Below are 137,324 nucleotides of genomic sequence, written 5' to 3' on the forward strand. Positions count from 1 at the left end.
ACAAATCTCTCTTGAATTTCACACTCTTTAACCTACCCATAATTTGATGCACTTGTTCTTGAATCAAATATTCCATTAGACAAATAAATCAATACAATAGTAGACTCTAATATCAATACAAGGATTAGTATTGATACAAAGGGACATCATAGTCCATAACACTAAATATAGATCAAAATATTCTTAATGACTCTAGACCTCTCTTGACAATATGATCAAGTCAAGATCGAACTTTTATGAGATTGGGTTATGTTATAATAACTTGTTATGATGAGCTTTATTACAGTACTTTTTCTACAATAATATCATAATCTATAATTAATTTTATGAGGTTTCTTATGCAAAGAATCTATTAAAATAGTAATTATAGAATATATAATTCAAGTCATTATTTATTGAGTACAAGCAGTGCTTTTGTAGTATACTGTTAAATGAACAAACCCAAAAGAACAAATTAAGTTACTCCAAATGAAACCCAAGACCAAAACTCCTACAGGCCTTTCGGCCCAATGGTTCCTTATCGGTTATTCCGTCCACGCATTATTAACCCAGATCCCGTCCTCGCACTGAAAAAAGAAAAAAAAATAAAATTTTTTGGAATTTCCATATAATGCCACGTCCTTAGCATTTACGGTTGAAACCGTCATCGAAGCTGAAATCCTAAAAACCGAGATGCGCGGGCAATTGTGCCTCTTCCTCTTCTTCGTCTTCTTCTTCTTCTTCGCTTTGCTCAATCTCAGTTCCTTTCCACTCCCAATCGAAAGAAAAATAGAACGCTAGAAACGTCTCAGCAGCAATGGGGAATTGGTTTGATAAAGAACCGCCGCCACCGGTGGTTCTCGTCCCTCCTCTCTTCGATTTCCCTCCTATCGCCGCCCGTACCAGGTTCACTTCAATCTCCGCTTTCAATTTGAAATTTCTGTTCAATCTTCCTTTTTACTTTTGGTGTTTTTAAAGAAAATTTTGAAATCGTTTGTTCCAGGATGCTGCAATCTTCGTATAATATGTTGTTTGGGAAGCTAGCTTTGAAATGCTTGTTCGAAGATTATTTCGAAGAAGCTAGACATTTTAGTACTATTATTATGTTGAAACCGATCGATGATCCTCATGTCGATATAACGGCAACTGTATCCGTTAATTTTTTTTTATTTTTGTTTTTGTTTTCTGTTATTGCAAAATGAGATATAAGGAATTGATAATTGAGATAAGAAGAAGCAAGAAGTTATTTATTCCTTAACAAGATTTATGATTAGGTTTCAGGTCCACTTGATCATAAACCTGAAGAGAAAATTGCTGGAAATGCGTTATTTCGCTGGCAAAGGTAATTATAAACTTCTTGTTCCTTAAGATTCTGCTCGACTGTAACAAAAGCCCTGGTAATTAATATTCTTCAATTGCTTCTCTTATGCATTGTAGTAAAGAGTTGTGACAAATATGTTGTAAATAATGTTATTTTTTATATGAGCAGTGATGTGGATGATCCTCATACATTCATGGACCTTTTCGTATCAAACTCTGATCAGTAAGGCTGTTTTGTTTGAAGTATAAAGTTTTGTTATCTTTCTGTATGTGATCTGGTTTTGCATAATTCATGGTTTGCTGTCACTTCAGTGTTCTACAGATGAGGTCTTGTGCTTATTATCCTAGATATGGGTTTGGGGCATTTGGCATTTTGCCGTTGCTATCAAAGAAAAGGTAAATCATATTTTTAAAGCCACCTTCATGGTATTTTCAGCTACTTTATTTGTCACATATATCACATGCATTCTGTTGGTGAAGCCTATAACTCCTGCAGAGTAACTGCTGAAGACTATGGTGTTATGGGATTGAGATATGGCTCAGGAAAGTTGTCAGCCGGAGTCACAATTATGCCTTATGCGAGTATGTGTTCTGGATTTATAGTTAATAAGTTCCCTGCTTTTCAATTGTTGACTGTATCAGCCAAGTTTCCTTATGTTATGGGTTTCTTACATATTACTTTTCTCGTTCTCAACAACAATATATAAATGTACAAAATGCATTGAAAAAAACCCTATATTTTATAATTTTCTATCTCTGCAGTTAAAGATGAATTGCCAAAGAGTGCATGGCTAGTAAGCAAGTTGGGAAGGTTTACTGTTGGGGTTCAATATGAGCCACAATGTAAGTTTACTCATTTCATATTAATTTTGCATAATTCAAGGCTTAGCACATAAATCTTATGATGAGTGGCTAAATTACTGCTTGATTTTGAGAATGTGTGTGTGTGTGTCTTTTACATAAATTATAAACAAATTGTTATCAAGTTGTTTCTGCATAACTAGAAGCCAAACAAGCAAAAATATTAGGAGTTCATACACATAAAAGAGAGGGGAATGGTTAAAGAGATATATTTAGATGTAAAATAACTTACTAGGGAATTAAAATAGGCAAGGGGCTCACTATGAGAATTTGGAAGGATTAAATATGTCTTTTATATGATAGATCTGTAAGTTTTTGCTACAGTTTATGGGAATGCTTTAATTAACTGTGTCCATCTCAAACTCTAGCTTTGAAAATTTGAAAGATCATAAATTTTTAAGGGTAGCTAAAGTAACATACACCTCACTATGAGAAAAAATCCTTTTATGTATGTAGCATATAACTTATAAAAATCGTTTCAAAGTATGTTGATTCTTGAATGGCAGCACGTGTTGCAATCTTTCTTGTACTTCATGTGAGATTATGTTAAAAATGATACTCAGTGTGCACTTTATGCTTCTATTTTCAGATGGAAGCAAAGATTACATGAATTATAAAAATTTATTGAATTGGAGCTGTGCAATTGGTTATGGAGTAGGATCAGGCAGTCCCTTGAGTCCATCATTTAATTTTGGCCTCGAACTTGCTAGAAGTTCTCAGGTTTGTTCACAGTTTAATACATTTGGATTATCAGTTACCGCTGACAGTTTGTCTCTCAGAGAGAACTCTATAAAAAAGAATTGACAAATGTTTCATTCCATCAATCTGTTAGATCAATATTTAGGGTGGATGGCTTTTTCACCATCCATCATGACTTGTTTCGCATTTTAGCCTGATTTAAAAAATGTAAATAAGTATCAGGAATGTTTTTCATTTTTTTTTTGTTTTTCTGTAGCAAAGCATAGCTGCCTTACCTGTTACTTCGGTCTTCTATAGTTAAATGATATGGAAATGAAGCCCTGCCACTCCCCCCCCCCCCTCTCTCTTTCCCTCCCCCTTTTGGTTATTCACTTGTACATAGTTGCTTCATAATTTTGAGACTCCTCAACTTTTTTGGAACAGAGGCTTAGTTCAAGTGGGCACACGGGTGAAAGTTTGTCATATTACTCGAACTTAAAGCTAGGAAATGTTGGATGGTACTAATGTCTGATCAACAAGGATACTGTTTTCTAAATTGTTGTGCATGCAGTTGCTGGCGTTTGATTTCTGATCGACCTTCTCCCAAAGTGCATCTACAGATGCTGTTTTCCATCTGTGGCTTGTAAAGTTCTGTGCTGATATTTTATTTTATAATCTTCATTTGCAGTTCATTGCATCATTCTATCAACATGTGGTGGTCCAAAGGAGGGTATGTTTATCAAGTCTGTTTCTCCTATTTATCAAATTGATCTTTTCTTCGATTACCACAGCTGCATTACTATTCTTTTTTAAATAATCTTGTTTCAACATGTTGCCAATGCTGGAATTTCAAATGAATATAATTTAGGTTCATTTTTCCAAGTTTCAACCTTTTTCGCATCCTGGTAAACATGAATCCTGGGTTCACAAATCATATGTAAGATGACATGGCATGAATTGTGGTCTTATTATGTTTTTGAGTGTAGGCATCTTAGTTGGGTCCCAAGTTTGAATTGAAAGGCTTTATTTGAGTTTGGGAGCTGAGTTCTTCACATGGTAGCATTAGTCTAAATTATGTGCATTCAATCTAGATTTAATGCTTATATCGGAAGAAAGACCTTTTTCCAATTCTATTGAGAGGCCAATATTGATGCTATACTTTAGTCATGAAGATCAATTGTAGTACAATCTGCAATATCCAACCCCCTGTCCCTTTCCTTTTTGCAGCAGCGTGTGTGCATGTTCTATTTTTTCTATTATTTTCACTTACGTTTTATTCAGACACCATTTTTGTAATATGATACTGAGGAAAGTACTTCAATGAAACAGGTGAAGAATCCCCTTGAAGAAAACGAAGTAGTTGGAATAACGAATTACATTGACTTTGGCTTTGAATTACAGACAAGGTATTCCAATCAAGGAAATTAACATGTGATGAATAATACTGAATATCTGACTTTAGTAAACATTTTTAAAGGATGGATGATACTAAAACATCAAACAACATCCCTGATTCCACTTTTCAAGTAGCTGCGTCCTGGCAAGCCAATAAAAACTTCTTGCTGAAGGTAATATTTATATGCATACTTGTCATCCCTATTCGTGATCATATAAAGTCCAATGAAGATCTGATTGTTGCTTTCTCAGGGAAAGATGGGACCTCTTAGCTCATCACTGGCTCTGGCATTGAAGTCTTGGTGGAAACCTTCTTTTACTTTCAGCATTTCAGGTAGGCTCTTACGACCCTTTTCCTGCTAGAGCGGAATACATATGTAAACATAGTTTGTTGGCACATCCTACATGCTGTCTAGCACTCACGTATTTTCTATAATTTGAAGCAACTAGAGATCACATTTCTAGGACTACAGCTTATGGATTTGGCCTCCGTGTAGAAAATTTAAGAGAAGCCAGGTTCGTTTCTTTCTTTCCTTAACTCAATCAAATGTAAATATCTCATTATATGTTTATGAGAAAAGTCAGCCGTCAATACATATATAAACACGCGTGTACATATACATATACATATATACAAATGGGGACGGAGTTAGTTAATTTTTATTAAATTTTTATATACAAAGGAAAATAAAAGTTAAAAATTTTTAAAACTAATATTTTGAATTTAAACAATAATCAAAAGATTCATAATAAATAATAATTTTATATAAGATGCAAATGAAAAGGAATAAGAAAAAAAATACTTATAATAGTTTTTTAAGAAAGTTGTGCTCAACAATATTTTTTAAATTTAAATTTATCAATTATTGACTTTGTACTGAAAAAGTTAATAATGTCTTTCTCAATATAATCAATCAAATTATTTGTAAAAAATTCATCATTTATTTTATTTCAAAGTTTTATTTCATATTTTTTATTGTTAAAAAAACTAATTATGTAGTTACTGTAGAAATCGAAAGAGTCAAAACATGGTAAATTAATCTATTAATCAATAATAATTTCTTGATTTTTTTATTTTTATTAATTTCTTGTGCAATTTGTATTCTCGTAATTATGATATGAATTAATGTTTTAAATATATAATATACAAAATATTTTAAAAAGTTTTGAGATTAAATATTTTCTTTATCTATTTTAGTAATAATGATAGGAATTAATATTACTTTTTAAAAGAATTGATATGAATTAATATTTTAAATATATAATATATAAAATATTTAAAATTTTTTGAAAAGTCATGACTCCTCGAAACAACACAATCCTCCATCCTTACATATAAATATATATATATATATATGTCATATAAATATATATATATATATATATGTATATATACACATAAGTACACAGAAGCTTATAATAATGATGTAACTTATTTTTTGTCTTTTCAGCTATGAACGAGCTGATCCAAATTTTGTAATGCTGACGCCAAACAAGGAGCACCTAGCAGAGGGTATTGTTTGGAAGATTGGAAAAAGACCTATGCTACAGTCAGATGTAAATGCTGGAAACTTCGAGAGCTTGCCAAAGGAATTGAGACCCCAAGGAAGAATTTTGTAGATTTCAACAAGCTGGTGTACCCACGTGATTCTACAGGGCATTATATTAATTATTAATTTAATTTGAAGTAGGTAGTTGTTCATTTGTTGGAGTAACTGACAAAATAATTCATTCACTAATAACCCTCGTCAGGTTTAAATCAATGAGGGGAAGGGATCGGTTTAGTTAAATATAAATTATTTTAGGATTAATTATATATTTAGTAGTAACAGTTTAGTACTTCAAATTTAAAATTTCGTAATTAATTACTCAAACTTGATTTTGGTTAATCAATTTGTATTTTTTTAAAAAACTTTGAGTACTAAAAGAACAGATTCACTTTAATTTGGGTACTAAATATATAATTAATTTATAAATCAATATATCTAAAGGTTGGAAAATAACTAGTATTTCTTGGATGTCTGTAGGGTAGAGTAGCTCCAAAAATTGGTGTAAAGCCATAATCCTTCCTTGTAACGGATACCAATCACTTGTTTTTCACATGTGTGTGTGGCTGGCCCAGTTGCAAAAATCATTATCTTAAAGTGCTGGTGTTGGGTCAGAAATGAACCTTTTTTCTTTGTTACAGACCCAAAAAATTGCCAACAAGTTCTAGATTTTATTCATGCAAAAACTTCTCCAGATCTTTGGAAAGAAGTGTAGAATTGTAATTAATGTATTCATGGGACATCATCCAATCCCCTGCCAAAGTCATAAATGTTAATAATATTCCATAAATAGAAATAAAAATTAAAATTAAAATTAAAATTAAAATTCCATTCAAGCTTTTCGAGCCAATGAACACTAGAAAAAGTCAATAACAATAAAGCTCCAGTTGGTTGTCCAAACCAGCAAAACAGCAATGGCAGCTTATTCACTCCTTTCCTCACTCTTCCTCCAATCCCCTTCCCCTTCCTCCCCGTATTCACGCTCCCCAAACAGAACACCCAAGCTCCCTCCCCTTCCTTCCCTTTCTCTCCCTCCCACCCCAAGGCCCTCTTTTCTCCCTCCATCCAGCAAACTTTCCCTCTCTTCCCTCCACAATCTCATTTCTAGTAGGACCCAAAGTAATACTGCCAGCAACTCTTGTGATAGTAATCGTTATTTTGCTTCAGCTTTAGATTCCTTGTTTCTTCTCTGCACTTCCCTTGCTCTGTCTTTCTCCTTATTTGTAACCGATGTGGGACCCGCCTCAGCCTTTGTAGTAACCGCTCCTCGGAAGTTACAGTCCGATGAGTTGGCTACGGTTCGTCTTTTTCAAGAGAACACTCCCTCCGTTGTTTACATCACCAATCTCGCCGTCAGGTGCATTCAGTTTTTCCCTTTTTTTGGGGTTTTCTTATTGAGTTTGCTATTGGGTAGTTTCGATTTTTCCTTTTCTAAGTCGTGGTTTTTTTCTTTTTGGTAATGGGATTTTTAGGCAGGATGCTTTCACATTGGATGTGTTGGAGGTACCACAAGGATCTGGGTCGGGTTTCGTTTGGGATAAAGATGGTCACATCGTCACCAATTATCATGTGATCCGTGGTGCTTCTGATCTCAAGTTCGTTATTTTATTTAATTTTGTTATTTCCTGTTGTTTTTGTTGTTGGAAGTGATAGGGATTGAATTATTCTAGAATGTTAATGGAAATATCTATAGGCCATATGAACCCAGATTTTTATGGATGTTGCTGGTGCTATAAATCGTCTTGTTTGAAGTGTTAGGAATGTAGGAAAAGCGTGGACTTTATAGTTATTTTTTTTTTTTTTATAATTGGGGGGGCTCTTTAGGTAGGGGGATTATGCACCAATCAATGAGCCAAATGCTCAGATTTTTTGGTTCTCTAAGCATTCAGATATTGGAAGACAAATATGTTTTGGCAAGATGGGTTTTTTTCCCTTTATTGCGGACAGGTTTAGGCGTTTTTAACATTGAAGCAGAATGTGGTATGTGACAAATTATGTTAGGTTTTTAATAGCATCTTTGTTTTCTATTTTGTCAGAGCAATGGAAGGGTGCACTCTACAGTTTTGAGGAAGTAAATGATTGATTTTGGAGGTTTTGGACTTGCTTTAGGTCGCTAAACATCGGTTTTAGTTTGCTATTAACATTGGTTCTAAGTCTCTAAAGTAATCTTCTATGGAGAACTGTGGTTAGCCTTGGAAACTAGCTGTGCCTTACACACTAGGGATACATAGGATAAAGATGTTTTTAAACTTCTCCTTGATATTTAAGTTGGTACTTGTAACTTGCAGGGTTACACTTGCTGACCAGTCAACTTATGATGCAAAAGTTGTTGGATTTGACCAAGACAAGGATGTTGCTGTATTGCGTGTTGATGCACCCAAAGACAAACTAAGACCTATACCTATCGGTATATCAGCAGATTTGCTTGTTGGCCAGAAAGTATATGCTATTGGCAACCCTGTGAGTGCATGTTTATACTCACAGAATTATGGGCATTATTTCCTATTTACATGATTTTTTATTTGTTTCATTTTATTGGAGATTGTTGATCTCTGGATATCTTAATTGTCAGAAAATATCATAATTGTCTCATTAGCTAGGGAAGGAACAGCCAGTTTTTTCATGACATTGAAAATCACATAGCTTTCCTGCAATTATAAATATGTTATTTGTTATTTTCAGATAAACCATATAAACAGATCAAATTTATCTTTCTTTATAAATTTTGTCTGCAAAGAATTTCTTATTATGCTTAAAAAGGTTGGCATGGACAAGAAAAGTTGCATTGCAATTTGCATATATAAATTAAAGCCTAATATGATTCTGATTACCCAATAGTATTGTTGCCTTCATCAAGTAATGTGGCTTATAAGTGCCTGATCAAGATTTCATTTGATCATGTACTTTGACTGCTATTATTGGGTCTCTTTGATAGCTTGTTTAACAGGATTTCATAAATATTCCTTCTATGGTTTGCAGTTTGGACTTGATCATACTCTTACAACTGGAGTTATCAGGTACCAAAGTCCAAGAATTTGCAGTCAATAATATTCATTCATATGTATCATATTTAATTTCCTCCTACTTTTTCTGGTTGATATATGAATTAGAGTTTTGCTAACACTTCCTTTATACATTATCTATAGTGGGCTTCGCAGAGAGATAAGTTCTGCTGCCACTGGCCGCCCAATTCAAGACGTAATACAGACTGATGCTGCTATTAATCCTGGTAATAGCGGAGGGCCACTCCTAGATAGTTCAGGAAACCTTATCGGGATAAATACTGCTATATATTCTCCTTCCGGTGCATCTTCTGGTGTTGGATTTTCAATTCCAGTTGACACAGTGAGTTATTTCTCAGACCTTGTATTTCAGTTTGATCAGATATGTGTATTGTTTAGGTTGTGCAATGTGATTGAGATGCAAGAATTTATTTGTTTCTTTTTCTATTCTTAAGGATAATTCATCCAGTCATTCTTACATATCCAGGTAGGTGGCATTGTTGATCAGTTGGTGAAGTTTGGGAAGGTGACAAGACCTGTTTTGGGGATTAAATTTGCACCGGATCAATCTGTCGAACAGTTGGGAGTAAGTGGTGTGCTTGTCTTAGATGCTCCTGCAAATGGTCCAGCTGGCAAGGCGGTATGCTTACTATTTCTTTCTTCTGCATCGCACTTTCATGTATCCGAAGTCATACTCTTTGATCATTATGTTTCCAATAACAAGTTGATAATTTCATATTTCCATGTACACAGCTAAGCTTTAATATATTACAGGGCCTGCAACCAACGAAGCGTGATTCCTATGGTAGACTTATTTTGGGTGATATAATAACATCTGTCAATGGAAAGAAGGTTACTAGTGGTAGTGACTTGTACAGAATTCTTGATCAATGCAAAGTTGGCGAACAGGTATAGTATTGAACAGTACCTTTATCCTTTTCGATAGATATATATTTCAATAAAAAGAGGGATTATTCTTCAAATCTTTCAGATGTACAAATTTTCGATTATCTTGATTCTTAGGTTACTGTGGAGGTGTTGCGCGGTGATCATAAGGAGAAGATCCCTGTAATTCTTGAGCCAAAGCCGGATGAGTCATAAAATGTCTTTTGGTATGCTGTGTATACTTAAAAACAGTAGATATACAAGGAAATGTCATTATTTATAAACTATTCCACTGGAAATGGTCCTGTTGTACATATACCATCAGCTGTATTTTCTTTGGTACCAATGTTTCACAATGCATTAGCCTCTCTAAAGTAGCTGCAGCCATCTTATATCTTTCTTGTTAATTTATTAGTGAAGTTCCAAACTTAAAAAAACAACTTTTACATTAGTTTTGTTTTGTCAGAGATTGATGAGAGAGATAGGCCTTGCTTTATTTTTTTACTTTCCATATAAGTTCATTAATAAGTTTTCTGTACCTTTGGGGTGTAGAAAGGGGCAAATCATTTCATTTTCCTTTTATTACCCTATTTCTTTCTGAAGGAAATACTAAATATGGAATTGTTAGGTATGTATAGCAGCTCAAACATTAATGCAGAGTAGGTATGAGCACTCTCTAGATCCATTTAGTCACACTTGAAATACCACATTATCTCCCTTATTTTAATAATACAATAGATTTTTGTATTCACAATTAAATGTAACATAGAAATGGTCTTCCATTCTTCTAGAATCTTTCCATTTCAAATTCAACTGCTCTCATGTTATGCCCCATTAGATTGCATGAGTCATAATCATTATCAACATTCCAAGATAGTTAACATTGAACTAAAAACTTTAAAGAAACAGTTAAAGTTCGCAAGGCTTCTAGATTGAGAAGTAGGTATCTTTTTTTTTTTTTTGCCCTTATTGGTCATATAATGCACACACATGTGATAGCTTTGATACAAACACATGTTCTATTCAATTTTTCACCTTTGTTCAATTCAGCAACAATGCTCTTAATAGTAATAGCCATTCACTGTAGCTTAGTAGCTAAGGGACACCCTAATGTTAAGTAGACTTTTCAAAAGAATAGAAGAAAGAAAAAAACGAGAGGAAGACTATTCTGAGGAAGGTGGCTCATAGCTGTGAGTACAGAAAATGGGAAAGGAAATTGGTTGTCCCCAGAAAGCAAAGGATGCCTTAAATGGGCTTTCCAATTTTAGATTATTGTGCATTTGCTAAAGTCTGTGCATGCACTGATGAGGCAGTTGGTCATAAATCCTTTAACTTGCAATCATGTCTTGCTGATTTATATTACTAGAAGACAGAAAAGGAATGCTTAAATGAAGGGGCAAAAACTATTAGAACCTTCTAATAACAACCAGTCAGTTAGGGTTAAGGGCCAAAGGAAAACGTAAAGAAAGCATTTGATGCATTTCCTCCTTTGGTTCCAAATCCAAAATGACATACTAATTAATGTCATAGAAACAATAGAAAAAAATGCAGTAAATAAAATTAAAACCCACCCTTCGCTAAAACCAATGTCATGAGGGTAATAACATCACATGAACATAACCGTAAGAAAGCTCACAAAAATATATTATATCAAGATGTGTGCCACAGCTGTTAAAGGGCAATTTATCCAAACTCTGCCATCTCATAATCATCTCATCATTGCTTCCGTAATAAATAAAAGGCTACACTGCCAAAAGGTTCATTCATAACAATTTCTGATACAATAAAGCTACACTACAAAACCATCTTCTCTCTTTGCCTTCTGCAACAACAAGAAGAACTCCCAACAATGACCATGAAAAAAGGGGAAAGTCCATACAGAAAAGGGTTGTGGACAGTGGAGGAAGACAAGATACTCATGGATTATGTCAAGGTGAATGGAAAAGGACAGTGGAATAAAATAGCCAAGAAGACAGGTCATAACTCATATAACACTGTTCATTTGTTCTGTTTTTTCTTTTTACTTTCATCCTTTTCCATTTTCATATTTCTTAAGAGAAGTGAATGGTCTTTCTTCTTTGTTCCTCGTACAGGTTTGAAGAGGTGTGGGAAGAGCTGTAGGCTAAGGTGGATAAATTACCTTAACCCCAACGTGAAGAAAGGCGATTTTTCCGAGGAAGAAGAAGACCTTATCATTAGACTTCACAAGCTTCTTGGAAACAGGTTTTGTTATTCATATTTGATGCTGGGCTGTAACAAAAATGCATAACAATTTAACATTAATGTTTATGTTCAGGTGGTCTTTGATTGCTAAACGGGTGCCAGGACGAACTGACAATCAAGTGAAGAATTACTGGAATAGTCATTTGAGCAAGAAACTAGGCATCAAAGAGCAAAATCGAAAAAGGGTTGATTCTTGTCAAAGTTCCAAGCAAGTGAAAGAGCCTGATCAGGCAGCCATAGATCCAAGTCCAGGAGATGCAACCAGTGGAACCATGGAAACAGCAGTGAATCAAAGTAGCCAGAAAGCCACTGAGGTCTTAAACGCTGCTCAAGAATCAGGGATCAGTGAGAATTATGCGAACCCTTTCTGGATTCCTGGTGATGATTTGGAGCTAAGTTCACTAAGCATGATGGAGTACCTTGATGAATATTCTTCTTTTGATCTTGCTTGATAGGACTTTTCTTAATTTGGGGGATTAGTTATCATTTATTTCTCAGTAATGACTATATAACTAGCTTTTCTTATCCTATGACAGTTAACCCCTCTATCCAACTTAAAATGCTTTGAAGATTACGATTTGGATTTGCCAAAAAGAACCAATGATTTGGACCCTCTCTACCAAATAGAAATTATCCAAGTCCCAATTAGCTCTACAGAAAACCTTACACTGTTCAATAGTTAGATTCAATAGATTTAGTTTTAGTGGAATCATGGCAAAAAGGCACAATAAATTTTTACTCAAAATCATCCACACACAACCACAACATGCCCAGTTTTCACCATGCATTCAATTAATTCGGTAGCTGCAGTCTACATTTATGGCAAGAGTATCAATAAATAATTGTTCCAATTATTTCCCTCACTTGGTGAAAAAAGGAACAGAACAGTAGACATTATGATATTAAAAATTTTGCATTTGCACCATTAAGGAAGAACATGTCCACATGTCTGTCTTTATTGGCAATTAAAATCCTTCAAGTTCATGAGTGAAACACACCAGTGAAACCCACCCATATTGGTTGATATTAATAATGGAAGAGTGAGATGTTGAAGTATCAATCTCACTCAGTAATTATCTCTCATAGACATTTAAAGTTTAAATAGTAAAGTCATCTTTGATTCATTAACAATGTCCTGCCATTTTCATGTCACAACTTCTTTTTTTTGTCTCTTGACACTTGGATCAAGCTGAATCATGTAACTTCTTTCTACTCTTTCGCAAGGTCTTGTAAAACTGTGAAAATTGACCAAACCCTTTTCTTTTCCAATGGGAAATTTAATCCATTCCTTCATATACCTGTTTATAAGATTATATGGCATGATCCAATCATGGATTTGTTCTATATTTTATGTGCTATTGCATTAATCAAGCCACATATCCTTGGAGCTAGCTAGAAATACGCTAAAGAAGTTTGGCTGACATTATTCAAAATAGTTGGAAGGACCCCAGTTCTTGGAAAATGTCTCTTGTCTACAAAACTCAGTTCATATTATAATGTGAGAAAATGAAGGATCAGAGCCTCATCTTTGCAGGGATGACCTTTAAGCATGTCCCTAGTAGAGCTTCCAATGTAGTATCGTGGCGACATCTTTTACCTAACAAAGGAAAAAGAAAAGAAAAGAAAAATGCAGCCGTGAATAAAGTCATTTGAAGTATGTTTAAGCTTCTTGGTAAAAAGGAAATATAATGAGAATTTATAGATCAAAGGAGCCGCTGGTGATCTCCATCATATATTTATTGTAATTTATAGCTCATCGGTACTAAGGCACTAGCATACAGAGTACATTGTAGTAAAAACTAAGACTAGTAGTTAAGGAACAAGGATGGTGTCACTGGTGATGGTTGGTGTTCATACGGAGAGAGGCGCAGAAAGGGCAAACTGAAGACTCCAAAGCTCGAAAGTTCCTTTAATGAAATCGTAGTAACCACCCTTCAGTGCCAGAGTTTTGTTCACCAAGCCAGTTCTCACAAATGGATAACTTAGCAGGTTTCCAAGGGATACATTCACTGCTTCCTGAAATCATGATGCACCATTTTTGGTTAGAAAACTTGTGGATCATCCCCTATAAACTTACATGCACGACTCAAATTCAAGTGGAAGGAACTGCCATGTTATTATTATTACTAAAAAGGGTTTTGTTTCATAATCTCTTCTGATTGCAATTAACTTTGACATGGTTTTCTTCTACTAGGTGCTGTGACCTCCTGGAGTTTTAACAGGCAATATGCAGTCAACAATCATTCCAAAGGGAAAGTGTAAAAGGTAAGAGGTAACACAGCAAAGAAGTTGAGAAAGGTGTCAACCTTCTCACAGCATGTACATTGAACTCCCAGTGGCTCCCCACGATTTTCTGCTAGCACCTTGGTCTTAGCAGGCATTCCAATCTTGACCCAATCTTCTATGAAATCTCTGCCAATATCAATCAGATTGGAGTAAATTTTAGTCAGTAAAATCCATCATTTTTATATAATATATATATATATATATATGAGATTCTCCCTATAAGACATGTATAGTAAAAGCATTTTGTAAACGATAAAGGCCTTACGTAGAGGTGGTTCCATCATAAGGGAAAGACATGAGCCCCTTGATCCCACCGCAGGCGCTGTGCCCAATTACCACGATTTCTTGCACCTGCAAAAGAAAGAACACTCCCACTTACATGAGTTTCCAAGAATAACCTGTTCAATTCTGCTTGGCTTTCAAATGTCTTCCCTTGCAAAAATTAACAGAATTATAGCAGCTTCAATTAAATAGTTTCACCTTGAGATGCAAAACTGCATACTCGACAGCAGCTCCAATTCCAGAGTATCTAGTCTGTCATAGCATAGACAAAGAGTTTAGAGCCTGGTCCTCATTAATACATCTGAGAATTGAGAAACAGATACAAATCAATAGTTGAGTAAATTTGGGTTCAAGGGGTACTACCTGATCATATGGTGGCACCATATTGGCAACATTACGGACGACAAAAGCTTCCCCTGGTTGCATGTCCAGCACATGGGATGGGCACACTCGGGAGTCTGAGCAGGCAACAACCATATACTGCAGCCATTTATTCGAACAATTAGTACTAGAAAGTAGGAACCTCAAATGAAGCATTCGTCTATTTTTGTTTCAGCACATGCAGATGCTCATTGGACTTTTAGTTACACAACTTGGATACCAAATTGTATCCAAGACTTCCAGATTAAGAAAATCTCAAGTTGACATTGTTAGTGAACATATACCTTTGGGCTTTGACCCTTGGCAAGCTCAGCATACAAAGCAGGATTCTTTCTGCAAAAAGGAAGTGGTCTCCTATTAATAAATGCAGGACTATGAAAGGATTAATAAAGTAGAAGACAAAATTGATGAAGGAAAATGGATGACTAACTCGTATTTTTCTCTCTTGAAGTAGATGAATCCTTCTTTCAACCTCTCAACAGAGGCATCTGATGGTTTGCCATCGGATGATGCTGTCTTCAACTCAGCTGTTATTTGGTTTACCTTGGCCGCTGCTGAAGCTTTCAATTCTCCCTTCTCACTACAATCAAATAATAAAAACAATGCTGTAGTTTCATTCAAAAGTTATTTGTACTTAATATATAAAGATGTTAAGTAAGAATGGGCCTTCTGGTGGGACAAGGACACTTGCGGTGGACCAAGAATGCTAGGATTAATCATGGAGGGTCTTGATAGGCTCAGAGATCATAAGTACAATGTACTAGTAATGTAAAAGAAATACAAAGGAAAGGTCGAAAACAGGAAATTTAAGCAACACGAGACAGTTTGTTAATTAAAGATGAGTTAAAAGAGTGAGGACAGATCAGACAGTCAGACAGACAACATTGTATTTACCTCATCAGTTTCTTTAGAGCTTCAATGGCCTCCTCGTACGACTTGCTCCCCATCTCTTCGTTCTGCGAATTTCCAAACCCCAATAAAACTCAAGACAAATTAAATGATTCATGGTAATGTAATGCCAACATAAAATCTTCTGCTTCTTTAACATCTACTTACATGTTACAGGTATCTAGGTAAAGTTCTTCGAAGGGTAAAGGAAACAGTTAAGAAAATGTCTGTCCAAAGGACTGGTTTGACAGAAAGCAAAATGAAAGGAGAGAAATATATATGATGAGGAGTTGCAAGGAACTGAAAGAGTGGAAGAATATATTGGTGTGTCTGGGGACTTCTTCAGAGAATCTTTGTTTGTATACAGAAATATCTTCAGAGATTCGGCTACTTCAGTTTCATATGCTCATATTTAATTATACTGATATATTTATATAAAAAAGAAGGATATGATTTGGTTGTTTTGAGTTAATCAGTGCCGCACAAGTGTCAGTAGTCCAGGCTGTAAGGTGCTTATGTGGGCATTAGCACCATTGGAAGAGTGCCATGTGGTGGCCGAATCAGGAAATGAAACGTGATTTGGAAAGAGTTAATAGTCGGTTCACGGTTGTGAATCAGGGCAGAAAGGTGTAGGAAAGGCAATCAAGAGTAGTGAAACTTTTGGTTGTGGAAGTAGGGCAATCCACGTCTTCAAGCCAATGTATAATAAAGAAAATGAAAAAACCTTAGATTTCCAAGTGGGAACTCTAAGGCAACGCCACATTGACATCATAAAATAATCACACTAACACTCTCTTTTGATTAGGAAAAAGAAGATCCCAACTCAACGTTTTAAGAAAACACGTATCGATGGTTGAACTAAATGTTCGGACACGTTTTATTCTACAGAACAACGAAAGGGATTTGTTCATGCAGAATTATAAGATGAAAAAAACTTGTATGAAAAGAGAGAGAGCATGTATGTTTACCCAGTTAGAAGGGACAAGCAAAGGAGCAGGGGCAGCAAAAACAGGCTGGTTCCTGATGAGGGTAGGAGGAGAAACAGAAGAGTTAAGCCTGGCGAAAGTTGGGGGCCGCAATGTGTCTCTCCTGAGAGCTGACGAGGTGGAGGTGAGGCACCAGCCGTTGATCGAAGCCGTCGACATTGCACAAGGGATCATAGAATTTACTAGATTTATACCATCTTTTATTACGATCTTCCCCGGATAATGAAAGCGAAAGCTTGGTGAATGAGAGCTTCTACCCTTGTAGATTAGGTTTGGACGTTGGAGATAAATTTTCCCTCTTCTCCCCCATGATCCATGACTTGCCTTTTTCAAATTTCGTTCATCATCTTAATTAATATTATCATTTGTACTTGCATGTGTGTGGTTAATTTCATGTTGAGACATGCATGCAAGGACCATTCTCCACGTATGTTTGCCACATTTGCTTGGATTCTCGGTGGTTGGTGTAACTGTACAAATATAGCATATGCCACATAGCTTCCCTTCAACTGATCCTACATTAATGCTTCTTTAATTTATCGAAATTATTAATTTCTTTTTTCACAATTGAATCAGAGAAATGAAAACTTAATCTGGGCATCAATTAGTTTCAATACCCAAAAACTATAAAAAACAAAAAAAAAAAAGAAAAAGTAAGCAACCAAGCTCTCCAACCACATATTTTCTTATGTTCATAATAAATACCCGTCATGCATTCGCCTACACTAATTTACCTCTTCACTAGAAAACAACATTGATGAATTAATATTTGTTTCTAGATACCTTCTCCATCTTATGAAGATGCATGCAAAAGATGAAGAGAAAAGAAAAGAGGGACACGTGTCTGGATATGAGAAGAAGATGTTGAAAGAAGACTGGTAAGGTTGGGATAATCCTAGAATGAAAAAATCAATGGTGCAGGAGGGAGGGACATGATGATGGGTGAATATTGGTGATGGGTGTAGTTATGGAGGAGATAAGGCCCTATCTCTAAAACATGGCTCTGGTGATCTGCCTGCTCCTTACAGATTTTTGTTGTGGATGGAATTAACATCCTAGCCATGGCCTTGTCTTGCAAAATGTTTTTCAAGCATTGCAGCAACATTATTATGACCTGCTGTTCCACTTTCCCTGGACCAATGGCGTTTCACTATTCCTTTTCCTGGAAAAGGAGACATTAACCTCAAATTTTGTATCTTATGAGGAAGATGCAGTTTAATTCACTTGCAAAAGTTATCAACTGGTATATAAGGAAAAAAAATGGTCAATTATCTAAAAAAACTTATGAGATATTGACCACTATAATCCGTTATTTAAAAAAAACTTCATAGATTAAAAATGGTGTGAATTTTTAAATATCCAATATCACTCTAATACATAACTGATGTAAGATTCATTACTTTTATCTAAAACCATGACATTCTTCCTTAATTTACCGTTGAAAACTTCTCTTCAATATAGAATTTATAACTTTACTCGTTGAAAACAAATCTCAACAATGTGAAATTCACGTAATTCTATGCTAAATCCGTGACACAGAACATGATGAGAAGGAGACACACAAGTTTATACTACCAAGTTCAGCCCAGAGAGAGTCCACCCGATGCTGGCTTAACCCATCTCCCTCTGTGATACCTACAATTGGTCCAACCCATGCAACATTTGCATGCAAGCGAATGATGCAAACAAACCCTTCGATTTTCCCAAATCTTGAGATTCACTGACCAAAAAGCACTCGAACTGCAACATCCATCTTTCCTAGTTGAAGACTGTAAGTGTGACATTCTTAACTGAGAGAAACAGGGAGGATCCTTCTATCATTCAAACTTAGATGATGTTGTCATATATTTGGACTACCGTTGGTGTTTGTAATAGTGTCAACATTTTTAGCAACGAAGAAGGTTATGGCAACATTTTCCGTTGTCATCTTTTTCAACATGTCTGAACCCAAGTGAGGGAGATTAATGTGGTGCAACTTGAAAATATGTTTAGCTCCTGTCATGTACCTAATGATGTCGTCATGTTATTGCCATTCCCTCGGGGCCTTACACAACTGCGACAGAGAGGACAAAATGCTCTTCCACTCCAAGTTGCTTCTCTTTCGTAGGTAAACTATAATTTACTCCTCCATGAAAATAAAGAAAAGGATCCCTGAGTTCTCCACGGTGGAATACTACTATATAGGTTTAAACATGCTTTATTACCAGAGTCAAAATTCCCCCCCATGCATGTCTGTCAGTAAATGTCATGTCAATATTAAATATTATCAATCTAATCAAAATAATGTCAATATAAAATATTATCAAGTTAATGAATATCACATCATTATGAAAAATTATCACATCATTTCAATTAATGTCATATTAATTTTATTAAGATATCACATCAATATACTTAACAATATTAAAATTAAAACTAACAAATTATAAAAATATAAAAACTCAATTTATGCAAATTATTATATAAAAATTAAATTCATATTTTTTTATAAAATACAAGATCTAATTACATAATTTAACTTTCAAGTGAGTGCTAAGAGTAGCAGTTAAGCATTCTATTCACATATATAGACACCACTTAAAAGTCTACTACAAATTAAACATGCAGCCGGAAGAATTACATTGGATCCATACTCATTGTTTATTGCAGGCTAAATACTAGGTATATGCACGAAGGAATTGAAATATGCTGATATGGAGTCTCAAGGAACAAAATTTACATCGTGGATAGCAGCCAGCTTTGCAAAGCTACTTGGGGGCTAGTCTGATCGGACACACAGAGAATGCAATGCAACGAGCTGCTTTTGCCAGCATGATTCGCTCATTCTCTGTCAAGGGCCTCTCTATCACCTTTATAACATTGGCATCCTAAGACATCAAAAATATAACATTATTCACCAAGGATGTATCTATATATGATAATTAAATTTATATCCCTAACAACTTTGGCCTTTTTCATCAGCTCTCAACTCTGTAAATCCATAATTTGGTTCTCTTTTTCCCCAATATAGTTTACTAGAAGGTGTTCCCAGGGACTAACCTTCTTTTGTGGTTGAATTATGGGCCTCACACTAGCAGTATCACCAATCATGATCACATTGTTAATGTTCCCCCTCTCATCCCTTTCTGTTGGTGAAGACGTTGAATGCCGCCAGTGCCCATTGATAATATACTTGTAGTAATATCTGAAGGCAATACAAGCGACAATTTGCATTTAATGTAACAATAACATAGTAACCAATTGCATGATGTCTGGCAGTGTTATTCTTTTTAACCAGGCCTACTTAGATTCGCAATGGAAAACAACAAATGCTGTAGATGATCAACCAGAAAGCCCCAATAAATAACACTCAATTGTGGTTTTGTGGGGATAATTTCAAAACTAAGGAGCAATTCAAAAAAGAGTTATAGAACATAGACCACTTACTTTCCGTGTGGAAGTCTAATTTCAACTTCATGTTTTGCTCGACCTTTGTGGGTTGCCTTAATTGGTTCTTTCCAATTTTCTGTAAAATCTCCAACTAAGCATACATCCTCCCCCTGTAAGACAAAGACAAGCTCGGTTTTGGATAAAGCTTCACAAAGAGCAGTCGTCATCTACCACTCAACTTTAGTAGCACCAATGGCTTAAACCCTGCATGCTTCTGACTACATTATAGAATTAGTCCTACAAGGTACCTAGCAGTTTAGTTGATAAGTCTTTGGTTAAAATACAACTGCAGGAAGGGATTATGCCACTATGCCTATAGGATGTGGGATTCCCTACCCACCAGAAAAGGAAAACCATTTTGCTTGTTTTTCCAGTTGTGTAGCATATAGCCCAATGCAGAAACAAGAAAGACAAGCAGTAACATAACATATTCATGCTTTTAACAAATTACCTCATGGCCATTCCACACAAAGGTCACAGCATGCGTTGCAGGCCCATCATGTCTGCCACCTTCTACCATAGCTATAAGATCCCACGTTGCCCAAGCAATTGCTGGCCTACATTTAGTTCAAATCAATTGTTCTACAAATTCTTGAAAATATAATATACACCAAAGCTCGGCGAAGCACATACATATTTTTCAGTTTCCTAACGTGTTTCAGTGTAATTATTAAAAACAGTAAGAGAGCCATAAAAATTCCATTACTTTCTGATCAAAATAATTTATCTGCCAATTCCAAATACTAATAGAAGCTTCTTTTTTCTTTTTCTATTAAAGTTGCGCTTCCCATCTTGCACAGAAAAGATTGAGAAGCACATTGACTCCATCAAGTAAGAAATCTTGAACCATGGATGATTGTGGAAGTAAGTGTGATATCTTGTGCATTAGCAACAATCGAATTCATTAATATGTATCATATCATGCATATAGAACCCACGTGCAGCCAAGCTTGGTACCGGAAGAATGCCGAAGTAAAGCTGTGAAACAGCACACGAATCTCTAAACTAATGAATTAAAACAAAGAACAAACAAGTCACAACAGAGCTCATCGATATACCAAGCATTAAGCCACATAAACAATGAAGTGAATACCTGTCTGGCCTGCATGTATGCAATCCAGTGACAAAATTATGAGCTGAATGAAGTGAAGTATCAGTCATCCAGTGCAGGTATGCAATTACACAAGCTGGAGATCGATCAAAACCAGTAGTACAAGTAACAAAGACACGGTGGTTCTTTTTCAACAAGCGTAATAAGAGCCCAACAGAGAATGGCAATTTCTTCCTCATATCAAAGGAGTCTCCATCCCTGAAGAAGTAAATAGAGGCAAATTAATCAGCCCTATCCAGCTAGCATGTCTTAAAAGTTGACAATAATATATGCCAAATCATTGTGAATAGCATCCATTTCCCCTCTTAGCATAGAAAACTCATCATGAAGTAACATCATTCACGAGTTCAAGGAACATGAGTGTATTGAAACCTTCAGTGCTAATGCATCAGGAGATCATATCCAGAAACATGAACAAAATCCTTGCATGGAAAATATCTTTCACAAATATACAAAATACAGAAACATTGATTTTGCTTACTTTATAGGATAATTGATCTTTAGGATATTTAATCTTTGGCATGACTCATTGATCGAATTGGAATTGATTCCCCAATTTTCTGCTTCAATCCCACTCTGAAAATTTAATACAGCCGTAATTCCCTGGTGCAGAATTCCAAGTTAACAATGGGAGATATCGGATGGGAAACAACAGACTTGATGTCAATTTACTGAAAAGACCATCACCAAGAAGAAAAGGGAAACAAATACACAAAAATTGATGCAATGGAGATAGCCTTTTCTCAAGACATCATCTAATATGAAACAGAAAGAGAAACACAGATCAGACAGGAAAATGCAATGGCATAAATTTTGAGCCTAGATTCATCTGTCAAAGAAAATGCAGAAGAGGCAAATTTATTTGCCCCATGAGTCACAATGTTTGAGACTTATTATTGTTTGGTTCTGACAATTATAAAACAAGTGAAGAAATAATGGGCCATGCAAATCTTTTTCTTTATAAAAATCCTTTAGAAGCCCTGTAAGAAAATCCAGTTTCAATGACAACAATGATGCGATCAACCAAAGATTTGGATTGCATAACTGATAGACATCACATTTATCCCCTAGAAATCAGTCTTTAAATTAAAAGCATCATAGTTGCAGAAATTTGTAAGATCGAAGATATAATTTCACATATTCAAAAGCAAATGATTCTGCAGAAATAACAGGTCTGTTTGTGCTCACCGCATCAGACAGAGCTTCTACATCAGCATCTGATTGTATACATGACCCGACATATATCTGCTCTGTAATCTAACAAACAAACAGAAGTGGTTCAAGCAGTTAAAAAAAAAAAAAGCAAATAGGGGGAGAGGGTGAGAGAGAGAGAAGAGCAGGGTGCAGTTAGATGGTGGAAGAAACACTACAAGTCAGTGCCTTAGAAAAGCTATCTAACATTAGAGAGATGTACACTGCACCTTACTGTAACGCATGCCAAGCAAGTGGTTATAGTAAAGCTCGTCTTTGGAACGATTGAGGGCCTTAATATATTCCTCCAGTGGGAAGCTTCCATGAGCCCATTCTCCATCTCCAGGCTCTTCCTCAGAAAAAATACAAACAAGTTGGCTAATGGGAGAAGCAAGAATGTTTTTCTGCAATTTTGAATGTATGTGTCCATTTTGATCATTCAAAAACTTCAATCCCTGCAATGCTAGAAACTTCGAGGAAAATATTACAAAACCAGAATTTCCACCACCCTCAGTAGAAGTTTGTAAATTTGACGCCAATATAGCTTTATTCCAAGTGGCAACAGGCATACGACCTCTATTAAACAAAATGTCAAGATCACTCGAGAGATGCAGTTCATGAATTGGAAACGGAGAGAAGGGTCTCTCAAGAATCAGGCTAAAAGATCCTGTCTTCTCTGTCAGCATCTCCCTGAGAGAAAGCAAAAACTGAAGGTAAAGTAATATAGATGAACAGAGCAGATTGCACAGATGAATGATAAATAACTTTTGACCTTTAATATTTATCAAAGCTAGCTTAGACAAGAGATATATGGCCAGTTGCAATCAACAAAAGATAAAATAAAAAGCCTAGAAACCATAGTTAGCAGAAATTAGTACTTCAGTCCCCTCCCCCCCCCCCCCCCTCCAGCTACGTTTGCCTCGAATATGAAACTAGTTGGACATGCAATAGCTATCTCAAGTCCTCAGTAACATAATTTAAAGTCCGTAGCAAGATTTTTCTGAGCCAAACACCAACAGTTAAAGGGTATTAGAACTTGAAAGTTTTAAAACGTAGTTCAACTTGAAATCAACAAAGCTATGAGCGAATAGAACACTACATCATGCTTTAAACAAATTAGTCATCTGATCTTTATTCAGCTTTGTTAACCAAAGTTCATAGTTGTAATTTACTAACACTAAAGAGATGATTTCAGTGGTTTCACTGCGATTTCCTAAAAATAATACTCTGCATTTGTATAATTGGCAGAAAACATGTTAGCTTTCAAATAAAGTTTTGCATATTTAGTTGTTAACAAAAGCTTAACAACTGATAACTAAGCTTTAAAAAAAAACCATAAAAAGGTTGCAAAAAAAATTAAAATACACTAGCAAATAGAAAATTTCTTACTGAGCATCGCCGAAGTTCTTTATCTCAATAAATCTTCCACCAGACGAATCGCTCGTCTTCTTTAACGTGTCTCCTACCATAATTATTCTTGATTTCTCCGCATTACTCTGCAAAAACAATTTATCATATAAAAAATTAAACTTAAATAACTGATTGTTCATTAAGAAAATCGACGCTAAATTAACCGATAATTGCATTACTCCTCGTTTGAGAGCATGAACAAAGATTTTGCCATCGACGGATAAGCCGAAACGAATGCCGAGTGGTTTCTGTAGAGTAACCATATACTCGTTCAAGTTCATCTTCAACGACGAGTTTTCACTCGACATTGCTAAAACCTTGAGCTGCTTTTTGTTCGACCTCGTCGCTTTAACCGAAACTCCATTGATGAAGCTCGAATCTCTGCTGCGAAGATCGAGAGCTGCTCTGCAACTGAAGAGTTGCATCGGAAACGACATCGTTCCGGAGAAGGAAAAACGAAATGGTGATTGAAGAGATGGAGGAGGAAAAGAAAGAAAATCCAGAGAGATCGGGTAAGAAACCCGTGGTCCACGTGGCGGAATATGGGGCCCGGTTGCATGAGGGTCTTCTAACTTTTATACGTTAAAGCTGCCACGTGGGAAAGATTTTTCCTTTCATGCGATAAGAAAATCTGTTGGATTTTGGAGGTCGTTTGGAGAAGGACGTATATCCAATCATTGACTGACACGTCTGCTAAGTAAGTACTTTGTACAGTGACGGTTATTTGAGAACATTTTTCCCTCAAATAATTGAAGGCAACTTGAAGAAATTGATGCGTGGGAAATGAAATATCAAACATTTTATGCATGAGTTTACATGATATTTTTATTGGAATTAAATATGATAATTTGTCGTGGAAATTAATGCTTTGAAATATTAACTATATATAAAAACAAATAAGTAAACATGAAAAATACTAATATGTATAACCTGCTCCCTCCAATGGTTGGCATAATTCGAACTTACGAATTTTTAATTTCATTACATGTCAAATTAAAGAAGATTATAGATGACATAATATTTAAAATAATTTAAATTATTTAAATAAATTTATTTTTTTATATTTAATTAAATTTTTATATATTTATTTTAAATAAAATAAATTTTTATAATTAATAATTATCGAACTGTTGTTAATCACAATAGTAAAATGAAAATGTTTTTATTATTTGATAATTGTAGCGCACAATTGGCAAAAGCATGATCCATGCATTTCGGATCAAAAGCAATCGTCCGGTACATTAAATAAATGTGCAATAATTAGATGGTGGGGGGTGTTTCCAAGAAGCCTCAGCATTAAATATCTTCACCATTGTCAATGCCAGATTTTGGTCCCAAAACCAAAAGGCTTATGCTCCAAAGATAAAAGCCACAGCCCATGGGGCTTCTATTTCCTATTAAAGAAAAAAAAAATGTCAAAAGTTCCAAACAAAGAAAAACAAAAGGGGGATGGGTGGAGGAATTGGTGTGAAAATTGGCAGCTCGGATTTTGTTAGATTACAATAATATAAATAAATTAACAAGGGTCAAGATTAGTGATATATTAATTTATTATAATTTATAAAATCACTTTACAGTCCGGCAGCCAGAAATAGGATTAGTTCATAAAATAATAGTGCCTGATTTTCCTGAGGAATCCAGCTAGGCACCGGCCTAAAAGGAAAGTTACCCAAAGGATTTGACAATGAATAGCCATGAATAAACTTCAAAAATTAAAATTAAAAAAAGGTATGATTCTGCTCTTGAATTTCTTCACTTTCCCACTTATCTGAAGAGATAAAAAAGGAAGGGATAGAAAAGAATGACTACTTTTTCTTTTCACATTTTCCTATGTCAGTGCAACGTGGAGCGGAAATTTTTTCTAAAGACAATGACAAGAAGTTATGATGGCAGTTGGACTCATTCGGTGATCGGGAAAGGCTATGAGGAAAAGGCTGCGACCTTACTGGACACAGGACCACCCCATTTTCAGCTCATATCTCCTTTTAAGAGCCCACTTCATGGTAATTACTAATTAGTGCTCTACCTTCGAATTTGGAAGCTGGGAAGCTCAACCAAAATTCAGGACCTTCACTCACTTTGCCTTCGTAGCATTTATGGCATTATAATCAGATCCTAAAAGTCTTTACAAGTAAATTGTACTAACTTCATGTCCTTGCTTCATCCTTACCACTTCAACGACAATGAACCGTTTACTTATTCAACTATTAATTGGTTTAAATATAGCTTTCTAAATATCTTATACCAAATTCTATACTACTATGTTTCACCTACTAAGAATTAGAACATGACATTTAAGTTTGACCTTGATGTTGATTTTGGGGGTTCACTCATTAATTCTCTGTTTTTGTTTTTGATGAAAGAGGTCATACAAAATGATTGAAGTTGTCAAACTTGAAATGAAATTGTGAACAAACTAGTTAAAAAAGATAATTATATAAGTTTATGGATCTTGAAATAAAAATTAAAAATTAAAAATGGATGGCGGCTACCTCCGCCTAAAAATAACGACAATTTTATTATTTTTCTCACACTCCAAAAGCCAGAGCCTGGACCACAAGGGCTTTTAATTTCTAGAATTTCTAAGTGATGTAATCTATCAATTTCCACCCCCAAAGTTGTTAGGATAATGAGATTTTTATTAATTTCTCTAGTCTCAAGTACCAGCTTCTAGATGACAACTTGAATCTTTAATAAAGTAAAGCCATCTTTGAATATTTTCAGTTCACATCCAATTATCCAAAACCCATATGTTAATATACAAGTGGAATCACACAATGAAAAGTCACATATATAGTTTGTACTTGTTGTAAGTATGTAGCATTAAATTACACTAACAAATTAACTTATTTTTAATGAAAATTACCAGGCATTCAAAAAGAAGTTGTTGCCACCCCAAACTTTGTATCAACCATTCATACTTTCTTTTTTTTTGCAAGCATAGGCTAAAACAATGGAACAATAAAATCAACTAAAACTATATACTTATTATATATTATAAAAAAAAAACCCATTAATCTCCTAATTGCATGCGTCATACACTCACATACATTTTCAATCATAATTATTAATAATAATAATAATAAAATTCAAGATCTGCTCCATACGGATCTTATTATTAATAATAAAAATAATGATAAAATCATTCAATTTTTTAGCTTGGGCCGAAAGAAGAACGAGAACAAACAAAAAAAACTAAATAATTAATTTCTTCACTATTTACACTCTAATACTATCAAATTTTTTTCCTTTTTACAGATACATTTTCCAATACGAATTGTCGATTTTGAGAATTTAACTCTAGACTTACAGGTGTTCTGATTATTTTTCTCTTTTTTAAAAAAAAAAAAAAATCAGTTTTTTTTCTTAGAAAGGAGGAAAGGTTCTACCTAAACCATGAACATTAGCAAAAATGCCAACCAGGTCCTGCCTGTACGGCAAATACGACCGCCGTTTATCTCCTTCCTTCGACGCCTTATTTCTGACGTAAAAAGCTTCATGCGCCGACAGTTTTTCGACTCTCTTTGTCTTCTTCGCCTGAACTTCACCTTGGGCTTTCTTCTTCGTCGTCGCTGTTTTCTCACTTAACTTCTCTTCATGCTTTTTCCCCGTCGAATTCTTCTCAAAATTCAAAAACGAGGGCAAGGACAAGGACGAAGACGAAGACGAGACTTTGCCGTCGCTGTTGCTTCTCTTAAGCAAATCCTTTAATCGCCACCGTTTCGAACACGATCCCGTGGACCTACTCTTCTTACACCTGTTCGGCGACGATTCCGCTGATTGCTTCGGTGTCCAAACACAGTACGTTCCTGTTGGCACTCCTTCGAGCTCATCCGCCTCCGACGACGATGACGAAGAAGGAAGATCTCCGTCGCCGATGAACAGATCCCTCAACGGAATCCGAATAGCCTCTTCCGCGTCGTCATCGTCACCACCTTTCTCCTCCTCGCCGTTCAACAAGAGATCGCGATTGAAGATTGGAAACGATGAGGTTTGATCAGTATTCTCCCAGAGATTAAAGAACTCGAATTCTTCATCGTCCAAAACATCGTCGCTTTTGAAGTCTCGGGTAACTTTAGCAGCGATATCAACCAGTTTCTTGTCGTCGGAGTAGCAGTTAAAGCTAGGACAAAACGATAACTCCGAGGTGTCGTTCTGCATTTGAATCGTCGGTAAAAAGAAAGAGAGGTAAGCAGAAGGGATTTCAATTTATTTGAAGTGTTCTTGAGAAGCGTGTGAATCTATTTATAGTCGAGAAACAAAGCAAATTAAAAAAAAAAAAAAAGGTTAAAATAAGTGGTAAACAATCTTGAAACTTGGCCTTTTTTATTGTTTTACCACGTGTGATGAGGTGGGCTCACACGTGTGAGATATTTGTGTTTGGTAGATGGTGTTTATGTCATGTTTGGTGTTAAGACTTGAGTTTAGATGGCAAGACTCACACCAAAATTAATATCTATGTTGGGCTTCAAATATAAAACGATGCTCTCACCATCTAATTTTGTGTTTGTTTGTTTAGTTGTAATTTAAATAATAATTAAAAATTTTAAAATTAAACTGAATAAACTCAAATTCGAACTCTAAATGTTAAACTTTTTTTTTACGTGGATTACTAATTAGAAACTCTTCTGATTTTAGCATTTATAAACTTTTAGCTCTTAAGGAATAATAATTTTTTTTCTTTTTCCTTAGAAAAAAAGGTACAAAACAACATTTAATGGAAAGAATTCCAAATTAAGAGAAGATCCGTGTTATGCTTACGGATTAATAATTGATTAGATGCTTCCATTTATGGGTGTAATTGCATAAATAAAAAGCTTAAGAGACAAATCTCTTAATTTTAGAAAATACTTTCATGTGTTTAAATTGATAACGTCATCATTCCTTGGTTACAATAATCTTTATTTAATTAAATATATATTTTATGATACATTAATTAAATAATAAAATTTATTTAATACAAAATAAAAATATAAAAAATTATTTGAAATTTTCTAATTTGGAGACTTAAGCTTATAAGATAAATATACATATATTAATCAAGTCGTAGTACTTTATTTTATTTTATTTTATTTTATACAATAAGATTGGATACTTAAAATAAGGTTTTTGCATTGGCTAATGAATATGAAAAGGTTTCATAATGGGGAGGATTCAAATCCCAGCTTTTCAGATCATAATAGTTTAAAATATAGCCTAATTCTCATTTGCCAGCCATGAACATTCTTTGAAAAAGGCAACCAAACAGACATGAAATAAGGTATTTGTCTGTTCTAGAAAATTAAAATTAAAATAAAAAGAAATAAATACAAAACCATAGACTTTCTAGAAGGCAGATCATGGACCAAAGGAAACAGCAAAGGGATGACGTTGATTGAGAAATCTGAGGGGGAAAAAACCCTTGTTTAATAAGCAAAGACAAGTTGGAAGTATTTATTTGAAACTTAGGTTAAGATGAATGTTACATTAAAAAGTATAATTATGCTAAAGATTGTTAAGAGTGATTAATAAAAGAGTGGGGAACCACTTTCTATTTTATTTACATATTAATGCACACCTAATTGCTGACCTACATGAACCATTAATTTACGCCGTGGTTCACTATGTTTTCTATGTGAAGATCATGCGAATAAAGCTTTGTTAGTCTTATTGTTTATTCTCACAAACATCTCAGAAAATAACAAAATGAGATCTCATTGAATTTAAGGTTATTTACTTGTTATAATCAATATGTAAAGACATAATATTTAAAAAAAATCTTGAATTATTTAAAAATATTTAAATAAATTTTATTTTTTTATTATATTTAATTAAAATTTTACATTTTTATTTTAAATCAAATTAGATATTTATGACCAATTATTGATTAATTATCATTAATCAATACATCACTTATCATTTTTTATATCATATGTTATTTTGATATGTCATAATCAATAGTGAACAAAATATTTTATATGGTTATATGATAATTTTTTATGTTTTATACCAACATAACTTGAATAATAAATAAATATAAAAATAATAAATAATATTTTAATTAAATAAATATAATTACTATCAGAAATCCAAGAATCCCAAACGTAGGGGTCTGTTATTCAATGACAGAAAGAAGGCGGAAACAGAATTAGGAATTGCATTCAATAAGCTGCTGCGTTAGCCTTCCAGTGGCTCAGAATTCTAATGATGTTACAGATTAACGGCCCCACCTGCCTAAGCCTATTGAATATTAGGATGTGTTGTTCTAGCCGCAGTGACTTAGATTTGACCTTGCTTCTCAAGAATATGGAAGGATTATGGCAACTACCCTTAGACCAGAACTAACCGGTTGTGTTGTTAACTGTTAATTTAATTATTAAATTCCAGGAAAGCTTTCCCTATAACGTTTTTTGCAATATATAGACTCAAGTCAATTGGATAGCTACCACTCGACTAGTATGTTTGGCATGGTTCATGGTTCATGGTTGTGCGTGAAAATTAAGGATTTGTCTCATTTTCGGTGGCTTGATGGGGATAGGTCTTCGTCAAGATGTGAGTTCTGAGAGAAAACTGGGTGCATGCACTAGGAACCCTATCCATGAGAAATCTATCCTGCAGATTATAGTGGTGGGAATGATACTTACTTCCACCAAAGCCTTGACAAGGAACTGTCATATCATTCATGCTGCTCAAGCAATACATCAAAAGAGATGAATGGGGGACAGTTGTGTAGAGTTCTTCCCTTCAATGGAAGGTTAGAGGAGAATGAGAGCTGATGGGCCACCTCTTAGAAGAGGATATGAGATGCTTTCCCATAGACACTTTGAAACACAAAGCTCTTTCTCTTATCAGTATACATTCATTGATTTGAAGAAGATAATTAACACATGCAAGGGAAGGGGTGGGTTTACTTTATAAATGCATTGCTTGAAAGCTTCTCAGTAAGAAAATGCTCCCCTGTTCCATGTCAGGGAATTTGAGAACACTAACCATGGACTTTCAGCGTCCTCATATGAAATCAACTATGGTTTCACTTGCAATTGATTTTTGGTTGTCAGGAAAGTTGAAGTACGCATCACCTTCATTGCACATTCAAAATTCAGACAAGCTTATGAAAAGAATAAATTACATATCTGTGAGATCAGTAAGTTTGAAGCATAGGCATGGATAAACACGACTTCATAAATCAGATTTACATGCGTAATCTACACGTGGAGTTGAGCAGAAGCAATTCCATGTTCATGCTCTCCTCTAGACCTACCGTAACATATACAGAGAAAAAAGAACCCTACCCATATCAAAGTCAGCCCTGTACCAGTGTCATGAGTTCTTTCGCCTTGGACTTGCCTTTAGATTATCTATTCTGATGCTAATCAAGTCACTAGAAATTCGGGTCTCTGGGCTTTCTGGGCTTTCTGAAAGTCTTTGTGCTGTATCGTGTTCCTGTTCCAAGCCTTCTGACCGTAGTATTTGTATTCTATCATGCTCCATTGGTCGAAACCGAATCTGAAAAGCCCTATAGGAAAATAGAGGTAGTAGTGTGGAAATAACAACAAGAAGGGTGGTGATCCAATATAGAACGCTTGGAGCACAAGCTTCCACAAGAACCTTGTATGCTGTTGTAGATAATGTAGGCGGGAGTGAACCATAAACCATCAAGAATATATACCATAAGGCAATGCTTCCCCAGATGAACAGGTGCTGGATCCATGTGAAGTAATTGATCGAAAGTGCCATTTGGCAATTTACTGCCCACACTACACAAGTATACATTGTCACCCCAAGAACTGCGTAATCAGCAACTTGACCATCTCTTCGGAATGCCTGACCAGTTATCAAGTTGGTGGTTAAGAAGAATATGATTATGGAACTAAGAACTCCATTAAACATCCAGCCAAGTATGCGGAGCCAGTTGAAGAGGATGTCCTGCACACCCTCTTGGTATAATAAAGGATGCTGCAAAGAAAAAGAATGTTATCCTAAGTTTGTGTACACAGGAGGTAGCCATTGAGAACACTGATAAACAAGTTGCTACTTTGGAGTGAAGTTGCAACTATAACATCCCATTTAATACAAATAGTTAAGATTTAAGAATTGCATTCATTTGACATGCCAAGTGTTCTTGCAAGTGTACCAAATTTATCTGAGACCCGGAGCAATTTTGAGTCAACAGATTAGCAGCATAGTTTTATATTTCTCATGCATAAAAGCATATTTCAGAAACAAAATTGGGGTTTAAATGTTGACAACAACAATGGCCATAATGATGAGGAAAACTAACAACATTTTGCAACTTCATAACTCGGTACACAAGAGAAGTGAAATTTTAACAGGACTGGCAATAAGCTTAAGCAGGAGGAATGACAAGAGGTGGGAGGACCCTTTCCTTCCACAATATAACTCCTTCACGGTATCAGTTCCTTAACAGGTAAAAGGTTTGATGGTTAAAACCCAGTTAGGGTTGCCTCTCACTGAATGTCCCATCTCGCTCTTTTTTAAGCGCCCAAATTCCTTTCTTATTGTTGATATGTATCAAATCTTCAAGGTATAAAGAATTAACATAAAGAATTGTTTACCTTGAGGCAAAGTCTGGCTGAAACATCCTGATCAAAAACACCAAGAGCGATTACTGGCAGTGAAGTGAAGAAAACATTGTAGCATGACATGTACCAATCGTTATAAGCAGGCTGGCCAGAGAAAGAAGCGTAGGCCTCAAACCAAAACAGTGTAAATCCAAAAGTGATGTTCTTGTAGAAAAAGTAACATATCTGCAGTGACCAGAAAATAGAATCTTGATGTAAGCATGGATGATTCATTTTGTTAAACATTTGCCTAATCTGTCCCCCAAAAATTGGAAGAGATCACCAAACAATTTGTTTAAGATCTCATTCTCCTTTCAAGGAATGAACACCAATTTGAAGAAGATAATCTAGAGCTAACACAGAAATATAGATTGAGTAAAAGGTAATAAACCACAACAAAAATTATCATTCTCGGATCTTGAGATATCAAAATCATAGGTGTATCTCAGGTTAATTCTGGACAGATAGGAGAAACAGGACAGAACAGTTTTACCATCATTGCTATTCGCCTGTAACACCAATGACCATGCACCAATAATAAACGTTCCAGAAAACGAAATTGACCTATTGAAAAATCACTTGCCATCACAGCCTGCAAATCATAGTAGGTATTAAAAGTAAATCGGAAAGCAGACAATCACAGTTATATAGCTTGAATTTTGAAAAGTAGTTCAACAGACCATGATCTAAAGAAAAAGTAATAGCAAAGCTTTTCAAAAAGCAAAAATATGTTTGCCAAAAAGGAAAAAAAAAGAAGAAACAAAAATATGTGAAGTCCTTATGGAGGAAGCAGAAATTCAATTCTCAAAAGTAACAGTCAAGAGAAATGGTATATGAATGGAGAAATCAAAATCAAATAGAGAGGACAAACACATATATCTGTCTCTCTCCTTCATTCTTAACTACCACCTCTTCTGATGATTGTCAAGAAAATCTTAATCAAGCAGCAAATGGTTGTCAATTGTCACCACCCATCTTAACAAATTTATAAAGTTCGAGTTCATTCTTCCCCTCAAAGAGGTAAAGCATAGAAAGCCACAAATCTTATCAAATCATTCAATTGTTCCTATAAAATGGATGAACTATCAAGCATCAGCCACAAAACAAGGTAACTACAATGGAAGAAGGCAAGAGCCAAGCTGATGCTGATAAGATGATCGGTAGTAAAAATCACTTCATGCCTAGGCACATCAAAAACCAATAATGGACACATCTTGAGAAAGGAGATCATCATATGATTTGGCTTTCAGTATTTGCTTTAGTATGGTCCTATTCACTAACTCTTAACTAATCATCTCAAAACCCTAATCTGTAAAAGATAACAGACAAGTTTGCAAAAGATAATGTTTCTATGAGCACTTTCAAACCCTAATTGGAAAGGTCATAACTAAAGCCCACTTTAGCAATGAAATGCAAACAAATAAAACCAAAATAACTAAGGCCATGTTTTTTAAACCTACACCAAAAAAAAGCATGCCCAACTACTTTGGCAATAGTCTTCCATCAGAAGCTGGCAGCAAATATTATTAGAGTATTTTATAAACAAGGGTTCAATGGCCAAGAACTTTTCTTTTTGACAGGCCCTGTTTTGGGCCCTTTCCATATATTTGCAGTCCATTTTCTTCCCCCTTTCTCTAGTTCAGTAACAGTGTGTTCAAAATTTTTTTAGTTGACATGTCCTTTTTGTCATTCTCTTTTTACCAAGTTGATAATATTATTCTAAATAACAAGAAGTTAGTTTTCTTTATTCCATGAAGCTTTTTAATAGTACTTGACTTTAAACAGAAAACCAAATCATAATTGTTTATGCACGTTTATAAACTAAATTCCTATATTAATTAAATGACTTTAGTGCTCTATAATATACTCAATAACTTGATTTGGTCAAAAGTTTTAGTGAAGATGCAATTAAATAGTTGATTTAAAAGTTAAAAGTGTGATTTATGAATCGCGAGAGTTAATTTGTAAATTTAAAGAGCTAACACTATGAAAAATGTAAGTATGTAATGATGTTCTAATAATTTTCCAAATGTGTATGCCAAACTACAATGACCAATTAATTTGTTAACTATTTATAATTATTTATAAGTTGAGTCAAAGTAATACCTTAATGAGTACAATTTGTTAACTATAGTTAAAATGAAAACTTAAAATTGCAATTATCATATATATATTTTTTTGTTTGAAGTATAGTATAAATACAGTTAATTTTGTTAATTGACTTCTAAATTTAATTATTGCCAAAAACCACAAACAAATTTTGATATTTTAATTTTTGTACAATAAATCAACAAAATATATAATTTTATTTATTATTTTGATAAATAATTTCAAAAGTCTATCCCTCAACATTATATTTCAGTGGCAATGCAAGGGGTAATATGTTTGTTTTTTTCTAAAGAAAACATGTCAATATAAGGCAAAGAAGATAGAAAATTCAAAGCTACACATTGTGAATATGTGAGGCATTTTATATTTCAAAAGACATGCAAGAAATCTAATCAGAGACCATTAACAGCTAACACGAACTAAGAGTAGCATCTCACAAGGAAATACGCTCCAACCTAATCCTGAAAACAGAAATGACAAATGTACATATTATAAGAGAAAACTACAGAAATGAAGAACATATTTTTACCTGCATCCCTTCAACGCCACTGATGCCAACTCCAATATCAGCCTCTTGAAGCATGCCAACATCATTTGCCCCATCACCAATTGCTAGTGTTGTTTTACTTGTTACGGATTTGACCTGCCTTGTAACCTGCATATCTTCTAGAATTCTATCAGATTATTTCCATGTCAGTAACAACAGAGCCTAATAATCTTTATAAAACTCCCATAGTGTACTTGATTCCCCTAATCATGATACTTACAAGAGCCTTTTGCTTGGGAGAAGAGCGACAGCATATAACAGTAGCACAATCCATTGCTAGATCCATGAAGCGGTTTACCAGACTCTTGTCCAGAGCAAAAGTCAAGGACTTGCCATCAATAATCAAACCAAACTCAGCTGGAGGTTCTCTAGTTAAAAGTTCTCTAGCTACTTGAGATTTTCCATCACATATTTGCTGTGCTACACTTGCAAGAGAAGCCTAATAATAATAATAGATTCAGACTTCCCACAATAAGGACTGCATTAACATCACTTTAGAATGATGTAGTCTATACCTTTGCAGTGGCCTCCTTATCCCCACGTTTCTCCAAGGCTTCAATTTCAGGTGACTCTAGCGTAATCACAATCTGTTTCATTCCATGTCTTAGTAGACTGCATGCATACCTGTAGAAATATAATATTTATAACATTTATGTTCACTAAAGTATAGATGATAAGTTTGATTCAACTTGTCACAATACCCAATATTGATAGCAGTTCCCTTCTTGTCGCCTGTCAAGACCCATATTCTGATTCTAGCTTTTGCAAGCTTGTCAATACAGTCAGGGACCTACATGCCAGAGAAATATAGTGGTTTATAGAAACCATTGGGTAATTTAAAAAGAAAATAAACTGATTTACATACACAATTGGCCACTTATTTTCTTTGTTAAGATATTATCGATATTACAATATAACATCAATAAGATGGTACATGTTAGAAGTATTGAGATAGGTCAGGATTCAGAAGTTTCACTAGGAATTATTAAAATAATGGTTGCTACACATTATGAACTAATGAAATTACTGACCCCCTTTTGTAGTTTATCTTCAACAGCTGTGGCACCCAGAAGAATTAAATCCCTTTCAATTCTGTCAGCCAACTCATCCACTAAAACATCTTGATCAGCAGTTAAATAAGTTTTGGCTTTCATAAATTCCTCTTCCCATAATCTATACTCATCATCATCATCAAGCTCACGATATGCAATTGCCAAGGTTCGTAATCCCGCCTCAGAATATCTGTCAATGTGCTCCTTGGTCTGCGCCTCAAACGCCCGCCCATGCTTTGCAAGCCTTTCAAATATCACACTGAATGCGTAGTGACAAATGAAAATACACATCAACTGATCTATTTTAGAACTCCATAAAATTCTACCACAATATATCTGAATGAGGATATCTGGTTCTCAGTTCTGACCTGTCCGCACCCTTAGCAAGGAGCAACAACTGGTTCTCTGGGTTCCTTACAATTACAGACATCCTTTTGCGAGCACTACTGAACTCCAACACATGAAGAAGCTTGTATACCCTGAAATGTAGAAACTTATTAATTCACATGCAATGTGGACTGAATTTCACAACAAATGGGGAAAAAAATAAGAGTAGCATCATAAGAACAACAGATTTTGCATATAGTAAGTAAGCAGCTGCTTCCCTTTAAGTACCCAACTTTAGATACTGGAGCCAGCAGCCTTTTAGCTATCTTCTAATAGGATTACATGATGGGAGTGTGTGAAACCAAGAATACAAGAGCCTTGACAGGAGTAATTTTCCCTGTAAACTCTTACCTGATTCCTTTCCTCCACAGAGGCCAAAAAACAGAGAGAAATAAAATCTTTCACTTTTTTCCCTATCTGTACAATAATGGCCACCAACAAGACTTCTACATATAATAAAATATCGCACATAAAAAATATATATACAACACTATACACCTATGTTACAATTATAATGTAGCAGAAAGATTAATAGTGTTATTTTCACCATCAAGCTGCATTTTAAAGCACCTATATTCAGAGGAAAAAAGGATGAGCAAAACTGAAAATAATGCAGCTTCACTAGCAAAAGGGATATCTATTGTTTGCACAAAAAGACCAGTGCTTTGAAAAAAAAAAGAAAGGTCTTTTCATTGCTGCCTTGTATAGCAGTTGATTTAAATTTATACAAAAAGTTAGTGAAAGTAACTAATCAAAACCTTTGCTAAAACTGCCAGGGACTAGTGCATGAATACATTAATGAAGCCACAAAACTTGTTTTGTCCTAGATATGATTGATAGAGACCATAAAAGACTAAGAACATGATGTAAAAGGGTCCAAAAAGATTACCTTTCAACACTTTTCCCACTGACGAGATCTAATTCATGCAATTTTATGCTGGTTTGATTCCTTACGAAAAACTGAAAACCAACCTCTTTTGCAGCAATGACAAAGGCTGCTTCATCTGGTGACTCAGCTTCATAAACAATCTCACCAGATTCTATTTTTTCAGGAACAGCTGTATGGCAAGTTGCTAAGACCCGAAAGAACTTCTGAATAACATCTGAATGAGGTTCCTTCACCCATTGCCCATTCATAATGCGTTCATCTCTGAAGTTGAAACCCTTAACAGATGTTCCTGAGTCAACATCATCGATAGGCATTGGTTCAGGCAATCTCTCACCTCTTTTCCGTGCCAGGGCAATTTCTACCTCTGTCATGCCACGACCATAAGCAGTACCAGCTATGGAGCATTTCACAAACTCCATTGAATTACATGTCAAAGTTCCTGTTTTGTCAGAGAGTATAGTAGAGACCTGACCAAGTTCCTCATTCAAATTAGATGTCCGTGCATGTGCTGGCCTATCTGTTTCCTCATCATACATAGCCCGATCTTGGTTAATGAAAATACTTTGTAAAACCTTGACAATCTCAATGGAAACATACAAGGATATTGGTATCAAATATCCATACAACATAAGGCCTGTCAAGAAATGAAAAAATCCAGACAATGATGCTCTTCTGGGGTCATAGAATACAGTTGTTTTATCTGATCGAAGATACCACCTTCTATAATTAGCACCACTAATATCCTTTTTAGTTTCAATTCCAAAAAACAGAGATCCTATAAATGATACCAAAATCAGAGTACTGAAAAGGACATACACTATCTTATCCATCCTCCTCTCAATCTTAGTCCTCTTGGAAGGAGGATCTGTAGCATTCTGCATTACTTTTGTGTCATGTCCAGTGAAAATAACCACACCATAGATATAATCAGTATTTTTCAGTTTAGAATCTCTCAAAAGGATCTGCTGTAGGGCAAGTGGGTACTGTTGACAATCATAGTGCAATGTTCCAACAAAAGAATAAAGATGTTCATTTGGGTCCTCACACTTGATCACCGCTCTAAATTCCTTAAGCATCTCTGCATCATGCAGGGAGGATGTTACCTCTAGGGCATGCTTCAACTTTAAATTAGTCTCTCCATCAAGGTTCATTGTGTCAACATAACAAACACCATCTTCATAGCTAGAAGAAAGTAAGAGTATATCAGCTGGGAAATATTCATCCTTATGCACCTTTACAAGGTCACCAACACGAAGATTCTTCCATTTGCTTTCTCTGAAAGAACAACTTCTTTTATCATAAACTTCAACCTTTCGATTGTTTGCCTCTACATCCTGAAACCATGTAAAAGCAAATTTAGATATCTTACATAAATTCAAAGGGAAATTTGTTAGAAGGAAGAGCACCCTGTGAAGAGGAAGGGGTTTGGACAAGCCAAGCTTGAGCAAGACTGCAGCAAGCAAAACAGTACATCTCAAGAACCAATAAGGACAGAGGGCCAATAAAAACATGAAGAAATTACATTTCACTCTGTGAGCAATCTGAAATGAAAAATTGCATCTAAAATAACTCCAACATGAAGCTAAATAAAGTTCTTTCAGAAACCAGCAATATAAACCATAACCAGTTTCAAGATTATAGCTTAGCGACATCATATAATTAAGAAAAATTAAAGCTGCACCAATCCCTACATAAAAAGAGTTTATTATCTTATTATTCTTTTGCCCAAGCATAAAATGAGTTTGTTCGCTTACAAAGGTTTAGAATTTATACCGATCAACAAAGTCATTATAGGTGTTGAATTAAAGCAGTTAAATCAATCATTGTGCATCTATTTTGGAAAGATGTAAAGAGCAAAGTACAGGACAGCAGTCATCTTCTCACTATTAACGTGAAGATACAAATTAAAATTTATCGTGACAATAAAACAGCATGATTATCATAAATAGTTGCTGCTCTACAGGAACAACATAACTACCAGGACCTTAGTCATAAATTTTGATGGCATGCCATGTGATGCAAAGCTTGCAGATTTACAGGTAAAATTGTGAAATTTCTGACTTAGTTAACAGCATGATTTCTCCTATTCATTAAACTCATGTTTTAGTTTGAAGTTATTCCTATTAAAGTTACTTTCACTCAATACAAGTCCATTTCTTTCTTCTTGTTCTTCTTGTTCTTCTTTTTTTTTTTGCTGAAAATATAAAGAGTCCAATTTCAACCTAAAGTATTTGCATTAGGAAACCAACTAGCAGTACAGAAAGCAAATGGTTAAAACAAAAGAGGAGGGACGAAGGGGGAGTTTGAAGCACAAAGCCAGAAGCAAGCACTGAAAGGAGAAGAAGAAATTCAAGCATCACCTGCAGTCTTCGCCTCCAATCTTCCACACCTTCTTTGGCCATTGTAGCTCCAATCACCACAATCAGGGGTACAAGAAGGCTAGGTGCTGAATATGGTGCCAATGGACTAAACGAAACACAAGCTGCAACAAGAAAGTATATATTTGCAACTCTCCTAAACTGCTCAAACAAAGACTTTGGGATAAAATTAACTGCTGTATACTTGGTAGTGGACACATAATTTCCCCTATAATTAAGACGAATTTGCTCTTGACAATCAGGTTCATTGCAATACACCACTCTTGAGTACCCTTTTTGCCCTATTTGGGCATGTTCATCTGTAGGCGTAGGTCGAAAACACGCCAATGAGTAAAGTTTGCTTAAATGTATACTTCTTTTCCTTACTCTAGTCATCTCCATGGCTTAAAACCAAATGGGGTTTCTCTCCTTGCCAATAAAATCACAAAACCAAACCTCTCAGACTTCCCTCACAATTATCAACCACATTAATCTTCCAACTTAACCACTAGTTGACTACATAGAAAAAAGAAAAGAAAAAGCCAGAACCTTCCTCTTCTTAACCAAAAAATCCCCTTTATATCACAATATCAACAGTAAGCACCCTCCAATCCATTCAAATTCACCAAAACAGAAGCAAAAACCAACCCAGTAACTATAAATTCCTATCTTTGTGCCCACATGAGCTTTGAATGCTTAGATTTCTTAGCCAAAGCAAAACACAGAAAGTGCATGAACTAGCATAAAAAGCTCGACTTTCATAAAAAAAAAATGAAAAGCCCATATGTCTAACCTTAACTCAACAATTTAAGACAACCCAACAAATGAAATTGTCTTAAAAAAAAATCCTCATGCCACCAACAAGTTCTTTTATCAACCGTTTCAGAAAAAAAAAATTCCTTACTTTCAGTTGAAGTTCCAGAGATCTCTTCCTTCTTGTCTGAAAGTTGCAAACTTTAAAAGGAGTGTGAGAAAGACAAGATTAAAAAAAGTGAGGAGCTTTGCATTAGTGAGAGAAACAACGAGTAGTTAGCTTTGCCGCTTTTATAAGCAAGAACTAACTATGACAACTTTAACATAGATGGTACGGCATGGGATCATTGCCTTATACACACACACACACAAACATACACCAAAAAACAAGAAAAAAAAAAAGAAAGAAAACCCAGGTTAAATTACAGTTCAGCCACCTGTTTCTCAGTATCATCTTTGCAATAACATTCCACACAAGCTGTAAACTCCCCCCACGGTGAAGTCAAAGGAAACTGAGATTAGATTTTCCCATCATGAGGTGGCAAAGTGAAATCCTTACACGTGGATGATTGGTTTCAGGAGATGAACAGTCACAAGAGTGGGTGATGAAATTGTTGATGAATGATTCTTTGTACCCTATCACCAATCTGTACTCTGAGTGGACTCAGATTTTCATTTTCATTTTTGCTTTTGGACTTTGAAGAATTAATGCTGGCAGAGAAAGGGTTAAAGGAAGAGACAATAATAATGCACATTTCATGTCTTTTGTCATTCAACTTTGGTGAGAAAGGTTTCGCTATGTTTTCCAAATGGTCCCAAATTTCTTTTTCTATTAAATACTCCAATTTTCTGTCACATACTACAACTATAGGTTAAAATTTAATATACTTAAATTTATTAAACTATAAGTAACCAACAGTACTAATTAAATAATATAATTTTTTCCTGAAATAGAAAACTTGGCTCATGTCCTTAATCCTCATGACACTAGTTGGGAAACCATTAAAAATTATACATTTAGTCTAAGATAACTCACCTGGAATTTGATTGCTTGTGAATATTTTATTAAAGGTTAAATTTTTAAAAAACAAATTTTTTTTGTATTTTAATGTATAAGATTCACTTGAATTTCATTGTTCAAATTCGTGACCTTAATTAAATATATATTTTATTCATCTTTTTTTTCAGTTTTTTTTTTTTTTTTACTTTCGCAGAGATTAAGATAAAGTTTTGGTTTTTTATGTATTTATATTAAACGTTGAAATTTTTTTATAATATAGATTTCTGATATATTTGTAATATAAAAATGTAAATAAAAAATTAATATGAAAACAAAATATTAGACATATAAAAAAGGGGAAAAAAGACTTTATTAAAAAACATCCCAAAAAAATAAAAAAATAAAAAGACGGAAGGAATATATTATGTCAAATAATTTCATTTTTGAAAAATGATTAGCCCTTTTAACTAGAATTGATTAGTGATCATATAAGATTGTGATTACCTTAATCAAAGAACTTTGTAACCACAAAGTAGCATAAATGTCACTTTCAAAACGAATCCCACTTTGTGATTTGTGTAACCCTTTGAGGACAAAGAAAATCATACAAAATTATCATAAATTCTAAATAAATGAATAAAATGCACACGTAACTTTCAATGTCACGTGTTTTTAACGTCCAAATTCTAAACATTATCTTCCATCTTTCCTAATTTTACCATCAATTCAATATATTTAAGCTAAATAACTATTTTAACTGCACAATTTTCTTTTAACTCTCTTAATTTGATATAATGTTGACTCGAAAAGTAAAATATATCATGTGATTATATTATCATGTCAAATTAGTATCTGTTATGATATATCAACATATCACGTTAATATCACGTAACATAAAATAATAAATAATATTCTGTTAATTATGCGCCTCTCTTTATCCAAACTTACTCTAATGATTAAATCGATCTGTAAAATTTCGTGTAAATTTTTAATAAAACACTTAATTTTAAAATTTAAGATAAAATATTTTTACTTTTTAAGTTTTTATCGAAATGACACGAAAATTCATTAGTTTTCAAAATGAACATTTTATATAAAATTTTTTTTTTATTGGACAAGTAACCCAAGCCGTTACTCAATTGTTAGTATTTTTGTTAATTTATTAACGTGATAAAGATAAAAAAATAATTTTATTCTTGATTAATTTTTAAAATTATTATTATATAATTTATTATTTTTTATTAATAAAAAATTTCAAGATGGGGAACACTGGAGCTCCTTTTCGTCAGTGCTCCTTTTTTTAAAAAAATTTAAAATACAATAATAATTTTTAAATTAATAATAAAATATATTTATTTTAATATTTTCTTAATTTTTGTTAATAGTATTTATATTTTTGAAGTAGGGTGTTTATTTTTTAAATTAATGAGGTTATTTAAAATTTTAATTAAAATTTAAAGAATTGAGATATTTTATTTTAAAATTTAAAATTTTAATTTAAAAAAATCTGAGGTTGGGATTTTAAGAAGATAGGAGGGGAAGTAAATTATGAATATAGAAAGAGCAAGAAAAGTTTGATGTGGCGGGCGTAAAGCGTGGAGAGGCAAAGAAAAAGGACGAGGGTGTTGGAAAGCCCCCCATGGACTTAAACCCAGCGTGGTTTTAGGACAGGAGGACTCCTAGTCGTTTCTGGGACAAGACAGGGAACCGTGGGAGGGGACCATGAATTTTTGTACTAGCACTGTACAAGTAAACGATAACATGATTTAACATGCAGGTGCCACGTGCAACTGAAATGATTGGAAATTGTTGTTTTTAGCCTTCCGCAAACAAAACATTTACATCCTTTTGACATGATGCCATGCAATTTGCCAATGCAAGCTCATGACCCATCACCACTCTTTTTGTCCCAAAAGTCTTCTTCTTCCCCCCACCTTTGCCTTGTTTGTTATGTTGGAAAAATTGATTGCTCACTATTTCTCACTTGTTTCTTTCCCCTTTTTCTTTAGCCCAGTCGGTCGAGAATCAGTTCACGTCAATTGTGGTTCGAGAGTCAATCAGATATTATTAATAAGATTCGAATGTATAATTTTTCTTATAAGGAAAAAGCAAAGGGAAAATTACCTTTTTTAACTCACGTACGAAAAGAAAAAGAAAAGTCCAAAGCTTGCAAAAGTCTTCACCTTCCTTGACAAGGTTGTTATTGATGGGGCTTATGGTGGCATGGAGCTTCTTTCTTTTTCATTCATTTTCTAAAGGAAGATGGGTCTATTTTCCTCTTTTCTTTTTTTTTGAATTAACTAAAGGATGATAAGTCAAAAAGAAATTATCGTATGTGATTATAGGACAAAATTTTCAATTTGCTTAATTAAAATAAAAAAATGGATAAAGGTAATATGAAAAAGTTGAGTTCGATTCTTTCTTCTTATTTATTTACAAATTTCATATAAAAAGGTGATTACAAAATAGATAACTTAAGAGTCAATTAATCAGGCATGCATGGGGTGTCCTCACTAATCAAACCATAAAAAAATTCCCAAAAAAAACAAAAAGAAAAAGGCTTAGGGATCTTAGATTTGCCCAAAGGTATATGTGAATTTGAAGTCTCCAAAAACGTTTTCGTAGTTTTGGGCAAAAAACGTGACACACACAAAAAGGAGGTTCTTTTCTTGCAAAGCCATTTATACCTTCCCTACGAAGGGAAGATGCATTCATTGCCTTTTACACCTAATAGTTTAGACACATCAATTTATATACAGATTCATTGCTAAACCAAAAACCCTAACATATTTTGATTCATTTCGGAGAGAAAAATGTTTCATTTAGGGTTGATACCCAATTTATTCGTAACTTATAAAATATATCTAATGAAAGAAAAAAATAAAAGATGAGTTATAGCTATCGAGAGCAAGATGATCCACATGAAAGTTTTTATTAGTGTGAAATTCGTATTATTTTATCCTACTTAATTGTACAATGTTCTCGTTCAATAATCTTTGATGAAACTTGTTATGAGTTCGGATTTTCAACAAAAAATATATGTTTATTAAGTGGTAAAAGATTTACACTTATAAATTTAAAACTCATTTCATCTCTTACTAATTTGAATTTGAGATTCATAAAACAAGTTTTATTTGTTCACTAACAATGTCGTAATCAAAGAAGAAATTCAAAGGTCCTAATCTTATCAAAAACATAATGAAATTATCAAGGGTAGGTGATCCATAACTTTGAGGGGAAATTTGCTTCATTTCCACTACAACAGCTTTCGTGCCCATGTCTGTTTCAATATTTCATGCCGCATTCATGCTTTTTACATCATTATGGTCAACGAAAGGTGGCAAAGTCTCGCAGCCCTACCAAAAATTAGAAAAGAAAAAACTAGAGAAATCCACTACAGACAAGTTCTTTTCACTTACCTATACATGTGTAATATGTGATATGTATGTACATATATATATGGACGTATGCATGCATGTATCTTATATATTTCTTTGATCCCAAGATACGGTGGAAAGAAGTGAAAGCCATGTCTCTACATTTGAAGAAGTTTGCTTAGAATCGTAACCTTACGTAAACCTGGTAATTCATATTTTCGTATCTTAAACGTGTCAGACACGTTTAGATACGAAACACGTTAAGACTAAATACGAACACGACACGTTTAATATTTGTGTCTTAAATTTAAAATACGTACACGTATATGTTTAATACACGTGTAACACGACACGACACGATTAACACGTTTTACACGTTTATTAAATGTGTCAATATACGATACGACACGATTAATAATACATTTAACACGATTAACACGTTTAATATAATTAACACGATTAAATATAAATATTTATAATTAAAAAAATTATTATTTAAATTTAAAATCTATAATTATAAAAATAATTATAACAAACAAATAATAATAATAACATCAAATATAATAAAATTTAATATAAATAACATACATAAAATTCATTATCATATATAAGGTTAAAATACACATCAAATAATTATTAAAAATTATTTATATAAAGTTAAAATAATTTTTAACTATTAATATTTAATAAGTTAATAAACGTGTCATGTATACACGTTTAAACACGTATACACATTTAAGTACGATAAAACGATTAAGTAAACATATTTAAACGTGTTTGTTTTCGCATCTTAATGTATCAAATAAGATTAGACACGAAATACGTTAAGGGTAAACTTAAAATTTATTTAACTCGTATTTTCTCGTATCGTACTTAAAATTATCATATCTAACTTTTCGATAGAAAACTTCATATGGAAAATTCATTGAGGCCATGAACAGCTTAGGCTAGACAAGGTTTGGGAAGCTCAAACCCGTTGTGGCCCATTTATTTAGGCCAGGCTAGCTAAGCTTGGAACAACAGCCAGCAGCAGGTGACAAAATATTTTCCTGCCTTGTAAGGACAATAACTTATTAAACATTGATTTGATGATTTCATATGAGTGACAGATTGACATGAAAAATAAATAAAGGAGGAGGCTGTCAAACGGCCTTTATTGCAAGTCCTTGGGAGTCCAATTGTAGGGTAGGTAATTTGTAGGGGAGACCTGTCCTGGATGTGTTTAGTGTCCTGGTTCTTAAGCTTGCTAGGGGAAGGAGGACGTCCGGCCCCCCCCAGCCCTCAGCTAAGGCCCTGCTATGTGTCAACTCTGGCCACCCAAAGTCTTTAAACTCATGTGCTTTGTCCACCTACATCTCCACGTGCCCGGATTTCATTTGACACCAAATTCATATCCTTCCTTCTTCTCATCAGCCTGCACCTGCAGCCAACATGTTTGAGACTACAATTTACTATGCTTAGATTCTCTTTACTCAGGTTTTGATGGGCCTACGAGTACCAGCCCAAGCCTGCCCCTGCTCTTTTTGTTCAAGTTGGATAGGATGATCAACCCACTAAAGCTACAGCTCCAATACTATGAATTTGATTCAAAACCCACTCCCCTTTTCCTTTGAAAAAAAAAAAAAGGAAAATCTTGCTCTCACAAGTCACAGTTCATGGCAGATGAAATGCACTGATAAAAGGTTCAGGTACAATGAAAATGAATTCAATCTGGACGAGCTGGTAAGTAGATACGGTAGCCCAGATATGGCTAGCAATAAAGAAAAAGATGAACAATGACTTTCTTCTGCCATGAAAGGAAGATGCTTGTGATAAGGAAAAAAGTTAATGTGGCATGTGAAACAACAGTGACATTGCCTACCTGGAAGAAACGGCGTGTATGACTAAATCTCAACTTGTTCATCTGAATTTGTATCAGGGTGAAAGCAGCAATGGGAATATGGGCAGAGATTGCAATTAGAAGCCAACCAATGTATAATTAAAGAGAATTATTGAAGCCATTTTGAGGATGACAATGACTTCAAAAAAAAAAAAAAAAACAGATTGACAAGGGCAGCAAAGTTGCCAACCCTAAAACCGAAGGGCTGCCCTGCCCCTTTGGGGGGGAATAGTAGAACAAAACTTGCTGAGTTGACGTCCAAATTGAGCTATTTCTTTTCCTATATTTGGGGCGAATGATTTGTACTTCATTGATTGATTGGCAAAAGAGTAATAAAGAAATGCAAATAGATATGCAGACTTTGAGAACAAATCTGGGGAGGTGTTTTTATTCATAGTCATAGCTGTCTGTCGGATGCATGGCTAAGTTGAAGTTTTACACCTACAGTGTCCTTGTATTTAAGGGTAGGTAGGATTCAGTATGCTCAAGCTCACCGTAAAAACCTTCAGTTTTATCGCATCGATCATATGATTCCACTTCAGCTCCATTTATTAGACATTTTTTAAATTGAAAGTACGAGTCTGTGATTAAAAAAAATTAAATTAATTTACAAAGAGAACTCATAAATTATTATTATTATTATTATTAATGATGTAATTAGAATGTAAATTGATAAATAAGGTAGAAAATTAAATTATAGTTAACTTTATTTAGTAGTGCAAAAGCTGTAATATTTGCACTCTAATTAGAAAGTTGAGTGATATATTTTTGCTTTCCGAATTTTCTGAAAAAAGAAAGAAGATAAACAACCGATGATGAGCCACCAGGGTTGACCGAGGGAGGTCTCACTCTCAGGTGAGGCAATCACCCACCCCTCTCTTGAGCTTCCTCGATAATTTGGGCCGATAAATTTACGATTCTCCACGCCACGATATTTTCACCTACTAAGAGAGAAGACACCATAAACTCATCAAAATCTCTTCCTGCTCGGGTCCCACTCCAATTTGCATCGAACTCGAGCTTCTTCCCTCTTATATTTTCCTCTCATTTTACTCTGCTCTATCAAAGCTAAAAAGGAAAAAAAAAATTAGTATTTTTGACTATTTTTCTTGCAAACTGTGAAAGTTGGAAGATTCGATCCGAGGACCTGAAACTCGACGGTTTTTTTTTTTTTTTTTTAATTTTTTTAATTTTATCTAATTATAATATTTATCGGCCAATAATTATCATCGCCAATTCGTCATCGTTAGAGTCGTCTTTGAAGAGGAAGAAGAAGAAGAAGAAGAAGAAGGAGACGAAGAAGGAGAGGAAAGATCGAAATTTGAGGCTGAAAAGAAAAAGCCTCCTTTAAGCGACGTCGTTTGAAGGGGGTGGAGGGGTTGTGTATCGATTTATTAATGCAAATTTTGTGAGGTTTTCAGATTCAGCTCTGATTTGAATCCGCTGAAACCCTAGGTTTGTGTTAAATCTGTGGATAATTTTAGCTTATTTTTATGAATTTCTAATTGGTTAGTTCTTTTTGATTGGGAAGATGCTTGGGATTAGTGAATTTTGATTTTGTTTTTATTTTTATTTTTGGTTTTGGTTTAGTAGTTTTGTAGAGGAAATGTGGAAACTTTGGAGTGATTTTATGAATGCTATGATATTTAGTACTTAATTAATTAGAAGTTGGAATGATAGTTACAGTTTAGTTCTATTTTTAAGTTTGTTTTGTAATTTAAGCTAGAATTATATAAAAAGGTGCTTTGTTTTATTGGATTTTGGAAAATGAAAATTGATATTTGAAATCAGTGTATAAAAGCTGGACAATTAAAAGAGTTGGTCTCTTTTATTCAACTTTTCTGTTTCTTTTTCTTCTAAATTTTTTTTTTGATGGAATTGTTTCTGAAAATTAATTGTGAAGATGGGTATTAATTTTTTTTTTGTTTTTGATTTGACTATTTTGTTGTAAAGTTTCTATGAGTTATAAATGCATCTAATAGTTTTGATTTCTATTGGAAGGTTAAATTTTGTTATTCTTTTGGGTTGGTAATTGCTATAATTGTTTCGAAAAAAAAGGTATTTTTACAAGTAAGCTTTGACACTGTATTTTTCGGGGGTTTGTACAGGTTAAACTACCCCTACTACCACCTTTTTGTGTTACAGGCCTCGTGTTATCTTCCATACATTTTGGTTCTTCAATAGTTTGCGCAGACGTTTAGCTGGATTTGGAGTGCATTTGTTAGTTTGGTGCCATACGATGTTTGCTAGCCTTTAGGCTTCTGCTTGCTATTTGGGTTGAATCATTCTTCTTATAGTGCCTTGCTGAGTGCCCTGTTGGACGGTTTACTGCTTGTTCCAATTGTTCAATCACAGAAATACTTGGTGTATTGTTTAGGGTCTTTTCTGTTATTAACTTGGATTTTGGGGTTTAAACTGTTTCTGTATGCAAGGAAAAGGACTGAGTAAGGCTATTAACTTGATGAAGTGAGTGGACTTCTACACTGCTGAGCGTTAACAAAGGGAAGATGCTACCTAATTGGAAGATGCCCCACATTAGATTGACAGTCCAATCTTTAGGTCAAATTTTGTTTTTGTTAATTGGAATATCTAGGTGTAAAGAGGGATGTAATGGTATGCTGTAAGAAGAAAACATGGAGCATCCTTCGGAGAAACGATATCCAGTCAATGCAATAGATTATAAATTATACGAAGAAGTTGGAGAGGGTGTCAGCGCTACTGTGTGTAGGGCTTTATGCATTCCACTTAATGAGATTGTTGCTATCAAGGTTCTTGATCTGGAAAAGTGCAATAATGATCTGGTAAGTATGGTATTTCATGATTTGTTGCCTGGATATCATGTTCAGTTATACACTTTTCTTATGAGTCCCCTCAACTCCATACAAGAGTTGACATAAAGCATATTATTTCTTTCATATTGAATGGTTTCTGTTTGCAAATGATACAGGATGGCATCCGCAGAGAGGTACAGACCATGAGCTTGATCGATCACCCAAATGTATTACGGGCGCATTGTTCATTCACTGCTGGTCATAACCTTTGGGTTGTGATGCCATACATGGCTGGGGGATCCTGCTTGCATATAATGAAATCTGTTTATTCAGAAGGTTTTGAAGAGCCTGTTATTGCTACTTTATTGCGTGAAGTTCTAAAAGCTCTTGTTTATCTTCATGCCCATGGGCACATTCATAGAGATGTGAAGGTATCTGATTGCCCCTTCTTGTTTTATTTTCATGCCATGTGTTTTCTTGTTTATCCCACAAGGAGTTATTTCAGAGGCCAAGCCAATTAGTTGTTGACTGTCTTCTATAAAAATTCAGCTTAAGAAAGCTATATTTGGTGACAAATAGAGTAATATGAACAACTTATGGTTCTTCTTGTAATGTCATTGATTGACAATGCATGATAAATGCAGGGAAAAATTTGCTTCTGCTTTCTAGATATGAAACCTTATGCTAATACTGAATGATAATGATCTATTAGTCTATTGGTTTGAGATGACTTAATCTCGTTATTTCTTTGACAACTACAATCCCGATTGTGCTACATATGTCAACATCATATCGCCCTGTTATTTTGTTGTTGTTCTTTTCCTTCCTACTCATTTTGGGGGATTATTATCTCTGCTATACTTATCTACATTCATATCTTCTGTTTGCAGGCTGGGAATATTTTAATTGATTCTAATGGTTCTGTCAAGTTGGCAGACTTTGGAGTATCAGCATGCATGTTTGATACTGGAGACAGACAGCGTTCCAGAAATACTTTTGTTGGAACTCCTTGCTGGTATTTGTTTTGCATTGGCCTTTCAACAGTGTGGGATTTTACTTGCATTAGTGTTTTTATCATGGCATTTCAATTTTGAGAGTTGATGATGACCACAATGTGTCTCCTTCCCCGTTGCTCTTTATTTCAGGATGGCTCCCGAAGTTATGCAGCAATTGCATGGTTATGACTTTAAGTAAGTTGATTGCTGATCTATACGTTTTCTTTTCATTTTCCTTTCATTATTTTGTTTTGTTGTGCCTTTTAAATCATTCTGTTTGCTTTTCTTCTTTCTGTGAACAGAGCAGACATATGGTCTTTTGGAATAACGGCCCTTGAACTTGCTCATGGCCATGCCCCATTTTCTAAGTATCCACCAATGAAAGTAAATCTCTTCAGATAGTTATACCAGTTGCATATTGTATATTTTTTGTTGTTGCCTTCTGCTTTAGTTCTTAATTTGGTTATTTACTCCCATTTTTGCTGCAGGTTCTGTTGATGACCTTGCAAAATGCTCCTCCTGGTCTGGACTATGAAAGAGACAAGAGGTTTTCAAAGGTTTGTGCTATTCAATTGCATCTCAGTGGCTGATATCACTTGTTAGTATCATTCTGATAGTGTTATACTTCTCTAGTCTTTCAAGGAGTTGGTAGCTACTTGCCTGGTGAAGGACCCAAAGAAACGTCCAACTTCAGAGAAGCTTTTGAAGCACCATTTCTTTAAACATGCACGCCCCCATGATTATCTGGCTCGTAGCATTCTTGATGGCCTTGCTCCATTAGGTGAACGTTTTAGGGTGCTAAAGGTCTCTTGCTTACCCTCTTTATTTAATTTCTGACCTCTGTTTACGATGGGGAATTAATTTGCAACTTTGATCTCTTCTTTTATGTCTCAGGCAAAAGAGGCTGATCTTCTTGTACAGAATAAAGCTCTCTATGAGGACAAGGAGCAATTATCGCAGGTTAATAATGGAGCTTGTTTACTTTTTTTGTGAAAAAGTAACTGATAGTGTCAGGTTCTTCCATTCATGCCTTACTAGTGTTTTAGGTTTTGTACTGTGAGTAATCCCAATTGCTCTCAGTTCCACGTTCATGTCAGGTCTTAAAGATTAAGAGAAACTATATGCAGCTAGTTTTACTTTGATTAACAAATGCCCATGGTATAGTAAATATATATGATTGCATAGTATCACTTTTAATATGAATTCCTTTTACCTTGCAGCAAGAGTATATAAGAGGCATCAGTGCCTGGAATTTCAACCTAGAGGACTTGAAAAGTCAGGCTGCACTTGTAAGTATTTTTAATTACCCATGTTATTTTTTTTTTTATTATTAATTATCTAGAGAGTCCAAAAATTGCTATATTATCTTTATCTCATACAAGTGCTGACTGTTTTACCTGCAGATTCAAGATTATGATGATGTGTCAAGTGCAGAAGATCGAGATGGGAGCAGGAAGCAAAGGGACAGGCATGATGATGTTGGATTACCAGCAGAGAGGATGTCTCCAGAAATGGCTAGTAATTCCATTGCTGCAACTAGCCAGGAGGTACCAGTCATAATTCTAAATTATTTCGATACAGTTAAATTGTCAGTTCTTCAATTCTTGGTTGAATTCATTTGATTAAACTTATCCATTAAGATTTAAATCCACCTTTTACTTGTTTCAGGACGGGCTTAGTGATCTTCATGATTTGGAGAGTTCACTTGTTTCATTTCCTATTAAACCTCTTCAAGCTCTCAAGTATGACATTTTTATGCTTGCATGGTGTTACTATTGCAAATAATTCATTCATAGAACATAATTTGGAGGATATCAATTTTGGCATTTGTCACATTCAAAGAGATTTCGAATCGTAATTTTTTTGAATAGAAAGCGGTATTTTGTCACAGTTTTAGTCATTCAATTATTAAGTTATCTGCTTTTCTGTAGTATTTTCTTTTGAATATTTTTTGTCAAGAACATATATGGTACCTCTTAGGCTAATTACTATTTTCTTTTGGAAAAAGAAAGGTTGCCATTTATTTTAATTCCGTCACTTATGCGACTATTTAATTGGTGCAGAGGCTGTTTTGACATTGGTGAAGATGATGAGGGTGCAAATAGTCCAAATTGGAAAGGTGCTACCCGATCAGAAAGTGAACAGATCATTACAAAGTCATCAAGAGCTGCAGACCAAGATGCTGGAAGAAATGAGGGTGAGAATTCCGGGCAAAGTAGCTCTTTACCACGTCAGGTCATTCCAGAGCATAAAAATTTCTTGAGCGGTTCACTAATACCTGATAATGCCTTTTCTCCTAAAAAGGTTACAGGAGATGGGGACAGGTAAGCTTTGTTCCAAGTCAAGTTTACCCTGAGCTTGTAATTGTTATCACCAAACATGATAGAAAGCTTGAAGTGTGCATTGAATTATCACATAGGAAGATCTTTTGCCCATTAACAAGCTCCAGATATGATGAGGTTTTGAATTCGTTGGTTGTCCTAGATGTATGATCTGGTACATGGGGACTTTCTTTTGGCTGGGGAGTTAAAAAGAACATTGTTGGTTTTATCATTGCCATTTACTTAGACTGGAAATGTTTTTGATGACATAATCTATACTAACTTGGGTATATAAAAAATGTTTTGAAGGGACTTCCCACAGCCTAAATTTCCATCTGATCGCAACTACAGTGGTCCATTGTCGTACCGCCATAGGAGAGAAACAAATAACATTTCATCGGGTATTTTCTTGTTTTGTTTTCTTCCATTTCTACCCAGAAGCTATACTACTTATTTGTACTCTAATGAACTAAGTTTTGTTTCTTGGCCTCTTGTTATGTATCAGAGGATGCATCAGAAGGAGCAGTTGTTCAGCGGGGACGTTTTAAGGTGACATCAGCAGATCTGAGTCCCAAGGTACATCTGCAATTTTAGGCTAACTTCCACTCAACCCGAATCAGCCTTAGTATGTAATGTTAACCTCATGTTATCTAAAGAAACATTAAATTTTATTGATGGTCACTAAACTTATAGCTTTTTTCCACTTTGCTCACCGAACTTCAATTTGCCCCAATTTGTTTGCTGAACTTTTTAAATTGTATCCAATATGGTCACCTTAACAGATTCGGTTCAAAGAAATGACGAAATAACAGCATAATAATCATTTAAGCAGTCATGTCATTTAAAAAATCTACAATTTTTTTCCCTAGTAATCTTCCTATTTTCTTTTATTTTTTCATTTCTTTATTATTTCCATAGATTTCACATTTTAACAGAATCGAGAAACAGAAATGATGAGAAGTAAGAAACAGGTCACAAAAGTCGACATGGATTTTTTTAAATGATGCGATTGTTTAAGTAGCTATTTTGTCATTATTTGGATGAAATCAATTATAACGACCGCATTTGATATGCAACTTTGTATTAATAAACAGTGTTTTATTTGAAATCAGCAGCACAGTTATGAATTGATGCATATTGAGTGTCAATGTCTTACTTTGTCTGTTATAATATACTGCAGTGAAAATTATTAGCATTGATAAATATCTACATAGTTTGTCATCATGGAAGATGCTGCATCAACAAAATGGCATACATCTAATGCCATCAACTGTTATAATTTTATGTCATATTGAATAAATTATATTTCTGCTGAAAGACTATATGGTAAATGATTTCACCACAGACTTTGGTTTCTTTAAATATGATTGACTTGTATTGCTGTATTTGTTTCATGTGCTTGTCCTTATGGATGCATGTTTAATCTTATTTCAAACTGTATTTTTCATGTAATACTTCATTGCTTTTGGTTAAGTTTATCCACTAATATCTGGATTGCCATCCGTGAACATTTTGTGGCTTATACTTCCTCATCGTAGCCCACACAGTTGCTTTTACAAACTGTCTTCTATGTTTGAATTCATGTGTTTTTGGGATGAAGAATAATGAGGATGGAACTTAGTGATTTATCTTTTAGGCAATGGCTTGGTGACCATTGCCATTATTTTCTCTCATTCAGGGACCTACAAACTGCAACTTTAACCCGGCTATCGGAGGTTCAACCTGTCCATCATCTCTAAACCTTACAGCTAGTGCGGTTCTCCCATCTCTACAATGCATTTTGCAACAGAACACCGTGCAAAGGGTATGTTTCTTTTTGTATGTTCTCTCTGATGTCATAGAGACTGCCTATCTGAAAACATGTTCTGTTTGTTGATGATTGCTGACAGGAAGAAATCATTAGATTGATCAAGTATTTGGAGCAAACTTATGGTAATGCCTCTATATTTTGATTGTCTGCATTTTTGCTGCTTAAACTTGGAAGATAGTATGATGTTAAATTTGACTTCTCTTGCTTATATAGGTAAGCCTGGGGACTTGACAGAGGTAGGCACCAATGACCTTTTGCAGGTAACTAATCAACCTTTATATCTTAATAATCATATGACAACGTGATGTTCCATGGTGTCAATTACCCTATTATTTATGCATTTTTATGACCATGGGATTTGGTTTATATAAATGCTGGATATCTCATGCTGAGACTTCTTTTATCAAATAGGCATACGTTGTTAAAGAGTTTATTTTTCTAAAGGAATGATTAAGTTGTCTTAATTGTATGTGCAGATACCACATTCTTCTTTGAGGGAGAGAGAGCTGCAATCTCAGGTGATTCAGCTGCAACAAAGGTATGACGTGAAGCTCCAACAGTTCTGATTTTCTTTCTTTATGCACAGTTTACTGAAATTTGAATTCTGTTGTCAGTATTGGGAACCTTGTTGAGGAATTGCAGAGACAGAAAATGAGAAATATGCAGGTTTGTGAATTAATCTTGAATACTCACACAGACACAGCACACACATCAGAGGATTCTTCATGCATACCAAATCACCTCCTCTTGTTTTAATCGCCATTAGATTTTAATTCAACTGACTGGAAACTGAGTTCATTATACTTGTCTCATCACGTTGCAGTTAGAGAAGCAACTAAGTGCTTTGGCCAACAACAAAGAGTGAAGGTGAAACAATAGTGTGGTGGTGATGTTGATATAGAAACTGCCTGATTATTTCTTCTTCAGTGCTAGGGTTCATAAGGTTCTTAAAAAGGTGTTGAGGTATAGGAGTGCGTTTTATTGTATTTCTAGTGTACCATATCTATGGCTGTGTGTTAAGCCGGACACCCAAATTTTGAGATGCCATTCCCTTTCAGTCTCATGTAACTTCTTGTAATTTATTGACAGGATATTGTAATATAATTACAATCTCTCTCTCTGTCAGTTGGGTACTCATTTGCTCTTCGAACTAGAATTAAAATAAGTGGTAAATATATTTTTGAATCACAGATTGGTTTGAATGGCAATAAGGAAGCTTTTTATGAGAGCATGAAAAACTTGTTTGGTTTATATTAGAAAGGAGGTTCTTTGTCAATGTTCAGCACTTCCGGTTCCAGTGTTCATTTCTGATTAACTGCAACAATTGTGGGCATACCAAAGCTTATTTGGTTTGTTCACACCTTCCTAAGAAACAGTGATGGCTAAATGATTGAGAGATAAGGAGATTGATAATCTTTAAACACAACACGGTGTATTTGGATGTCATCTGGAAGCTCGTCTTTACCCTTTGTGAGTAAATATGTACAACTAAGAAGCAACTAGCAGAAAATTTGGATTCTGACCATTGAATAACAAAATTACGTGCGGTCCAAATCCTCTTTCTTACTGCAGGCTTTGAATTGAAAGATAGAATACATGTGATAAGAAGCCAACTTGCACTACATGATAGGACATGATACTACAAAATCCAACACCTAGACAACAAAAGCTGAAAATTTAGCGTCAATGTATTACCAGAGACGGTTCTCCATCACTGCAGAAACAATGCCTTTCAGTGTCTCCTGCATAAAACCGGATATCATATGAGTTTAACTACTTTGTAGCAGATTCAGAAAAAGAAAGGGGCAAAAGATAATCACAATTCGCAAACATGAGTTAGAGGACAGTACCGCACTATGGTCTTTGAGCCCAAGCGATAGCACTAAAGGCAAAGAGGAGGCCGAGGAACTGCAAACACAAAAGGACATCTCAAGATATTACAAAATGATTATCTTATAATACAAAGCCCAATCAATTTGCAAGTTTACCGTATTTAATTGAGAAAAATGATGAGATAATTCTCATTTCTAGTTATTACTGTTTAACAACTCTCATATGATCCTTTGATGAGTATTTGCAACAATTATAGATCCAATAAGGAGAACGGGCAATGCTAGGGCACTCAGACCTTGTATGAAATAGTAATAACATGTATATTGAGTTGGAAAAATACCTTATTTGTTCAATTAGCTGACGGGCAATTGCCAGTAGCATTGGCTGCACATGTTGCATTCATTCAAAATTCGGGACAGATATGAAAGGTCAAATTAACATACAACAGGAAAGTCCGGCTTACCTCATCTCGTTTGCCAAATATTACAGACACATGGAAAGTCGGCTGGATTGAAACCCCTTCCTCCTTTCTGGCAATAAAAATAAACACACCTCAGACACTCTTCTCAGTAGAATTATCACGATGATACTCCATATAACTTCAACAAAAATTTGGTAATAAAGAAATCATACTCAAATTTTACTTAACAACAGTGCCTGTGACTTTTGACACGGAGGAAACACTAAAACCTTTCTCTTCAGTTTTGAAAGAAAAGAATAAAGAATAATTGCATTAAAGGAAAATAAAAGACAAACCTGGCATGCAGTATTGTTCCCATAGTTCCTATCTGAGTTGCCATGACCTGAGAACTCTTTCACACATTAAATTTATCACAAAAAGACACGGAAATATCACCCCCTCCCTCAACCTCACACAGACACACACAGCACCAAAAGTCAAAATTTGAGCAAAAAGTGGAAGTCTTGTACTCACGAGAAAATGATCGTCATAACGGCAAACGACTAGGTCTGTGCTATTCCCCTGACAAGCAAAAGGCATGCAATTGAGAAACTCTAATCACATACCATTTTGAAAGCAATCCTTAGGATAAGAAAAGCATAAAAAAAATATCAATTATCACTGGAAACTGTAAATTAGATGAAGACAAGGTCAAATATATCACACTGCCTGCCAGGAGATATATACAGGTAGCTGAAACAGAGGCATACCAGAAAAGAAGACAGACTAGCTTCCATAGGCAACAAGGATGTTTTCACAGCCATCCATAAAATTCAGAAACCAACCAAACATAATTTACTTTGAATCATGCATACCATTTAAAAATAACACACTTAACAGCCTAGGTTTATCAACCACTTGAGAAAACAATCTTCTAATTTCCCATACTAAACTTGAACTTCTCGATTCATTTGAACCATTACATTAGAGGTCACTGAAATGTTAAATTCTATCCCTCATGCTATAAACAATCTTCATTTAAGCAACAACAGGAACATAATCCCAGAAATTAAAGTCCCATTGACCCTTTAATTCATTTTGCTTAAGCTTATAAAATAGTGCAAATCATGCTACACTGGGGCAAGCCATTGATCATCAAATTCACAATAAAACACTAACCCAGAATGAAAATCCCAGATTTAATTGTTTTTCTACAACAAAGTTAACACAAAAATTAGACAATTTACAAAAAAAAAACAAAGCCAATTTGATTCTGAGCAAGAAGAAAACTCAGAGATAGAAAGAAACCCAAGTAATAAGAAACAAAGCAAAAGAATTTGTTTTTTTTTACCTTGATTTCCAATGAGAAATTCTTGTAAGGAACAGGAAAACGTGGTTCTAAACCACCCATTTCTTTCTTTTTCTAAAAAAACTCCTAATTTTTTGAAAAGAAACCTTCTGTCAGCCTTGCTGTAGTTTTTCTTCTCCGTTTCTTGGCTCCTTGCGTTTTTCGTACTTTTCAAAGTAAAACATCGATAAATGGGTTGGTTTTCTGACCCAAGATTTCAGTCTAATGCTGGGCCTCCCAGCCCAAATGAATGGTAGTATGGTTTTTTTTCTCTTTTTTTTAATCAAATAAATAGAGAAGAATTTTTTTTTTTTGTAATAAAGAGAAGAAGTGTAATAGTGGACATATATATATATATATATACACATATGCGTGCACACGTGTGTAAATATGAGCAATGGATTAAATCAATCAGAAAATTTCATTAACCGATTTAGTCAAAGGAAAGATAATCTCTTGAAAAATAAGCATATAATCATTAATTATTTATGTATTAGTTATAATCCATGCATATATGAAGTTTGATGAAACATCACAATCTCATCCACTCAAAATTTTGACATCCTCATCAATGCCACATATCACAATCACAATTAAGGCATTGGATTAAGATCTCATTAAAGCAATCTAGGAAGCCCACATGAGTTGGCACATGTTTTCTTACCAATTATAACCGATAATGGAGTTAGAATTTTATGTTTGAGGGGGTGAAAACAAGAAATTCAATATTTATCAGGATAAAATTATAATTTTTTTAAAAAATAAAAAACAAAACTATAAAATTTATAAAAAAATAAAGAAAAATTATTAAATTTTAAAAGTTTAAGAGTTACTAGCCCTCCTCCCTCCGCCTCTGATTATAACGACTTGAATCGAAACACTACTGACCTAACAGCTTTTTCGGACCTAAATCGCATAATCTTGGTCACTTAAATTCTTAAAAAATAACAGATCTCTTACGTGATATTTAAAGTTATTATCCCTATCACATGTTATCATTTGACAAGAATAGCTAAGGTGAAGTGGAAAATTCGTTATCTTTTAACTTAAGTGATTAAAATGATAATGGAGACGTTATTTTATAAAAATAAAAAATTAAAATAAAAATTAAAAAAATTAAATGATAAAAAATAATTTACTCAAAAAAGTAAATTTGAATAATTTAAATTATGTATCTATTCTACTTTTATTAAAAAGTCGAAAAGGGTAAAACACCTCCACTCCTTAAGTTTTGATTGAAATTTCAAGCGAATTTGTTAATTTTCGAAATTGATACTCTGTTTCAAAAAAATATCTTTTGCTGGACATATAAATTCAGTCGTTAATCAACTATTAGTATTTTCATTAGTTTGATGATGTAGCAATATTAAAAAGATAATTTTATTCTTTATTAATTTTAAAAATTATTATTATATAATTTTATTAATTTTTTATTAATTTTTTAAAAAAACTTCGATGGAGCTCTCTAAAGGAGCACTCCATTGAGAGCTTTGGTGCTCTCAAAGAGCACCAATTTGATATTCTCCAAGGGGACGCAAAGTGGAGATAAGTGGTTAGTCGATGATGCAAGAGACGTTATTGGTCGTTTTTAAAAAAAGTAAAAATAAAAAAATATTTTAGATGTTTTATATTTAATATTAATATCGTTTAGATGTATAGAACAAAATGTTCATTTTAAAAAATTTGATTAAAACTTAAAAAATAAAAATATTTTATCCAAATAAAAAAACGTGTGAAGTTAATTTCGCTCCCATCAATTTTCAAATATTAACCGTCACGTTACACGTGAGTCGTGACTCGTGAAACTCATTGAAACGTTCCACTCTGCCCCTTCTTCCTTTTTCCTACATATGCACAAGAAACAAATTGCACGTGTCATAATTGCTGTGGTTTTACCATCTTTTTTATTTTACAGTACAACTTACTTAAGTAAATGTAAACATTTACTTCATGAGAATAGGCTTCCTGTTTCCTCTCACTAGACTATGGGGGTGCGTTGCACACGGGTCTCTCCATAGCTTTCTTTCTCTTTAATATATTTTCTCTTTTTTTCTGCGTCCTCCACGTAAGGAAATTCCTTTGAGACTTTCTTTTACTTGGGTAATAGATTCTTCCGCTCCATATACGTCAGTCCTTCCCCCTCCATAATTGAAGAAAAGAGCAAGTGTGCAGCCCCAATGGGCTTGATAGTCTCATAGTGACAGTCAGGTAAGGCTAACAGACTTCAACAACCAATTGAGCCATCTCGTGCGTACTAGCCATTCAACACGTGAGAATCGGTACCATTTCCTCTACATACCAACCCAACCCAACCCAAGCCGTTTGTTTAAGCCGAGCCATGCATTTTCCATTACAACTTTTTGAACAATATTATATATTATAATATATATAAATGACTTGGACCCAATTCGATTAATCCAATTATTTTTAAAATCATAATCGATCAAATTAATCGATTTAATTATATTTATTTATAAATTAATTAAATAATTAAATTAACCCAATTATTTTAATTGAATATTTTTCGATTAATTTGATTTTAACCAAAAATTATTCTGAACAAAGATTATGGATTTAAAATTAAAATTTTTTATTTTAAAATTGTTTCGATATTTTTGGAAAATAATAATATTTTTCACTGTGAAATTTGAGTAATAACCATTCCATGCCAATCTGAACAAAGCAATGCCAAGCGAATTAGCAAAGCCATGACGCTGGCTGACGCTTCCACACGTCGCAAATAAGCTTTAAATAGAAGGGGGTGCCAACCGCATGATTGTTTCTAGAGCAAAGAGCCCTTCCGTTTTTGCCTACTTTGCAGCAAAAAAATCTTAACCCACTTCAGGTGGTAATAGCAAATAATCAGAACCCAGAGTTTCAACTTAATTACTGACCACAGCTAGATAGTACACATGGGGATCGTTAGGACACAAGAAGAAGAGAATGAAAGAATGGAGTTTGAGGACTTCAGGCAGACTTTGGTTGCTTTTGCTGCCCTGGAAAGAAGAAAACAGAGTGAAGAATTCAAAGGCCTGAGCTCCCACAATGCCGACGTTGATCTTGAAGAGAAGCTTGTTTGTGTTACCAGTGGTGTTTCTTTCCTTGGACTTGCCATAGTTAACCGTCTCTTGCTCCGTGGATACTCTGTCCGGATCCTTGTTGATAACCAAGGTAAATATGTACCAACCATGACTTAAGAATTTAGTTGTTGAAAACAGCCTGGAACCCGACAAAGTTGGAAATTTTTGTAAGATTTCAGGTTCTTGTCAAAAAGTTTCTGTTTTCGGAAGACTATTATGGTCATAAAAATATATCGCTGTTAGTTGATATACTGTCTGATAGTTCTGACTTAATTGGCACCATGGGATTGATTCAAAATAATGCAGAAGATGTAGAGAAGCTGAGGGAGATGGAGAGATCAGGGGAGATGATGGCATGTACGAACAAAATTTCTGTGGTCATGGCTAAGCCAACTGAAATCCAGGGGCTAATGGAGGCGTTTGATGGGTGTCGTGGCGTGTTTCATACCTCAGCTTTCGCTGACCCTGGTGGCATCTCTGGATATTCAGTGAGTTCTGTCATGTTTCTCCCATTTCTTGACTTTTTTTTTTTTCTATCCAATCATATAAAATTAGTCCCAAGAAGGTACTGTATGTAGTCCTGTATGAAATCTGCATAGCAAAATATGTGGTTGATACATGGAACACTAGAATCGTACTTTACTACTTAATCCTTCCCTACTGGGATAGTTTTATTCCAGATGCTATCACTAGTATATGAATGAATTCATTAGCTCCTACCAACCAAGTCTCATCAACTCCAGCAAAAGGTGAAAGAACAGTTTTCTTAGTGCTTGTGCTATGGTAATAATTTATGAAGATTAGACAAAGATTGCTGTTTGCTACATTGCTATGTTTCTTACCTGTTTTTAACTATATACTGTCAGTAAATTTCATAGGTAGGCAGCAAATTTTGGTCATAGTTTTAAGATGAAAGCTACAAGGAATGGGATGAAAAAGAAAGCTGAAAAGTTTAATTGCTAAAAATGAGTGTGCCACTGCAAAAAGACATTCCTTCAGGACTTTATGTTGGGTTGGCCTACCAGGACCAGAGCATCAGTCTCCAATTTGGCTCTCATTTAATATATGGTGGAGAAAACTTGGAGAAGTGCAGTCCAGTCATGTGGTCTAAATACATGCCACAATCATGAACTTCATGATACATCACGGTCTCCTCTCAACACCCTATATATGCTTTACCATCTTGTTTTGACACTCCCTAAGCACCAAGTTGAATCTTACTTTGAATTAGAAAATGATGCTACCCTAAGAAGTATACTTTGGAATTGAAATTACATGCTCGTAATGTAGGAATAGTTTTCAAGAGTTGACATGAGCAGAATGTAAGAAAGTTATGTTTAACTGTTTGTGTTTGTTAGAAATCCATGGCTGAAATAGAAGTAAAGGCCAGTGAGAATGTGATGAAGGCATGTGCAAGAACTCCCTCTGTCAGGAATTGTGTGCTCACTTCTTCACTTTTGGCCTGCATATGGAGAGACAGCACCCAACATGATCTCCCCACTTTGGTTAACCATGATTGCTGGAGTGATGAATCACTCTGCATGGACAAAAAGGTATAGTACATGCAAACTTGAAGTAGAAACCATCCATAGCTTTGAGATAAATACATGAGAGTTAATGGCATTTTCCTTCAAAATTTTGTTACTACTTTCTTACTTTTTCACTTAAAATGTGGTAGCTCTGGTATGCATTGGGGAAACTGAAAGCAGAGAAAGTTGCATGGAAAATAGCAGAGGAGATGGGCATAAAACTGACCACCATCTGTCCAGGGCTCATTACAGGCCCTGAATTCTCCTTAAGAAATCCAACGGCAACAATAGCTTATCTTAAAGGTATTGTGTATTTGTTTTCAATTATTCACTCTCTACTTTCAAATTTTCAATTACTAGTCAATAGTCATGAAAGCTAATTAGATCAGTAATTCATAATATCCAGGTGCCCAAGAAATGTATGCAGATGGGTTGCTAGCAATTGTTGATGTAAGTAGATTGGCAGAGGCACATTTATCTGTGTTTGAGGAAATGAACAAGACAGCATTTGGAAGGTACATTTGCTTTGATCAAGTCATCAAGAGAGAGGAGGAAGCAGAGAAGTTGGCAAGGGAAATGGGGATGCCATCAAACAAGATCTGTGGAGATTCATTCGACATTATTCCTACTCGCTTTGACTTGTCAAACAAGAAACTTACCAATCTTATGTCTAGGAAACTTAGATGTTGCTATGGTGAAAGTTAGCCCAAGTTAGCTTTCCCTTGGACTATGCTTTTATCAGCAAAACAGAGAAGAACAATGTTTCCCACTGTCCATTTTCTAAATGAAGATAAACCAGGGGTCCATCTTCTTAAAAGTAAGCTGCATTTTCACTTGTAAAGAGTATTTTAGCTTATTCAAGTTCACTGATCAAACCAAATAGGATTAATGCATGAATGACTTGAAGGCCATATATGAAATAAGTTATTCATAAGGCAAAGGTCCATGGCATTTCTCCAATGACTTGCGTGGTTAAGGTCCACAAGTATAGGTGACAAATTGTCAAACGCTGCAACCTTAAGCTGCACCGTCCATTGGATCTTAGTCCTTATCCCTCACCTGGGATCACCTAAGTCTCAAGTTAGTTTTGGTGTTAGGTTCCTTTTAGAAAAACTTGTGTCTACATTTCTGTTGTAATTTTGATAATTTGATTCGGGTGCATGAATTAGAAGGAATAGATATTCAAACTAAACACTGAATATGCTTGTTTTATCAACATTTATTAGCTACAGAGCATGCAAAGTTGGAAACATGTCACAATCTATCAGTATTCCATGGTCTGGACAGGATCAAAATATGGAGTCAAGCCTGCCCTACATCACATGACGACTATGAAGTACTCCAATTGAGAAAGTGTATTTCTGGTTTGATTCATTGAGGAAAGTGAAAGGGAATAAACACAGAAAGGTGTTGTGATTTTCAAGCTATGGAAGATTGGTTTTAGAAATGGCTAAGAACTATGTTTGAAAAACATGGCTAATTCTATAAACTTGTTAATTGATTTTCTTACTTTGTGAGTGGCTATGTAGAAATGAGACAACAAAGCAACAGCTTCAGCAGAATTCCAAGTTAGGTTTGTGTAAACTAGAAATCTTCCTCAAGTTAGTGAAACTGTTACATGACGTGGTTAGCTCTGGAACACTTCTGGATGTGACCAATGGATTGAATTCCATCTGTTTTTGAATTTGGAAGAAGAGAGATTTGAGCCTGTCTTTTATGCAGAGACATCCTGCATCAACTAATGAGCTAAATGCTCTTAATCTAATTGAGTTGAATTTTATTATCATCAACTCATCATACCTGAGCTAAATGTTCTTAATCTAATTGAGTTGGATTTTATTGCCATCCACTCATCATACCTAAGAGTGTATCTAGAACTTACCTAACATACCTACAATTGATATTTAAAGCTAGGTGTCTCATTAGCATTGATATCTACAATGTTGCTACGGATTATTTGCCATGGACAAGATGAATGATTGAGCTTTTTCTGGATTTTATCAATGTTGGCTTGGTTTCAATCAGATTTTCTTCAGTTTGGGTTACATTTTTTTATTTGATAATAGATAAGTAATGGTAGTTACAATCCATTCAAATTGGGCTTCAACCAAATTTCTTATGTTGAGGTTAGAGTCAAGTAAAAAATTGAACTTAAAATTAAAAGTAAAATTGGGCAAAGTCAAGATTGAGTTTCAAGTAATTGTACACCTATCTGTTATTTCTATGTTATTTTTTAAAGATCTTAATGTGAAATATATTTAATAAAATATTCAAACCATATAAATATTTAATTATTATCCAAACATATAATAAACATTACTCGTTAAATACTAAATTATAATAAATATATTTTATTAATAAATTAAAATTAAATTCATAAAAGTAGATTAAAATTTACAGTCTTGTATGTAGAAAAGTAAAATTTTATATTAAAATTTATTACTCACAATGAAAGATGATGCAGGATGAATAATCACCTAATAATCAATTTCAAGAAATAAAATGTCATTCCCAAATCCCAACCCAAAAGAAAAATAAAATCTTTTAAGAGAATTGGAAGGGCTCAGAGAGTTGCTATCTCTGCTCAAAGAAAAGATTTTACAAGCTTTTCTCATACAAGAGGTGTCAGAACTTATAAAGCACTCTTCATCTTCGCCCTCTTATCGTAAAACAAAACATAAATGACTCCAGAAAAAAACCCAGAAAGCAGAACAAAAAATTTGAAGAAGAAAGTGCAGGAATGGATTTGATGGCGGCCGCTGCTATTAGGGTTCTAGCGTTTCGATTGTGATTGGAAGAACACTGGTGGGACTATTTATCGATTCTTTTATGGGCCTTTTGGGTCATGAGCTTCTATCAGCAATTTCAAGACCAGCTAAATAGGCCCAACTGTTCAAATTTGGGCCCCAAAAAGTCTAGCTAAAAGATTGCAGATCGACGAATGTTTGGGCCCGAAAAAGGGTAAACGTTGGGTCCAAACCCTTCATCTCGTTCGTTATTAATAATGAAGAACATGGTTTTGATTAATCTAAAGAGCTTGTTCTTGGTGCTTTTTGTAGTATAAAATATCATAATGGGTTTAAGAAATTGAATATTTAAAGGTTGATAGATTAAGGAAAGGAAGAGAGAAGTTCTGCTTATAGTAATAACCCCAACCTTTCCTTTATGTAAAAAGTTAACAAACAATATCAAGTCTCTACCCATTAATAATCATATATCAGAGACTTAAATCCCACACGATTCAGTTTGGATTAAGATTAAAACAAGACCCAATTAGGAAGTTTAACTAAATGCAATAAATATTTAACAATAAGTTCGGTATGAGTAAGACAACTATAAGAGTAGACTTGACAATTTTGAACACGACACGTTAACACGACAGGAGAAGATATGGGGATAAACAGATTTTGGGTTTGGTCTTAACGTATTTCGTATCTAATCGTGTCTGACACGTTAAGACAAGAAAATAAACATGTTTAAAACATGCTTACTTAATCGTGTTATCGTGTTTAATCATGTTATCGTGTTTAAACGTGTATACGTGACACATTTATTAATCTATTAAAAATTAATAATTAAAAACTATTTTAACTTTATATAAATAATTTTAAATAATTATTTTAATAAATTTTTTTAATTTTATAAAGGGTATAATGTAATTATACATACTCAACTCTAATTTTTAACTTTTGGTGATTATTTGATGTTATTATTATTTTTGTTTTATTACAATTATTTTTATAATTATAGATTTTAAATTTAAATAATAAAATTATATTTAATTGTAAATAGTTTTATTTAATCTTGTTAAACTTGTTAATCGTGTTATTAATCGTGTATTGACATGTTTAATAAACGTATTAATCGTGTCGTGTTGTGTTACATGTGTATTAAATATATACGTGTACGTGTTTTAAATCTAAGATACGAATATTAAACGTGTCGTGTTCGTGTTTAGTTTTAACGTGTTTCGTATCTAATCGTGTCTGACATGTTTACGATACATTAACACGAATTGCCATATCTATAAAAGAGTAAGTTATATTTGATATACTATCAATGCATTAATCTCATGCATGATTTTGATGGATATGAATATACACTCATTGTGCATGTAATATAAGTTTTTGTTAGAGTAGAGAGGCAATCATTTAATGAGATAGATAATTTTCTATAATTTTCACTTTGCTTGCTTCCTACGCCATATAAAAGCCCAAAGTTGGATGATATATAAAGGTCGGAAAGTGAAATCTAAGGACTTAACAAAACCTTAGTGCAAGTGCGAAGCTTGATTACCTTCTTGATTTTGCTAGAAAATTTCTTGGGTTTGGGGTCCAAATCAGGTATGAGATTCACCTGACAAAGGGCGGTGGAGGAGGAAGAAAGTACCCCCATGGCCATGAAGTGATGACCAGAAGCCAAAAGTCCCCCATCCCGACTTTCTTTAATCAAGGTCTGAATGTGGATGCACGTGTGTTCCCCCCTTCTCTCACGTGCATGAGTCATGCAATAAAAGTTAGAAGAGAAACAAACCAACTGTGAGAAGTGGGGAAAGAGGTTGATGATAAAGAGTAAAAAGAGAGGGACAATTTCCTATATTCGCTGTCATCGGGACTCATCAAAAAGAAATATAGCATACTCCCCCATCTGATCTCTCTCTCTTTTCAACAAACTTTTTTAATGCTTCTCTCTTCATTTTTCTGCATTACCAAATTGTTTTACAGTTTTTAAGAAAGGGTTTCTAGTCATTTGAAATAGATTAAAATAAAAAACCCAGAGTCCAGAAGAGAGAGAGAGAGACAGAGAGAGCTCTGCTCTGATTCCCTTCTTGTGGAAATGCTACATAACCCAGAGCTTGAATCTCATTGTCATTTTGAGATCAGAGCAAAGCTTACAGACAAGTTCAACAAACAGTCCCCTGCATTTTACTCATCAGAGAGATATATCTTCAAGTTTCAGGTGGAAAAAGCACAAACTAGCCAGCTAGCTAACAACACAGGTAAGATTTATGTCATGACATTAATTATGAATTCAATGGTTTCATTTACTATATATTTATACCGAAAATGATAGCATAATGGAAAGTTCATATGAACCTCTTTTTGCCTTTACAAATGACTGTACTTTTTGGAATAGTACATTAGGGTTTCATGATTAAAACATAGAAAGAATCTGTTTTTCTGTAGATTACAGTACATTATATCCAATATTGTTGCCATGGGCTGGATCCCACCACAACTATTAGTGCATTGCCTGTGGATCCCACTACAAAATTTTCCTGTTCTGGGGTTCCTTGTTAGGTTAATGTTTTCTTTCATTAACAGTATAGTTAATTGCCTTGATGATTAATCCAATTTTCCTTCCTTCATTCTTTTGCATGGTTGAATTATGAGTCATCCTTTTGCCATTTTCTTGGGTTAAGTTAGAATAGTTTTCTGGATGGTTTAGGATTGTTCTTTCGACTGTAAGGATTGTTCTTTTAACTATAAGCATTGTTCTTTCTCCTCCTCCTCTTTTTCATAGATAAAACATGAAAGCAAAAATGTTATCCAAACGACATTTCAACCCGTTAATTCCAGAGAAAGTCAAGTCCTTATCGAACTTAAACTCTGAGATTTGACATCTACCTGCTTTGAAGCAAGCACGCATGGTACTTAATTTGCCATTGACTCTAATAAATACATTGTTGTTGTCTCCATTTCTTGGCTGTAATGTCACTAATCTGTCCATTATTACTATAAACTACTTTCAAATCTGTTATAGAATATGTGGCTACCTTCTTGTCGTAAGCAATGAACGACATACATAGGACAGCCTAGTTAGCTTAACTAAAATCCTAGTCAAAACTATCTTCAAATAGGCGCAGAAAAACAAATGAAAAAGCAGATTCCAATGCAGATTTGTACTACTATTTTATTGCATTTATTTACAGTTTTTCCATTTCATCTGCTGCCTTTTCAACATGGGCCACGTAGTTGGCCCATTTTTCTACTCTTTAACCCCCACGTGAACCCAGAATCCTTCCAACTTGTCTGTAAACCTATATATATATTTCAGTACAACTTAAATTTCACTCTCAACCTATACTCCATATTCTTAGATGGACCCTGTTGTGGATTATGAAAGAAAAACCAGTAATTACCATGCAATCTGACAAGATAAATCTCCATGTAAATTAGGGTATTTGGTCTGAATCTAGACATCTAAGTTGTAACCAAGAACAAAAACAAAAAGTTAAGGGAAGAAAATGATCCAAGTAATAGTTGCACATGGAAAGGAAAAGCTATATTCCCGCAAGGCAATTGAATGTGGAAGATGAAGAGTCCCTATTCATGGGGACAGAGCAAGAGTTGTTGCAAAGCTCAAATAGGTATGGGGGACATGAAGTTATTGGATTTTTAATTTAAAGGTAAAAACAAATTTTTCATCAACGGGGTTTCTGTCTCTGCTGTCTCGTCTTAGTCACAATTCCATTTTCATTCTCTCCCCCACCTTCCCTTCCCTCCCCTTTTATGTTACATTTCCTTTCTATCTTTTCTTTTCCCAAGTTACTAACTTACCCCTCTTCACACACACTAACTCTCACCTTTGGAAATGGGTTCTTTTGTCATTTGGGAATCTTCCCATTCTTGTCAACCTGCTAAATTAGGGAGGTTTAGGTAATATCACGAATTGAACCAAATATGTACACTTAAACCACACGCTCCCGAACCTCGAACTCTCGCCCACTCTCCTTTCATGTCAAACTCCCATTGGTGCTCACCATCCACATCCCACTTCAGAGCGTAAGATTTCACTTACCTCTGAGTGTTTGAATTATTACTGGGATAAATGCATGAAAGAAAAAGAAATCTAACGCCTTAGTTTCCCATACGTATAACTTTAAAAAAAAAAAGAAAAAAAATCAGAAATTCTAAGGTTCTTATAAGCCTGAATGCAGAGGGTATATTCAATGCGTTAGATTTGGAGAGAGAAATGAGAGAAATCAAAGGTTTTTGATTTTTGTTTTGCAGGGGGGTTTTGTTTATGATTACTATATATATATACAAGGTGAGAATTATCCAAGAAGAAAAATCAAATGGAGTATAATTCACCTCGAGTTTCACGTAAAGTACGAGGAGGACCCACATGGAAGAGCAGGTACGCCGTCGACGAAGGTGGGGATTTCATAGAGTGTTCTGGCAAGTATTGTCGATCATGCACCGCTGGAGTGATTGCTGACTGTGTGGCACTCTGTTGTTGCCCTTGTGCCGTGCTCGATCTCTTGACGCTCGCATTGGTTAAAGTCCCATGGAAAATGGGGAGGAGGTGTTTGGGTCTGGGGAAGAAGAAGAGAAAGAAGGTGGAAATGAAGAGAAAATGTAAGACAAGCTGTTGTTGTTGTAGTACTAGTGGTGGTGGTGATCATCAGGTTGGGGATGGGAATTTGAGAGAAAGGGTAAGGGTAGAAGAGGGAATGTGGGAATTTCCAACAGCATTTGCAGAAGAGAAAGAAGAAGAAATAGGGAATTTGAGTGCAAGGCTTGAAGCTGAGAGAGTTTGGTTAGAGTTGTATCAGGTTGGTCATTTGGGTTTTGGGAGGGTTTCTTTCACTGGTATTTAATCTGTTTAGGCTTTCTTCAATACAAAAATTGTGCAATTACATTGTTGTTTGGATTGTAAAGTTTCATAACATTTTTTTTAGGAGCTGTTTTGGGGGTAGGAATTAACATAAAAAAATATTTAATTAAGCTGGTAATTTGTAAAAAAAATGTGATATGGTAGTAATTTTTATTGTTCAAGGCCATTAACATAACAGCAAATGTTCTTTGCTCCTTTTGTTTGGGTCTTGAAAATCATAGAGAGAAAAAAAATGCATTAAAATTTGGGTGTTGATCCACTAGGCTTAAAGTTTTCTTCTAATTGATTGATGTTGATAAATTGGTATAGCTAAATTCCTTTTAATTTCAAAACAAAGATTATAGAAACAACATTTAGACTTGTTTTAAAGCTTCATTTGAGCTCCATCCTTCTACTTTGTATATACCAAAGCATAGCAAATTTTTCAAGCCAACCTTGAGCATTATAGTTACTTAATAGAATTTCTCTACCCTCAATCAACTTAACTCTTAACCCTTCTAGCTTGGCTAAGAGAAACTATAACTTAACAGAAAGTATTTGTGTTAGGCAAGATTTAAACCTTTAATCCAAAATTGAACCTAAACTATAAGTTATTAACCTGTAGCTTTGGGTTCTTTTAAGACACTTTTATAAATTTACTATCTGAATCTGTCTCAAACCTGAATTAAGATACCTGTACTTTATATAATCAGGTCAAAGATTCACGGATATTCAATTACAAGGTGCCCATTACCGTCCCTTCCTTTTTGTTACAAAAAAAAAAAACAATCTTAAATTAATGTTGTGATTTACTTAATTGGGCCCATATTGACCTACCTGGTTTTCTGGGCTAGAAGTAAGGGGCCCTAGCCCATGGGTTAAATCTGTAAAGGCCCAAATTGCCAATATTTGTGTACATTCTTAAATGAAAAGTTACAAAGAAGACAAAAGTACGGCCCGCCAGTTTTAGGCAAAAGATGACGTCATTTCTTCAAATCTGCCGGGTTGGATTATAACCGCAAAAGTACACGATAGCATTTTCCTCTTAGTAATCCTTATCATACACGTGATGCGCACTACTCTCACATTTAACGTCCCTCACAGAGCCTTTCGTGTCTCCAAAAGCTAGAGAGTTCCAAAAAGCTGACATTGAGAGAAAGAGAGAGAGAGAGAGAGAGAGAGAGAGAGTAGTTACCAAGTGAGTTAGTGGTTCAGTGAGTTGGGAGTGAAAAGATGGCAACAAGTGAGGCAACCGCAACACGGATAATGTTGGCAGTGAACCAGTCAACGATCAAAGGGTACCCTCACGCTTCGATAAGCAGCAGAGGAGCTTTCGAGTGGACTCTTCAGAAGATCGTTCGATCAAACACTTCCGGTTTCAAGCTTCTCTTCCTCCATGTTCAAGTTCCCGATGAAGATGGTTCTCTCTCTCTCTCTCTCTCTCTCTGCTCCTTTTCCTACACTTTTTTCTCTATGTATTTGTGAATTTACATGAGCACCTTTTATACGCGCGTGGTTGTCTTTGGTTAGGGTTTGTATAGAGTGTGAGAATGTGATTGTTGATTGTGCGTGATTTTGTTGAAATTACAATGGCTTTCTGATTTTGATGAGGTTATGTAGAAAGTTGTGCGTTAATTTGATTCATCATTTCTTAAATCATTTGTTTTGTTGTTTGATTATTGGCTTATTGCATCTACAATCTGTTTGATTGCTAAGAAAATCATCTATTTGGCTAGTGAGAAATGGAAAATTAGGAAATTGATCGAAAGTTAAGGGTTTTGTTCAGTAATGTTAAAGCATGCCCTTGAAAATGCATTTTCTAAAGGTACTGATCATATACTTCACCTTCAAAGTTTGGCTGGATATGGTAGCATAATTGTATTTTGAGATTGAATTTACTTGAATTTAACCCTAGCCTTGTAGATGGTACAATGTTTGTGTACAATATGGCTTTATAATCTTGAAATGTTTATGCTTTGAGTCTGGAACATCAAATCCAGTGGCAACACTGGTTTGAGTGGTGGATCTTTGTATGCTTCGTTTGAGCTTGAGTGTCTTATAATCGGCCAATGCCAGGTAATTTGAAGTGATGGTATCTTCCTTTAATGTGTTTTTCTGATAGGGTTTGATGACATGGACAGCATATTTGCCTCTCCTGAAGATTTCAAGAGCATGAGGCACAGGGACAGGGCAAGAGGGCTTCATCTGCTGGAATACTTTGTTACAAAGTGTCATCAGATTGGGGTAATATTGATCGTTCAATAAATTACTAGTATCATTTTCAAGGAAACTTAAAACATAAATCATTTGGTATTTCCCCAGTTAATACATTTGCTGATTGTAGGTTGCTTCTGAAGCATGGATCAAGAAAGGTGATCCAAAGGAGGTTATCTGTCATGAAGTGAAGAGGGTCCAGCCTGATCTCCTTGTTGTGGGTAGTAGAGGACTCGGTCCTTTCCAGCGGTATGCTTTAAGTGCCTAATGCCTTCAATCTTTGATACTCAGTCCTTGATGCCTTCGATCTTTGACACTCAATTTTGCCATTGCCATCTCTAGTCTAGATCCCAACCAAAGAGTAGAACTGTAAAGCTATTGATTGTTCTGTTGAAATTTGCTTCTGCAGGGTGTTTGTTGGAACTGTGAGTGAATTTTGCGTGAAGCATGCTGAGTGCCCAGTTGTCACGATCAAGCGCAATCCGGATGAAGCTCCTCAGGACCCTGTGGATGACTAAATTTGATTCGATGCATATGGATTTTTTTGTTTCATTCTGTTAATGGGTGTGGAGACTCTGGAACTTCCTAATTCATATATCAGTGGGGATAACAAATGAATTGCTTTTGCTTTTGGAAAAACACCCTGCGGATGTGTTGATGTATGCAAAAAAAAAAACCCTACTGCTATTGGCCTGTCCTTTTATGTAAGGTGCGGTTTGATTGAATTACTTGCACAAACCTTTCTTTTGCCCTTTTATTTTATAATTATCCAATACAAGCATAATCTGGATGATCCTAACCAGTAACTCAGGCAAGAGCCTTTCTTTAAAGCTCAGAGTGTTTCAATCGTGATAAGAGCAGAACAAACTTGCCATAAAGGAATAGCGATTGTTGTAGACATGATCAGATCAACCGACAGAAGCCTATAGCTCATTCTAATAAGGCCCACATTCAGGCACCTTCAATCTGAGTGAACAATTTTTCGAAAAAGGAGGAAAGCAAAAATTACAAAGGAATATGAACTGCAGTGCATGATCATTTCATTGCCACCCAGCAACAAGCTCCAATCCAAAACCCAGAAATCTAAAGTTGTTCATCATTCAATCATGTATAGGAGATGAAAGTGTTGGGCGAAAACAGACTGGGAAGAGTTGTCATATCTGACAATTTCGTAGTAACTATAAAAAGCAATGAACATTTAAAAAAAAAAAAAAACTGATTCCATTCTGCTCGAAAGTAACAGAATCTGTATTCATGATAACATAATCCAACTACTGCAGTTTGAGCTATATATGCCTGAGTAGCTGATAAAGCCTGTGGTAATTTAACATATGGAACTGGTAACTAGAACTAAAGCAACTTACCTATATCATATAAACCCTACCTCATGTAACAGCAATGACATAAACAGTAGTACAGAGTTGCTATGTAGAACCCCAAACATCTAGTATTTTGCTATGTCCCGGTTTAAGATGAAGACTTAACCATTGTGTTTACCTTCTCCAAGAGGCCTTTTATCTCACTATGTACTTTGGATTTTATTTCTGAGGACATCTTTTCATCTGATTTCTCCAGCATTGACGTCAGCATCTCAAGTTTGTGCCTGATGAAGTTAAGCTGCGATGCCTGATCAGCTGAATTTTGGGATGCCTGATCAGCTGATTTTTGGGAAGCCAATGACTTCTTTGAGCTTTTCGCTCTCTCCTTAGCTAAAGGAGAAGGTTTTGCACTTGGTTTTTCCCTGTGATCATGAGCTGATGCAGCTGGGTGAATCCGAAGCCGGAAACTGACATTGGAAGCTCCAAAGGGACTAGCATATTGTGAACTGTTGAAGGCTTGTTTAGCCTCAGAGCTTCTTATGAAGACAACACGAGCACAGAAATTATTGTAGAACATATCTGTATCCTCCACGTTTAGAGCTCCATACCTGCTGTATATTCTAATAAGATCATCTTTGGTAGGCAATGAGGATCCGGGGCCAAATGTCACAAAGAGAGCAGTAGGTAAAGAATTTTCAACTTCATTATCATTTTTCTTCATAACTGCAGCCCTGGCAGCTTGCTTGATTTCAGGGTTGTATGCCTTCAGTTCTTCACTTGTTTTCTTCGGTGAAGACCTGGTAGCCTGCCCAGCTTCAGATTGCGCCATCTTCGACTCTTCATTCTTTCCAACCTTTTTCTTCAGGGATGTCCGTCCAGAGGGAGCATAATCAGTCAAATTTTGGTCCTTTCCTGATGACCCAGTAACAGAGTCCGGAGATTTCCTCTTTCTATGAGGTTGAAATTGACTATATATTTTGTAATTTAATCCATCTCGGTAAACTGAGCTTCTGAATTCAGATAAAAACTCCACAGCAATCTCAAAAGTGTTGTTTTTCCTTGGGTATTGTGGACTAAGAGCTACAGACTGCACTTCAATTAAAACTTCATTGGCAGGAGTGTTAGCTTTTGCCAGATCAATCATCCTATTCAGGTATCGTTTTGGTGTATGAAAACTTGATTCATTTGATGCTTCCTGCTCTGTATGAACTTCTTCAGGGAGTTGATTCCTTTGACCACTATAATTGGGAACCTGAGAGGACCTAACAAGGTTGCCAGTAGCCTTAGTCATCTGCTCTCCTAATTGGGACTCATTGGAAACCTTTAAGGATTCTGCTTCTATGCCCATTCTGCTTAGCTTCCCAGTTGGACTTGTGTAAGGAGGGGATAAGTACTTGCTCTTTTTCCTTTCTCTCAATAAAGAACCACTCTCAATAAGGTCTTTGGCTTCAACATCACTTTTTCCAACCCCTGAACCAACATTGGCTTTCCTTCTAGCAGAGACAGGATCGTTATTGGTATCTTCTTTGCCCCTGCTATCATCAACATTATTGCTGGCTCCTTTATCTTTCTTTTTCCTTCCCCTTGATGAATAACCCTTATCCATATCTTCCTTCGCCCCGATGCCATCAGTTTCAACTGTAGACATTTTGCCCTTTCTAGCTGTAAGATATCCTGAAAGCTCAGTTCCCTTCCTCTTCCTTGATATGGAACTTAAATTACTGTCATCATCACCATTAGCTTTTGTCTTTTTCCTCCTAGATGAGGATGCTTGTTCACCTGAATTTGTTCCCTTCAGAGCCACATCCTCATCCTTTCTGGCGTCAGCATCAACTTCACCTTTTATAATTTCAGCAATGCTTTTCTGTTTCCTCATCAGATACATGCCATCCTCGGAAATCTCCGGGCACCTCAACAAAGTTTGATTGCGTTGGCCAAATTTGAGACCTGGTGTAGAAGAAACCCAATCTTCTTCAACTAGCCCAGCGATTGGGACTTCCATTGCCTCACTATAGTCACTCATGTCCACCACGAGAGTACTGACATTTTCTTCAGGGTCCAGAATTGACATGGGATCATGGTACATGGGCATTTGACGCCCTACCAATCGATAGAAAGCCGAAAGCCAGCCCTTCAAAACTGTACATTCAAGCAAATTACTCATTAGAACTGCCTGTGCAATATCTTTCAGTTTACCAAGAATTTCTTCAGGCGCAAAGAGACCAATTGAGAGCTTTCCAATTCCACCTTCAGGCACAGGAACTCCTTTCTTTATCCCAGCATTTGCAGCTAGGGACCTGTCAAGTCCAATAAAATTCTCTTCTGGAACACAAGTGCATGTCATCTTCAACTCTACAAGTCTGCCAATTTCATTTGCAGATGTCTGTACAGCATTAAGAAAATTCTTTGAGTTACTCAATCTTGACATCTCCTCAAAATTCTCCTCAAAAGGCTTCAACTGAGATGGGTGGCACCAAGCAAATGAACTATCACCAAAATATGCAACAAGGAGTCTTCCCTTCTGTCTCACCTTCACTGCATAGTCTGATGCATTGGATGGATCATAAACCTGCCCTGGCCACCATGGATGGCTCCTGATTTTACCCCATACGAAATCACCGGCAGAAAACTCCCACCCCCAATCACCACCAACATCATCATCCCCTTCCTCATCAACTATTGCATCCATCCTCCCCATTATATCACCACCACCATTCTCCTTATCATCCAAATCCCTCCTTCTTTTCCCATCAGTTTTCACAATTTCGCCATGAATATCCACCATAAGTGAACCACCATCATCACCACTTGCCAACACATTTTCATCATCAATTTCCTTACTTCTACCAACAGCACCTAAAAGAGAACCAAACCCTTTAGCACTCTCATTTCCACCATTAACATCAATGTTTCTAACGCCTCCTTTCATTTGCAACAAAGAAGAAACCCCATTCATCTCAGAATCCTCAAGCCCGTCACCATCTTCATCATCACGAGAACCTTCCTTTCCATTTATAGAAACCCTAACGCCATTTTCCCATGACTTTTCAACCATAAAAGCAGCAGCCGCAGCAGCACCTTTAGAACTTTCCTTGAGGGGTTTAGCATCTTGCTCTAAAGACCTATCTCTAAAGAGGGTTTTTGCTGGCTTATCAAAAGCTTCCATTTTTTTCCCCTGCAGAGACTCCATGTTCCCAAGAAAATCAGCCTCAAAGGTGGAATTTTTACAAACTGAAACATGGGACAAAAAGCAAAACCAACAAAAACAAATAAAAAAATCACTAATCAAAATACCCACTTACCCATACTTATTAAATAAAAAGAACCAATAAGAAATGCACAAATTATATATAAATATCCACCAAAAAAGAAAAGAAAAGTACCTGAAGATGAAGAAGAACAAAGGGTTTTTTCGAGGGTTGGAGCCTTACAACAAAAAATTTACCATTTCCTTTTCAGAAGATTCCTCCTACAAAAAGAGAGAGAAACTGAAACTGGGTTTTCCTTTTTCTCTTTCCTTCTTACAGAGACAAGTAAAACGAAAATCTCGCGTGAAAAAGCTTTAAAAAAAAGAAAAATAAATAAATAAATAAATAAAGCTGTAATAGAAGAGAAGAGAAGAGAAGAGTAGAGATAGGGTTTCAGGTTGCGAAGCGGTGACTTTGGAGTAATTATTTCTTTTACGGAAATGAAATTTCAGTTTCTTTTACCTTAAAATTAAAATTAATTACCAATAAAAAAGAAACCAAAGAGACAGAAGATTTTTAATCTTTTGTTGTCTTTATCGAACGGTCACGTCCACGTTTCGTACCAAAAATTAAGGTTTCACCACGCACGATAGCGAGTGGCCAATGAAATGCACTCGCTGTGTATCGATCCGGAGGGTCGGAAAGGGATACGTGGAGGCTTACGATAGCGAGTGAGTTGGCTTTCGTCGAGGCTGACAAGGTTGGAGATACTGATGTGGATTATAAAAAGGCAAGTCGTACGATAGGAAGTGCAGACCCTCTTTTACGGATGTTTGACACGTGTATTTAGTGTTTTGCGATAAGGTAGGATGCCAATTAAATTTGCAGAAATTAAAAACAAAAAAGAAAAAGGAAAATTGGAATAAATTGATTAAAAAAAATGAGACCAAATATTGATTTAGTAAATCAATTTGTGTTTTTTTATTTACCTTCTTAAAAATTAAACTTTTTCATAGAATATAGACAAAATAATAAATATTTGTTTATTTTATTAATAAAAAAAGATTATTGTCTAATTTATTATCGCCAATGTTGAATTTTGTCATTGTATTTCAATCTTATTAAATTTTATCATTATATTTCAATTTTTTTTATTTTTAAATAGAAAATAACGAAATTAACGAAAATTTATTACTTTCATTGATGGAGTATTTTCGTGAAATATTTTAATTAAATTAATTTTGTAACGACGAAATTAAAAATTAATGCAACGAGTCATAATAAATTAGCAAAGTTGACCTTTAATCCCAATAAAAATAGTTGTTAGGCTACAAGCTCGTACATTATTGCTTTCAATTATGGTTTGAGTTAATGGTGTTGGATTAGTTCAATTTGATTTTTTTTTTCACTCATGCTTAAAGAGATTATTATTATTATTATTATTATATCAAATAATTTTTACTAAATTTCTTAAGGAAAAACATCTGAAAACCCTTTTTTTGGTTGGACAGAAATCAGCTTAGGAAATTCCAACCTAAATTAGCATGGAACCTTTGCTTTTGTGTAGAAAACTCTAGGACATGCCGGCCTATAAATTTTAAGAGTCCCTTCTAGCTATAATTGCAATGCTCAAGATGTCAACTTGCTGGTTTCTTCTTTGTCAGTGACTGATTGGGGGGGGTATGAGGAAGCTTAAAATCCACGCACCATTGGCAGATGGGTGCCATCTGCCTCAGTGGCTGCATCATCTAAATGAGTTGGGATGCGAATGGGTCTTCCTCCTTCTATAGACTTGGGAGGAGAGTGAAGTCAAGTTTCAAGAGAGTCAACTACTGAACTTGAGCTCGAAAATGTTGGAACAGCAAGTTGTTTGTTTACCTTAGTTTTAGACCATTGGAGAATTGGAATCATTAACTTGGTTGCATCCTGACTCTAATGCTTTAAAACCAACTAAAATTCAGATAAAAAGAATGTTGGATTTGGGTTTTGAGTTTTGAGGTATTTGGCTTTCATCCAATTCAATCTATAGCAAATATATGCAAAGAAGGAAACGAAAGAGGCAAAATGCAAGCTTTACTTCTTTGTCACCTCAAATGCAAACCTCACCAGGCATCAAGAACCAGAACTGAAATTGTTTGTTCTTGTCGTCTCAAATGCAATGCTTTAAGACACAAAGCTCAATCTTTGTCTCAAAAACAAAGGCACACACCAAATCATTGTCTGGGGTATTCAGTTTCCACGCAAATCAAACAATACCATTCAACAAGAAACTACAGAGAATCAGACCCAAAAGTTCACAGGCCATTTAAGTTTTGGATGAATAGACTTTCTAATTTGACAAGAACTCAATTTGCGAACTTACCCAGATCAAGAATACTCAAAATTTAGACTTCAATTGTCCTAATTTGCATTAAGCAGCAGGTTAACAAGTTCACCCATTAAGCAGAAATTCATCATTTTCATTCAAGTACCCAAATTAAGCATTTGCACGAAGAGAAACAGAGGAATATTAAATCTTCAAAATACAACTAAATTTTCATATTGTTCTACTGTACTGAGAAATAATCATACAAAAAGACTACCTTCAAAAAAATTTAAGGAAAAAAAAAAGACCTTTAGAAGGTAATTCTAAGCAACAGAAACTTTAGCTCCCGCTTCTTCAAGCTGTTTCTTCGCATCCTCAGCCTCATCTTTCGAAACCCCTTCTTTGAACTTCTTCGGCAACCCTTCAATCAAATCTTTCGCTTCTTTCAAAGCCAAATTCGTCAAAGACCTAACGGCTTTAATCACCGCAATCCTCGCATTACTTGGAACCTCCTCGATCACCACATCGAACTCTGTCTTCTCCTCGACAGCGGCCGGCCCCGCGTCCGCACCGGGTGCGCCTCCAACGGCGACTGCAGCCGGGGCAAGGGCGGCGGCGGTCACGCCGAGTTTCTCTTGGAGGTAGTCGACAAGGGTTCGGGCTTCTTCGAGAGTTAGGGAGGAGATTTCGTTGCCGAGTTTTTCGATTTTTTCGGGTGCTGCCGTGGCGTTGAGAGGACGGAGGAAGGTGCTGCGGTGGGTCAGGTTAGAAGGGGTGGTGGAACGGAGAGGGAATTGGAGAGAAGGGGTTCTGAAAGAGACGGGATGCGTAGGATGAGAGGAAGTGGGTGGAGGATACGAGGGGGAACGGAGAGAAAGTGTGGAGAGAGTGGAAGAAGCCATTTTTCTTTCCTTTCCCTGCTTGGAGTGAGAGAGTGACGACTGAAGACCTCCCCTCAGGATAGGATAAGGAAGGTAAGGGAAGCAAAGGGAGTTAATGTACATAGTGAACTCGACTGCAGTTGGTTGGGGATTTCATTTGACATAATTGCCCTTGTACAAGGGAAGAAAATCAAAATGGATGACACGGGGCGTTCCGAGAATCGAACTCGGGACCTCTCGCACCCAAAGCGAGAATCATACCACTAGACCAAACGCCCATGTCGTTTTCTCTTGTTTCTATTTTTTCAACTGTGAATGGATCTGAATGTTGTAAGCAATTGCCACCTACGCACCAAAGTGTAAAGAGTCTCCTGGGCATAGCAGAGGTTCATACACTCTTATAGAAGAAAGAGCAACTGCTTGTCTCATGGATGGGTTATATTACAATAGAACATTGTGTATTATCTGTTATTGATGAAATATAGGCATTGGTGGGGAATGGGAATTATTCAATAATTTTGTATTGAGTAATAATTTTGAGCTATTGATTGATTGAGTACAAATCATGACACATCAAGTATTTCGACAACTTATATTCTATCAGTGCCACAATAGTGGTGTTACAGGTGAAATCAGAACTTGCTGATGCATGGAAAATGATTTCTCACCACCTTCTACGTCTCCTTCCGTACCAATATGCAAATCCAGCTACGGATGCAGCCAGAACAACACCGGCTGTTGCATGCCAAGCATAGACTGGTTTTTCCACAACAAGGCTCGACCTGCTGACTTCAATGGGTGGTGTAGGCAGCGGTCTCTTACTAACTGTCAGAGCAAAGTTCAGACCCTGCCTTCCCACCTCAGCCAGATCCTCAACAGCTGGTTGAAGCCTGGTGGCATTGGCTATGGCTTCATACTCTTCTTTGGTTCCCCCTTCAAGGAAAGACCCAACAAGATGACCCTTGCTTATCCAATAAGCCCCAAAGGTACTCCCTGAGGAATCCCCAAAATGCACTACCTCTCCTGCATTGTCCCCAAAAGACTGCCAAGAAAATGCAAAGACTCTGGAGTAGAAGAATGGCAGGTAGTCAAACTCACCTGTTTTCTCTGGTTCCAAGATCGCAGCAACAGCATGTTTCGCAGATTTTCGGGCTGAATCAACATGCTCAAGTCTGCGCGTTTCACCAAATAGGTTGACTGGAAATGCTGCAACATCTCCGACTGCATAAACTGAGTTGTTGCTTGTTTGTAACTTTCCGTTCACTTTGATCCCACCTTTCTCCAATGTCAGTTGTCCTTCAAACAGGCTTGTGTTTGGGCGTATTCCAATTCCCACCAAGACCATGTCTGCAGGTAGCCGACTTCCATCCCTAAGATTAACAGCCGTAACCTGAAAAGCAGCTTGATTAGCTAATTAACTAACATCAGGTTCTGCTCCAAAACGTAACACAACCTTTAGAAACATGCGTCCACAAACCATACTACTATATGGCGAAAGAAATTCAACTTTAAAGCAGCATATTATTATAATTTACCTTTCCACTGGAGTCAAATTCAAATGATGACAAAACAGTTCCTTTAATGAACTTCACTCCTTTAGACTGATAATAATCCTCATAATAGCTTGCAATCTTGGGTGTAAATAAACGAGCCACTGCAACATAGGAAATAGTTATGTCATTTACTTAGAAGTGCTCTTAAATAATCTAGAAGCTTAAAAGGGAGAAAGATGAAACAAAAATGTAGTTTGATCAAGAAATGAAGAGCACAGCACTATGGACACTCACTGCAATGTGCTTCAGGGAAAACCATGGTTACATTTATTTTATTGATCACCAAAGATGCAGTACACTCCATTCCAATGTACCCACCACCAATGACAACAGCGTTTCCACCAGCACAAGATTGCATCACTTTGACAAGGCTGTTCGCATCTGCTAAATCTCGTAAATAACATACATTTTCAGCTTCTGATCCACTCACTCCAAATTCTTCAAGCTTCAAAGCCTACATTTAACAGACACACATACATACAAAAAAAAAAATTAAGCCAGGAATGCAGACATATTACCCATGAGAAGAAATATCGGCACTCTACAATTCAAAGAACCATCAATTGTGAAAATTTTAAGATGAGCTCCAATTCTGACCATTATGTTCCTGTTGAGTCTAATTCAAACATCATACCCTTTCACAAACATATTTCTTCTTGTTTTATGAGAAGTTATTGGCATTTTGGCAAGGGGAGCAACAAACAGATCAACTGACTATCCAAAGCAAGAGAAGGCATAAGACCATTAAAAGATTAGTTTCAATACCCGAGCACCTGTTGCAATGATGAGGATCTTGTAACTTATAGTCTCTCCAGTTGCTGTTAATAACGTCTTGCGTCTCACATCAGCAGACTTAACTCGAGTTCCGAGGACTAATTCAATCCCTAAAAAAGAATAAAAAGAATAACGATCTATCTAGAAAAGAGAAAATTCTAGAGATTAAAAGTTTTAGTTTCCTTTCTTTGACTGTGTCTATGAACATGAAGAAATATGGCTACTAATAGTTTATCAGCATGTTCAGTGATGTTTCGAGATAGATTTATAAAACACACAAACTTGAAAGAGAGCAACCAACAATCTTGCAATGGACCATCTAGCACGTGTCAGAAGCAATATATTTTCAGAAAGCTATGTTTCTTTCTATGATCTGTGGAAGTAAAAGGAGTAAGCTAGACGAAAGTATTTACCATGTTCCTTGTACCATTTTGGATTTAACCTTTCCTCATTAGCACCAACACAAGTGTGAAATGATGGAAGACGTGCAGGAGCTGCATATTAACACAAATTTAATCAATAAAAACCATAGAATATCAGGATAAAAGAAGATGGAAAACATGTCTATAATTAATTCAGCTAAAAATTAGGGAATAGACGGGCAAGAAACCAATGCCAATTGCCCACCCTGAACCAAAAATTTAGCATGACCCTCCAGCCTTTCATCCTAAATAATTTCTCAAATCTCTCGTGATACCAAAAAGCCACATGTGGGTTTAAATATGCCATTTGAGTAGGTATTTATCACTATTATTGGTAAGAAAACTTATAATTACATAGCACTACAAATTGCCAATGAGCATGATAAAGAGAAACAGAGAATTCCCAGTGTACAGACAAGACATTAGGGTAAAGTTATCAGTAATTACCAAAAAAATTGGGCAATGGCACCAAAATGTCACATTAAATTCATGCTCTTCTCTACTTCTCTTGTTTCTACAATCTTTTCCAAGCAGATACGTGGTGGAAGAAATTGAATGAAACCCAGAAGAAAAAACATATACGTAGTATATAGTTGAAAATGCTTCTTACATTCAGGAAGTAAAAAGCCTTTGCTTAAAGCCGGCCTCTCATATGGGGCAACCTGAAAAGAAATCCATAGTCCTCTGTTTAAATTGACGAATGAAGGAATCAAACTACAAAGTCATATCCTAAAAGTTTTAAAGATAGAGAGGCATCAATAATGAACCTGAAATGAAGAAAATATGATTTAAGATATGGATGAAGAATCATATTGCATACTATGCACGACATTTAGAAGGGTCAATATTTGTAGGATTTGATTCGTTAGCTGACCGTTGCATCTAGGCCATCCCAAGTACATTCTACTAGATTATGCCAGCTTATATATACCACAATCCTAGTTCCTATAAATCAAAATCTCTTCATGTGCATGGAAAGTGATACCCTTTAAAATTTTCTAAATTACAGATAAATTACATTCATAAAGATGGCATGCACCACAAATAATTGGCACTAGCATCTCTTAACTACATAATTGATTGCTGAAATCCCAAACATGTTCCAATACATCAATCTACTGGAAAACTCAAACTTCTATGAGTATAAGTAACAACTCCATAATTCCTTTTCCACATACTGTTCTCGAAAATCAATTCAATTCAGCTTTGAAACATATCTAATGTTCAAACAAGACCATTTCTAAGCTTTTGACCAAATCATAAAAACCATACAGTACAACCAGAATAAGTATCTACAAGCCAAAAAAAAACAATCAACAAGAAGTAAAAAAAGCAAATAGAAATACCCAAATCAGAGAAGAGTCTTGTAGAACATAAAATTTGATCATAATTCAGTAACAAACAAAAAAGACATGAATGTTTACACCAACCAAAAATAGCAAGAAAAAAAGCCACCCAATTGAAAAAAGTGCAAATGCCACTACAGATAAGAAGCAAATGAAGCTGAAAGCAAACAAATATGCAAAGAAGAACAAAAAAGATTGAATTTTGAAATAAGACGCACAGGTTCTTCAGAAATAATGCAAAGTTCACCATGAGAGACCCCTCTTTTTGTAAATTCAAGGGCTGCATATCCTGCTGCCACACCTCCTCCGAGAATTACATATACAAATGCTCTTCCCATCCTTCTTCTTTCTCTCTAAAGAAACCTTCTTTCTTCCTCTCTAAAGAAACCTTCTTTCTTCCTCTCTTAACAATGATCAAATATCGAAAGCGTTGGCTTTTCCAGGCATGGCTCCAAGCAAAACTGAAAACGTCATTAAAAAATTGGAGAGAGAGATGTTTTTACGGTTCTGTCCTTAGTTGACTCTTCTGGTGCAAGGTGTCTGATATGTCATCACCTAACAGGATCAGGGCCGTTTGTTGACTTGTAAATAGTGGGTCCAAGATTGTTCAAAGCCACGTGGATCTTTGATGCTTGTGCCTTAACGTTGTGTGGGACCATTGATGGGTGGATCCGGCTAATTGGATGTCGCCAGGTGATGAATTGTGCTGGAGAGGATTACATTGGGAAATGTGAGGTCATGGTCAAAAAATCAAGTTGGGAATAAAATGAATGGGATTTTTTGGTTTATGTGAGAAAAAGAAGCCAAATTTATGGGACTTGGATGAGGCTCTGCTTATCTCTGCCACACAGGGGACTTTATCTTCTTCTAGTCCTAGCATAATTCCTTAACCTAAATAAACATGAGAAGATAATTTTATAATTTATATATTTTTCATGAAAAATATTTACTACCAATTGAAATATTTGTACTCCAATAAAATTCAATCAAATAATTACATATATAACATTTCATATTTGAAATATATAAGAATAAGGTTCGAATCTTTTGATCTTAATTTGAATCTTTGATGTCTATAAAATACTAATTTTAAAACACATTTGTTTGTGTTTTAATTTTACATTTCGTCAATATCGTGACATAAACATACATAAAAAGCATAATACTTAAAAAAGTTAAATTAATTCTTGTTTTTTTATTACATGTAATTAAATTCTTGTATTTTTTTTGGTGAAATAAGCTTTCATAACTAACACTTGACTAAATATTATTAGTCAAAACATCACTTATAATTTTATAATATATAGTATTAACATATTATAATGGATGATGATGTGATATTTTGATATATTATGATAATACAGTCTTATGATATTTTAAAAAATTGTCAAAACATCACTTATTATTTTATGTTATGTGACAAATGATGTTTTGATTAATGATAATTAATCAACTGTTAATAATAAGGGTCTATTTTATGTATAATAAAAATACATAAATTTGATTGAACGTAATAAAATAATAAAAATTTATTTAATTTTTTTTCAAATAAATTTTTTTTGACACTATTGTTATATTTATGGTTGTTCGGTAAATTTACTTACACTTACTAGGGGAAAAATAAAAGATGAGAACCATGACTTAGTAAAACTATACCAACCATTTTGTTTACTTGTTAATTCCTTTTTAAGGGTCTTAAAAGGCATGCAATCTAAGATATGATAACTTGTGGAAGTGTGTAGTTCCATTTACAATTTCACATGCTTAGGAAGATAACTATGCTAAAGTTGGATCAAGAGGTACAAGTCTTTGTTGATTTTTCTTGATTTAATGTTCAAATAAAATTTTAAATTATTTATAAAAATTTTAACAAGTCATTTTTTTATTGTATTTAATCAAGTTTTTATATTTTTTATTTTTAGTCAAATAAACTCTTATTACTAACAATTGATTAATTGTCATTTTATATCTACGTGGCATTGACATAACATTAATGTGAAAGGTGAAAAAAACCATATGATCATGTTATAATGCTAAATTAGTAGATCATATTATTATCAATTATGATATGTTAATATGTCACATTATCATCAATTATGATACGTTAACATGTTACGTTAGTATATAAAATAATAAATGGTATTTTGATTAAGTTAATTAATAATAATAATAATAAAGTATAAAATAAAATATAATAATAATAATAATTTATTATATAAAATATAAATATAATATAATTTATTAAGTTAACATGTTACGTTAGTATATAAAATATAAATGGTATTTTGATTAAGTTAATTAATAATAATAATAATAAAATATAAAATAAAATAAAATATAATAATAATTAATTATTAAGTTAGTATATAAAATAATAAGGGCTTATTGACTCAAAATAAAAATATAAGGGCTTATTTGACTTAAAATAAAAGTATAAAAGCTTAAATGAATATAATAAAAATATAAAAAACTATTTAAATTTTTTAAAATAATTTTAAAACTTTTTTAAATATTATGTCATTTTTCTTTTTGGGTACATTTTGCTGATTTAAGATGGGCCATGTTAACCTGAAAACAAACCAAGCCTTGAAGGCTTCAAGCATTTATTACTGGCCAGAGTTATGATATGTGAATTGGACCCAGGCCCAAGGCAAGCACAACAAGAAGGCTGGCCATCATTTACCTTTAAAATAAAAAGAAAAGAAACCAAAAAAAAAAAAAAGAGGAAAGAAATATCTGATAATGTATAATCTATATCTACAATAATTATAAAATTATGGATGTTGATTTTTTATTGACAAACTCGGTCACATTTATTAATCATATTCTCTAAATTATCATTTTAAATATTTTTATGATTAATATTTATAAAATTCATCTAATTTGTGAATATACAAATATCAAATGACTTTCATTATAAATATTGGTGGAATCACTTCTGAGAAACAAGCAGGGAGAAGTCATCTAATTTGAGGTAATAAAGACAGTATAAACTTCTCTAATAGTCAGTACTTTAACCATATTCGAGTCACAATTGTCGATTAATTTCGAGAACATAAACTTGAAGTAATTGTTAAGCATATGTTCTCACTAATTCTTTTATGCTTGGTCTTCATAGGGATCACTGCAGCTTCTGGGCACTGTGTTAAGTCTGTAATCAAGACCTTGTTTCATGGTCGTCTAGCTTTGATAAACCAAGCAGAAAAAAGTTTGATAACATCAAATACCTGCTCAGCAACCCATAATTTACCTTTGAAAACTATCATGCTTAGCACCAATATCACAATGGCAGCTTCCTTTGGTGCAAGTTGATTCCCTAACTGGTACACCACAATGTCCAAATTTTGCAGGATTTGATACATGAGGAAAAAAGATGGTTACTTCGATTTCCTTTTTGAACAGGATACAAACTGCCAAGTTCATTACTATCTTAACTTGTCTTTCTTGATCAACTCTTCTTTCATCGTCACTCTACCTCTTGTCACTTGCCAACAGAAGATCTCCACTTTACAAAGGTAATGCCTCGGTTTCCACTATCAAGTAACAGGACCCTGTCTCTCGAGAATTGACCTATAAAATGATTTAACAGAGTAATTACCATTAAGAAAGCCTTTCCATATTAATCTATTTCAGAAATTTCTATCTAAAAACATATTGTTTAAAATACCCAACAATTGCTTCTGTTGTAATACCTCTTAGTCGAATAATCTTCTTCTCAACTCAATTTTCCAACACCACGTATTGTTTTCACAAAAGCCAAACTCAATTATCCTCCTTTTTAATTCACTGCAGGAGAGAAGATTCTAGGGAAAGAAGACTTTAGGACCAATCCTTCAATCCATTCCATTGTCTAGTTTTCCACCATAAAACCCAAATCCTTGTTGTCCCTGTACTTACTAATGATATTCCAATCAATGAAGTGGACTTTCCACCGTTTGAAGCCTCACACTGCAGGAATGAAGTTATGGTAACTAATAATGGAAAGTTTGAGGGATCTTAAATTCTTAATTATCCTATTTTCTTGTTGAAAAGCTTTTAATCAAAGCTAGAAGAGGCATGGCTAGAAAGTAATTTTTATTAAAAAACTACAAAAGAACACTTATCATTTTCAAGCTTACATAAAGGCACATGCAAGAGCAAATAGAGGGAATGGAAGGCAGTAACAAATTTTGGGGGTCCTTTAACGCACTTCAACTACGCGATGAATGCCCTTTCTTGCCAAACAAAAAGACTCTCAAGTCTTGTCACATATGCCAATTTATATTGTCTTCAATCGTTTTTCCATCCAAATTACTTGTCGGCACTGCTAGCTTTCTCATTCACAAAATTGCCATAAATGAAGTCTATGACAATCACTCTAAATGCGAACCCTAATGTAAAGATGAAATAGTTATTTCATTACACGTGTATACACATGTTTATATTATCATTTATAATTGTTTGATTTCACATATCCGTTTAAATCGTTGTTAAAAAAATTCTCTAATAATTAAAGTTTAAGCTTCCATCTTCATGTTTTCAAGTTCGGATTTTTTACAATAAAAAGGTGAGATTTGTGAGATGATCAAATGACCATCTTTTGTGTAACCCAACACCGTCTTGTATAATTAGAAAGGAAAAGAAACACACATCTCTTAAAATCTATAGCCGCATAGCTATATTACCTTAAAATTTCATTTGCCAACATTGTGAGGTTGCCATATGCGTTCACGAATGTTTTTGATTGGATGGATCATGAAGGAATGGTTGTTGTCTTTTTGGATGAACTAGAAATTTCCATTGCACATTAGCTCGTAGGGATTGGCCTCGGCTAGCTCGATCGGCACATAAGTCATGATCACATTTGTTTTTCCAAAGCATATTCCCATGTTGTAATTTGCACTGAATGGCCGACCAATCATGTGATGTTTTCCTTATCTTTCACATGGAGGTTTTCCTTTAGCTCTATATGTGATTTTTGCACATAAAACATGTGACCAAATAAAATGAGTGGCTCAAATTCGAGCTCTTTTTCTTATGTTTCGGTATGCAATGAAAGCTCACGCAAACAGTGTCCTCTTTCTCTTTCCCATATGAGACACGGTGCAACATCCGAAGGAATGGTGTCTTGGAGTTATGTTCTGAATTCCTTATTTTGAATAAGAGGTTGGGTGCTAAAGTTGAAGGTTGGTACACTGCAATGTTGCTCATTCAATGTCATCAAAGGACCTAACTTTTGTATACCCCATGTTCTAGGTGAGATACATGATGCATTCACTAAGTTAATTCGAAACTATAAATTTGGCATACCATTAATTTACTTGATGAATAAGTATAGTTTCTATTTGATTATACTTATAGATAAAATATGAAATAGAGTGAAAAATCATATATATCATAAGATCTTTCATTTTAGAAGAAATATCAATAAAGACGTATTTTATCGACTTCACTATAATTAAGCTTATCTTAACTAGTCAATGAGTTAGTAAGTATATATATATATATAGGATAAATACTCGAGGTGATGAAAACGAGATCAAGAAGAACTTTCTATTCTCGGGTTTGAAACGTCACTATGTGGTAACATGTTGAGCAAGTGGATGTGAAATCTATAAGGCATGTGAAGACTTTCCTTGCGGCCGCTGCAAGAGTTAGGCTCACGTCGGCCTTCAAGTTTGCATGGCCATGCGCAAAAATGGAAACACAATGACAAAAGCAAAGCCCAAGAGTACTATTTTTACCAGTGAATATAGCCTTGGGATGGACGTGTCGATTTTCTATGGCTTTAGTTAGGTAAGTCAAGGATATGTCCCTCTCTATAGTCTAAGATGATGGATATAGGTATACCATCCCCCATTAATTTGCATGCATGGAGGATAATGTTGTATACACACGCATTTGCCCTAAATTCCTTGCATACATCTCTGTTTTCTCCTAATATATTTATTTTTTAAAATTACCGTTTAAGGTAATCTAATAAAATTTTACTCGAAAAAAAGATGAAAATAATTTTAATTTAACCACTACGTGTTTGTTATTTAGCATAACTATACATTAGTGTATAAAGAAGTTTTTCCATCATGTATATACTTTACTAAGCTAACCTTAATTATGTTTGAAAAGACTAATGTCGGGATTTGGGTTCTTAACTATAGAGCATAAACCAGCAAAACATGATGAATAAGTAATTATTATAGTACTATATAAAGTAAAGACAATATGATGTTTGTTTCACATCAATTATTTGTCCTCTTTTTGTTTAGGTTAGATGAAATCCTACCAAATACTAATTAACTAAATACTTAGTAATTAATCATACTCTCTAACCTGCCACTCAACTAATCTTATTTGTTTGACTTATACAGGAGGTATATGGAGGAATTATGAGATTCGAATCTTGAATCTCAATCTTCTTAAAAAGATAATGAATGATTAAGTTAGACTTATAAAGTTTTCACTCAACTAAACTTCGATATAATTAGCATCTCATCGTAAGCTAATAATGTAGGGTCAAATCAATAGAATATATACATACAATAAGCTGAATACATTACCCTGATGGAAATGCATCTGCCACTTTCTCTGCCATTGTTGGCTTCATAATATTATATTGTTAATCCACAATAGTAATGTCAAGATCTTGGTTTATCTTTATTTCAAGGAGATTATTATATAAAAGCTAAGTAATTTATTAAATATCATATATATATTTTGATATGGGTGGATGCAGTATAAGATCCTATTACAAGCCATACTTAATCCAAACATATGGAAAATACTAAGTCCAGTTCTTAACCACCAAGTATAAACAAACCTAACATTGATCCAAATCAAGCAGAATTAATTTGGACTGACGGGCGTAAGGTATATAGAAACTAATCCTCATGTTTAGTCCCCAGTAAGCAACTGCATGGACCAGAGATCCTCTATGCTCCAATAGCTTTCATTTGATTCAACCGCCATTGACATTGCTGACTGTCCTGGAAATGCTTCCATGTTGCAATGGTTAAATGATGATGGAGGGTATGTTTCCATCATATCTGTATTGCAAGGCACTTGGCTTGTGCTTGCTTGCTTATGTAGCTCCGAATGAATCTGAGAAGAGCAAACTTCTGCTTGCTTAATGTGTTTCTGGATCCTAGTCCTCCAATAGTTCTTTATTTCATTATCTGTCCTTCCAGGCAGATGCTTTGCTATTTTCGACCACCTGCATTTGTGTAAGCAATTCTTAAAGAATTAAGATACACTCATCAAATATTATTATGCCTGGTTTAATTTTGTCCTGGTTTGGAAGAAGAAAAGACATGTCTTCCAGAGTAAAAGTGACATTTAATGGTAAAGTAATGGCAAATGGGTCAAATTTTGCAGAAAGTAATGTGTGATAGTACTGCAACATGCAAACTATCCATGGTGGAAAATCCAAGCTCCCACAAGTAGCTTGACTTTCTCAAAATGGAAATCAACCTCCATTTATGGCTACTATTCAGAATTCACAATTCTAGTTCAAATATGTCCTCAAAAAGATTCAGAACAGTTTCAGCTTGTTCAATCCAAATCAGACTTTTCTTTCATTTTCTCAAGAAAAAGTCTATATCAATGCAGAACCCTTTGACCTGAGACTTATCTCCACTAAATTAATGTCACCCTTTGCGGTAGGAATATTAGTGTTAAATGAAAAAGAAAAATTACAGCAGAAACTGAACACTTCTTTTGGATCACATGCTGCTCTTATTTTATTTTTATTTTTCTAATGGAAAAGCTCCCATCATCTCCTTATAAATTCCAAGGGGCCGACCATGTCTCAACGACCCAAAACAATAAGGTTTATGTCTACTTCAACCAAGCAAAATATGCTTCATTTTTCTCCTAAAAGAAGTCTTAACATGTGCCCATATTGGAAGGGGTTTAGCTTAAAATGGAAACGTTTAATTGCCAATCTGTTCTGCTTGCTGTCACTTGAGTTATTTGGCACATGATTAGAAATGATAATCATTACTAATATTTCAACAATTCTTTTCATAAAACTCTTTCTTGCATATATTTTAATACTAAGTATATGCAAATAAATATCAAATTTATACAAAGTATATATTTATACCCTTCTCTTGGTAATAATACTATACCAATTAGCTGGTTGTTTCCAAAATCATTCTAGATAATTAGGAGAAAACAAGAGAGAGATTGAGAGAGTGAAGTAGTCTTTATGCTGAATTGGATGATCTGCCATGTAAAACCTATATGGGAGGGTAGGTCCAATATGAAACCTAAACAAGAAAGGTAGAAAAGAAAAAAAAAGGCAAATCCACCATTTAAAGCAAAATTCTTGTAGTACACTTCCATATGGATGGCATAAAACCTTCATAAATATGGCAGGAAAATTCAGGGAAAAAAGTTTTTTTAAAAAAAGAAATCATCAAGGAATTTTGGCAGCCATGAAAAATTCAAGAACTGGGGAAGAATTACAAGGAAATTTGGTGGCCACAAGTTTGATATAAACCCCATGTGTTGTAAATCATTTTGGTGGCCTAGAATAACTCAACCCCCACGTTTCTAAATCTCCAAGATGAGCAACGTGATGAATATTGGATGTACATATAGGCCTGGGAGAAGTGCACTTTTTCTGCTAATCGTAGCTGAAGTCATAACATCAAGGGAGAGGGAACAGTTTCTTCTTTGTATTTGTCAGGAGATCAAAGGGTAATAAGATTAATTTATTTGTTCTACATTAATATGTAGATTTATATATAGTTTTATACTTTTTTTTGAAATAATGTTATTGATATATATGCAATATTTATCGTAAGATAAACTAACCTGTTTCCCCACTTGGCATGCAATTCCATGATCAAGAGCTGTTCCTCCGGTGTGATATTGCCTCTTCGGACATCCGGTCGAAGGTAGTTCAGCCACCGGAGCCGGCAACTCTTTCCAGTACGTTTCAATCCTGACAAAAGTTAGCAAATATAAGTCATTCTTTATCCATTAGGGTTTCTATCAAAAAGCATTAGTATATATTTTTCAATGAGAAGTTATTTTAAAAGCTTGAAAGATTTTTTTCCCATTTTTCTTTTCAATGAAAACAATAATTATCTATAAGATCAAAATGTTGTTTCTTTATGGAAGTTTGTTGGGAGCTTAATAAATTAAAAGTAGTTTTTTTCCCTATTTTTGCTTATTATATATTGATAATTTACCTGCAGCTTTAGCAAGAGAATTCCAAACACCTTCACCATGGTTGGCAATATAGTTGATGAGGATCAAATCTTCTTCCATGGTCCATGGTCCTTTTCTCACTTCAACATCTTGAGATTTGCATGGTTTCTTATCCATCTTTAATTTCTTTTGGAAAGAGAAGAAAGATAGCAAGCATAAGGGACAGGATTTATAAAAAAAGAAAAAAAAAAAAGAGCTGATATGAAGAGAAAGAGAGGAGGAGGAGAATGTGATGCAAAAGAAGGTAGATGGGGTTTTTATAGAGCAAAATCTAAGATTATTTTTGCTAGTAATCTTGTTGGTAATACCATTAGAGAAGAGCTTTTAACCTAACTATTGTCTTAATGAGAACACATGCATGCATGGCCCAAACACTTTTGCATGCAAGGCCACATATTATAGATATATTTTAAGGGTTAATAATATTACTATATATTCTTTCTTTTGCATGTGACATTTAATTTCTGTATATGTACCTAGTCATTCTTTTATGTATTATATATATATATATATATATATTATCATATGCAATATTGCACATGAATACTTATTTTTTATTTATTTTTAAATAATAATTATTTATTAATGTAAATATTTTAAAATTATATATAATTTGAAGTATAAATAATTGAAAATTTGTAATAACAATTAATAAATTATTTAATACTATTAGAATTATGAAAAACATCTTTTAATGAAAGTCATTAAATGCAATTTTAAACATTTGTTTGAAAATTATTAAAAATTATAGTATAAAAATATAATCAACAAATATGTCCCTTTTTATTAATCAAAAGTCTAGTTTTAGACGTGCTCATGCTTTTATATATCATGCATTATATATGTTATATATATACACGTGTATATTTATAAGTTAAAAAAATCAAAATTAAAAAATAAATAAAATCACACATATACACACACACATATATATATATATATATATATATATATATATATAATATTACGATGAATGTAATTATTTAACTTCACTATATTGGTTTACAAATTGAACAGCAACAGGATATATCTAAAGGGAAATTAATGCAACTAGTTTCGAGCAATTAGATCCCTTATTACTACCTACTCAAGTACTGGACATAAATATTCTAAAATTGATCTTTTGTTTATGAAAATGAAAACCATAGAAGATGAGAATCTGCAGGGCTGGCTAGCATATCTTAAATACCTAAAAAACACAAACCAAATTTGGATAATTATTTTTCCTTTTCTGTTTGGAGAGCCAGAAAAATTTTTTTTTTGGCCATTGAGTAAGAACTTGAGTGCAATGTTTATTAGAAAAATAGAAAGGAATAAAAGAAAACAGTACAATATAATACATTTTAAAAATAAGTTGATCAATGAAATAACAAGCAGATTGTATTTGTTTTTCAAATTTTAATCTCGGGAATAAAAACACGGTTTAATTATGATATTAATGATGCTGATTAAATTTGTAAAATCGAAATAATTTTCATGGTCATTAAAAGAACTTCATTTGCGATAAAATGGAGAAAAAAAGCTTTAATTAAAACAAAACTACTCAATTCGCTATTCCAAAAATTGGCTAATTATTGACAATAACCCTCCAAACATTTATTTCGGTTTTTGCTCAGTCATTGGAAACATACTGAAAAAGAAAATCTTATCAATTAATGCCTTGATACCTTAATTTTTCCATTATTATTATTATTATTATTATTATTCCAAAGTGTGATTTCACATTTAATAGCCAAACTATGATCAAATGTTCCATTTCGTATTTATACTTCAAATTCAAAATTAGTTATTTGAATTTTGCTTTCATCAAATAATTTGTACATGAAACTAATTTCGTTAGTCAAAAGAGTGACATGACAAAAAAAACACTAATTTAAGTACCAAATTGATAATTTCATTATAATTTGAGTAATGTAATTAATTGTAAATTTATTTATTTATTTTCAAGTGCTCAATTGATCATTTCAATATAATTTGAGCACCAAATGTATAATTAACTTTTAAATAAAAGAGTAAGGTGTTACTTGTCTAAAGTATCCTCCCAACTATTTCTTTTTTTCATATGACATGGTAAAAAATTATTAGATAAATAATAAATAATAAATCAAAGGATGGGATCTACAATTTCATGATTAGCTATTTATTCATAAATAAAATAATTAAAATTAAATTAATAACATTAAGTGAAACAAATAATAATGTTACTTTTGGCAATTTTCTTTGCTCAAAAAATTCCTAACTCTCGAGCCAAAATCATTATATAATAATAATAATAATAATTAATCATTAATTATTGAGCCACCATTTTGTATAATAATAATAATAATAATAATTAATCATTAATCATTCTTAAAATTAGTGTTGTTATTACTTAAAAAGGGAGAGAAAATCTTAAAATTTTATCGCATGATATTCAAAAGAATTCTTAAAATATTAGCATTGCTACAAGGCTACAACCTTAATATTGAGCCACCATTTTGTAGTCATTAATTAGACTCCAAAGTACACAAGGGGAAAGCCTTGCCCTTGTTGAGATAACAAAACTTTGCTTGCTTTCCTAATTAAGAAGCTTGGGAATAGGGAAAGGGGTTGAAGCCCCCATTGACATTGGGAAATTAGTGGCTATTAAGGTGTGCTTCCATCAAGGATCATGTTTCTCAAAACACATGTAGATGTGAAAGCAACTAATGAGCTGGCTTTAGAGCAAATTAAATTTGCTTACTCTTTTGCATTTTTTTCTTCATAACAAAAGGGGGAAAGCAGAGCCACATATAAAATATGTGGTCAATATTTGGATTAGGCGGCATCCAACCAAGGGAAAGTTGATGGACAACAACTTATTAGTGGGCTTAATGAGGTTTGTTTGCAAATTGCAAAATGCGCCAACCCTTGATTTTCTTCGAAGATTAGTGTCTACAAATGGAGACGTGTTCAAACAGAAGTCTGATGTTATCACATGGTCATACTCCAAATCCCCATCATTAAACTTTGGAATCAGTGAAACACTTTTGGTTGATAGACACCTTTTATGTTTCTAAGAACTAAGATGCAAAGTGTTTTGGATTTAATGTTACTTAAAGTCTAGTAAGGCAATCGTGAATTTTGTATAAATTTCGTATCAATTATGTATTAAAATATAATTAAAGATTTAAAAATTCATATTATTTTTAATTGTGAAATATTTTTTATGAAAAAAACTAAAATTTAATAAATTAAAATAAATAATACTTTACAAGTTGACGTGTATCGTGAAGAAATTTGTGCATAACCCAAATATGACTAAAAGCAGGTTACCAGGAAGGAAAATGATAGTCTGCTAATAAAATAAAGAACACTCACATGCAAGATTCAACCCCATAAGAATAAGCCAACCAGTAAGCCACAAGAATTTGTCAATGCTGTACTGTGTATGTCTAACGTGGAAACTAGGGTTCTGTTGGAGGAGGTGGCAGAAAGGATTCATGCAATGATCGAAGATTCATACTCCCAAGGATTATAAAGAAAGGACCTTAGGTTGCTTCCTGGCACTGCAAATGGAAGGTTCATGGACTTTAATTATTCACTATTCGTATGTGTAGCATAATTGCTTCACGTTTTGTTAAAAAGCATGATTTCAACGGATTTGAAGGTCAAATATTCCAGAACCACGTGAACTGCATGCATGAGATAATCATTTCATGTGCACTTACCAGCATCTTGATACTAGTTGATGCACTATTAGAACAGCAAAGATCAGTTTAAATACAAACAGGGGTGAAGAAAACGTTCACCTGCTCAGCTTATCAAAGAAATGGAGGCAGCACAGATTACTGACGAATACCAAATCAGATACTAGTAGATATGAACCAAAGAAATCAACCCAAACAGTAATAAGCAACAAATCCGACTCCCAAAGGCTGGAGTAATAAAGTGTTGTTTACAACTACAAGTAATTGCTAAAGCCGAGGTTAAACAAAGCACATATTATATCTAGTAAACATTCTGTCGTTACAAAAGTTACAGGACAAAGGGGAAGCCATCCTCTCCAGAGTTGCCAGAATTCCAACGAGTCTAACTAACAACCAAAACCCTGAGCCTCGCTCATGCCTGCAAAAGAAAGCAAGTCAAGGTAGATAAGCAAATGTGGAAGCTGATTATGACTTGTCTAAAAAGAATCGGACCTATGTTGTCAATTCCAACATATTCAAATGATAAGTACTTATTCTAGAACACAACAGTTTTTTCTACACAGATTTTGAGGTTTATACACTTGCCTTGCTAGCAATGTTGTTGGAAAGCCACTCAAGCCCCTCATAAAGGCCCTCTCCAGAAGTTGCACATGTACTCTGGATATACCTGGAATGGACATCAAATCACATCAGAAAGTTGCACAAACAGTGAGAGTAAAATATGTGGAGGAAACAAAGAAATAAGAGGTCATTTTTACCAGTGGCGCTGGCGAAGAGAATGAAGTCCAAGCTTATCAGTTATTTCAGCAGCATTCATTGCATTGGGAAGATCTTGTTTGTTGGCAAATACAAGCAAAACAGCATCTCTCAATTCATCCTGAAAAAAAATTATCATTAGCTTATATAGCCCTTATGCACTGTTTCTGTGTGTGTGAGACAAGAAAGAAAAATTATTCAATGGATTCTCCTTATTTGACAAGGTAACAGACCTCATTCAACATCCTGTGCAACTCATCCCTTGCCTCAACAACACGGTCCCTGTCATTGCTATCCACCACGAAAATGAGACCCTGAGTGTTCTGGAAATAGTGCCTCCACAGAGGACGGATCTGTATTTGAAAGAAAGAAAGTTAATGACCCTACGGCGCTTTTAAATCAAAATAGTAGAAATATGTAAAATTTCCACCAGGAATATGGCTTCACTGCTGGCTATGCCCCCTAAATAAACAACATGAATTATCAGATGGCAGAGTGTTATATACATATGCATTCTACATACTTGAAAATAAGGTTTCATGATTCATCATCCAAACATCATGATATTATCATATCTTGCAGGAAATATGGGATGAATTTGGATAAATGACACAAAAAGTTTAGCATACATACATCATAGAACTACACCATCATTAGTTTTTAAGATGCATACCTTGTCCTGACCCCCAACATCCCAAACAGTGAAGCTGATATTCTTGTATTCCACTGTCTCAACATTGAACCCTTCAAAAAGTATAAAAGGACCATTGCAAATTAAAACTTTGGTAAACCACCAAAAGCCCCCTAATTAGGAAAGATCAATTCATACAATAACCTCTATGTATCGATTAGAGGATCTATAGACCTTTGGATGCTAGTAACTAAACAGATACAACCCTTGCCTGCAATATTTTCAGAAAACCATATAGAATAGAAACAATTCACATGGTTCACAAACCAACAATGAAGACAAAATAATTAACTTTGGTGAACCATTTTCTTTCCAAATAAGGGTAAAACCAAATGGTTCACAAACCAACAAATAACATAACAACCAAGCCAAAAACATTCATCAGTCATCTAAAAGGTAGTAAGATTTGCAAACAACAAACAGGTAAATCTGTCTTCACCACACGAATCATAAATCAAAATGAAAATCTTGAGCCATTTCTTTTGCTTCACAATTATAATCAAGGCCAAAATCATCAATCAAATGATCAAAATCGCTTAGATTCAGAATTCTCATGACGCTATCATTCCAAAACAACCAAAAATTGGATTTTCCTTTTTCAGAGAAATGCGAATTTTCCAAAACTCACCGATGGTCGGGATTGTGGTGACGATTTCACCGAGCTTGAGCTTGTACAGAATAGTGGTTTTACCAGCAGCATCAAGACCCACCATCAAAATACGCATCTCCTTCTTGGCAAAAAGCCGGCTAAAGAGCTTCGTAAATGTCAGCCCCATCTCTCTTCTGCTCTTTCTAGCTCACAGCACTGATTCACATAAAAATCCAGCAAATCAATCATTAAAAACCGAAAAAAAATCAATAAAAACTAAAACCCAATAAAATTTGAAACAAAATACATGAACTTGATAGCATGTACCCCAAAATAATTCAACCCAAATATCTAAAAAAAAAAAAAGACAAAAATCATCAAACAGATATCTACCAAAAAATTTGAGAAAAACCCAAATCATAAAATGAATCCTAAAATTCAGAACGCTGAAATGAACCAGAAATATTAAAATAAAAACAGATATATCAAATCAAGCCCAGAGCAAAAAGAAGGAAAAAGATTAAAACTTCAAATAAATCATTGAAAAGAATTTTATTTTAAAAAAATTACTTCGATGGATCTATTTTACCGGTTGATAAAAGAAGAAATAAATTTTAGAAAAAGAATGGAAATTAGTTTACCTTTCTGGTGTGATTGGAAGGAGGATCTGATCTCTTTCTTTTGAGACTCTCTCCGTTTATTTCTCTGCTCTTTTATTTGATTAATGGCACCTACAAATAATCGGCTCAAGTATGAAATGTTTTATAAATTAATTAATTATTTATTGTTTTGACTAGATACGAATAAATTTTTAGTCCAGGGCGGCTTAGTTAAATTTACTAAATTTTTTATTTATCTCTTAAAAAAATATACGAATAATAATAAAAAAATATGACTTCTTCCCATGTGTCAAAATGAAGGACTTTGTGTATTGCATGCAACAAGAACATGTAATTGTATATAAGTGCTCTATTCCGACAATATATCATGTATAAAAAAATAATTAATCGTCCGTAACAGTGCTCTCCTCATTAGAAATTTTGTTTCCTATAAACATCGTAAGTCATGATATCAACCTTTAATAATATGTTCAACTTATCAATCAAATACCTCGAGAAAATATCTATGTTTTGCCTCAGACTATTTTTTTTTGAAATGACCATATTAGGGAATATGAATTATTGCTTCATACATGTCCACTAGGGTAAAAACCTATATAAAGTTTTGGAACCAAATTTCTTTCTTATCACTCTTACCATTTCTTTGTTTGGTTACAATGAAAATTTTATGGAAAAAAAAAAAGAGAAAGAGAAAGAGAAAAATTTTATAGGTTTCCTTAAATGGTTACTATGTCATTATTTTATTATTTGTTTTGAATCAAATACGTTAAGTTGACAACATTAGATACAATCTGAAATATTTAGTGACCAAATAAGAACAAATTGAAATTTGGTGGGCAAAGTGGAAAATAGTGTAATACTTTAGAACAAATAAAAATCATATTACATTTACCATATAAATAAATACGTAAACATATTACATCATTATATAAAAATAAAATTAATTAATTTTTATTAAAAAAAATTTAGAACCAATTTCAACATTTACATTATAATCATCGATTAGCAAGATTATGTGCTTTTTTTTTTATCACAACTAAGCTAATATCTAATCGATGCCATTTTTTATTATATGATTTTATCAATAGAATAATAATAAATTATATAAACATATTATTTAATCATAAGTTTATTTAATTTAATTAAGTGCATATTTTGCAAACCCACATTCACACTTTTATTTTATTTTTATTTAATAATTATATTTTTATTTTAATTTATTTTATTTTTTAAGAAAATAATTTTCAATAAAAAATTTCTAGCCAAGAAAAACCTTTGGCCGAGCTAAAATTCAGAGAAATATGGCGAAAATAAATAAAAATAAAAATTGCGGCAAAAATTAGCAAAACAAACAATTCACAAGGACTAAAACGCAAAAACTCCAAAAAACTTTTCGAACACAAAAAGAGTTTCTCTTTGGTCCTCCGACGCTGATCTTTGTCCGAAAATCTGCGATGGCTTGCACGAGTTGGCTCCACCTCCACTCTACTTCTTTAACGCGCGTTTTCATTCCCATTCCCCACCACCCAACCGCTCTCTCCACCGCCTTCCTTCACCGGCTCTACCGTTTCACTTCACCCGCGCGGTTCACCTCCTCGCTAAATCAAACCAATCCTCAGCTGACCCCTGTCCACGCTCAAGCCAAGCGAGGTTTCTTATCCAAAGACGATGAAGTCGCTTCCAGTAAGCAAAGAGTCAAACTCTTTATTTATTTTTTATTTTTAAATTTTGGGTTCTAAAGTTACTTTATTTTTCTTGTTTTGAAGTGGAGGATCTTCGGTTCGATTCGCCGCTAAAAATAGTGGAGTATCCCGACCCGATATTGAGGAAGAGAAATAAACGAATTGATACATTCGATGAGAATTTGAAGAAGCTTGTCGATGAAATGTTCGACGTTATGTACAAGTAAGTATAAAATATTGATATGATGCATTTGTTGCTGTCTACTTCTGATTTATAGCAAAGATAATGGCCAATTGCAGGCTAAAGTTGTTTTCTTCACTAATTCGAAATTGGGTGATCAATGGATATGTTTCGTTTTCTTTTTCTTCAAGAAAAAGGGAATTCACGCATTTTAGAGGAGTGTGAAATTTTGGTTGGCTTCGTTTTGTAACAGAACTGATGGCATTGGTCTCTCAGCTCCCCAAGTAGGAGTTAATGTTCAACTTATGGTGTTTAATCCGGTTGGCGAGCGAGGTGAAGGACAAGAAATCGTCCTTGTAAATCCGAGAGTTAACAAATATTCCAAGAAGACAGTGCTGTTTAACGAAGGTTGCTTATCTTTTCCAAGAATCTATGCTGATGTAGAGGTACTTTATTTTTTAAAGATTTTCATTTTCTTAAAAAATTTTTGTGACGTGTGGTAGATATGCGTGTGCCGCGTGGTAGCCACATGTCATCCACTTGTGCAAATTGAAATGGTCTCATTGGATGACACGGCACTCTCGTCATATGTCACATTTTGATTGATTAGTAGCCATGTTAGCAGGTTTTGTAGATAATGTTATAGGTTCAGGTAGATTGATACACAAAAGTAGCATTTGGTATGAGAAAAGTGAGAGCACATTTCATACAATGTGCCTAATTAAATTACATTACAGTGTTTGTTTGGCAACAAACTACTGCAACGTAAGATTGTAATGTAAATACATTACAGCTAATAGATGTAATGTAATTATAGTTCAAAATCAATACAATCAGATTGCATTGCACTTTGTAATGTTATTAAAGATATTTTTACCCTTCAACTTTATTACTTTGTTAAAAACATTTTGCAATGTTGTAATTTGTTTTATTATATATAGATTTTGAGGATTGTGTTTTTATCATTCACAATAGTCATGGTGACTGTCAATAAAATTTATATTATTTTTTTAAAAAAAATTAAAATAAAATATATAATATAAAAAATTATGTTAAGAAATGAAAACAAAATATATAAAATTATAATAAGAAATAAAAATAAAATATATGAGATTAAAATATATTTAAGAGATCATATTATATAAAAATTAACAACATAAAATACAAGTATATTAAATTTGTATTTTAATAAATAGGGGTAATTTTGGAAATTGACCTTATATTCCCAGCAAAGTATTTATAAACCAAACACTGCAATGCTATTTTTCTCTCATTTTAATTATTACTTTGCTTATATACCAAACACTGTAATATTATCTTTCCTGCAATCGCATTACTTACAACCACATTATCTGTAATTACATTGCATTGTGAAGTATCAACGCCACCAAAACTAAAGTTACATTGAACATATTTTTAATACATGTACAACATTAGATATTTTCTCAAAGTATAAAGTTAAATAGGACATTATCTCTTTTTTATATGATGTATAATCTCTTTTCCACTATGCTTATCTTATACTCCTATTAATTTGTGCTTTCAGAGACCAGAATCCATAAAGATTGATGCACGAGATGTCAATGGTGCTAGATTTACAGTTAATTTGTCTGGGCTTCGTGCACGCATTTTCCAACATGAATTTGACCACCTTCAGGTTCTTTCTTCAGTACAAATTTTTATATATTGTTGTTAATTTGTCAATGGCAGGTGTAGTAACTTGCAGTTTTAGGGGCTAGACTTGTTTAGTTTTAGATAATATATATGAAATATTGATTGTTGAACTTTGTGGCAAGCAGGATGGGATTAGAGGTGGCAGAACTAACCAGAACCTTAAAAACTGTTTAAAAAATCCAAATTCAAACTTGTCCAAACCCGAATTGACTAAAATGTCAAAGATCTGAATCTAAAGAAGCTTGAATTCAAAATGTTTGGAATCTGAAATAATATGAATCCAAAATGACCCAAACTTGAAAATAAATAGTTACATCGTACATAAAAATTTAAAATGACCTGAAACTAACCAGAATCTGAAATGATCCAAACCAGAAATGATTGAACCTGAATCCACCCATTTGCCACTTCGAAGGGTGATGATAAGGGTAAGGATTCGGTCTAATTAGGTATGAATGCAAGTTCTGTTTTCTTTCCTCTCAATAGAGAACTAAATGCCCACACAGGTGTTTCCCGTCTGTTTTAAGTCTTTTCAGAATATGTCGAATGTGAACAAACTAAGACACAAGACTGTTAGTTACATTCTTTCAGTCTTGTTTTTCTTTTGACTTTCTAGTAAAGTGGAGTTTGCCCCAAAACTCTACATTAGCCTGCCCCTGTTCCAGGATGTTATAAGCTTCCAAAAACCTATCTCCATTTTAAGTACAAGTGTTTCCATTTTGCTGGGACTGCATGTAGCACTGAAAACTATAGCTGGGTTTTGCTTTGTTGGTCAACACTGAAATCGCTGATAATGCACTTCTTAAGTCCTATTTCCCTCTTAAAATAGTAATGTTATGGGCTTTTTTTATGGTGAAGCAAGTAGGAAAGGAGCTTCCAGGAGAGATTCTTTTCTTACTGTCTAACTGTAATATGTTATTTTGAGATCAATTTTTTACAACATATCACTAAATTGCTTTTGCAACCATGGTTCTTGAATTTGCAGGGGATTCTGTTTTTTGACAGAATGACAGGTGAAGTTCTTGACAGTATTCGCGCACAGCTAGAGGTGAGTACAGGAGTATTTTAATTTTCAGGCTTTAGAAATATGCTTGTTGTGCCTAGGGAAGAGTATCTTAATTTTCTTAATACTGATCTAATTTGCAGGCCTTAGAAAAGAAATATGAGGATACGACTGGACTCCCCAGCCCTGAAAAGGTAGAAACCCAGAAAAGGAAGAAAGCTGCTGCTGGTTTTGGAAAATCATGAGTGTCTAGAGAGGCTTCCTCAATCATGTCAGGTTCGTGTCAAACAGAAATTAATTAAAACTTTTATTACATTTTTTTGTCATCTCATTTACCCTTTAGATTGTGTTCTGATTTAGGTGCTAATTGCTTTCATAGAGCAGCACAATGGTGGCTGTGATGCTGAAAGTGCCAATTACTGGAGGTTGTTCACAGGACCATAATAGCTTAAATACAAGAGTCATGGAGTTTTGTAGGTTTAATAGATGATACAATTTGTCAACTTCAGGGAGGCATGCGATTCATATGTCTTTTTCGTAAAGCAATTAGCAATTAGTTATTGTTCATAGGTTATTTTATTAATTGCTAAATGGGAAAATTGAAGTCTGCCCTTAGTTTCTTAACAGGTTTCCCATCTGTTCACTCATTTATCCATTCTCATCATCTTTTATAACTCATTTTCTTTCCCATATAGTTTCAAAAATTTCACCCTATATGACAAGTATTATATTGTGTAGTTTGACAGTGAATTACATCCCATCTTTTTGGTGCTTTGTGTTCTTTTTCTTTGGTATTCAAGTTTATTAATTTTGCTGAAGTTTGCAATTGATTATGTCCTTACTTGGTATTTATTCCTTCTAACTTACACATTGCAACACACAGCATTTGAGAACAATGTTCCACAACACTGTTCATGTGGCCAAATGATCTTGATGAACCCTTCCTTTTCACTATTTCGATGTATGGTTACTAGACAGTAGATTGTAGCTACATTTACTTGTTTTCTGCAACAATGTTTTTGAATTCCTCCATTTATCTTTTAACTAATGCTTGGATTCCTCTGGTATTCCGTAACTAATGCAAACTGAAGTTCTTTACTTTTTATCTGATCGATTTTGCTACATCGCCAAGAAAACATAACTCACTGTAGGCAACGGTTTGCATTGGACTATACTATCGGCTTCAGTACACGTACGTGTCTTTTGCATATCCTAAGAATACGGCTACAACTATGAGTATAAATGGCAAACCCTAGCATTCATATTAATTTGTACGGCTATATATTGGAGGCTATTCTCAGCATGATTCAAAATTAGAATGAGTTCCTGCTTTTGATGGTTTCCCAATCTCCAAACAATTAATTGGAGGTTCTGTGGCAGTTTTGAGCTCTCCGTACGTCTCCCAACAGAAAGGTCCACCCAGACGGTGATTTTCTTGAACTGATTTTAGCTCAATGGTGCTTAGAGTCACTCCACTGCATGGCAGGCTATCGCTGCATGCAAAGTGTACAGGTTGCACGGTATAGGTTCCTCTTATGTTCACGTAGTTTATGCCTGACACAGCCACAGCTGAAGATTGATTCTTGCAGCTGCCCTTGTCACAGTAGAATTGGTCAATCATGATTGCAGTTTCAACTTCTGAAACTTGAATGTTCGAGAACATCACTTGTTGCACAGCGCCTGAGCCTCCCTGCAATGAGAAACAATAAAACATATTCAATAGTTTGAATCTAGCAGGCTCACTATAGTAAGAAGTTTGTTGATGATGGGGTGTTCTTAATTACCTGCCATGTCTTAATTCTGACTCCAGTTAATGTGTTCTGCATAGTGACATCTCGAACAGTGATGTTTGACACACACGCTTTGCTATTGTCCCTTCCAAGTCCTCCGATGCTGATTCCATGTCCAGGTCCACAGTTCACATCATGGATATATATATTTGAGCATCCGGCTTGTATCGATACGCAATCATCTCCTGCAGAAGACAACAAAAATCCCTGAAGGTTGGTACATTGTTCATTTAAGAAGTATCATTATTTGGCAATGCTTGGTCCGAAGAGTTTACCACAAGCAAGAGTAGTGCTGGAGATGACCACATGTTGGGAGTTCTGCAGGTGAATTCCATCTGTGTTGGGGCTGTTACCAGGTGATGATGCACTGAAGCCAGAAACCTGAACGCTTGTGCAAGCATCAAATTTGAGGTGGGTCTGAGCGCTGTTCTGTATAGTTATGCCAGTCACTATTACACCATCACTTCCATAGAATCTTAAAGCCTGCGTTCCAAATAACATCACCAATCAGATGTTCTGATCTCAAAGTCAGTTGTCAGCTTGTAAAAATGGAGAGTAGTAAAGAAAGTAGTTACTGTTGGTTTGGTGCCTCGCATCTTTCCCCCCAGCTCAGCACTTATCTGCCAGACAGACATGATTTGCATGTGTAAGTGAAAATGGAGATGGCAATGCCTTGTATAAGGAAGTGTTTAATCATAAAAGAAGTCTCCCAGTTACCATGCCATCTTCAGCTGTAGGATCAAAGGTGGGTGAGTCGTTCCACCAGACAGAACCTTGTCCATCAATAGTTCCTTTGCCTCTGATTGTAATCCCCTTCAGTTTCGTAAATTCAATCCATTGCAACTGACCTGATCCCCAAGCACCAGAACTTGTAGGAGCTATGATCTTGCCATCCAACTATATCAAATTTGACAGCATAAGTCTGGGCATAAAGTGAATAATCTAAGCCTGATGCAACATTCTGATACCGTGCTGAACGAACAATTTAAGGAAACGTGGTGACTTACTTGAAATATGATGTTGGGCTGACAATTGGGGCCCGAGAAGGAAATGGGTCCAACAAGGAACACTGACCCAGATGGAACCATCACTGTTGATGCCTCTACTTTACAAGCTGCAGCCCATGCTGCTCCGAATGCCTGGTTTGCAATGAAGCAGAGCTTTAGTCTCAATGATTTTGATATTAAAATTTATTGTATCTTACTCCATTTCACATATGGTACATTCCATAATGAGTGCTGGCAGATGAAAATGGAAAGGAAATGACAGATAAAAACGAAAAAAAAGTTCGTTTTAAGAAAGGAAAAGCTTGAAGATCCGGCATGTGATAACTAGCAAATAGTTAAATGAATAGAGGAAATTAACTTCTGCCATTATGAGGAAAAAAATAACAGGAAGGTAGCTAAGAGTAGTGTTATGTTTTAACTATTTCTAGCTAGTCCTTTTCACGTGTCATTTTGTCAGTATAGACATGCTACGAATGGGATGCAAAATGGTTATCACTGACTGCTGCTCACGTGAAAGGACAACAGTGGAAACACATGATCAATTCCCATCTCGTGAGTCACTACTCCATGTCTGAGTTTTTCAATTTGAGGGTGTGGAACCCCCTCACCGTCCTATGGGGGGACAAGTCAAAATTTGATTCAAACAAGGTATACAGACCGGCAAATCCTGGGACTAGACCACCCAGGACGGTTGGAGTAATGAAAGTAATCTTTGAGCAGAAGACATAGCTGAGGGCAAGGAGACTTTCTTGGGCTGCGACCACACCACCACCAGAAGAAGCGATGGCCACAAATATGGTCTAAGGGAATAAATGTTCGCAACTTATGTGATTCATCTTGGTGACATGATAGGTCAATTAATGTTCTTAAGGCTGAAAACAAGTCTTCCACACCTAATTATGTTAAAGACTTGATTAGCATTAGGTACTCCTTCGACCCAGTTTTATATATATATATATATATTTCAAAATGGTGCAATTTAGCATCTTCTGAAACAAAAACAGGCAATATACATATAGTGCTAGTAGGTAGCAAATTAATCTATCTGTTTGCATTTATCTTTTGTTCAAGCCTTTTGCAATACCTCAAGGCTCAACATTAACAGTAAATAAAGAAGAAAAAGAGGGAGAATTATAGCAGAGTATATAGGTTTCAATACGTTAAACTATGTGTTGATCAATGGTAGTAAATAAGTTTATGAGCAGAACATTGAAGCTAATTACTCTCATGAAAAAACCACACACCTTGGTGTCATCTGTGCGTCCATCACCTCTGGCACCATAGTCTAACACATTAAAGGTGGCAGAGCTTCCTGCTCGTGGTCGTGCCGCCATTTGACGGCGAGAACTAGCTTTGTTCGACCCCCAGTGCTTGCCTTCCCTAGCACTGCAGACTTCAAAGCTTGAAGACAGAAATAACAAGCCAATAAGTACAAACAATGCAACATTGTTTGTCAGCTTAACCCTACACATCTTCATAAATGTTGAGCTTGTGACAAAGAAGAAAAGGATGGAAGAGAAAGAGAGATGGGTTCTTCTGTTTCTATGATCTGTGGGGACGAGATAAGTAGGGTGACATCTATATATAGGCAAGTAAAGCAGTCCAAAGCAACTGTTCACACATGTGCTATACAGTAATGAAGCCAAGACTTGGAATATGGCTATACGTTTCATTTTCAAACCAAAAATTCCCATTGTTTATTGGTCTATTGACTCCGAGATTATGGAAACTTGCATGACCCACTACATAAAAAAGTTCAAATAGGGAGATGTAAAAGAATAGTGGACATATTACATATGAAAGGAATTGCATTAATGAGACCAAAAATAGTGACCAATAGTTTGAAACCCTTAATAAAGTCTTTAAAAAGTTGGAGGTTTATACTAAATGAGTAAAGTAGGCTTTGAATTTATTATATGGATTTCATATTCCACCAAATTGGTGATTTTATGTTTTAATTAGTTGAAAAGTAAATTCTTGTAAGTTTAATGTAAATTAAATTGGAACTTTCAATGACTTGTGAGTCTTGAAACTCAACCATTTGATTTAAGAGGAGACGTAATCAACCTTTTTTGTTTAGGTGCAATTAACCACTTAAGTGAATTTATTTTTTCTAATTAGGTTTTAAGTTTGTTTTAAGTTCATTAAAAAGAATTAGTTTCGGTCTACAAAACAAATTTAGTTTCGAGAATACAATTACATGTAAGGAAGGTATTAGCACCCTTACAACGTCCATTTAATTGGTACCTAATTAATTATGTCTCATCTTTTAGTCTTATTAAATTCAATGTTTAATTAATTTTATTTTATTCACCTATTTGTCTATTTTGTGTTCAATTTTTTTGTTGTTTTATTTTTTTGAAATAAAAAAAAAACTTTTTGATATTGAAATATTTATTCCTTGAAAACTCCAACACTTATAGCAAAATTCAAGAAAAATCTCTCATTTAGATATTTTCAAGAAATTATCGCTTATAACATTATTGAAATTCAATCACCGGAGAATTTTTATTTGTTTATGTTTTTATTAAATTTATAGAACACATTAATATTGTGGCTCTATTATTATTTTATGTTTTAATAATTATTTAAAAATAAACCTCTTCTATAAAAATAATTTATGAGATTATGCACTTATAGTAAAGTCCCATAAATTACTTTTACTCTGAAAAATTTAAAGAAGTTCCCACTTAACTTTCTTTAAAAATCTCATTTTAAAAAATTTATATTTAAATAATCATTGTTTTTTAATTAATTTATTTTCATGACTCCTAAAATATGTTCTCAAATTAAAATCCCTACATTATTCATTTATAATTAAATCATCTTTTAAAAAAATCAAAACATCTTAAAGAAAAGAAAAAAAAAAGCATCAAAACTTACCTTATTGGGCTTTAGTACCCAAAAGAAAAGAGAGCTCAAACTAATGAGTCTTACGAACTAAGCTAGGTTAAGGTGCGAGTTGTGAATCCAATTTGCCAAACTTAGCTCACCAAACCATGTCGTTTTAAGGAAGATGTTTAGTCCCTCTCACTTCTCACTTTGCCAAATGACTTAGTTTTGCTTCTTGTATAAAACCTTTTCTTCTCTTTTTTTCCTTATTTTTGACTTCTTCACATTTTCTCTAACATGGCCATTTATCTCTCTAGAAATCCTTCTTCTTTTTTTTTCCAGATTTCAGTTGCCAGAATATCATCGACCACTGTACGCCCTGCTTTTTATTGTCAGTGGTTGTCATATGTTGGTGCTAAAATGGTACTAAATCTTACTAGAAAACTCTTATCGGCCTTCTTTTCCCTTTAATTGAAGTAGTTTTTTCGAAAACAACCTCGATTCTCCTAGATCTAAACTTGAAGATTCAAAAGCTCAAGAACCCTAACCTTTTGTCGATTTCTCTCTAAATTTTTTCTCCACTCTAATCTTTTGGCATTGATGCTTAGGTATATTTATACTTTATATATTCGATTCTTTGTTAAATTCTTTTTCTTGTTTTTTGGTTTATTTTGAATCGTTTTTTTCAAACTTGGTTTTCAATCGGGATTAGAATTAGTTTGCATCAAACCTCATCCTAAATTTTATGTTCATCCTTTTTTTTTTTTTAATTTATGATTTTTTTTAAATTTTTTATTTTTTCAATTTTAATATTTTGTTGTTTTTTATTTTTTAGTAAAATCTTAGACAAAATGAGGTGTCTACAATTGTTCTTTTTTGCACATTTCTTGAGAATAAAAAATTATGCAAAGACATATACACCATTTTGGCCGAATCTATCAACTTAAGGAAAAATGCTCTTCCAATGAGGCTCAGGGACTTTGAAAATTAAAGAGTACTCCTCCTAATAAGGCTTGATGACTTTTAAAAATTAAATAGTGCTTTTCTTGACTAGGCTCAACAACTTTGAAAATTAAATAATGCTGGATATAATTAGTTAGTCTACCTAAGGGATAGATGACGGCACGAGCTCTATAGTGCAAAAATACGCGATTCCAAAGAGATGATTGACATAGGGATGGAGTATTCACAATTTTCCTTTCCAATTTGGCTAAAAGGATGTCAAGCCATGGTTGATAAAAATAGGCAATAGGTTCAGGAATGTTATGGATGCTTTTCTACCCAAAAAACAGATTATTGACAAGAGAGTGTTTGGTTTCCTTCGTTTTAGGGATAAAGTGGCAGCAAGGGTGGCTATTGCGAGGTTGAACAGATCGTGGTTTATGAATAACGATTGATTGTTAATCATGCAAAATATAAACCTATGACTTCTTTCTGGAAAAAGAAAAGCAGACAACCTACACAACATGAGAATCCAAGCCAAGCAAGCATATTGGACGAAGCTCAGGCGATTGGAAAAACAAACGTGGGGACTATAGTGGAAAACAAAGATCCCAACGGTGTCATTGGTCGTATTAAGAAAAGTCATAACATGGAAGATAAAACCATCAGGAAGTGTGTTTGCCAAGTGAATAATAAAATTCTTCCTTGGCTTCAAGATTCGGTGGTAGGTCTTTGTAAGGGAGATAAGGACCCAGATTCCATTGTGTCAAGGTTGCGAAGGAATGGAATTATGGATGTAAAGTTACGTAAGATGTTAGGGGATACATTTCTCATTTCATATAGGGCCAGTGGGTGAAAGGCCTTAAAGAAATGGTTCTCTAAATTTGAGGATTTGGATGAGGGGATTGACAATGGAAAGAGAAGGTGTTGGGTGACAGTCACAAGCATACCTATTCATGCTTGGGCTCTATCTACGTTCAAAACAATAGCTGGTATGTTTGGTGATTTGTCACAATTAGGAAAGAGAGTTCCAGGTTTATGATGTTTGAAAGAGCTTATAGGGAAATCAAAATCATAAAAAAGGTAAAATTGAAAAAGAGTTAAACCTCATGATTGGTAATAGAAGCTTTGTGGTGTGGGTGAATGAAATCTACCTTAAGGTAGCTATTAAATTTCTAGTAGCAATTTCCTCTAATAAATGGAAAAATAAGTCAAAGAATAATGAGGAGTCAAGACTCACGAAGTCATGGAGGTGGGTGTAAGGAGCACATTGTATCAGCGTGTCACAAAGGTGCATAAACGAATGATAGGTGATTTAGTGCAAGCTGGGGAAGATGGTGAGGGGCTACAAAATGGGTTATTGCTAGTAAAAGGCCATGATGATCAACGAATGTTGGGTCCACTAACAGCAGCTGAACATGCAGGTGGGTTACGCAGCTCTAACCCCACTTTGACAAAAGATATTGGGAATGATGGGCCTTTAGTAGAAGTAAGCCAACAGCTGCAATCAATTGACTTGGTTCTTAGCCTAAAAAAAGAACAAGTTGGTGATGGGTTAATTTTAACTAATCTGGGCAATCCTTTAGCTATCGATGTTAAAACAAAATCGGTAGAGTTCGGATCAACTAAACCTAAAAACAAGAGATTTGGTGTCAATTGGTATAAGTGATGGATCACTAGAAATTAACAACGAGGATGATTTAGTAGCGAGTAATGAGTGAGATTTTGAGTTGCACAAGGATTTTCAAGAGTTTTCATCATATGTAAAAGGGGAATATGATACCCCATTACCATAAAAGTCCTTGAGTGTTGGGTAAATTGAGAAATTAATCAATGGTAAAAAAGGTAAACCTTAAAGAGGAGGTAAAAAGTTGAAAAAGAAAGGAAGAAAAGGAAGAGGTAGGAAAATCTTACAAAGTCCTGAGGTAGCTATGGTGGAAACTGCCATAGATTCATTGGTAGAAGGTGATTTTCAGAATATGAAAGCAATAATTAAGAAAAAAGATGACAATGTGTGGAATATGGGGTTTGAATTAAACATAATGCCTCTTAGTGAGCAATATCGCCTAACTGGTTTGGTAGGGGAGGAAGATACTTCACAAATCAGATTAGTCGGTTTAATTAAAAGAGTAATGAAGTTTAAAAAATTAAGAGAAAAAGGTATAATGGGCCTCACCAAGAAATCAAACTCCAACAGCCTTATCGTTAATGCCTCCATTTCTGATAGAGACTTTGTCAATGGCAACGATGTGATAAAATGCAAAGCCCAAGAGATATGGCGTATGGATATACAGCTAGGGCTTTCTGCAAATTGCTCTGAAAAAGAAATTCTGACTAGAATTGAGCATATGATTGAGAATGACTTGGGCTGAGGCTGACATGGTGCTACTACAGGAAAACAAATTGACTAGTAATTTTGATAGAATAGTTAAGAGGGATTGGAACTTGGTGTGCATCCATGGGCAGTTTAAAGGGATCAAATGGTGTGCATCAGGTGTACTAAGTTTCCATGGTTGTATTTGTCTTAGATACTTATTTTTTATTGTATCTAGGTAGTGTTTTGTGCAATTATTGTAAGTCAAGCGTTCCTTTTGCTAGATAGTCTTATGACTTTCACTCACTGTAACCTAGTAATTTATATAAATAAATACTTAGTTTGGTCGAGCAAAAAAAATGGATATGTTACTTGGAGGATTTGGAAATGGTTAATCGGAGGTTTTTAAGATGATTACCTGGATGATTTGAATATATACCTAGAGGATTTAAAAGACTTTACCTGAAGGTTTTGAAGATGATTATTCAAAGGATTTGAAGATTATTATCTGAAGGATTTGAACATGATTAATTGAAAGATTTGAAGATATTTTCCTGAAAGACTTGAAAATTTATACCTAGAGGTTTTGAAGATGATTACTTGAAGAATTTGAATATTGTTACCTATAGTATTTGAAAGTGTATGCAAAGGTTTTGAAAATAATTACCTGGAAGATTTGACTAGTTATCCTTCCCAAATTCAAGGTTCCAAACTTCGAGAAGTATGATGGAACCAAATGCCCAATGGCATATGTCACCATGTATTGTTGTAAAGTGGTTGCTCATACTTTGATGCATCGATGGGACCTAAAACAATTGTTCCTTCTGTAGCGTGCAGTCGTTCCTCTAAGAGGTCAATTTTTTTCTATGCTCCTAGATTATGTATAACATTGGAGATACCTCTATTCAATTTTTCTTGTTCTCTTTGATCATTTCAATTAGACCTAGTAATTCGTATTTTCATGTCTCAATCGTGTTGATAAAATTAAGACATGAAATAATTATTCATATCAATATCTGAAACATGTACACAAATATATTTTAATAATTATGTAACATGACACGACACATTAATATGTTGATTAAATGTATCAAGATTTTTTATACGACACGACACGATTAATAAACACGATTAAACGATTAACATAATTGTTTCCTAACACGATTAACTTAAAATATTTACAATTAAATATAATTTTATTATTCAAATTTAAATTCAATAATTAAAAAAACAATTATAACAAAATAATAGGAACATCAAATATAATAAAATTTAATATAAATAACATACATAAAATTCATTATCTTACTAATAAAATCCATCATTAATATTAAACTTGTCACTTATACACGTTTAAACATGATAACACCATTAAATTAACGTGTTTTAAATGTGTTAATTGTGTTTGACATGGTTAAGACACTTAACACGATAACATTGAACTTAAACCTATTTAACTCTGTGTTTTCTCATGTCGTATCCAAAATGCAAGGTCTAATTTAAATCTAAAATTGTAATTGAATTAGCAAGGTTCATATTAGTGGTGGCTCATTGTGTCAACAATTGTCCACCATTGTAAAAATATCCTCCCATATGTGGTATGGGGATCTGGTATTGCCTTTGAGATGTTTGTGGTTGGTTTTAAGGTGGATCGAATATGGATCATTTTTGCTTGAAGAATGTTGGCTTGTTAGGTTGGCAAGTTTTTCAACCACTTCTTTTCCTTTACTAATATTCATCATCAATTTCATCATCTTAGCTAACTATTCCTTTTATCTCTTCTTGAATCTTCTCTATTTCGTCCATTTGCATAACTTGTTCGTTTTCAATGATCTTGGTTTGTAATCGAGTATTGTAAGGGCAACAAACAGGTGGTTTGGGGGTCGAGCTATTTTGAGGACCTTTAATTCTCAAAATCCTTCCAATGCATTGATGAGGGGCTTTTCCTTGACTTCTTTCAACTTATAAACCTCTTGTTGAATCGGTAAAAATGAATCTTGTTCATGATTATGATGCATGGATGCGAAACTGAAGAGAGTAAGTTAGTGCATGTAGCAATTAAGTAAAAATATGAGAGTTATTTTTTATGTGTACCTATTCTCAAATATCTTTCTACATGATAAGACAAGAAGGCTTCACCTAAGGTTGGGTCCTTAAGTTTCATTATATGTTGAGCTTGGATTTGACACAAAGCTAAAGATTCTCAAATTGTTCCTCTTTGTCATCCACTAGAGGCTACTAATGAAAATGGTTCAATCTGAGTGGAAGTATTTTACGTGCTCACACAAAAGTTATTACCTCATGAAAGTAGGGTACTTTACTTTGTCCTAAAATGAACAAGCCTAGGTAAAAGGCTTATACATGAATTTGTAGTGAGTGTATGAAAGAGTATATTATAAATAAAGAAAGAAAACAAAAAGGAAAATAAACCTAAAAATTGAACTATTGAAAATTGCAATGCTTTTAAGACAACACATGACTAACTATTGGCCTGATTCTTGAAAAGTCCTCAATGGAGTCGCCAAGCTGTCAAAATGTGTGAGTCTTAAAACTCAACCATTCCATTTAAAAAGAGTCGCCATTAATCTTTCTTGTTTATGTGTGATTAACCACCTAAGTCAGAGGTGAAAGGGAACCCCCCCTGAAAATTTAAAATTTTATAATATACCTTTATTTTTTTGAAATTTTATAATTTTACCTTTACAAAAATTTTAAAATTTTTATAACATATCTTTATTTTTTGGAATTTTATAATTTTGTTCTTACAATAATTTTTCGTTTGGTGAGATGTCCCACAACAATTAGTTAACAACTAATTTTAATAGACTTAGGACTAAAAAAATGTAATAAAATTATTCCCAAACCCTTATTTCTCCAAAATCTCACAACCACCACCTATTGTCTCTTTTCTTTTTACCAAATAGAAACAAAAAGTTTTTTTTTCACAACCACCACCTTTTGTTCTCTTTTCTTTTTACCAAATAGAAACAAAAAGTCCTTTTTTTTTTTTGCTTACACTTTTTTGCTTGCCATGAGCATTCTCTATATAGAAAATCTCTAGTTAGTAACTCAATTTTCATACCATAATAATTGGTAAGTTTGGTTTATTTACTGTTATTTTATTTTTAATATTTTCAATTTTAAATTTTTTCTTTATTAATAATTTTTACCTGGTGATTTTGATTTAGGGTTTATAGTCTTAGCAATTAATTTTTTTTAAAGCAAAAAAACAAGGATTCGATTAAGTACCTAAAGTTAGTTATTACTTATTTATTTAGGAATTGTTTGATTGTTTTCTTTCAAATTATTTGTGTTTTTTTTTTTGCTTAGATTTTTGTGAACAATTAAATTTTTTATTTGGGGATTGCTTCCTCCTTGAAGAAGGTTTGTGAAGAAGTTTTGTGAGAAATATGAAATTGAGATTCTTGACATGAGGGCTAGATATAAATTAGGTAAAGGTCGTCCTTAAAAGGATCATGCCACAATTGAGCATCATTGTCTAGTTGATTAGTTTTTGATTGCTATTGACTCATTCTTGCAAGAATTGGATTCTAAATTTAATGAGAATGTGGTGGAGTTACTCACTCTTGACATATCTTTTAACATTTAGAATGATTTTAAATCGTTTGATGTTGAAAGTATTTGCAACTTTACAAATAAATATTACCCTAATTATATTAGTGAGCATAATAAAATACATCTAAACTATCAATTGAATCTATTCAAGCTTGACATTCTTTATAATCAGGCTTTGAAAAATGTATCTAGGCTTTCTGTGCTATGTCAAATATTGAAGAAGACAATAATATCAAAAGTTTACTTCCTTATTACAGATTGATCCAACTTGTCTTGACTCTTCTAATTTCCACTGAAACATCAAAGTGTGCATTTTTGCTATGAAACTCGTTAAAAACGAGACTTATAATAGAATGTGAGATGATTTTCTTAAAAATTCATTGATCATTCAAATCATTCGAAGCTTTGACATTAAATCAGTGAAACTCACCAATGTATGTGGATATGTGCATGGAATAATCTTCCTGCCTAATGTTTAAAGAGAAAAAAAGATGTCTTCAACTTTATGAAAGATCATCGAGTTTAATTAAAGATGCCCAATCTTAACATGTAATAGTTGTTAAAAAACGTTTTTATTTTGTACTTAACACATATGACAAGGTCTCACAAGTTACTTTTACTTTGAGAAATTTAAAGAAGTTACCACTTAACTTTTTTTAAAAATCTCATTTTAAAAAATTTATATTTAAATAATCATTGTTTTTTAATCAATTATTTTCATGATTCCTAAAATATGTTCTCAAATTAAAGTCCTCACATTATTCATTTATAATTAAATCATCTTTTAAAAAAATCAAGGCATCTTAAAGAAAAAGAAAAAAGGCAATATCATAACTTCCCTTGTTGGGTTTTAGTACCCAAAAGAAAAGAGAGCTCAAACTAATGAGCCTTATGAACCAATCTCGGTTTAGGCATGGGTTGTGGATCCAATTTGTCAAACCTAGTTCACCAAACGACGTCGTTTTTGTAACGACCCAAGTCCAACCAATGACCTAGTAGCTTTTTGGGCCTAAACCATGCAGCCCTCAAAAGCTTAAGTTCAAGTTACTAGTAGTGGTGGACTTGGATTGTTGTATAGGTCTTAACAATCACATTCACATCAAATGTGGGATGTTGGATATCACAATCTCATCCACTTAAATCCTTGATGTCTTCATTAAGGCCACACATCACATCCACGGGATCAAAATCTCACCAGGGCAATGTGAAAGTTCACATCAGACTGGTGCATACTATGATACCATTTGTAACGATTCAAGTTCAACCACTGGCCTAGTAACTTTTTGGACCTAAACCACATGGTCCTAAAAAACTTAAGCTAAAGTTGCTAATAGTGGTAGATTTAGATTGTTGTATAAATCTTAACAATTACATTCACATCAGATATGAGATGTTGGATATCATAATCCCACCCACTCAAATCCTTGATGTCCTCATCAAGGTCACACATCACATCCACAGAACCAAGATCTCACCAGAGCAATGTGAAAGTTCACATCGAATTGGTGCAAGCTTTGATACCATTTGTAACGACCTAAGTCCAATCACTGACTCAACAGCTTTTTGAGCCTAAACCCCGTGGCCCTCAAAAGCTTAAGCTCAAGTTGCTAATAGTGGTGGACTTGGATTGTTATATAGGTCTTAACAATCACATTCACATCAGATGTAAGATGTTGGATATCATAGTTTTAAGCAAGATGTTTAGTCTCTCTCATTTGCAAAATGGCATAGTTTTGCTTCTTGTATTAAACCTTTTCTTCTCTTCTTGTTTTTATTTCTAACTTCTTCACTTTCTCTCTAACTTGACCTTTTATCTCTCTAGAAATCCTTCCTTCTTTTTTTTTTCCAAATTCTATTTGTTGAAATATCATCTGTCGCTACACGCCCTATTGTCGGTCACTATATGCCAGTGCTGGAATCGTACCAAATCTTACCAAAAAACTCTTCTCGACCTTTTTTCTCTTTAATTAGAGTAGTTTTCTTAGAAACAACCCCAATTCTCCTAATCTAAACTTAAGGATTCAAAAGCTCAAGAACCCTATCCTTTTGCTGATTTCTCTCTAAATTTTTCTCCACTCTGATCCCTTGATGCTAATGCTTGGGTACATTTATATCCAATGTGTTTGATTCTTTGTTAAATTCTTTTTCTTGTTTTTTGGTTTATTTTGTATTGTTTTTTCAAACTTGATTTTCAATCAGGATTAGAATTGGTCTGCATCGATCCTTATCCCAAAAAATTCCATTCATCCTTTTTCTTTTTTTATTTATCATTTTTATTTTTCTTTTAAATTTTTTATTTTTTTATATAAGTATTTTGTTATTTTTTTAAGTTTATCCAATTATTGTAAACCTCATTATCCATCCTCGAGTCGATAGAAATGTATCACACATTTCCTTACTCACAATTACTTCATTTCAAATTTGATTAGACATTTCACACAAAGTGAAGTTTATTCACATTTTGACTTGCATGGAAACAAAGTACATATGTAGCATATCATTCGGCAATTTGTGAACAATTTTTCAATTAAATTCTTATATTTTTATTTTAAATCAATTAAGCACTTATAACTATTGGTTAATTAATTATCATTAATCAAAATGTTACTTGTCATTTCATATCCATGTGATGTTGACATAACATTAATATGGAAAGTGAAAAATGCTACATGATTATGCCATCATACTACACCAACATGTCACATTATCATTTATTATGTCATATCAATGCTACATGACATAAAATTGATAAATGGTATTTTGATTAATAACAATCAGTCAACTATCAATCATAAAAGCTTATTTGACTCTAAATAAAAGTGTATAAAGGCTTGATTGAATGTAATAAAAGAATAAAAATAGAATAAAGTGAATGCAAAAAATGAAAGAAAGTGAATGCAAACGTCATGCATGCATAACCCAAAAGATCACATACAAGTCTTAATCTGTATCCTAATTAACGTATAGTCATGTGAAGAATTAGATCACTTTGAAGCGTATGTATGGTGGAGGCGAAAGAATTAGATTTTTGGTGAATATAACAAGTAAGAAGTTGAAGATTAGAGCTTTTTCTGCCTTTGTAAGTTTTCTATATATGAATCTATCGATGTAAGGAGAGACGTGACCCATGGCATATATATCATGCAATGCAACGCCCCATGATGTATGCATTTATATCTTATCTATAAGTTTCTCTTTCCTTTTGTCTGCTGTTATTATGTATGTAAAGCGTACGTGTATATATATATAAAAGGCTATAATATGATATATATCATCAAGCTTACCTACACAAAAATGCCAGGAATAGATAAGCATAGACCAATCTCCAGGAAATTACGGCTGAAAACTTTGCTTTAAGGCCCCAAAAGAGGCTAGGCACATGGCAAAATCTTTGAAAAAATTAAACCCTAAAGACTCCTAGCTATAAAGCTAGTGAGGAAGATAGAAATAAAGAAGGTGACAAATGGAATTTAGCACACGTGGATGGGGCCATGCATGCATTTATATTTTCTCCCCTGTGACAATGACTTTGAATAAGCTTTACATGTGAAAAAAACAGTCTTTTTTTGTATTTTTCAACTAAAAGAAAAGGCTTACCGTTATGTTTTGTAGTATCTGTTATTTCCCAGATATCATGCCATGGCTCTAGGGATATTGGCCCCCTTGCGTACTGACCTTTTTCACATTACTTGGCAGCAATAATTAAATTTCTCTTCGAGAGCCAGGCAATTAAATTCCATTAAGTGAAAAAAATATACCATAAACTATTTAAGAACATTCAAATCACTCATTATTCTTTCATATTATATTCAATCAATTTTTATATTTTTATTTTAAATTAAATAAATATTTATAATGAACAATTTTAAAAAAAAATGAAAATATATTTGATTGGGTATCATCAAAGGTAGAGAGGATGGATGATAAAAGTAGCATTCACCTAATTACAACCATATCCCTTACAAGCAAGGTCTACCCTCTTTCCTTATCTTAACTTGATAACTACCCAAAAATTCTCCATGAATCAACTCAATTAAAAAACATTATCATGATGTTGTGATGCCTATAGGTAAGCACACACGAGGTTTACTATTATTATAATTATCGATTGATTAATTAAAATTAATTAAAATGACATATATCATTTTATATCACATGACATGCTGATTTATCATAATAAATATATTAACATGATTTGCTAAAGTGGCATAATGATATAACCATGTAAAAATTAGGAAATTAAGTTCCAATCATACTTTTAAACTTTCTTAGGTCAAATCAAACCTTTAAAAGTTGGTTAATTAGTTTAAGAGGTACATATATATATATATATATATATATATATATATATATATATATATATATATATATATATATATATAACATGGCGTAATTATAGTAATTGTTGAACTTACCAGACGCCCCCTACGATACCTGAAGAGCTGCACGAAAAAGAAATCTAAATCACTAAGACAAGACGCAAAGTTCGGAAAAAAACAAACCGGTAAGCAACAATCTGTGATTTGAAAGTTACACTGATTGCGGCATTGGAAAAACTTGAAGGCTAAAACACCCATTGATGTCATCGACAGAGAAGGTCATGATCATGGTTGGAACATGGATCCTTCTAGAGTTTGTATCTTCACATAAACAAATTCAGTGTTTCTTGTCCATCTTTCTCAACGTGACTCTACTACTACTGTACACATGTGAGCTTTGAAAAATCTAAAGCTGTCCAACGATGGTGGTTCCATGCATTATTAATACAGTCGTCAACAATAATTCCAATGTGCACTGTTTGCTGCACTTTTGTTTACACTAGTTGGGGTTTAGAGAAGCTTGTTAAGCTTCAACCTTTTACTCCATCTTCCATATATAATAGTTTAAGGGTTTATTTAATGCGGAAAAATGCAACATTACGTGCCCTGGGTGTTGATTTGTCTCCAAATTTCTGATTCTGAAGAAATCTGGGATTTTGTCTTCTTATACTTCATTGGCTGCATGATCTGGTTGAAACTTGCTGCCTTTGTTCTATATGACTCTTTTGAAAGAGACAAAACTGAATTTTAAGTACATTTAGTCACCATCAATCTATATGTATATATATATATATATATGAACCCTAAGACTAAGAATAGAAACTTCATCACGTGAATTTATAGCTAGGCCAAAGAAGGCCTTTGATAGGAGAAGTCTCTAATCTCATTAATATTAATATTAAAAGTCTCTACTATATAGTTCTTTGATATATTGTAGGTCCAAAAAAGGCCAAAAACAAAAACTTTTAACCATAATTAACTAACAATGATGAAGCTTGTCCATAACTTTGTAAGTTTACAACAAAGATTCAAAACAAATAAATAAGTAATTATTAAGAGCTTTATTAATTTAGGTACTAATTTCATCATAGCTGCTAACTACAAATTTGAATGCAAATCAATTAAAAAAAATCGGTTTCAAAACTTACAAATTTATTCCTCGTAACCCTCATATCTAATTTCATAATTCGTTTAAACTTAAATTAAATTTTAGAGTGTAATACGTAATTGTTTGTTAAAGATATAATATCTAAAAAAGTCTCTAAATTATTTTTAAAAATTTAAATAAATCTTTATATTTTATTACGTTCAATTAAGTCTATATATTTTTATTTTAATTCAATTAAGCTCTTATGAATAATGATTGAGTTAATTAAAATGCGCGTGACGTTGACGTAGCATGCTAATATATTATAACTGATAATGATGTTGCATTCCAACATATCATAATTGATAATATCGTAACATAGTAATTTGATATGATAATATGATTATGTGACATTTTTCTTTCTTCACATCAATGTCATATCAGTGTCATGTGGATATAAAATGACAAATAGTATTTTGATTAATGATAATTAATCAATCATTAGTTATAAGGGTTTATTTGATTAAAAATAAAAATATAAAAATTTAACTGAATATAATAAAAAAATAATGATTTATTTAAATTCTTTTAAATAATTTAAAAATTTATTTGAGCATTATGCCTTTATTAAATCTATCGAAGATCTAAATCAAGCTAGCAACTTGATTTTTTTCACCTTTCTACCAACTTAGTTGCCTAAAAATTTAATTACCATGTCAGCATATAGTTTACCTTCCCATAAGTGAGACCAAAATTATTACTATCACTTGTCTACAAGCCCAAATAAGGCAGCTGTTTTGGGCTTTGAAGACGCCTGTTGGTAGTATTAGGCCCAATGAAGGGACTCTTTTGGGCTTCAAAGAGTAATGCCAAACGGGCAGTTTTTGGAACTGAACCAACTGTCATTTTCATGCTGACCTGGCGTTTCGTGATTCGGATTGTCCAAAGCTCCTCTGACAACAGCATTACCCCCCCATTTCCATTACAAAAGAGCAAAACCCACTCTCTGACACCGCTCTCCATGCTCCCCATCATCACCACCGTCCACTTACATCTCCCCGTCATCATGAACCAATCCATGGGCTCCCAGGAAACCAAATCGTACGCTTGACAACACGCTGTCATCTCTCCCTATCAAGTGCCGGTCAACACCATGACGTAACTGAGGAAATTACCCAACCAACCACGGCCACGTGTGGAACCAAACTCCTGAGCACGGACGTCAAAACTAACGTTAAACTGGAATGAATGGAATCGGTTTGCAGTCCGCTCTGCTTCGATTCAGAATCAGAAAAAAAAAAAAAAAACACAGAGCATCCAAAGAGAGAGAAAAAAACAGTCTCACTTAAGTCAAACTTTTGAGAGGAAAAAAAAAAAGAAAAAAGAAAAACATTTCAGAAACTCCAAAGACTCCATTTTTAAAGCCAAAAGAAAAATCTAAAGTGCTTAGTAGAGTTTTGCTTGTTGGGATCAAAGGGTCTGCAAAATGTGAGAGAATCTGCAGCTTCAAAGGTTAGACATTTTTTTTTTAATTATATTTCTTTTTCTTTTCTGGAAGTTTTGTTTGGATGGAGAGAAAATGGAAGAAAGGAAAAAGGAAGGTTTGGGTTTTGATAGTTGGTGTGTACTTAAACATTAGAATGCTCCATTATGTAAGCTTTTGTTGAAGTTTGTGTTTTAGTGAAAAGTTTTATGCACTGTTTTTAATGATGCGCTTTGTTTGTAAAATGATTTTTTTTTTAAGGTTGTTGGTTATCCAAAATATTGTAGTTGAGCCACTATGCATATGGATTGAGGGAAAATATTATTGGAGTAAGTTGAAGTCTACTGAGATTCAATGCTGTGTATTGCTTTAGGAAAGAGCCTTGGCATTTTCATGGTTAAGTGATATGGTTGGTTTTTTTTTTTTTGGGGATATGTGGACGTTCTTTGAGTGTCAGAGTGCTGTGAAATTTGTTTGCTTTTTGTAGTATGTTTGTTGCATCATCAGTTAGGCACTCCTAGCATTCGAACAAAACTGTTTGCTGTTTTGTGTGTTGCAAGTGAAAACAGTCAATGGCAGACCCTAGTTTCTCTGTATTGCTATATTCTGCTCAATGGTGATTTTTTTTTTCTGACTTATCGAAATTGTTCAAGAGTTAGATAGTCTTGCTTTTGTATATTGGGTTATAAATGCTTTTCTTAAATACAGCTAGTGAACCGGCATAGCACGTATATAATTATCAGACATGGCTTCAACTGGTATGGCCGCCACTTCAGCGGTTGGAAAGCCTACAGGTAATACTACATTAGTCGACAAACTCCCAGAGGAGATCAATGAAATGAAGATTAAGGATGAGAAAGTTGAAAAGGTTTCTTCAAGCAAATCTCTATGTGATGTATTTTCTCGTCTTTATGGCACACGCTTCTTCTATATGTACCGAAATTTTTGTGTCAGGAAATGGAAGCAACAGTGGTAGATGGAAATGGAACTGAAACAGGACATATTATAGTTACTACTATTGGTGGTAGAAATGGTGAACCCAAGCAGGTATAAATTTTCTTAAATGTAATTGTAATAAATTCTACATGTAATAAAAGCCAGTGTATCATATTATCATTCTTCTATTTGTCACGTAATTTATTCTAACATTATGTTGGGACTGACTGTCATGGTCATTAGCTTCTATTTATGAGAAATGCGAAATGCATGCCAGACTGAAAAATATTGAACTTGCTGCAAGATGTACATACTTTGTAACATATTTTATATGTGTTATGTAATGGCATCAGTTGACTGGATCTTTGGAGTTGGATTCATGGTTTGTATTTCAATGACTAGCAATCTGAATATGAATGAATATCTAATTTATCTCATCTAAGACTACAACTTCTCACCTTTGTAATTTTACTTTCATTGTGAAGTAAGTAGTTGTGGAGAAACCAACTTGCATTAGTACTCTAGGTTAATACATTTTTTTTTTCTATCTTCAAATCCTCTCCTGTGCATTACACCTCCTCATCTTAAATTCTTTGTGCATTGTCCTGCAGACCATAAGTTATATGGCTGAGCGTGTTGTTGGTCAGGGATCTTTTGGAATTGTATTTCAGGTGATGTTTTTATTACACCTTCTGAATCATCAATGCAAGGGGCTTTGGTTTGGTGCCTCTATCATAAGCTTTGAAATGCTGTTTTACATCCTTATATATGTATGTATTGCAGGCTAAGTGTCTAGAAAGTGGAGAAACTGTAGCAATCAAGAAGGTTTTACAGGACAAGAGATATAAAAACCGCGAGTTGCAAACAATGCGCCTACTTGATCATCCCAATGTTGTGTCACTCAAGCACTGTTTCTTTTCAACGACTGATAAGGATGAGCTCTATCTTAATTTGGTGCTTGAATATGTTCCTGAGACTGTATATCGTGTAGCAAAGCACTATAGTAGAGCAAATCAGCGAATGCCACTAATATATGTCAAACTCTACACATACCAGGTGACAGTTCTAAGCCATCTACATATTCTGCTTGACCCATGTGCAAGAGTTGAAACATGATTTGTAGTAGGACCACTGTATGCTAAAAGTGGAGAAGAATACGTTTATGGGGATTTCAGGAAATGTAATATATAATCACCAATCATTACTGTTGCTATGGGTGGACTTATGCATTTATTAGCATGACTAGAATGATTATCAGTTGGCTATCCTCTTTGATTTTGATTTTTAATTAGATTATGAAACTTTAGTCAAAATTTCAACTGCATTTTTGGTTCTAGCATACCATGGTAAAAAAGCCAGGTGGTACAAAAGAGATGTTATATTGATGATAATGCTTATTTCACTCTATTGTCCTACTATGATATGAGGTTTAAATGTAAGCATTTAATACCTGTTTAGCTCTCTTATGTGTTTATGAGAGATTAGCAATGGTGGAGGCATCTTGTGGACTTGTAGCTTGATCTTATGACTTTTATGTATGCACTGAATTTTCGGCAGATTTGTAGAGCTTTGGCATATATCCATGGGGGTGTAGGTGTATGCCACAGGGATATTAAACCGCAGAATCTTCTGGTTTGTATCTGAAGCTCACTTTTGTCCCTTGTTACGATTAGATGATAATGATATTCACCAATAAAATGTGTTGCTGCAGGTTAATCCCCATACTCATCAGGTCAAGCTTTGTGATTTTGGAAGTGCAAAAGTTCTGGTATAGTCTTCTTGAAAATGTCATAATTCTTGTTTGGAAATTACAATGTTGCCTAGATTCATTGTTCATACGAGGAAAGAATTTTTCTTTTTAAAAGAAATCCAACTTTTCACTTTTAAAATTTTCACATGCGTGGAGTCATCTTGGTTTTTTTTGAATTCTTATATAAAGGTTCCATGCATGGTTTAGGCATTACATCCTTTGGCTGGTGGTGTACCTGATCTTCTGACTTGTTGCTATATATTGTGCTTCTTTGCCTTCATGCATGAGTTTTCTCATTATATCTAAACTGCACTACTTTTTATTCATGCAGTGTGTGTGTTGCTTATCATTCATTGTCTTATAACAGGTCAAAGGCGAGCCAAATATATCATATATCTGTTCTCGTTACTATCGAGCACCTGAACTCATATTTGGGGCAACAGAGTACACAACTGCAATTGACATATGGTCTGTTGGTTGTGTCCTTGCTGAATTGCTTCTTGGACAGGTTCCTTACATGCTAGAAAATTATAGTTATGTTCTAAGTATGAAGTAGAAAGTGAATCTAAACATGAATGTTTTCTTTTTCTCTTTTGGCTATCAAATTTCATAGCCTCTCTTTCCAGGTGAGAGTGGAGTTGACCAGCTTGTTGAGATTATTAAGGTAATCTTCATTTTGGACTTGGTGGCATGAGGTAGAATTTGTATCTCTAAATGCACCAAAAATATGATGCACTGTTAATTAGTTAAATGAACTGAATTAAAGTTCCTTTAGGTACTTGGGACTCCAACTCGAGAGGAGATAAAATGCATGAATCCAAACTATACAGAGTTCAAATTCCCTCAAATCAAGGCTCATCCTTGGCATAAAGTGAGCACAATGGTTTCTTTGTTTACCATTTTTCACTAAATATGGTCTTCTTACCTTGTTGCAAATTAATCCATCTATTTTTTATAACAGATATTCCACAAGCGCATGCCTCCAGAAGCGGTTGATCTCGTCTCAAGACTTCTCCAATATTCTCCAAATCTGAGGTGCACTGCAGTAAGTATTTCCAACTTGGTTGCTCTTGTGCTTTAGAACATACAAATATTGAGGTTTAAGTCAAATACTAACATTTTTAAAGTAAACCGTTATAGGATGCTGTTCATGTCTAATGATATGGTTACTTTGTTCTAGACCAGGCAATTCGTGTTTTCGTGTTCTAAGCGTGTCAAATACAATTAAACATGAAATACGTTTAGATTGAACACGAACACCACATGAATAATATTCGTGTCTTAAATCTGAAACACCTACACGTATACATTTAATAACCGTATAACATGACACGACACGTTTATTAAACGTGTCAATATATAATACGATTAATAACACGATTAACACGATTAAATAAAAAAATTTATAATTAAATATAATTTTATTATTTAAATTTAAAATCAATATTTATAAAAACAAGTATAAAAAATCAAAATAATAATAACGTCAAATATAATAAAATTTAACATAAATAACATATATAAAATTTATTATCATGTAATATGATAGAATCTCCTATTAACATCTAACTTTAAAATATTAATAATAACTACAATCATTCATAATTTTCATCCATAACTAAGTACATATCATTAATTACATTATTAACTATGAATAAGTCCAAACACCCAAATCAAAATTATTTAAGGTTAAAATAGTTTTTAACTATTAATTTTTAACAGATTGATAAACGTGTCACGTATATATGTTTAAATACGATAATACGATTAATTAAACGTGTTTAAACGTGTTTCTCATGTTTGACACGTTAAGATACGAAAATTTTTTATAGATACGAAAAATTTTTATAGCCATGAAAATTTTTAATTAAACATGTTGGACAAGATTAAATACGAAACATATTAAGACTAAATTCAAACATGTTTAACTCCTTGTCTCATCGTGTCGTGTTAACATGTTATGTCCAAAATTACCAGGTCTACTTTGTTCTGTTTCTATACCTAGATTGTCTAAGGACACTTACTTAAGCCTTTGCAATTTGCGCCCTCTTGAACTAAACAACTGTTAAATGGGGGAATGTGATTGCCAAAATGTTTTGTGGAACCATGCAACTTTCACATGATTTCGATTTTTATTTTAAATTAAATTACGACATGATTGCTTTTCATTTGCAGTTAGAGGCCTGTATCCATCCATTTTTTGATGAACTTCGCGATCCTAATGCTCACCTTCCTAATGGGCGCCCCTTGCCTCCACTGTTCAACTTTAAACCTCAAGGTTTGTCACTTTTCCCACTTTTATTTTTTGAATAAAAACATATGAAAATTGTTGCTTGCTGAATCCTTCTCTTTCCAATGATGACATTGCAGAGCTGAAAGGAGTGAGTTTGGAGCTTCTGGCCAAGCTAATACCAGAACATGCTCGAAAGCAATGCCCCTTCCTTGGCTTCTAAATCGAAAGACCTATCTTCAGGGGCAAAGGAATTGTGTTACTGTACCTTATTTATCTTCCAAGTTATCTAAATGACTAGCCTGTTTCTTCCCTTGAATTTCAACCAGACAGCGTGGACTTTAGAGGCTGCTGTATTTTGCTTTGGCTATGCAAACATTATGTTGTTAGGGCTCTTAAATTGCAGCAAATGGTTGGAATCTGTAATTGTGTTTTGCAAGTATCATATCTGTAGTATTTTCATCTAATGTACATTTGACATACACCTGCCTGTTCTGTTTCTTCCCTGCACCGATCAGCTTGATTATGATTGGGGTATTTACTGGGTAAAGGGACATGTAATGCTCGGTGCTCTGTTCCAATCCATTGGTTGTGAATAAATATGTTCTTCCATGACCTTCCATCAATGGTTGGACCTTGAGTTAATAATTTTTAACACAATCAACCAAATAGTTACACTTGAGTCTGTCAAATGTACCTATTTCTTGCATTCTTTGTAGGATCTATGTTTTCTCTCAGATTCTTGGGGTTCCAACTTCAAATGCCTCACCTACCCCTAGGGAAGTTGTGAGACTCTCCTTTGTGGCAATGCTAATTAGATTATAATTAGCCTTACTGGCAAACTAAGATAACACTATATCCCAGTTTCCATCTCATCACTCAATTTCCATAGAACCAAAATTTCCAGTGCGTATGTTGCTGTCAAGAGATTTCTGCGTCCTCAGTGTATATAACCTCTGAGTCTGCCCAGCTTCCGTTCGTCAGTTCCATTCACTTCCATACAGCTCGGAAGTTAACAGCCCGAGTGCAGGCCAGAGCCCCATTGAAATTTCTCTCGGTGTCTTCAGAGCCATGCATGATGCAACCAAAGACTGACCTGACCCTTTGAGGCATCTTGATTATTGAACGACACTCAAAGCATCGTGTTATAGAGAATCTCTTCTTTTCTAAATTATTGAGAATCTCGTCTATTTATTTATCTCATTCGTTTTTATAGAATTTATAATTTTAAATACAAGAATTTTTTTTCTCGTAACATGGAATCAAAGTCGTTTTTATTTATTTTTTATCATTTTTAAAAATTCTGTCTCAATAATGTCTTGTCTAAGTCATACCTTTCTTCACCCAAAAAACACTACCAGCTAGCATCCATCGAAGTTCACAACCACTATACCACCATTATCCTTTTACGAAAAAGCATTCGATGTTACCCCATTGCCTGAAATCGTAAGAAATTGCCATACACACTCTATACCATTTTATTTTTTCATAACATGGTATCAAAGTCTTGTCTATTTTCTGTTATTTTGTCAAAATTCTATGTCAATAGTGTCCTGTCCAAGTCGTTCTTTTTGTTACAAATAAAATACACCATCAGCTAGCATCCATGTGTCATTACAACTCTGTGATCGTGTTTGTTGTTTCCTTAGTTTGGGTTTGAACACAAGGGTATGAGATCCTATTTCAAATAGGTTACTAATTCTAGGCATGTCATGTTTTGGAAGAACATGTTACTATTTCAAATAGGTTAGTCAGCAATTGGAAATCAAAGATCTTGGCTCTTTTAGTTATTTCTTGAGGCTTGAAGTATCCATGATGGTTACTATTCTCTCAAGCTAAGTATGCATTCTAGTTACTTTCTCGAGCTAACATTATTGCAATACTATCTCTCCCCTGCCTTGTACTCTAATGTTAAACTTTCTCCGATGGATGATACTCTTCTTCGTGATTCTAATTTATATTGCCAACTTGTTGGGAGTTCGGTCTATCTCATAGTGACTCAATGCGATTTTGCTTATGTTGTTCATATAATCAATCAATTTACGAAAGCTCATTATTCATCTCAATTTTCTTGTTTTTTAATTCTTTGTCATGTTAAAGGCACACTCTAACATATTGAGATTGATTACCATGTTATGAATTTACTCGAGGGACTTTCCATCATAGTCGTGTGTTCCCTTCAAATCAAATTGTTGATATTTTTACTAAAACCCATTTCCTGAATGGTGTCAAGACTTGGTTTCCAAACTTATAACGACACCTATTATATCCCCTTTAGGTGGTTAGGGAGAGAATACTTAAGGGTGTGAGACAGCTCTCTAACGAACTCGATAAAATAACCTTGTTGGCTGCCTCCGTACAAAAAGGGTCGCAATTAGAGTTATCAATATGGGTTAACCGGGCCCGGCCCTACCTAAGTCCTTGTGGATTAAGAAAATATGAATTGGGTCAGGTTAGCTTATTTTTTATATGGACCATCAAAACTTCAACCTAGCTTATCCCTTGCTAATCTATGGGTTGGTTGGGTCAACCTATTTTTTTAAAAATTTTATTTTTATAATTTTACTTAATAAATTTTTATTAATAAAATTATTTTATGATTTAATTCATAAATTAAAATTATTAATTTGACAAGTAAAGATTAAACACATCGAAATATATAAAATAAACAATATTATTAATAATTAAATTATTAATTTTACATAGTTAAATATATTAATTTATTAAATTAATTAAAATTATTAATTTTTTTTACCTATAGGACTGGCCTGCTCTAACCCACCCTAACTCTCTAATTTAGTGGGCTAGTCCATTTAAGCTCGATTTTAATATGGATTTAAAATTTTAAGCCCAATCCACCTCATATTTTATAAAAAATAGATTAACTCAATGGATCAGGCCCATTTTGACATGTATAGTAATAATGATCAAAGCTCGGACAACTGTTTACCAAAAACACAAGTCTTTGCAAAATCATAAGACCATTTATGGGGGTCGAGGCTTGCCTATTGCTGGAAGGCCAAGGAAATTGGTGACTTGATGATAGGGTAGTTGACGATCCGAAGCCCTGGTGGTGAACGACAGTCGTAACTATAACAATCCTAAGGTAGCGAAATTCTTTGAAGTGTAAACATAATAATATCAATTAGACAGATTCTAAACTAAATCAACGAGATTTGTTTAGATTACAATATTATTAAATTACAATTATGATTATCTTGATTCTCTCCTGTATTATTGATAATTTTTTATATAAATTCTATATATTTTTATAAAATTCACAATTTAAAATAAAAGATTGGTTAAAGATATAATTAGAAACTTATTCTAAGAAAGGATTTTTGTGTTTAAGAAATTATTTACATCAAATTAAAGAAAAGATAATGCATTAAATATAATTTTTTTTCTTTATATGTCATCTTAATCTATAAATAGTAGCATTAGTAAACCAGGCCAAACAAGCATATTGTCTTATTATTTCTCCATCACGACAAAGTCCACTATTCCATTACTCTTGCTTCTTATAGAAAGTCTTGAGAATCCTAAAAACAGAATCTGAATTTCCTTTCACACACCAACTTTATTCCATTTCAGGAATATGAAATTTAGTGAAATACCAAATTTAGTCCTTCCCTAATTGTATTTTTACAACCATAGATTCTTTTTTTGATTATTCATGTACTCCCTTTGTCACATACTTAGTATATAAATTAAACCCTTTACCATATTGAAGCGGCCAACCTACCATGTTCATGCAAATGGAATGAATAACCTATGCCCCTTTCACATGGTTAGACTGATTCAACTTCTCACACTCATTTGATGAATGATCCGTAAAGAATGTCAACAAAATTTAAATAATTTTAATACTTATTTATTCTTATTATTATTATTATTTAAAAAGTAATATTATAATTAATAAATTAAAATTTCAATTTAATTTAAAAGATCAAGAAAGGTATGCAAATCAGGTCAATCAATGCATTGATATTGGGTGGATGGTGGAAACCAGCTCGATAGTATTGTGAGTTGACTTTTGTACTTTTATCTTGAGTTCAAAATATATTCTATAAAAATCACTGTAAAATGATAACATTAATAAATAATTTATATAATTTCTTATAGTTTTTAATCTTTTTTAAGAGTTAGATTCTTGAAATTTATAGATATTTATTAAGATTAGTTAACTTTTTTTTTTTAATTTATAATTATCATCAAATTCAAGAATAAATATTATATTGATTATAATTTTATTAGTAAGTATTATATTAATAAATACCTATGTATAGCTTCAAATTTTTTATTATTTAACTTATTTATTTTATTATAATAATTAATAATTATATTTTATATAAATTAACGGTTACGATAAAATAAATAAAAATATGAATAAGTATGCTACATGGTACAACTTGCATAAATATTAAATGGAGGGTGGATAACAACTCAGCATTGTTATGAATTTACAATTTTACCCCTACTTATTTCTTCAAAGCAAAGGTAAGAATCTAGCACAATGACAAAGGAAAAAGTAAGGAAAGGCAGACATGATCACATGCCGTTCTTGAAACTTTAAGGGCATGTTTGGTTTGAGAAACATGTTCGACTCATTAAGTATGAATGATGTTAATAAAATATTTTTATTATTATTTTATTTTTAAATTTATATTGTATCGATTCTTTTAATGTGCTGGATAATATCATTCTTTATTTTCATATTTTTTTATTTTCATTGAAACATAAATAAAAATTAATTTTTTATTATAATTAAAACGAATTTTTGACATTCAAAACTTTAAAGCCTAAGATCTTAATGTTTTTCTATTCTTCAAGTTGGAAATAAAAAAATCATCTTTTAACCACCCACCCAGTATTCTTATTATCTTACACCAATTCGTTTATTTTTCCTTTAAAATATGTTATAAAAACTATTTAATCATCCATAAATCTGAATCTTTTTTGTTAAAGAAAATTTTAAATTTTCAGTAACCAAACATGTCCTAAATCAAAAAACTTCTCTTTCATTTGTACGTCTTGTCAATTTGCAACAAAAGAAGAGAAAAGTTAATTTAACACGTATATATATATATATATATATATATATATATATTTATTATTTTATTTTTAATTTATCTCAAGCAATTCACCGAAATAATTGCGAAAATTCGTTAGAAAATCAAAATTGAAAAACAAAATCACAACCAAAAGAGTAAAAAATTTATTGATAATTATAAAATAATTATTACTATATGGAAAATCTTAATCAAATTCAATTAAATCGAGTATCTACTTTATATAAGCAACGACCTTAGCGATAGCACGAGTGTTCCATGCGGCCGACCCAGCAAAAACACAACAAAAGCTGCAAATTTTTACTGCGTTACGAGTACGGCCAGTAGTCAAATACGGTGAAAAAGCGATTGCACCATCGCGTGAGATTTTATTTACCCTTTTATTTACTGCCCCTCAAAAAATTTGCGATTCCCGCAACAAATAGACTAGACTCTGTCGCTCCCTCTATTTCGTTGCGTCTCTGTTTTCTTTCTCTCTCAAAAACGATTCAAACTTAATTCACTGTTGAAAGCTAAAACCTCCATTTTTTTTTTCAATCCCTTTCGATTTTTGCATGCCTCGGCTCTGCTCTGAATTAGGTGCAAATCTCCATTTTTATCATCGTTTTGGAAATTTTTTACCGCGCGGAAGACTTTTTGTTGAGGAGATGAACTGCATTATCGTATTTCTCTAAGAAAGTTTCGGCATCAGATTTATATTCTCCGTTTTGGATTCGTTGAAGTAAGTGTTTTTCGTTTAACGAATTGATCGGTTGCGTTAATTACTGCTTGTTTCCGTTGATTCGAGAGTTAGTTATCGGTTAACTATAGGATTAGGCGTTTCTCTAATGCGTTTTCTTTTCTCTCTTTTTTTTGCTGTTCCTGTTTGGTTGCCGAGAAACGATTTGTTTTTGCTGCTTCAACTAAGTTTTATACTTCGTTTTTTCTTGTTTAGTTTCGCAGCTAGGAAAGAGGAGTCAAATTTTGGCATCGAATATTGTGCGGACGGTTTATTTGTCGATCATATATCTGTATTATATGCTAATTTCGATGTTTTTAATATAATAATATTTAACAGAAATGAGGCTTATAAATTATATTTTTATCTTTTATCTTTTATCTTTTATAAATTTAATCTAATAAACTAATTTAAAAATATTATTTGTTTATTTTTTTTTTATTTTTTCTGATTTTTGATCTTTTTCATGTTTCTTGAGATGTAAGAAGAGAGTATTACGACTCGAACTTATAATTTCTGTATAGACTTTTTGAGGTTTAGTACACAAAACCTTTACTCTCTTGTTGTAGATAATGTCCTTTTGGGGTTCTTTAATCTCTTGGTAATGTGGATGATTAAGCCTCCTTGTGTTTAACTTGGTCAAATGACTAGAAGTAAAATATCTTGTGGTTTTAGTTGTTGATTGTGAAGATTATCGAAAAGGGACCTTGAACTTGCATAGATTACCAAGGATATGGTTGTTTCTAGGTAAATAAAAAAGGCTTAGTTTATTGTTGCAGTTATGTTTCTCTAGGAGATTGACTGAGTTTCAATCCGTTATCAATATTACCAAATTCCATATGCAAGGCATGGATAATTTACATGTGGCTTGGCTGTTGATAAATTGTTTAATTTTATGGTTTTATAGTTGATATTTTGCCCTAGCTTCTGACCTATCTTCATTTGTTTCTTTTACAGGTTGAGAAACTTTTCTTGGGCTGTACTGTAGCTCAAGAAAAATGGTATTCTTTAGTTTTATTCTTTTTTTTTTCAAAATTTTTGTGCTGTCATTTTAATATCTTTCCTATATTTCTTAACAAGGTCTCATTTATGAACGAGACTTAGTTTTATTATTAGGCAGACTAAAAGAAATGAAATGGATTATTCTTTAATTATTAATTCGTTTTTTTAATGTATTCTGATATCATGCATGGTGTGTTCATCTGTAATTTGTGCAGAATGGTAACAGTTCTGGTGGCGGTGGTGATAATTTTGACTGGGATACTGAAGATGAGCTGGAAATCGATAATTATGCTATCGCCTCCCACTCAGGGGTGACAATTCCTACCGGAGAAGCTGTTTCGGGCTCAGCAGAGGTACATGCTCCCCAATGCAATTAGTGCATGTGCCATTCTGGAATAGTGTTGCAGTTGCAGCACTAATCAGGAATTTACTTGCAAATTGTTTTAATGGTTATAAAGATGGTGTGTGATGGAATTTTCTTTGATTTGTAATTTTCAAAGAAATGTTATAGATTTGGTAATTATCAATAATTGATGAGTTCCTATGGGAATTAGTTGAAATAATGGAGCATTAGCTGACCTTTTAGGCAATTTTTACTGGAGGCCTCCGTAAATTTGCCTCTACTTTTCATGTACTGCTTTCTGAACTTTTTCTTCTATAAGGAGCTTGAATCTGTCATTGATATTCAGTTTAGTTGGTGATATAACTGATGTGCTTGGCTTAAATTTTATTGATTAGCCTCCAGTGCAGTAAAAATTTTGCATTTATTCAGTGAGCTTTACCCTTTTGACTTCAGCATCTACCCTAATTATGCTCAAATATGCTACCTATATTTGCAGACAATTAATCTTCTCTGTTATAGTTTCTTGAAACTTTTCCAGGCATATAATGGTGAAGAAAAAGTAATTTTGTAACTAACTCATGGTTAACTTTTACTGTCTCAAGGCAAGCCTGTCTGCAGATTCTTCCAATTCCAAGGTAATTGATCATTTTGTAGGAATGGGGTTTTCGAAAGAAATGGTTGCCAAAGCAATTGAAGAAAATGGTAAAGCTTCTTGGACGTTTTTACTTAGAGCACAAGGTTCAACCTTAAACTTGTTTATAATTCTGCTTTGACTATTGTCCAGGAGAGGAAAACTCAAATTTGATACTTGAAACTCTCCTTCACAACTCGGTGAGTTCCAAGATGCTTATAGGGTACATGAATCATGATGCTAAAAAGTTGCTGCACATGCTCTTGGCAGAATTTTTACTGTTAAATTTAGTGTAATGCAGATTTTATAACAATATTAATACTTGATTCCCCTTTTCGGTTTGAAGGCAAGCTCATCGCCTAGTTCTTCCAACTCCAAATTGATAGATCATTTTGTAGGGATGGGGTTCTCTGAACAAATGGTTGTCAAAGTGGTTCAGGAAAACGGTAATGGTCCTTTCTCATTTGATTAGACATCAGTTTTCATCTCAACAGATCTGTGATCCTGCTCTCTATATCTTCAGGAGACAGAAATACAGATTCCATATTGGAGACTCTATTGACGTATTCAGTAAGTTATACACCTTAACCTTGTTTCTAGTCCCTTTGTTTAGTGGACATTATTCTGAAGCACAGATTTGTATGGGAGAAAAACCTGTTTGTTTGAATAGGAATTTTGATTTTGATGCAATAGCAAATGTACATATTCAATGGTTTAGGTGATATTTGCAAATCTTCACCAAGTAGAATTGTCTTTGCAAGTTGGTGGAGTGTCATGCAA

General features: G+C 34.0%; 21 protein-coding genes and 2 non-coding genes across 36 annotated transcripts in view; 10 read left to right on the top strand and 13 right to left on the bottom strand.

Annotated features, from left to right (window-relative positions):
- Positions 1-624: 624 nt before the first annotated feature.
- On the top strand, positions 625-5,935 carry LOC18600760 (beta-galactosidase). The gene is made up of 14 exons (XM_007031407.3): positions 625-885; positions 983-1,127; positions 1,254-1,321; positions 1,469-1,522; positions 1,612-1,695; positions 1,796-1,881; positions 2,062-2,142; positions 2,750-2,880; positions 3,527-3,568; positions 4,168-4,244; positions 4,316-4,406; positions 4,486-4,567; positions 4,677-4,749; positions 5,685-5,935. The coding sequence occupies exons 1-14, from the start codon at positions 797-799 to the stop codon at positions 5,851-5,853; spliced, it is 1,272 nt and encodes a 423-aa protein (XP_007031469.3). The 5' UTR covers positions 625-796; the 3' UTR covers positions 5,854-5,935.
- Positions 5,936-6,487: 552 nt separating this feature from the next.
- On the top strand, positions 6,488-10,041 carry DEG1 (DegP protease 1). The gene is made up of 8 exons (XM_018120427.2): positions 6,488-7,137; positions 7,253-7,375; positions 8,069-8,240; positions 8,760-8,797; positions 8,927-9,125; positions 9,270-9,422; positions 9,557-9,691; positions 9,806-10,041. The coding sequence occupies exons 1-8, from the start codon at positions 6,695-6,697 to the stop codon at positions 9,881-9,883; spliced, it is 1,341 nt and encodes a 446-aa protein (XP_017975916.2). The 5' UTR covers positions 6,488-6,694; the 3' UTR covers positions 9,884-10,041.
- A 715-nt stretch (positions 10,042-10,756) lies between these two features.
- LOC18600762 (transcription factor WER-like) lies at positions 10,757-12,420 on the top strand. Its single transcript, XM_007031413.3, has 3 exons — positions 10,757-11,643; positions 11,761-11,890; positions 11,964-12,420. Exons 1-3 carry the CDS (start codon positions 11,517-11,519, stop codon positions 12,340-12,342), a joined length of 636 nt encoding a protein of 211 aa, XP_007031475.3. The 5' UTR covers positions 10,757-11,516; the 3' UTR covers positions 12,343-12,420.
- Positions 12,421-13,289: 869 nt separating this feature from the next.
- On the bottom strand, positions 13,290-16,894 carry CA2 (carbonic anhydrase 2). Its single transcript, XM_007031415.3, has 10 exons — positions 16,696-16,894; positions 15,734-15,795; positions 15,270-15,419; positions 15,124-15,172; positions 14,822-14,938; positions 14,657-14,710; positions 14,442-14,527; positions 14,197-14,302; positions 13,748-13,906; positions 13,290-13,487 (listed from the first exon to the last, which is right to left on the bottom strand). The coding sequence occupies exons 1-10, from the start codon at positions 16,885-16,887 to the stop codon at positions 13,446-13,448; spliced, it is 1,017 nt and encodes a 338-aa protein (XP_007031477.3). The 5' UTR covers positions 16,888-16,894; the 3' UTR covers positions 13,290-13,445.
- A 2,274-nt stretch (positions 16,895-19,168) lies between these two features.
- Positions 19,169-24,347, bottom strand: LOC18600764 (phosphoglucan phosphatase LSF1, chloroplastic). Its single transcript, XM_007031416.3, has 10 exons — positions 24,034-24,347; positions 23,834-23,940; positions 22,675-23,134; positions 22,442-22,510; positions 21,735-21,856; positions 21,236-21,451; positions 20,594-20,699; positions 20,140-20,252; positions 19,753-19,897; positions 19,169-19,580 (listed from the first exon to the last, which is right to left on the bottom strand). Exons 1-10 carry the CDS (start codon positions 24,289-24,291, stop codon positions 19,461-19,463), a joined length of 1,716 nt encoding a protein of 571 aa, XP_007031478.3. The 5' UTR covers positions 24,292-24,347; the 3' UTR covers positions 19,169-19,460.
- A 2,703-nt stretch (positions 24,348-27,050) lies between these two features.
- Positions 27,051-28,132, bottom strand: LOC18600765 (uncharacterized). The gene has a single exon (XM_018118786.2). It carries the CDS (start codon positions 28,013-28,015, stop codon positions 27,221-27,223), a length of 795 nt encoding a protein of 264 aa, XP_017974275.1. The 5' UTR covers positions 28,016-28,132; the 3' UTR covers positions 27,051-27,220.
- Positions 28,133-30,917: 2,785 nt separating this feature from the next.
- On the bottom strand, positions 30,918-41,275 carry LOC18600767 (ATPase E1-E2 type family protein / haloacid dehalogenase-like hydrolase family protein). Of its 3 annotated transcripts, XM_088805345.1 has the most exons (12): positions 40,661-41,267; positions 39,760-39,881; positions 37,400-38,733; positions 36,492-36,602; positions 36,103-36,382; positions 35,773-35,861; positions 35,587-35,695; positions 35,292-35,510; positions 35,054-35,179; positions 32,909-33,007; positions 32,410-32,601; positions 30,918-31,789 (listed from the first exon to the last, which is right to left on the bottom strand). In XM_088805345.1, exons 2-12 carry the CDS (start codon positions 39,799-39,801, stop codon positions 31,154-31,156), a joined length of 3,237 nt encoding a protein of 1,078 aa, XP_088661471.1. In that variant the 5' UTR covers positions 39,802-39,881; positions 40,661-41,267; the 3' UTR covers positions 30,918-31,153. The 3 variants fall into 3 exon arrangements, with proteins under 3 accessions (XP_088661471.1, XP_017975348.1, XP_088661472.1); XM_018119859.2 differs by having other exon boundaries at positions 39,760-41,275; XM_088805346.1 differs by lacking the exon at positions 39,760-39,881.
- A 6,351-nt stretch (positions 41,276-47,626) lies between these two features.
- Positions 47,627-55,774, top strand: LOC18600769 (Protein kinase superfamily protein). 3 transcript variants are annotated; one of them, XM_007031421.3, is made up of 21 exons: positions 47,627-48,220; positions 48,874-49,566; positions 49,713-49,967; positions 50,427-50,551; positions 50,682-50,726; positions 50,834-50,915; positions 51,020-51,088; positions 51,165-51,335; positions 51,426-51,491; positions 51,752-51,820; positions 51,935-52,078; positions 52,200-52,273; positions 52,595-52,855; positions 53,162-53,253; positions 53,358-53,428; positions 54,531-54,656; positions 54,742-54,784; positions 54,876-54,922; positions 55,139-55,200; positions 55,277-55,328; positions 55,486-55,774. In XM_007031421.3, the coding sequence occupies exons 2-21, from the start codon at positions 49,399-49,401 to the stop codon at positions 55,525-55,527; spliced, it is 2,064 nt and encodes a 687-aa protein (XP_007031483.2). In that variant the 5' UTR covers positions 47,627-48,220; positions 48,874-49,398; the 3' UTR covers positions 55,528-55,774. The 3 variants fall into 3 exon arrangements, with proteins under 3 accessions (XP_007031483.2, XP_088661469.1, XP_017975257.1); XM_088805343.1 differs by having other exon boundaries at positions 48,911-49,566; XM_018119768.2 differs by having other exon boundaries at positions 49,198-49,566.
- Positions 55,775-56,162: 388 nt separating this feature from the next.
- On the bottom strand, positions 56,163-58,407 carry LOC18600770 (proteasome assembly chaperone-like protein). Of its 3 annotated transcripts, none has more exons than XM_018119770.2 (7): positions 58,247-58,407; positions 57,430-57,477; positions 57,252-57,298; positions 56,959-57,025; positions 56,836-56,879; positions 56,513-56,570; positions 56,163-56,404 (listed from the first exon to the last, which is right to left on the bottom strand). In XM_018119770.2, exons 1-7 carry the CDS (start codon positions 58,304-58,306, stop codon positions 56,354-56,356), a joined length of 375 nt encoding a protein of 124 aa, XP_017975259.1. In that variant the 5' UTR covers positions 58,307-58,407; the 3' UTR covers positions 56,163-56,353. The 3 variants fall into 3 exon arrangements, with proteins under 3 accessions (XP_017975259.1, XP_017975258.1, XP_088661470.1); XM_018119769.2 differs by having other exon boundaries at positions 57,252-57,307; XM_088805344.1 differs by having other exon boundaries at positions 57,252-57,307; positions 57,430-57,537; positions 58,247-58,395.
- A 2,603-nt stretch (positions 58,408-61,010) lies between these two features.
- On the top strand, positions 61,011-63,669 carry LOC18600771 (NAD(P)-binding Rossmann-fold superfamily protein). Of its 2 annotated transcripts, none has more exons than XM_088805971.1 (5): positions 61,011-61,414; positions 61,633-61,811; positions 62,682-62,876; positions 63,002-63,155; positions 63,259-63,669. In XM_088805971.1, exons 1-5 carry the CDS (start codon positions 61,156-61,158, stop codon positions 63,555-63,557), a joined length of 1,086 nt encoding a protein of 361 aa, XP_088662097.1. In that variant the 5' UTR covers positions 61,011-61,155; the 3' UTR covers positions 63,558-63,669. The 2 variants fall into 2 exon arrangements, with proteins under 2 accessions (XP_088662097.1, XP_007031486.2); XM_007031424.3 differs by having other exon boundaries at positions 61,012-61,414; positions 61,630-61,811.
- A 1,743-nt stretch (positions 63,670-65,412) lies between these two features.
- Positions 65,413-65,509, bottom strand: LOC148763045 (small nucleolar RNA snoR1). The gene has a single exon (XR_016026073.1). It is a non-coding gene; the product is annotated as a small nucleolar RNA snoR1 (small nucleolar RNA).
- A 1,897-nt stretch (positions 65,510-67,406) lies between these two features.
- Positions 67,407-70,494, top strand: LOC18600772 (uncharacterized). Its single transcript, XM_007031426.3, has 2 exons — positions 67,407-67,851; positions 69,866-70,494. The coding sequence occupies exon 2, from the start codon at positions 69,931-69,933 to the stop codon at positions 70,453-70,455; it is 525 nt and encodes a 174-aa protein (XP_007031488.2). The 5' UTR covers positions 67,407-67,851; positions 69,866-69,930; the 3' UTR covers positions 70,456-70,494.
- A 1,069-nt stretch (positions 70,495-71,563) lies between these two features.
- LOC18600774 (universal stress protein A-like protein) lies at positions 71,564-73,390 on the top strand. Its single transcript, XM_007031429.3, has 4 exons — positions 71,564-71,871; positions 72,574-72,695; positions 72,796-72,914; positions 73,075-73,390. The coding sequence occupies exons 1-4, from the start codon at positions 71,685-71,687 to the stop codon at positions 73,181-73,183; spliced, it is 537 nt and encodes a 178-aa protein (XP_007031491.2). The 5' UTR covers positions 71,564-71,684; the 3' UTR covers positions 73,184-73,390.
- A 499-nt stretch (positions 73,391-73,889) lies between these two features.
- LOC18600773 (PWWP domain-containing protein 6) lies at positions 73,890-77,645 on the bottom strand. Of its 3 annotated transcripts, none has more exons than XM_088805323.1 (2): positions 77,368-77,645; positions 73,890-77,159 (listed from the first exon to the last, which is right to left on the bottom strand). In XM_088805323.1, exon 2 carries the CDS (start codon positions 77,148-77,150, stop codon positions 74,133-74,135), a length of 3,018 nt encoding a protein of 1,005 aa, XP_088661449.1. In that variant the 5' UTR covers positions 77,151-77,159; positions 77,368-77,645; the 3' UTR covers positions 73,890-74,132. The 3 variants fall into 3 exon arrangements, with proteins under 3 accessions (XP_088661449.1, XP_088661448.1, XP_007031489.2); XM_088805322.1 differs by having other exon boundaries at positions 73,890-77,168; XM_007031427.3 differs by having other exon boundaries at positions 73,890-77,215; positions 77,368-77,644.
- A 2,024-nt stretch (positions 77,646-79,669) lies between these two features.
- On the bottom strand, positions 79,670-80,465 carry LOC18600775 (large ribosomal subunit protein bL12c-like). The gene has a single exon (XM_007031430.3). The coding sequence runs from the start codon at positions 80,377-80,379 to the stop codon at positions 79,801-79,803; it is 579 nt and encodes a 192-aa protein (XP_007031492.1). The 5' UTR covers positions 80,380-80,465; the 3' UTR covers positions 79,670-79,800.
- Positions 80,466-80,564: 99 nt separating this feature from the next.
- Positions 80,565-80,636, bottom strand: TRNAP-UGG (transfer RNA proline (anticodon UGG)). The gene has a single exon. It is a non-coding gene; the product is annotated as a tRNA-Pro (tRNA).
- Positions 80,637-80,863: 227 nt separating this feature from the next.
- Positions 80,864-84,816, bottom strand: MDAR4 (monodehydroascorbate reductase 4). Its single transcript, XM_007031431.3, has 7 exons — positions 84,672-84,816; positions 83,718-83,769; positions 83,099-83,179; positions 82,677-82,795; positions 82,146-82,365; positions 81,894-82,012; positions 80,864-81,748 (listed from the first exon to the last, which is right to left on the bottom strand). The coding sequence occupies exons 1-7, from the start codon at positions 84,789-84,791 to the stop codon at positions 81,023-81,025; spliced, it is 1,437 nt and encodes a 478-aa protein (XP_007031493.2). The 5' UTR covers positions 84,792-84,816; the 3' UTR covers positions 80,864-81,022.
- A 6,507-nt stretch (positions 84,817-91,323) lies between these two features.
- On the bottom strand, positions 91,324-93,765 carry MYB21 (myb domain protein 21). The gene is made up of 3 exons (XM_007031433.3): positions 93,630-93,765; positions 93,250-93,379; positions 91,324-91,642 (listed from the first exon to the last, which is right to left on the bottom strand). Exons 1-3 carry the CDS (start codon positions 93,763-93,765, stop codon positions 91,324-91,326), a joined length of 585 nt encoding a protein of 194 aa, XP_007031495.1.
- Positions 93,766-97,454: 3,689 nt separating this feature from the next.
- LOC18600778 (ADP-ribosylation factor) lies at positions 97,455-100,175 on the bottom strand. Its single transcript, XM_007031434.3, has 7 exons — positions 99,994-100,175; positions 99,392-99,568; positions 98,746-98,816; positions 98,306-98,425; positions 98,075-98,193; positions 97,902-97,983; positions 97,455-97,734 (listed from the first exon to the last, which is right to left on the bottom strand). Exons 2-7 carry the CDS (start codon positions 99,537-99,539, stop codon positions 97,729-97,731), a joined length of 546 nt encoding a protein of 181 aa, XP_007031496.1. The 5' UTR covers positions 99,540-99,568; positions 99,994-100,175; the 3' UTR covers positions 97,455-97,728.
- Positions 100,176-101,389: 1,214 nt separating this feature from the next.
- PDF1B (peptide deformylase 1B) lies at positions 101,390-105,544 on the top strand. Of its 4 annotated transcripts, none has more exons than XM_018120080.2 (7): positions 101,390-101,655; positions 101,739-101,877; positions 102,089-102,281; positions 103,382-103,492; positions 104,495-104,557; positions 104,656-104,788; positions 105,396-105,544. In XM_018120080.2, the coding sequence occupies exons 1-6, from the start codon at positions 101,427-101,429 to the stop codon at positions 104,755-104,757; spliced, it is 837 nt and encodes a 278-aa protein (XP_017975569.1). In that variant the 5' UTR covers positions 101,390-101,426; the 3' UTR covers positions 104,758-104,788; positions 105,396-105,544. The 4 variants fall into 4 exon arrangements, with proteins under 4 accessions (XP_017975569.1, XP_007031498.2, XP_017975568.1 ...); XM_007031436.3 differs by lacking the exon at positions 105,396-105,544 and adding an exon at positions 104,873-105,297; XM_018120079.2 differs by lacking the exon at positions 105,396-105,544 and adding an exon at positions 104,892-105,297.
- A 44-nt stretch (positions 105,545-105,588) lies between these two features.
- LOC18600781 (Pectin lyase-like superfamily protein) lies at positions 105,589-108,845 on the bottom strand. The gene is made up of 7 exons (XM_007031441.3): positions 108,554-108,845; positions 107,310-107,441; positions 107,020-107,199; positions 106,878-106,922; positions 106,578-106,785; positions 106,297-106,487; positions 105,589-106,202 (listed from the first exon to the last, which is right to left on the bottom strand). The coding sequence occupies exons 1-7, from the start codon at positions 108,785-108,787 to the stop codon at positions 105,810-105,812; spliced, it is 1,383 nt and encodes a 460-aa protein (XP_007031503.2). The 5' UTR covers positions 108,788-108,845; the 3' UTR covers positions 105,589-105,809.
- A 14,791-nt stretch (positions 108,846-123,636) lies between these two features.
- Positions 123,637-129,268, top strand: SK13 (shaggy-like kinase 13). Of its 2 annotated transcripts, none has more exons than XM_018120218.2 (13): positions 123,637-123,891; positions 124,575-124,730; positions 124,817-124,909; positions 125,410-125,469; positions 125,582-125,854; positions 126,356-126,430; positions 126,510-126,566; positions 126,916-127,056; positions 127,162-127,212; positions 127,324-127,419; positions 127,510-127,593; positions 128,724-128,826; positions 128,919-129,268. In XM_018120218.2, exons 2-13 carry the CDS (start codon positions 124,608-124,610, stop codon positions 128,999-129,001), a joined length of 1,239 nt encoding a protein of 412 aa, XP_017975707.1. In that variant the 5' UTR covers positions 123,637-123,891; positions 124,575-124,607; the 3' UTR covers positions 129,002-129,268. The 2 variants fall into 2 exon arrangements, with proteins under 2 accessions (XP_017975707.1, XP_007031505.2); XM_007031443.3 differs by having other exon boundaries at positions 123,638-123,891; positions 124,571-124,730.
- Positions 129,269-134,259: 4,991 nt separating this feature from the next.
- The window catches only part of DRM2 (domains rearranged methyltransferase 2), a 6,471-nt gene continuing 3,406 nt past the window's right edge, over positions 134,260-137,324 (top strand). The window contains exons 1-7 of the mRNA XM_018120159.2: positions 134,260-134,571; positions 135,526-135,569; positions 135,786-135,923; positions 136,516-136,615; positions 136,698-136,744; positions 136,891-136,990; positions 137,068-137,114. Coding sequence (XP_017975648.1) covers positions 135,567-135,569; positions 135,786-135,923; positions 136,516-136,615; positions 136,698-136,744; positions 136,891-136,990; positions 137,068-137,114 — 435 coding nt within the window. The 5' untranslated portion in view covers positions 134,260-134,571; positions 135,526-135,566. The remainder of the gene's footprint in view (positions 134,572-135,525; positions 135,570-135,785; positions 135,924-136,515; positions 136,616-136,697; positions 136,745-136,890; positions 136,991-137,067; positions 137,115-137,324) is intronic.

The sequence above is a fragment of the Theobroma cacao genome, chromosome 4 (genome assembly GCF_053813885.1).
Source record: "Theobroma cacao isolate CCN51 chromosome 4, ASM5381388v1, whole genome shotgun sequence".
In the NCBI taxonomy this organism is placed as follows: domain Eukaryota; kingdom Viridiplantae; phylum Streptophyta; class Magnoliopsida; order Malvales; family Malvaceae; genus Theobroma; species Theobroma cacao.

Coding starts and splice junctions, on each gene's coding strand:
- CA2 (XM_007031415.3), bottom strand. CDS start 16,887: ATGATCCCTTGTGCAATGTCGACGGCTTCGATCAACGGCTGGTGCCTC. Junction 14,939..15,123: donor CCAAGGGTCAAAGCCCAAAG/GTATATGTTCAC, acceptor AAATGGCTGCAG/TATATGGTTGTTGCCTGCTC. Junction 13,488..13,747: donor CCCTTTCTGCGCCTCTCTCC/GTATGAACACCA, acceptor TTCCTTTGTTAG/GTAAAAGATGTCGCCACGAT.
- LOC18600773 (XM_007031427.3), bottom strand. CDS start 77,174: ATGGAGTCTCTGCAGGGGAAAAAAATGGAAGCTTTTGATAAGCCAGCA.
- LOC18600778 (XM_007031434.3), bottom strand. CDS start 99,539: ATGGGGCTGACATTTACGAAGCTCTTTAGCCGGCTTTTTGCCAAGAAG. Junction 98,817..99,391: donor CACCACAATCCCGACCATCG/GTGAGTTTTGGA, acceptor TACTTTTTGAAG/GGTTCAATGTTGAGACAGTG. Junction 97,984..98,074: donor TCTCTTCGCCAGCGCCACTG/GTAAAAATGACC, acceptor TGTCCATTCCAG/GTATATCCAGAGTACATGTG.
- LOC18600769 (XM_007031421.3), top strand. CDS start 49,399: ATGGAGCATCCTTCGGAGAAACGATATCCAGTCAATGCAATAGATTAT. Junction 51,821..51,934: donor TGAAAAGTCAGGCTGCACTT/GTAAGTATTTTT, acceptor TTTTACCTGCAG/ATTCAAGATTATGATGATGT. Junction 55,201..55,276: donor GTGATTCAGCTGCAACAAAG/GTATGACGTGAA, acceptor TTCTGTTGTCAG/TATTGGGAACCTTGTTGAGG.
- LOC18600781 (XM_007031441.3), bottom strand. CDS start 108,787: ATGAAGATGTGTAGGGTTAAGCTGACAAACAATGTTGCATTGTTTGTA. Junction 107,442..108,553: donor GACGCACAGATGACACCAAG/GTGTGTGGTTTT, acceptor ATTGCAAACCAG/GCATTCGGAGCAGCATGGGC. Junction 106,923..107,019: donor CTACAGCTGAAGATGGCATG/GTAACTGGGAGA, acceptor TCTGTCTGGCAG/ATAAGTGCTGAGCTGGGGGG.
- LOC18600764 (XM_007031416.3), bottom strand. CDS start 24,291: ATGTCGTTTCCGATGCAACTCTTCAGTTGCAGAGCAGCTCTCGATCTT. Junction 20,253..20,593: donor TTGTGTGGAATGGCCATGAG/GTAATTTGTTAA, acceptor TTTGTCTTACAG/GGGGAGGATGTATGCTTAGT. Junction 19,581..19,752: donor TAATTCAACCACAAAAGAAG/GTTAGTCCCTGG, acceptor TTGATGTCTTAG/GATGCCAATGTTATAAAGGT.
- LOC18600772 (XM_007031426.3), top strand. CDS start 69,931: ATGGAGTATAATTCACCTCGAGTTTCACGTAAAGTACGAGGAGGACCC.
- MDAR4 (XM_007031431.3), bottom strand. CDS start 84,791: ATGGGAAGAGCATTTGTATATGTAATTCTCGGAGGAGGTGTGGCAGCA. Junction 83,180..83,717: donor AGGCTTTTTACTTCCTGAAT/GTAAGAAGCATT, acceptor GTTAATATGCAG/CTCCTGCACGTCTTCCATCA. Junction 82,796..83,098: donor AAAATGGTACAAGGAACATG/GTAAATACTTTC, acceptor ATTCTTTTTTAG/GGATTGAATTAGTCCTCGGA.
- LOC18600774 (XM_007031429.3), top strand. CDS start 71,685: ATGGCAACAAGTGAGGCAACCGCAACACGGATAATGTTGGCAGTGAAC. Junction 71,872..72,573: donor TCAAGTTCCCGATGAAGATG/GTTCTCTCTCTC, acceptor TTTTTCTGATAG/GGTTTGATGACATGGACAGC. Junction 72,915..73,074: donor GGACTCGGTCCTTTCCAGCG/GTATGCTTTAAG, acceptor TTGCTTCTGCAG/GGTGTTTGTTGGAACTGTGA.
- LOC18600762 (XM_007031413.3), top strand. CDS start 11,517: ATGACCATGAAAAAAGGGGAAAGTCCATACAGAAAAGGGTTGTGGACA. Junction 11,644..11,760: donor TAAAATAGCCAAGAAGACAG/GTCATAACTCAT, acceptor TTCCTCGTACAG/GTTTGAAGAGGTGTGGGAAG. Junction 11,891..11,963: donor CACAAGCTTCTTGGAAACAG/GTTTTGTTATTC, acceptor GTTTATGTTCAG/GTGGTCTTTGATTGCTAAAC.
- LOC18600770 (XM_018119769.2), bottom strand. CDS start 58,306: ATGGGTGGTTTAGAACCACGTTTTCCTGTTCCTTACAAGAATTTCTCA. Junction 57,026..57,251: donor GGAACAATACTGCATGCCAG/GTTTGTCTTTTA, acceptor TTTTATTGCCAG/AAAGGAGGAAGGGGTTTCAA. Junction 56,880..56,958: donor TATTTGGCAAACGAGATGAG/GTAAGCCGGACT, acceptor CAACATGTGCAG/CCAATGCTACTGGCAATTGC.
- LOC18600767 (XM_018119859.2), bottom strand. CDS start 40,158: ATGGAGATGACTAGAGTAAGGAAAAGAAGTATACATTTAAGCAAACTT. Junction 38,734..39,759: donor ATTGGAGGCGAAGACTGCAG/GTGATGCTTGAA, acceptor ACATGGTTTCAG/GATGTAGAGGCAAACAATCG. Junction 35,696..35,772: donor GGAACTGCTATCAATATTGG/GTATTGTGACAA, acceptor ATATTTCTACAG/GTATGCATGCAGTCTACTAA.
- PDF1B (XM_018120080.2), top strand. CDS start 101,427: ATGGCTTGCACGAGTTGGCTCCACCTCCACTCTACTTCTTTAACGCGC. Junction 101,878..102,088: donor ATGTTCGACGTTATGTACAA/GTAAGTATAAAA, acceptor GTTTTGTAACAG/AACTGATGGCATTGGTCTCT. Junction 102,282..103,381: donor GAATCTATGCTGATGTAGAG/GTACTTTATTTT, acceptor TTGTGCTTTCAG/AGACCAGAATCCATAAAGAT.
- DEG1 (XM_018120427.2), top strand. CDS start 6,695: ATGGCAGCTTATTCACTCCTTTCCTCACTCTTCCTCCAATCCCCTTCC. Junction 9,423..9,556: donor ATGGTCCAGCTGGCAAGGCG/GTATGCTTACTA, acceptor AATATATTACAG/GGCCTGCAACCAACGAAGCG. Junction 9,692..9,805: donor AATGCAAAGTTGGCGAACAG/GTATAGTATTGA, acceptor CTTGATTCTTAG/GTTACTGTGGAGGTGTTGCG.
- LOC18600771 (XM_007031424.3), top strand. CDS start 61,156: ATGGGGATCGTTAGGACACAAGAAGAAGAGAATGAAAGAATGGAGTTT. Junction 61,812..62,681: donor GTGGCATCTCTGGATATTCA/GTGAGTTCTGTC, acceptor TGTGTTTGTTAG/AAATCCATGGCTGAAATAGA. Junction 62,877..63,001: donor CACTCTGCATGGACAAAAAG/GTATAGTACATG, acceptor AAAATGTGGTAG/CTCTGGTATGCATTGGGGAA.
- SK13 (XM_018120218.2), top strand. CDS start 124,608: ATGGCTTCAACTGGTATGGCCGCCACTTCAGCGGTTGGAAAGCCTACA. Junction 126,567..126,915: donor TTGGAAGTGCAAAAGTTCTG/GTATAGTCTTCT, acceptor GTCTTATAACAG/GTCAAAGGCGAGCCAAATAT. Junction 127,057..127,161: donor CTGAATTGCTTCTTGGACAG/GTTCCTTACATG, acceptor CAAATTTCATAG/CCTCTCTTTCCAGGTGAGAG.
- MYB21 (XM_007031433.3), bottom strand. CDS start 93,765: ATGGATAAGAAACCATGCAAATCTCAAGATGTTGAAGTGAGAAAAGGA. Junction 93,380..93,629: donor TTCTCTTGCTAAAGCTGCAG/GTAAATTATCAA, acceptor AACTTTTGTCAG/GATTGAAACGTACTGGAAAG. Junction 91,643..93,249: donor CATGCCAAGTGGGGAAACAG/GTTAGTTTATCT, acceptor ACACAAATGCAG/GTGGTCGAAAATAGCAAAGC.
- LOC18600775 (XM_007031430.3), bottom strand. CDS start 80,379: ATGGCTTCTTCCACTCTCTCCACACTTTCTCTCCGTTCCCCCTCGTAT.
- LOC18600765 (XM_018118786.2), bottom strand. CDS start 28,015: ATGCAGAACGACACCTCGGAGTTATCGTTTTGTCCTAGCTTTAACTGC.
- LOC18600760 (XM_007031407.3), top strand. CDS start 797: ATGGGGAATTGGTTTGATAAAGAACCGCCGCCACCGGTGGTTCTCGTC. Junction 1,696..1,795: donor CCGTTGCTATCAAAGAAAAG/GTAAATCATATT, acceptor TAACTCCTGCAG/AGTAACTGCTGAAGACTATG. Junction 2,143..2,749: donor GGTTCAATATGAGCCACAAT/GTAAGTTTACTC, acceptor TTCTATTTTCAG/ATGGAAGCAAAGATTACATG.